The sequence below is a fragment of the Vanessa tameamea genome, chromosome 20 (genome assembly GCF_037043105.1).
Source record: "Vanessa tameamea isolate UH-Manoa-2023 chromosome 20, ilVanTame1 primary haplotype, whole genome shotgun sequence".
Taxonomy (NCBI): Eukaryota; Metazoa; Arthropoda; class Insecta; order Lepidoptera; family Nymphalidae; genus Vanessa; species Vanessa tameamea.
Window position 1 is genome coordinate 10222040 of NC_087328.1, and position 123458 is coordinate 10345497.

At 33.1% G+C, this 123458-nt stretch overlaps 1 protein-coding gene across 1 annotated transcript; it reads left to right on the forward strand.

Annotated features, from left to right (window-relative positions):
• The first annotated feature begins 11706 nt into the window (after positions 1-11706).
• Positions 11707-95054, forward strand: LOC113391448 (homeobox protein mls-2). Its single transcript, XM_026627411.2, has 4 exons — positions 11707-11984; positions 23187-24133; positions 35583-35815; positions 92815-95054. Exons 2-4 carry the CDS (start codon positions 23338-23340, stop codon positions 93229-93231), a joined length of 1446 nt encoding a protein of 481 aa, XP_026483196.2. The 5' UTR covers positions 11707-11984; positions 23187-23337; the 3' UTR covers positions 93232-95054.
• The last annotated feature ends 28404 nt before the right edge of the window (positions 95055-123458 follow it).

A 123458-nucleotide genomic window follows, 5' to 3' on the forward strand; every position in this document is an offset into this window, starting at 1 on the left:
CAATATAAAGTGTACCCACACACAATAACGACGTATCAACATAGACGGGTTACATTCATATAGAAAATATGACATGTACCAATTGTTGTGTTATGGGAATAACTACTTTATGACGATAGACGTATAGTTAATTTTCATATGTTATAAGTTTGATATATATATGTATAACATTTGGGTTTTAAGCAATGTATTATTCTTTGAGTACGTGCTTAAACGTTAAATGTTCTAATAACCCGATCTTTTTATTTGTTATGTTTTGTGTTCGCAATTTCAATGGTGTGTGTTATGGAGTAGTTTGTTGGTCCTCATTTTATTTTGTAAGAAAAATATACACTCAGACGTAACTCAAGATATATAATATTACTGTTTTAAAACTATTTAGTGGCTTATGCGTGACAATTTTATTAATACATACATACATACATATTTTAATGTAAGCAGTTATTTTTTTTAAAAGGCAGTCGTAAAAATCAGCAGATCGATAATAAGTTATTATTTTTAATAATAGGCTGATGCTCCTCCAATGAAAGGAACCTACCAAGGTAAATTAAAAACTCTAAAATAAATAATAGCGCGTACTTTTACTTCTAGTGGGCAAATTCCTCCTTCTGACGAGAAGACTTGGAGCTCATGGGATACACATGTTATTTCTTTTAAATAAGCAGGTTTTCTCACGAAGTTTTCCTTTACCCCTGAGCATGGGGTGAATTATATCACTTGATGGTAGGAATAATTGCAAGGGTTTGTAAAGCAAGTTAGTATAGTTGTGTTCCGATTTGAAGGATGAACCAGCGTTACTATAGCCTTATAGGCACAAGAGACACAACATCTGTGTTACCAACATTGGTGACGCATTAGTGTTGCAAAGTTAGGGTAATATTTATTACGACGCCAATGTCTATGGGCGATGGGGACCAACCATCAAAGCCACAACACCCCAAAATAGCAAACACAATATACAATATACATATATTTAACTAACAGAATATAACTAACATGACTGTATTTTTAAATGTAGAAAAAGACTACTGACTTTCTTGCCTGTTCTTTTCGGTAGAATCTACATTCCGAACCGGTGGTAGCTTCACTTAATATAGTTTTTTAAATGACGATTCAAAAGTGCTTGTAAAAGCGTACTTGAATAAAGTATAATTTGATTTGATTTGAATAACACAAAATATGTTCGAAAACCTATCTAAATTTATATTTGCTTTAAGTAGATTATTATTTTAATAAAATTGAGTTTACTCGGCGCATAAAATTAATGGAAGTGAGCTATGCATTTGTCCGTATTATAACGGTTTTAGAAACTACGAAGCTATCATTATAAATCCTATCGAACAGTAAAACGCCCCCACAATAGTAAATCAATGCACTCAAGCATTAATCTATGCTCGTATCGTTAATAATATTATCCGTCGTAATGTAAGCCTTATTACATAAATAGGGTAAGTAGTCTCCGACTCAAGTGTTTGAGCGATTTTATTTCGCCATATAAACCTGAACGGTTTTGGGCAAAAAATACATCACAATCACGATTGGTTCCGTAGTATTAATTGATTAAAATATTTAACACAATTAAATGTAAATGAAAATGAATATTTGCAGAGCGATATCGTCAATTTAAAATAATATAATGTATTTCAGCTGTTGCGTCATTGAAATATAATTAATTCGATTTTCTACATAAAGTAATATACTTTTTCATAATAACATATAAAAAATATTTTAATTTGATTAAGGATAATTATTTTATTATAATACTAGCTGCTTCGTGTGACTTTACCTTCGGAAAACGTTACTACCCCCTTGGGTCGTAGCTGGCTGTTGTATAAATGTATAGTTTAACCATTTTCAATAAATGCCCTGTCTAACGTTAGAAGTGTTTTTATATTAACACGGAGTAATTTCTAAGATTAGCGCTTTTAAACAAACGAACATCCGCATACGTTTATATATAAAAATCTTGGTACTTCATGTATACTTTATATAATGTAGTTTAGTTTTAATGGGTATAATATTGCAAGTGGTTTTATTATTTGTTAAAAGTGGAACATACCATGAAAATTTGATGATAAACATCGCGAAAGTTAATAAGACAAAGATGTAAATGTAGAAAAAGCAATACAAATGTTTCTATAGCTAAAATTCATCACTGACTACCAAAACGAAAAGAAAAATGTACTGAACTGTTTCGAAATGATTTATAATATAAATGTCTATTAATAGATTCGTGGATTTCAACTATTACCTAAGGAACCCCGTTCGGAGCAAGGGTCGCACTAATTTTATGGCCCACTAGGCCGCTACCTGCATTCTTCATAAACGGCGGCAGCCTTTTGCTACCAATTAAGCTAAATGATCGATGGTTTATTCTGCTGATATTTTAAACCTTGTACTTATGACAATAAGATACATTTCGTGTATACAACTATGTAATAGGTTGCCAGTACACAAATATACACTCGTGTAGAAAATACTACTGGAATTTCTAGTCTTTAAGGATACTCTAGATATTATTAGTAATTGTTTAAGAAACAAATAACTCTCACTTGTTTTTCGGACCAAATAATAATTATACGATATCGAAAATAAATCAAATAGAGATATAAGAGCCTACTCATTTTAATTGCGTATTTAAACTCGTAAGATTATTAAAGTCGTGTCACACTCATATTCAATTCAAGATGATTGAAATACAATTGAAAGTACACATTTAAACGTGGCATTTTTTGTATGCGACGATCCCAAATCATGAAGCCGAATAAAAACACTACGATGAAGATATCCTCGGTTGGTTTTTTACGCGAGTTTTTTGTCGAGAGGCGATTATGAGACGGAATTTTTAATTGCTCGCTCTTAATTGTTCGAAAGGATCATTTTGGACGTTTTAAAATAAGTTATGCGATGTTTTGTCGGTGGGTAACTTATATTTAATGTTTTCACTCAGCTGGATAGACAGACATGTCAATAAAGGAAACATTATTTTTGTATTATCATTTAACGCATATAATAAAATAATAATAATTATTAGATTATGTTTGTGAAATAGAAACAGAAGGTTTTTTTATTCGTGCCCCAGAAATACAAAGATAAAATAGGGTATGTTTGCTTCGAGTCATGTAAGAAAAAGCTGGACAAAGGTGGCTCTCAAATATAATGAACTGGAAAATTATAAACTCACCTTTTGAGGAGAAGGTTTGAAGCATATTCCACCACGCTGCTCCAATGCAGATTGCTGGATTGCTCCAATGCGCGTTGATGGATGAATGGATGGATCACCATAGATTAAAATTGTTATTAAGTTAGTTCATTACAGATAAATAAGTAGGCGGCTTTAAATTCAAAATCAATTTTCTGTCTACAATTTTATAACACACATAAATATATTTTAGACAGTAATTATATCTATAAAAAAGTACTACCGAGTTGCGTGTCGGTGTGTTGTCAACATTTTGAATCGGCAGTTTTGCATTTAATAGTAAAACGTTACAAACGTGTCTGTAACAGTCTATTTAAACATTTTACAAGTGAAAAGCGAATTCGTATATTGTAATAACAAAATGAGTTTAGGTATTTTTTTTAAAACACTATTGAACATTTAAGTAACTTTCAAAGTCGAAGTCAAAATTTACCATAGAAGCGTTACATTTGTTTATTTATTGTCAAAAATCAACAACCGAAAAGAATATTTATAACTAAATAACTCAAGACTTTCGAAGACTTCTTGGTGGTAGCGCTTTGTGCAAGCCCGTTTGGGTAGGTACCACCCACTCATCAGATATTCTACCGCCAAATAACAGTACTCTGTATTGTTGTGTTCCGGTTAGAAGGGTGAGTGAGCCAGTGTAATCACAGGTACAAGGGACAACATCTTAGTTCCCAAGGTTGGTGGCGCATAGGTCATGTAAGGAATGATTAATATTTCTTACAGCGCCTTTGTCTATGGGCGGTTGTGACCATTTATCATCAGGTGGCCCATATTCTCGTCCGTCAACCAATGCCATAAAAAAAGAGTCGGCGAAAGACATTCAGCGGCACAATTTTTATCTCAAATATAACAATTCAGTATGTTTTACAATATGACTAGTAAAATTACATTATTATTTTCTTATTGTATCTTGCATCGCACTTGTATAATCAATGCAATGACATCCTACAAATATACCCTTTAACTCTGCATGAACGTAAACCGAAAATAATTGCTTCGCTTAAAAGTTTGAATTATGAAGATACGGAATTATTACTTTATCATCTTTCGTAGAGTAAATCGGATATCTATACAGTTAGCCATTTACACATGAAAATTTAACGCGAAATTTACATACGTACGCACACATATACACACACACACACACACACAAACACGCGCGCGTTACTACCATTAACTATTTTCATTAGTATTTTTGTAATTCTTACCTTGTTTCATCTTATAACTTTGAATTAAACTTTGAGTGCGTTAAGGTAGAGCGACTTCTTCTGGCGCGGGAGTTCATGGCACTCAAAAGAAAATGTCAACCTTTGTGATGTTATTGTACTGTGTTGGTTATTGATGAAATAAACATTTATTATTATTATTTTCGATTCATTTCCGTATTTATTACAAATTAATATTTTTTAAACATATTCTGGGACGTTGTTGTAAAAGCTATTTTGTCCTACAAAAGAGGTACTCACCCTGTATAATAGGATTGACAAGTTTTCGATCAGTCATTACTATGCTTGTCTCACAAGTCCGCTCCACCGTCGCCGTATCCATATCAACAATATACGGTTGTATTAACAACACTATTAAGTTAAGTCATTTTTTATTGTCCATTTTATTGCCTCGTTAAATGTCGGCTTCTCGGAACTCAAGTAACATATTACCCATTACGAACTGACGGAAACCGCATAATTATCTATATGTTGAATTCATTAACAATATTACGTGTTTGACAAACACACCATGCGCAGACTAAGTTCTATCTTTAGCTGGGCGAAAGAATTGAGGTCTCTTTGAGTCCATAAAGGCATGCATGTTGTTTAACTTCGAACAGAGACCTTGAATTTTCACTTGAATTCGATACTGTTTAGTTAAGGAACTTAGTTACATAGTTAAAATGATAGTGATGCTACCTTTTTATGTAATGTAGGTAGAGCTCTGAAAAATAGGCCACTTGATGGTAAGTTTTCACCATTGCCATAGACATTTTTAATGTCATTCCTCATTACGCCAATGCGTCACCACCCTTGGGAAGATGTTACCTTGTGTCTATAGTTACACTGGCTCACTCAATCTTCTCAAATAAGTTAAGTCCAGTGTGAATCGGATTTAAACCCGGCTAAGAACTTGACATTGAATTGTTTTCTCATCTGGACCATTTTGTCATTTATCATTGGAATATTAATAATTTTATATTGCACTCACTTAATCGTCAGCTTCGTTCGTAAGCTATGTTTTCGTATTGTCAGTAAAATCGTGAAGTTTTTTTATACTTCTTCATTTTATCGTTTCTAATTAAAATTTATACAATTTCGTTTAAATATTGTTCATGGAAACGATCAGGTTTTTATAAGAATTGTCGAAAATGAAATGATTATCAAGAAATAACGGTACGTTTTTTAAATATTTTCTGATATAATCAATGTTGTTGAAATGAAAATTAAGTAAATTTAATACGTGACTTTTCAATTTCTTAAAATAACTTGTTGGTTAAATACGTAGGTCGTAGCCTGTAGCACGTGGCGCTACGTCGTAGACACAGGATTGGGTAATTACTTTGCGGTAGTTACTTTTTATTTAAACTTTAATTAATTTATTTTGCACAATAAATTATTTCCTAACGAAGATAATAACTTTTAAAATTAATACATAAGACCTCTTTCTTGAACTCAGTTGATTCTACCTAATCAAATAATGATTATTTTAAATATTATTTAAGCACTTTCTTGAATGTATTTAAATATAGTATCTTTGTAGTATTTTATTTTTATTTTTTAAACCTAAAACTCACATTATGTCAAAGATGTATTTAAATTATAATGCATTTACTTTAACATACTATATATTTAACAGGGCTTAAGGAGCTACTTTGCATCTATCCCGATTAAAATATATAATCTGTTAAGAAAAATCGATTCGTTACTACTTGAAAATACAAACCAATAAATACAATATTCGAAGAGCAAAACAAGTCATTAAGCCTGAACAGTTTCATGGTAATTACTAATTAAACACAATGAGAACTTAGGCAATTAAAGCGACACTATAACACTAAGCTGTTATAAAAATACAATACGTACAATCCGACGGGGCTCCTAATTAAAATCGTGCGTGTACTCCGCGAACTGGCGGCTTAATTACTATTACAACGTATTACTTATACAGGTTGTTCTTAACATCATAATTTTAACAATATAAACACATCACCGACCCCTTACTCACTAAACAAGGTAAACGTTTTAATGCTACTTAACGCATTTTATGAAAGATTTTTTTTTTGGGAAATTTCGTATTATTTAAGCATTTTTATACACCCTATATACGTGTTATGTATACGTTGATGATGTACGCTTAATACAACGTACGTTAATATGTCAAATGAATACATAGTATTAACAATACGATGTGATGGCAACGCACACAATTAGGGACGTTGGAGATTCGCTACGTTGGAGTGCAAGCAATTTTTCGTTTAATGAGTTGTTCCTTTTATTTATCTAAAGATAAATAAAAATTAATATTGATTATAATATAATGCAACATTTATTTTATAATTATTATATCTTATATTTACATTTAAAATTAAATCAATTTATGTTTTATTTATCTTATCTATCTATTTGAGAGTGTCTCATAATCTGCTTTTTACATTTTTGCATAAATACATTATTATTGTGATTGTTTAGTTTTTCCTATCTTATAAAAACCGCATGGAAAAATTTACAATAAGCGTCTAAACTAAGTCATAAAGGATTAAATGTAATCCAAGGCGCAAAGTATCTCGACTTATCATTTAATAAGCATTTTATCGCGGTACTTATTATATTAAATACAATTATTAGTCATTACATCATGCATCGAAATCGTGAAAAGTGTTATATTATTCGGACGTAGAGATTACAGAGTAAAAAATAGTTATTATTATACAGCAATATGTAAAAGATGACTTGCGCCTGGCTATGTCTGCGGGTCTATTTAACTTTATACTACAAATATTTTTAATAATCGCTCTAATTTTAATTAATCGCTCATCCGGTGATCTTCTAGTTTACCTGACTCATAAATGGGCGGAAGCAGTTGAGAGCAAGGGGGAGGCATTAGTAGCCAGTCTGGACATACCGAAGGCCTTCGATCGCGTGTGGCACAAAGCGCTTCTTTCGAAGCGTCCTTCCTATGGGCTTCCCGGGAAATTATGCAATTGGATTACCAGTTTTTTGGCAGATCGGAGCATCAAAGTCGTTGTCGACGGTGCATGCTCCGACTTAAAATTCGTCAATGCTAGTGTTCCACAAGGCTACGTTCTATCACCCACTCTGTTTCTTCTGCATATCAATGACTTGTTGCAAATCAGTAACATTCACTGCTATGCAGACGATAGCACCGTAGATACCTCATACACCGGCTGTGCTAATATTTCTCGGAAAAACGTCGAAGAAAACCGGAACAAACTTGTGTCTGAAATCGAGTCTTCGTTAAACAAAGTCTCGAACTGGGGCCGGCTAAACCTAGTCCATTTCAACCCCAAAAAGACGCAAGTTTGCGCGTTAACTGCAAAAAAAACACCATTTGTCGTATCTCCACTATTTGAGAACATTCCATTAGCCGCTACAGCTAGTATAGGAATACTTGGCGTCGATATTTCAAGCCTCGTTCAGTTCCGCGGTCAATTGGAAGGCAAAGCTAAATTGGTAACAAAAGAGCTCGGTGTGCTCAGCAAGGCAAGACAGTAATTCGCGTCGGCCCATCGTCTAAGACTCTACAAGGCACAAATTCGGCCACACATGGAGTACTGCTCTCACCTCTGGGCGGGTGCTCCCCAGTACCAGCTCCTTCCATTCGACCGTATCCAACGTAGAGCGGCTCGAATTATCGATGATCAAGCCCTTTCCGATCTGCTTGATCCTTTGGCTTTGCGTAGAGATGTTGGATCGCTCTGCATCTTCTACAGAATTTATCACGGGGTATGTTCCGGTGAATTGTTCGGACATCTCGCCAAAATTCAAAATATCACCCACACCACCTAGATGTCCGAAAATCCACAACAGCGGGATTTTTAAAACATTTTCTGCCTCGCACAACCACTCTGTGGAACCAGCTTTCGCCGGCGGTTTTTCCGAACCGATACGACTTGAGAACCTTCAAGAAAAGAGCGTACTCTTTTCTGAAAGGCCGGCAACGCACCTGCAAGCCCCCCGGTGTTGCAGATGTCCATGGGCGGTGGTAATCACTTTCCATCAGGTGAGCCTCCTGCTCGTTTGCCACCTCTAACATAAAAAAAAATATATACATTATAAAACATAGTCTCTCACCGCGTCTGTTTGTCTGTCAATCTGAATGCGATAAACTTAGAATCTACCGGATTTTCATACCGTATTCAGCGGTGGAGGGATATACATGAGGCAGGTTTAGTCATTATGGTTAATTAATTATTAATTTTTTATAGATTTTAAATGATTTCAACCAACCTAAACAAAAATATTTAAATATGATGACGCTTTTTGAAGATATCGAAAATGCCCATTTTGTACTTTCAATAAAATATTAAACAAAGATACATGTGTGGGCAATTTTATTAGGGGTAAGATATGATTTTTACCCTCCCCAATGTTAGAAATCAAAATTATAATATATCTTTAAATGGTGGCCGTCTTGATGTAGCCGATACTACGGTTTTTTTTGGGAATAGCATTGGATTCCAAGCTTCAGTGGAGTCCTCATTTATCATCCCTGACAGGAAGACTCAGCTCCGCAGCATACACGGTTAGAAAAGTTAGACAACTAACTGATATTGATACCGCTCGTCTAGTATATTTTGGTTATTTTCACAGTATTATGTCATATGGCATATTACTTTGGGGTAATGCTGCAGATATTAAATCTGTTTTTATTTTACAAAAGAGAGCAATCCGGTCTATTTATAATCTTGGAGCTAGAGACTCTCTTCGGGATGTTTTTAACAAAGTAGGAATACTGACTGTTGCGTCACAGTATATTTACAACAATATTATGTATATTCACAGTGGCATTGATCACTTTGATAAAATCAGTGATAATCATTGTATGTGCACAAGAAGTAAGGATAAGCTTAGAACGCCAAGTTTCCGACTCCGCAAAGTCAATAAATCATTTTTGGGGCAAGGTATCCGCTTCTATAATAAAATTCCGCGGACATTTTTAACTTTGCCGTTTCATAGATTCAAGTCAATTGTAAAAAATACATTGGTAAAGAAGGCATATTATTCGATACAAGAGTATATTGATGATAAAAAAGCCTGCTCTTTACTCTTGCTCCTGCTTAATATACAAATGAATTATTTGAACAATATTTATCAACAAATCAATTGTACACGAGGAACATATGAAAATATGATTTAAAGGAGAACACTCGAGGAATTGAATTTAAAGAAAAGTACAGATACAACAAATCATATTCCATTATTAAGTGCGATTTATTTTCCCTGATACACCATTATCATTTGAACGTATAGTCCTCGCGTCCGACACGAGACACCTTGCTCGTGTGAGTAACCGTGTTGGTGTGCGTGCTGTAATAGAGCGATGACGTGATTTCCTGCGCTGAGTTATTGCTACTGTACCGGCGCTAAATGCTCTGCGCGCAGTGACTTTGTAATGCGGTACCTTTTCTCGAATTTGCGTAGTTATACGGATGCTGTAACTAAGGCAATTAGTACGAGTGAACTGTTTGCTTGCATTTTTAATAGTCTTTCAAGATTTTTATTAATGTTTTTTTCTAGTGGTTTTTCAATGCAATATATAATGTTTATCAAAAAACATTCACGACCTGTATCCTCGAACATTTTATAGCCTGTGTTGTTTGTCTAGTATATTGTGTACAGACATCTTATGGTTTTATTAACGTATAAAAGATGAAGTACATAGATAACGATTATATTAATATCTCATTGATAGGGGCCGATAAATATAATACAACTTTTACTTAACCGTACATAGCATAGAAATATTTTATATATTATAATTTCTGATAATGTAATATAGATAATATTGATAAGTCAACAGGTCCTTTTTTAAGTTGATGTTATATAAGTCTGTGCGCGGCTGTCTGGGGAGATAATGTCGCATCAATCAAAAATATTACGATTATGTTTTGTTTTATGTTCGTGATAAGGTTCAAGACGTGTCAATATTAATAGGGATTACATTTTTTTGACCTTTGGACATAAAAATATTTACGTAAAGGGTGGTATTATATTGGAAACGACTAATGCTTTTAGTTATTTTTATCATTTATTTATTTTTACTTAGTGGGAATTGGTCAACGTACCTAATAGAAACTGCGACTGTACCGCGGCATAAACTATAGGATCGGAGGAGTTATGTTCCTTGTGCCTGAAATAACTGATTCGTTCACGTTACAAATTGGAATACGAAAATACATTTTTTTTATTAGTGACCAATGGGTAGACCTCCAAATCTCAATCGACCCTACTAATCCACCAATGAGACCTTGGATCCTACTTCCAAAAAGTATCAAATATGGGCTCGATTACTTTGAAGATGGATTATTTGATAAGGACTTGATAATATTCTGCAATATAATAAAATTGATTCATTGCAAATGATATCATGTCGATGATATGTCTCTGATAGGTGTGTACTCCTATAATCCGATGGGGTGGTAATTGCGATACGACAGGATTTAATTTAGACACAGGACTAATGGCTTTTTATGATTTTCGAGACACAGGAGTGTGCTGGAAACATTCAAACTTCGGATTGCTAAACCAAACGTTTATAAAATTTATCCATGTGGTATTTCTGAACACCAAGATATCAAATCTCAATATATTTGATCATTATCGTTAGTAATAAATACATTTCCCATTATTTTAATAATTATACTAAAACTAAAAATGCATTATTACTTGCTGATATAAATATTATCGGAAACAATGTTATTGCACTGGAAGGTGGTTTTAATGATGATAAAATTAATTACTTCTATCTCTTGGATTGGCTTGGTATCAGAATATTTATATGCTTATTGATAATTCCGATTTTTGACATTGCTTATGAATAGAAATGATAAGCCGTTGTTTTTCCTTTTTAATTAAAGATAAATTTATGAAACTTGTTTAGCTCGAGAGAGATGAGTGTGAGAAGTGAGATTCGAAGTTATTTCTTACAGAATTACACTGGTGGATCTCATATAAAATAGTATATTATATATAATGATAAAATATTAGATTATAATGATAAATTCGATTCGGTACTTGTATTTATAACGACGAAAATATGGCAGATATAAAGTTTTATGCTGTTAATAAATACATGATGAAAGATAAAATTGACTGTTCGCTGGTACAAAAGAAAACCACGTTCAAATATATAAATTTACAAATGGCTATGATTAAATTAATTTCTAAACAATATTGCCGTGGACGTCGCGTCAAAGTTACACCATCCGCGCAACGAGGGGTGGAGAAGGCAACAACTCATAAAATTAAGCGATTTGGATCTGAGTTAGTCTAACTGTGAGGATCGTCGCGTTAACAGCTCCGCACACACGCGCGGTACGCTCGGAGCACGTTCGGAACACGCTCGGAACGCTTTCGGTTACGAATCGGTTCCTTGAACGCCATTGTTACCAACAATGCGTTGACACTACGTTCGGAAGTGGTATAATTGACTCGAATTGTTTCACTGATTGTTTTTAACGAACGATTTTTTTTAATCTGTGGCCTTTTTATTGAGTTCCTTTTTTGTGTTGTGTGATTGATACGGATATCGGACCGGTAAGGTGAGCGACAAAACATAATTATAAGGTTTTTAATTAAGTTGAGACGTAATTATGTTAACGAGACGTACATTTCGTAATGTAATTACTTTTATATTTTTTTTAGACGTGTAGTTTCTTTTTATTGTGTATTTTGGACTGTGTTTATAAAGTTTACGGATATAGGCTAAAATATTTTTATCAGTTAATCGATTTGATTGATTGTTGTTTAATGTTTTATTTTTTTTTTGTTTATCGTAACAGTTAAATCTAGATTAATATCGCCTTGACAGTTCTTTTTCTTTTTTTGAATGAATTGCTTTTTAATATGCGATGTTTTCATTATCAAGGTTTTATATTTGTTATCGAATATAGATATTTGCTTTCAAATAATTTATTTAAGATAGAATAGCGCTTTCCTTTGTATTCTTTCACACACTCAATCATAAAATTATTCGTAATTCAAATTAATTACATTCTGTCTCAAATAACAACTAAATACATTAAAACTTTTAAGTATGTTACTCTAATTAAATTTAATTACAATCATGTTTTAAAATTGGGTACGGCAAAAAATACAACAGAATTTTTTAAATTAATTATTCTAAAGCCAAGACAGAAATGTTTTAGAAATATCGAATCTAATTATTAATAATTAAACAATAAAATTGTTAATAATTCAATCAAATAATAACAAATCAATTGTTTGCATGCCTTTATCTTTAAAAAAACGTTAAAATAGATTAGCAAATAAGTTTTTGTATGATTTAGGAACATAGTTTCAATTTGAAAATTCAAAATACGTTATTTTAAACTTTCGTAACGTCGCTGATAGATTAGGATAGTTGACGTTAATTGATTTTAGTTTACGGAGTTCTCTTTGTATCCAAACTTCTAGTAATAATATTTTTGGCATTGTGGTCCAATCATAGAATTAATATCATTGTAATAATATATCTGGTAATGTATATGTTATATGTATTAAAATGTTCTATATTTTTAAAGTAAACGAATATTTTTATTGTTATTACTATTATTTATTTAATTATCCGAGATGGTTAAAGTTTGTATTTATTATTTTATTTCGTGTTTTAAAATATGATGAAATTTGAAAAGTTTTTTTTTATATAACAACAGAATTAAATTATATCACGAGTTCAAAGTCATACTATCAAACACTTGGCAAGTTAAATCAATACTTCTTAATTTTTAAATGCATCTTTATACATATGCAATTACTAAATCATCATTAGAAATATTAAATAAAATATGTTACTTAAATAAATACCTTTTTTTAATAATAAATACTCATAGCTCATATCTCTATGAGCCCTTACTAGACTTATTAGGGCTAATTCCTTCACTTATAACACAAACGCTGATTCGTAAGACTTATAATGAGGACCCCACTTTTTTAAAAGGGAAATCATTTACGATATTATACGTAAAAAATAATATAAATTTATTTCTTGATTGATATAAATATTAATTACATATCCAATGCAACTAGAAATTGGTTTCGTTATACATTTCAAATTACATGATCTTAAATCTGTTTAGGTAGGTACTTTATATTATCTTTACTTAATAACATTAAATTGGCGGGTAATGGTAATCAATTGATAACGAACGATACTAATTTATTATTAAGTCATTTAGTATTGATATTTACATTATGTTTTTAATCGATAAACATTAATACTCAGTATTTTTGAGTTCCGATTTGACGGGTGAGACAAATAATCTTAGAGATTTAAATAAAGAAAATATATTTTTCACTTACTAGTTGTTTAACGTCCGCTTCGCCTGTAAATACAAAATATGAGGTAGGATTAACGGAATCCAAAAAATTAATAAGTTATTGTCATCGACGGACGGTTCCGCGTGGATTGGTCAGTCTTTAGTGGTAGATTTCACGTGACTGACGTACAATATTAAAAAAAATTATATACATATAAAAACATAATTAATATATAAGCAACAATACATCTATGAAAAAGTATTTTTAGTTAGCAACAACAATATTTTTACATAATAAAAATAATTTCACTTTGCAAACATTAACGTAATAATAATTTGTTTCATTATGTAAAAAAATGAAAAAAAAAATGGCGTAAAATAGAATTGCATACAAGTACGCAACAAGAGACACGCATTGACAGATAAGACTTTGATAACACAACTTGTTGTGAAAGCCTTTATGTGGGTGCGCATGCGCCTCATCGCGCACATAATCGCAACATATTCATAAATTAGTATCATATATATCTCAGCTAAGCCTAATTTAATATAGTATAGTTTTGGTTTTGTTGACGGTACTTTTATTATCGTTTATAAAAATATCAAGACTCAAATTTAATTAAGGTCAGCTAAAGGGGACTTCCCACAGTGAGTATTTCCGTGTTGCGTACAATTTTTGGAGATTATTTGTTTTGCATTGATTATTTTTTCTCGTATTACATATTATATATATGTATACGTATATTATATATATGTAATTATACCGTATAGGAGTAACATATTATGTCAAGAGACATTACAAAAAGCAACAATTTTCTTCGCGATACGAAATTCAATACTAAATTTCCATATAAATGAGATGATATTTAAAAACCGAACACAAGTTATTAACCAGTGACATTTCATGTGCTTAATATTTGTGTTTATAATTCATCTAATTTAAAAAATATATCAAAAGATACTTTCTAAGACACTGTTGTACGTAGGTACTCGAGTTCTGATGGCCGGCGGCTCTTATAATATAGTAAAAGTCAAATGACTTACTATTTACATAAGATTAGTTTTAGCCGATAATAGTCAATTGACAATCTCTAAAATCAGATGATCATTGAACACACATCATGTTCACGTGGAGAACTTTGTGAATTGAACATGGGTTGAATGAAATTCTGCCACATTTGATTCCACCAACTTTAAGAGGTTTGAGCCCAGCTATGAGATATACATACATATACAAGCTACTATACTATTCCTATTTTTTTAATCAGTGGTAGGTCTTTGTGCAAGCCCGCCTACGTACCACCTCACGTACCACATCACATATTATACTGACAAATAGCAATATTCAGTATGCTGTGTTCTGCTGTAAGGAATGGTTAATATTTCTTCCGGTGCCAATGTCTATGAGCGATGGTGAGCATTTACCATCAGATGATCCATATGTCCGTTACCTACTTATTTTCTAAAAAAAACCTTGACCAGAATTTTGGAAAATTCATAATTTTATTAATTTAAGTACCCGTATCTATATGGTATGTTTTCGATGTACACTTCAGTGCAGTTGGACATCGGGATGAAACGCTAAAAGGATACGTTTCCAATGCACTTTAAGTCAGGTACTCTGAGTGCAGTTGAGACCTAGTCTAATTCTGGAGGGAACCTCTCAGTAGACTACAGACAATTTACTGTGAGACTCGCTGTATACATATAATTTATTCTGAAATTTCGTGGATTTAAATAAACATGAGAGCCTTGATGGCCCAGTGGTTACAAGACAAAACTTAATCGATGATTCTGAATACAAACACAGGCAAAAAGAACTATTCAAGTGGTTAATTTGTATTTATAATTTCACCATTTCACCCGTATCGGAGCAGCGTTGTGGAGTAAGCTCTGCAACCTCTTCAAGAGGCTGAGGATGCTTTGGCCCCGCAGTGGAACATACATAGTATACGTGTAAGAGATCTGTATATAGACAATGTCCTAACTGAGTCACAAGACGTACAATTAAAATTTAGAGTCGACTTTCTTTTTATTGTAAAAGGATTTTCTGTATGCTGCTTGGTATCCTGCCGTCCCATTTACAAGGTATTCTACAGCTAAACAGTTCGTACTGCTAGGTTCCGGTCCAAATACTGATCAAACTAATATAATAAGAGGCACAAATTCCCTCGTGTCTGTCAAAAATCTAGTAGTTAGTAGCCACTGATGCAAATTTACGTTGTAATGTACATAAGCCCTTCTTTAAATGATGATTATTACATCTGCGCTTATAATGATTTTTTTAGTTTTCGTTGTTAATTTTTTCAATATGCTTTGTATTTAAATTAAAAACTATTTCAAATATTTTTATTATTAAAAATACATATTGATCGTCCATAAAGTTATGAACTTGCTAACCGTATCAGCTTAATAGTTAATGAGTTGAGAAATTATAATTAAACAATCTAAAATGTTTCACACAAACAATGCTTAGTATTTTCCTTTTGAATATTAATCTCAATACAGTTCGAGCTCATAATAAAGAAGTCGACGTGTTTTATCATTCGTTTGACGTTTAGTAAGACCGCTGTTAAATCGAAAATATTAAGAATAATCTCGTCTTATTGCCTCCACCGGCTAGAGGCGGGTCAAATTTTCGTCGAGAGAATTAGGATTGCATTTTAACAGGAAAATGATAACATTCGTTTTGCCTTTTGACCTTTGCTTTCCGCTCTATAAACCAGTATTGAGTTCCGTCCACGGTGTTAATAATAATTATTAATAGATTATTATTTAATCAAAAACGTTTTATATAAATTCGTCCATCTAAATTTTAATTCAACATTTAGTTTTTACTTTTTGTGTACTTTTAGGTTGATTTTTTTAACTAGGTATTAAATTTTCCTATTATACAGAATGTACATATATTTGTATATAATAAGTGCATATCTAATTTCATTTAAGAAGTCATACTACTGAATTCCACACCGATTAATTCCCATTAGAACCTATACCCAATATATACCACCCAGGGTAGGGTACCCTATAAATAATCGGTAGTAGATTTCCATTAAATCGAATTCTGTAGTCCGAATTAGTGACGTCATACGGACAAAAAGTGTACGTAATGAACGTATATAGCTTATAATTGATTATTTCAATTGAATGATGTCCAAACCCAGGGCCGGATCTACCATATGGCTTTTTGGGCTTTTGGGCCCAGGGCCCCATGGATTCAAGGGGGCCCCAGCTAAATCGAGTCAAAGTCAAACGATAATGCGAAAGAATCCATAACTTTATTAAATTAAACAGGTCGTATGGTTTGCAGCCCTATGAGTCCAAACCCATTCAATTAATTTAATTCAAGTTCAGATATGTCTTAGTTGGGTCCCTAAGTAGTGTTAGCCCAGGGCCCCCTAAACTTCCGGTCCGGCCCTGGCCAAACCTACATCAGCATACAGAAAAGAGCTGCGCTATTGTTGTTGACTTGATCGCGTATTTGAATTAAGCATTATTACCAGGTGATATTATTGAAACAAAACTATAATTTCTACTAAAATATAAACATGACACAAACACAAATATAATATTCTAAAGAATATACGTCAATTATCCATACACGCTGAATTATGCCTTATGTCTTAAGAATAGATTTTATTTTCCTATGAATAAATCTTTAATATATATTTTACTTTACAAGAATTGTCTTAATGACGTTAAAATCGATTGTAAGCATAATAATTTAATGCTATAGGACTTTTTTAAATACTGAGTAAGCGATACTGGCCGTTGTGTAGGCAGAAACGATTACACTCCAGATCAATTTTGAAGGTTTCGTGTTAGCTTTTATATATAAAAACTCCGCTCCGACTACACATACCTATTTAATTCAATAGGAAAGCCTATGAATAATGTCATGTCTTGAAACTCACTGCCCCAAAGTTGAAACCAGCATACAGCAATAACATATGACAATTGATATAAACGACAGAATTAACTAGAAAAGTTTTAACCAGTGCCACTGGGGATGATGCTGGGGCCGAAACATCTGAATCTGGTTACGTATTTGAAATACATACATGAACCCTGAACACTTTACGCTCCTGTTTTGAACAGCTTAGTAAAAGGTATAGCTGTGGTGTACTTGGTGGTAGGGATTTGTGCTAGCTCGTTTGGGTAGGTGCAGCTTACAGCGCCATTGTCTGTGGGCGGTGGTGACCACTTAACATCAGGTGGCCTATTTGTTCGCCCGCCTACCTATATCATAAAACAAGCTGTTTGGTGGTAGCCAGTGGTAGGTAGTGGTAAATATTGTGTCCACAGATAATAATAACTTTATATGTTTCAATTTCACTAGTTTACTTTATTTTTAAATACAAAAGTAACTTTCATTTTAAATTATAACACTGTGTAGGTTACCTTCAGAACACCGTTGGAACTAGCGAATGTAACAAGATAAATTATAGTAGGTATACACGTCCTATAATAATCCGACGGCAATCAGCAAAACTCGAGAGAGTTTTGGCTTAGGTCTAATGGATTAACATGTTTCCGAGACATGGAAGTAAAAGCCCAGAAATTTGGTCTGCAGTGTTTTAAGATAGTCACTGGACCAATAAAACAGTTATATTAGATAGGAGCCGAGATGGCCCAGTGGCTAGAACGCGTACATCTTAACCGATGATTGCGGGTTCAAAAACAGGCAGGCACCACTGAATTTTCATGTGCTTAATTTGTGTTTATAATTCATCTCGTGCTCGGTACTGAAGGAAAACATCGTGAGGAAACCTGCTTGTGTCTAATTTCATCGAAATTCTGCCCCATGTGTATTCCACCAACCCGCATTGGAGCAGCGTGGTGGAATATGCTCAAAACCTTCTCCTCAAAGGGAGAGCCTTAGCCCAGCAGTGGGAAATTTACAGGCTGCTGATGTATTAGATAGGTTGGATGACAATGATTGTGATGTGAGAATATGCCTATAAAATCCTTGTCCTACTAAGGAGATAACTGGCTTGTATTTATGATCATTTCTTTTGAACTTACTACACAGCTGGCACAAGTAAAAATATTTCGCAATGATTCTCTTTCTATAAATTTTACACTGGTCCACTCACCATTCAAACGAAATATATACCTTATTCCAATCAAAGGACAAGATATACAAAACTTAGATTTACATATTACATGCGATTTTCTACTAATAATTAACTTTAATTTCGTTTTCAAAGTTTCAAGAACAATTACGACATTCAAAACGTTTCTTTTTCACCAATCCATAATGTGCACCATAGATTATCTAATATTTCGACCAATCACATCACGTCACTAAAATTTCGAAGTTGTCGTTTCGTTTTAACTCCTATTATGATTGGTTTACGCAAATAATAAAATCAATAAGTCATCGAACGCCCGATGTATAGAGATTATAATTTGAATCGATAGAACTTACTCAGTTGCGGAAGTACGCGACGTGTGTGGCCCTTTGATATCAACGATAAATTTAAAATACGGTCGTTACCCAAAGCCGCAGCAATTAACAGCCCTAGCTCTTCGTAATAGGGTCGTTAATTCACATAAAAGAAATTCAAACGGCAAATTAGTTTTGATGTGATTATAATTTTAATATAAGTCGTCGGAAGCTACGAATGGCGAATCAGGAACGTGTCGGGCAATTTTCAAAGCGATTTGTTTCCTTGTAACATTTCCTGTTTTTTTTTTTTTTTTATATATTTAAATATTTCTTTGATTTTGACATTTCTCTGATCATAATTATATTTGAACCGGACATCTGGCTTGTGAATCGGATACAAATAGAATAATTGCGTTTATTAGTTTTAAAATTTTAATAGCTGTTTACTTTTTGATGTGGTACACATTAAATATTTGACATTAGTTTCTCTTTTGATTCTCTTTTTGTTTTGGCAAATCATTTGATATTGGTTGTTTATAGTTGATTGATATTATACTTCAAGTTTTTTTTATATCGGTTTGGGCGGCATTTATTTTGCTTCAGTAATTTCACAATTTTGAAATGAATATGTTCTAACTGGTAATGAATTTACACAATGACGAAATAAGATGACGAAAGAGTTATACGTTAAAAAAATTACGTTGATTCTATAGTTGTGTTAAATACCCACCCGTCATTAGCTTCAAAATTAAGATATATATTATAAAAATAACGATTCAAATGTTATGATAATGTTTCAATAATTTTAGACCGAAAAACATTGTTTTTGTGTTATTTTAGTACTTTATAGCCAATAAGACTAAGCCTTTATATTTTAACAATTAATAACAAAGTTACACATTTTAACATGAATAATGATTAATAAGCTAAATTGTTGAATTGTATTAAAATCAATGTGTGTGTATTCGTTAATTTAATACCATTATCAAAGGTGAAGGAATTAATAAAAACAAAAAGGTTTTTTGAAAATGCTTTGTGTGTTTATGTATGTACCTATGTACGTATGAACAAAGATGTTACAGAGGATAAAATGCGTGCTTTATATCTGATGATCTTTTGGAAATCAATAAAGAGGTTTTATATGCTTAGATTTTGTATAAAATTCAACTTGAACTTAATAAGGAAAATCCGTCCAAACGTAGTTAAACGGGAGAGCTGTTACTATAATGTACTTTTTTTTATAACGTTTTTTAAATATATCAAGGGAAATAATGTATATAAAAATGTCCTCGTACAATAAACTCGCTAAACGACGTATTAACCGTCGGACGTTCACAAGCGACACAGAAAATGCTATAGGCATTTAATTTTCATCTGTCGGAATGTATCGGTTTCGGTTCGAGAATGCGAACTGTGATATGATGCCCCCTCTGACAGCTTTGTTTCAATTTATCGACAGGGTTGCCACATTGAAAAAAGAATTATTATTTTAGTAAGTAATTGTAAATATAAGTAGTAAAACTATTGTTTCTGTTTTATTCTATCACGGTTAGATTGAATAAATACTTAGATTACATTTCTTAACGTAATTCTGTTAGTTACGAAGCTTATGCCGTCAACGTGAATATTATTTACTTAGCATAAAGTTTGACTGGCAGAGAACGCTTGGTGGTGGCATTAAGTACTCCTTTTGCATCGGAAGACAATAAAGTTAAATTAGTAAGATATATTAATATACAAAATACACATATACTTTAAAGGAAATGTAACACCTTGTACAAATTGAACTTTAGACACATATTAATGGCTTATTAAAGTGATCAAATATCACACTTAAGTGATATTAACTTTTATAAGAAAAAAACAAATTAACGATTCATTGGCATTTAATTTAAATATCATTTTTTAATGTTTGTAATAAAATTGGTAAAGATTTATTGTATTTGCAACATTTATAACGAAACAGAGTTAATACAAAGATTATTGATATTTTTTTTATAGTAATGACTTTTAAAAATGTAATAAATGTATGTCAATGACAGATCGCCATGAGTTCACACCTGACTGTTATATTTAAATCTTGTTTCATCTCAATCTTGATAGTGTAGATTGAGAATATCACTTAATAACCAAATAAACGATATATTCAAGTATGCTATCAAAAGCACTTTTGAATTTTTAATATAGTATTAATTATAAAGTAACCATCGGCAAGAAACTCAGTAGATATTAGATTCACCAATTAAATTACTGCAGTAGCTTAAATAAATACAATTAAATAAATGAATATCTATTTCCTCATAAGGAGAGGAGGCCTTAAGGATAATTCAGATTTATTATGTTACTTTTTTCAAAACATTTGAACTATACCCTTTTTTTTGACATCTAATCGTGTAATGAGTAATATGCCTTATTTATTTAAATATTCTATTATTTAACATATGAGTGAACATAAGAGAAACCAAAAAAATTATAATATTTAACAAATGGAGCGCAAAGGCGGTCTTGTCGCGATTATAACGGTCTCTCACAGACAACCTTCGGTGATAGAAGCTTAGAAAGAAAACAGCTAAGTGCAGATATGATAGAGGAGATAATAACTATTAATATTATTTAATAAACTCAATAAAAGATTAAAAAGAACAACAACATTTAATCAGCGATGTATATACGTAATATAATTTAAAATATTGAGGCCAAATGATTGATTGAGTGACAGCTGTCACATACACATACACATACAGAGTAAATTAATTTTATTTAAATTCTTTAAAAGGCACTTTGGCAGCGTGTTGGAGAAAGCTCCAGACCTTCTTCTCAAATAGCAGAAGGGGCATTTGCCCAGCATTGGGACGTTAATAAACTAATGTTGATAAGTATAGAATTTATCTAGCATTAGTTTTATAGTATGTATTGTTATATTAATTATTATAAATTGATTATTTTCTTTATTGTGCCCCTTCCAACATATTTTAAAGTTATTCCTCTGTCCTTAGGTTATTGGAAGATCGCTTTAGTAATAAGGTCGTCTGTTACATCTCTTGCAACTGTGTATATCCAAAGCATTTATTATATATATAATATAATATCTATGTTGCGTATGTTTTTTCAATTGTAGTTTAATGTATAAATATTAAAATAACGCCGAACGGCATGTTCAAAAGTGTTACTAAGTTGACGATAAAGTTTTGGATGTCTATTTAATAGTTAGTTTATTATAAACAGAACTCTCGACTTTAATTTATACATACAAGTTGTTGTTTTCTAGCTTTTTAGATTTAAACGAAAGTAAAATACTAACTTGTAATTATTATCCTTCAATTCCTTTCCGGTTGATAAGGTTTGGAGCAAATCCACCACGCTACTTCAATGTGGCTTGGTGGAAATGTAGAAATCCCGATACAGGTTTCTTCCCGATTTTGTCCAAAATAGCTGAGCCCGAGATAATTTTAAACACAAACTAAGTACATAAATACTGAATAGTATTTGCTGGGTTAGAACCAGCAATATTCGGTTAAGAGTCACCTATTTTAGCCACTGCTCTACGTAGATTTTATTTGTTTATTATTAAAACGAAAAGCTTAGTGTCAACCCTACGCACGTCCAATAAAAATCAATCAGCGCTTACCGATGATAGTTACATGTTACACGTTTTTGTGTGAGTGCGATCGGGGGTTAGGGGGGGGGGGAGGTGACTATGACGAGGGTTACTCGTGAGCCTAGATAGAGCACGACGAGGGGTAGGCGAATAAAACGTATGCCCTTTTATCTACGATTCTATTTCTATAACTCATTTTGAATATATTTCAATATTGCATTTACAATTTTAGTATCAATTTAAGTTTTTCATTGTATAATTTAGTATGAATTTGTCAGATCCATCTGAATGTTAGATTTATGTGATATCGTTTCGATTTAATGTTCAGATATTTACTAACGATTCAGACAGATTATTTCCATTGTACATAAAATCTTAAATATAATAAGGGAACGTATTGAATAGATACTTGCAGTTAAGTTTAAAATAGACTGAGCAGAACCCTGGTCGATCGAAACACTCACTCAATTAGACTCAAATCGTCCGTTTGTTACAGGAAGCGGTGAAAACATTCAACGACTTCAAAGCCGCATTCGACATCAAACGACCCAACTAGCGTCAATCCCGAGTGGCTATTAAACGCTAATTCAATCATAAAAACAAACATGAGAGTCTATTTCCGTACGATTCGCGGTTGAAACTTACACATGAGCGAACAACACGTGGTCGAATGCAAACAAGATACATCGAAAGAGTCCGGAGAGATGCAAACTGTAGTGTCCAATTACGCAACGCCGAATTTGATTAGACAGGCAGACAGACTGATCGACGTGCATAGCTATAACACTGACGCGTCATACACGGAGTACCAATATGGGGAAGAGGTCGATAGACTGAGTCCTGAATTACAAGATGAGAAGATCAACGTCGATGATGAAGATAAAGAGGAAGAACTGGTTATAGCTGATGATGAAGACTATGAGAAGAATGAGAGTTTGGAACAAAGAGATGATTCAAATAGTGCGTCTAAAGCTAAGGATACTCATAATGTAAGTGACAGTGTAAATAAAGAGGAGAATTTGGAGCCTTCTTGGCATCCCCATGTGTACGGAAAACCGCCCAAGAAACCAACTCCTCACACGATAGAATATATTTTAGGATTATCGAAAAACGGTGACGTGCCCAAAGAAGAACCGAAGCGTTCGACTGTGAGTCAACTGATGAACGTGAAACGGAATTTCGACAGCAAAAAGAACTTTTCGTTTCAAGAGAAAAGTACGCAAGTGCCGAGAGACCTGACGGACAGGAAGTTTAATATAAGTGTGCATAAGAACAAGCTGCAGGAACAGTTGCTTCAGCGAGGTGTTAGAACTAGTGAGAGTGAATACGAAAATGTGCAGTTCGCGTTTAAGACTGACGATCAACCGCTGAATCTGTCCGTGCCGAAGTCGAAAGACTCTCCCGTGTGGAGTTCTGGACCTGATGACGACAAATTAGGAAAAGGTTAGTATAAATTCTAACACGAACCATTTGCTTAAGCTTTTAGTTTGCTCAGAGTCATTGCAGAGTTGCCCTGGGTGAAAAACGAAAATTACTCCTTAAAAACAATTGAAAACTAAACTATACAAAGTAGCAACCTGTACAATTAAATATTTGACTCATTCATATCGATACCAAAGCCGAAAAACAATTAGTTTCAACTTTATCTAAACTTGGTCACGTTTTATGATTTTTTGAAATAATCTTTAAATAGTTCGAACTTACAATCGGGTATAGAACCAAAAGTTCTCTAATCTCTATCTCTAATGTTCTCCCATTATGAATAACATTATTTCAGTTATTTAATTTTTATGCATTCAGGAGAATTAAATACGTCTTACTTATGGCTTACTTTCATATCAATCATCCACTTTTATATTTGAATTAAATATTGTATAATAACATTTAGCAATTATAAATGTTACTCTGTGTAAGTATTCCCTTTGAAGTAATAAATTGCTGTACTTATTGAGTCGATCGTTTGAAACGATTAACTCGGATGAAGCCGACATAAGCATTTAATAGGTCATCGATTGATCGCAAACGAAGCCTTTAAAGCGGTCGTATTCATAAAGCCATAACATATAAACATAAACAATATGCTTCGAGCAATTACTCTTCCCAACATCGATATAACCATCAAAAATCCCACACACGCTGACAAATAAACAAGCGATTCTACGAAGTTTGTGGTTGAGAGGTTACCATTGAATGTACTATACGAAACGTTCGATGTACTCTTCGGGCTCAACCGAAAAGGTGACCTTTAGTCCTAATTTGAAAGTTCATATTTCATCGTTACTGTTTTTATTTAAAACTTTTTCAATTCTAAAAGCGAACCTATAAACCGGTGCAGTTGTAAATCACAGTCAATTAGTTGAAAGTGCTCGGTGCGGTGCGCTTATATTTTGGGCCGTGGAATGATATTAATATATACTGAATGTATGTGCACATGCTTTGTTTGAGAGAATTGTTTATGCGATGTAATTAGCCTTATTGATTGCTCGTTTGTTGCGTTTGTTGGCTCTATCGTTGTATCATCGAGACTCGATTAAATAATATGGTCGTTCCTATTATTATTAGTGTCTCTTTTAGGTACTTTATTTATAATATTAACTGATATTCTCCTTTCAATTAGTAGAGTAGACTTTGTGATTTTATTTAAGTGATTATCCTTTTTGTGGATATTAGTTTCTGTTTTTAACGTGACGTAAAAATATATGATCGATACGATACAAATGTTTGTAAGAGTAATCGACTTAATTCAGCAAATTGACTTACAAAACCTATATTAGCCGCTCTATTACAAACAATATACTTTACGACAATCAATAATGGATTCTTGTATCTAAAACTGTGGCCGCAAAACGATCACCAAGCTGTTCGTAAATGACCCTTATTCCAACTATATAAGATCTAGCAGGGTTGCTGACCCTCTAAAAGCAGAAATAGCCCCTATTCTAATCTCAAGTCGCGCTTGCATTTATAATGTAGCGTTTTAATCGAGCTCAATGCGCGACAACCTTTAAATAACCGTCTTAGAACAATATTGTATGCGATTTTCGCCTTTAATCACTGTTAATAATGTCTTGATTGGTGTTTATGAGCTATTATTTATGTTTGCGGGATGTAATTTGAACGTCCGAGCAATAAGCTATCGGGCGATGCAGCTGCGTCCGTCACTAGGGCTGCCAATTTATATTTAGATAATAAATTTATTCGGATTATTTGCGAGTACTGATGTTGGTTTATTGCGTCAATCGACCCTAGTTATAATATGTTGATGAATTCACCTTGTCATTAGACGAGATGTTAAGGTACGCTCTTAGAAACGATGTAATGCATTTGTTAAATAATATTTTTGTTACGTCAAAAAAAGACAAATAGTTTATCGATTAAATTATATTGTATATGAAAAATTTGAATTTGATTGCCAGAGATGAATACAAATAATCCAGTTATTATCGATGAATATTAAAATACAGGCATCGATTAAAGTTTTAATTAATAATCATTATATAGATATAATTATCGTTTAACGAGAATATATTTTGTTAAACTTATTTATCGTATGATAAAACATTATTCGATTTAATACTTTTAAATTTAAATAAATTTAAGTAATGTATATTAATTATTTAAATTAAGTTCTGTTTGGCATCCCTAAATCCATACCAGTGGATTTGCGAATCGTCTTAGGCCTGATGTTAGTGCGTTTGTCTTGCTTAGAACTAGTTATTGTAGCTGTTTTTTTATCGAACCGTGGAAGAGTAAATAAATAGAATGAAATTTAATTATTTATTTTATTTGGAAAAGTTCTCATTTATTTTTGTAAGCCTAATTCTTTACCGTGTCCTCATAATAAGTAGTTAAATAACGATCCCTTTTTATAAAATTTAACGTAACAGTTTATTAATGTACCAAAGCAAAAAGTATTATTTCTTCTGAAGGAGCTATAAGGCTCACTCGCGCCTTGTCTTCTTCCCGCAACTGTTTTAAGATTTCGACAACTAATGAAAGTTATTTTAATAAGATTTATAGTAAAGTACTATCATTGTCCCCGTTAGTAGAAGAACTGACTTATATTACCGCCAAGCATTCAACTAATTTATCATAGTCTAAGGTAAAATATACTTACTCCATATGACTTGCTGTACGCACAAGTCATTTTTAATAAATAAAAAGGAAATATAAAATGGGTAAAGTGACAGCCCTATTTCATTTGATAGCTTTTACCAGTGAGTAAGTTTAGCGATGGTTAATGTGTCCAGTTGTTTAGACTGGACTTAGAACTGTGTAACTGACTTGTGCGATTTTTTTTTTGTTATTTGTCCTCTTTAGAGATGTAAATCTATACTTCTATACCTATATTATAAAGAGGTAAGTTTGTTTGTGTGTAAGGAATCTATGGAAGTAGAAAGTTTAGTTATTCCTGCGTGTAATAAGGTATAAATATATATTATTGTTTTATTTAATAATAAAATGCAGCCGCTATTGAGTAATAAACATCCATCCGTCCAAACTTTCGCATTTATAATATTAGTAAGAGTTTTTACTCACAAGTTAATCTTTAGTTGTTTTATTTATCAATACATTATAATACAAAATAAAACTAGACAATAATAATAAAAAGTGCGTACATAGATGGCGTAAGTAGACAGTACTAGTTAGGCTAATTTAAAAGTTTGGTTGTTTCATTAATGTAACCTTTTGGTAGCCTGTGTGACTCCCTGTTGCGCTAAGGCCTCGTCTGCTTTTTAGGAGAAGGTTCAGAGCTTATTCAACCACGCTGCTCCAATGCGTGTGTGTGGATGCGGCAGATTTTATCCGAAACATGCATTCCTCACGATGTTTTTCATCACCATCAGGAAATATATGAATAAATAAATTTAAATAGAGCCGAGATGGCCCAGTGGTTAGAACGCGTGCATCTTAACCGATGATTTCGGGCACCATAGGCAAGCACCACTGAATTTCATGTGCTTAATTTGAGTCTATAATTCATCTCGTGCTCGGCGGTGAAGGAAAACATCGTGAGGAAACCTGCATGTGTCTAATTTCAACTAAATTCTGCCACATGTGTATTCCACCAAGCCGAATTGGAGCAGCGTGGTGGAATATGCTCCAAACCTTCTCCTCAAAGGGAGAGGAGGCCTTAGCTCAGCAGTGGGAAATTTACAGGCTGCTAATGTAAAAAATGTTATGTAAATTTAAATAAACAAATTTAGTAAACTCTTAATTTCTCGGTTCAGTCTAATATTAGTGCATTTAAATAATTTACTCAAAACAATGATGTTTATTGATTAGCTGTATCCCGTTGTTTTATCTGCGTTAACTTTGTAGGAATAGCATAGAATAATAAACTCAACCTAACACATTTACTAGAACATCAAGAGACACATCGTAACATATTTTCATATTCCGTCCTGAGATAATATCCAAAACTCCTCAGAATAGTTTTTAGTGATTATAATACCAACGAAAACTTTAACATCCGATTTTGATACAATATAGACGGACTGTTGTTATTGTAATTAGAGATAACTTAAAAAAGCATTTATTTCAAATTCATATATTTAACTGCTAATGTTTGAAATTTAACCAATAATAATAATAGATAATTATTTATAATTTGTATCTGAGCATTGCGCATAGTGAATTATTGCGAGCTGAGTGCCAGTTAAAAATACAGTACTTGTCTGAAAGCTCTATATTTGATCGAAACACTTAAGCCACCCGAGGGCTTTCAGCGAGCTTTAATCTTCGAGCTTCGAACCGCATAAATCAGTGAATTAAGTGACTGCTATTAATGACGAATGCTTTTACGATTTGTTGGATGACATTTGGTGTCCGGTATAAATGACATTTCTTGTTGTATATTATTGTTGTTGTTGTTATGTTGTTATTAGGATCTACCAGCTATTATATACCAACGTAATTATAGTATATTTCAACAGCAAGAGTACAAAAGCCAAATAAACAACATTTGACATTGACTTAACGCGATATCAGAGGTCGAGAGCTTGGATAATCTATGTTATTCATTGTGGATTTGCGAAAAACTTCGACGAATCTGTTAATGGAAGTTTAGAAGTAAAATTAAAGTGGATATAAGTAGTTAAATGGGATGGTTTTGTATTACTCATAAAGATATATTTATCAAGAACACAAAATAAATATTGGACAACATCACACACTCGTATATTACTCTGATGTCTGATCCCAATGTAAGTAGTTAAGCACTTGTGTTACGGAAAATCAGAAGTAACGACGGTACCACAAACACCCAGACCCAAGACTAATGAACTTTTTCTACATCGACTCGGCCGGGAATCGAACCCCTCGGAGTGGCATATCCATGAAAACCGGTGTACACACTACTCGACCACGGAGGTCGTCAAAATATAATATAATAAAATATAGCTAAGTAATTAGCAAATGGCAAATACAATACGTACCTACGTCTAAGATCTGTTTATCTTTATTATTTTTCGATTGGATTAGGATGTATATAAGAAACATATATAGATGATTTTTATAACTATTTACTAATGCTGACCAGGTATAACATATTTGAAAAACACATCAGAAGACGATAGTAAATAATGATAATATTTATTAATGCTTGTTGACTTCCGGGCAGGAGACATAACATACACATATAATTGTATTTAACTAACATGACTGTATTTTTAGATTTTGAAAAAGAGTAACTACTGAATTTCTTGCTGGTTCTTCTCGGTAGTATCTACATTCCGAACCGGTGGTAGCTTAAAATATATATAAATGGTACTTTAAATAGTTTGTTAAATGACGATTCAAATGTACTCGTAAAAGCCTACTTGAATAAAGTATATTTTGATTTGATTTGATTTGATTTGAAAAACAGCATATAACCTTAAGTCGTGTCTAAATATTTCACAAGTTAAATACAAAGTGGATATAACTACCTACTGGTATTTGTTGATTGTGCGTTAAAGTCAAAAGATAATAGTTTAATCATATGATGTGTTTAAAGATACATTCTTGATCCTTGGTTTGGATTAAGAAACCTTAAACCATGCTTACAGCGGTCAAATACTGATTAATACACTTAACCGTGAGTGTAATGCGATTTTCAGCTTTGAGATTTAATCGCGTTAGAACATGTTAGTGAATAGTTAACGAGCTGTTTCATGAACCTGCAAGCCCCGTCCGCTTTATTCCTTACAGGTCACTCGGTTGGCTTTGTGCATGCCCTGTGTAGACACCACCCACACATCACAAATTAAATAATAGTCCAACTAATAGTCCAGCTAACAAATGTTTTTGTTTGTAGAGTACAGTAGCCTAAACTTTTTGAAGCATTATTACGAGCTATGTCGAGGAAGTGGTTTAGGTAACCTGCAAACAAACTTGCTAACCCATTGTTGATGAATTTAAATCAACCTTTTTTTCTTTTATTTCCATTATTTAATCTTAAGTAGGATATTAAATTATCGCAATGAAAAAGTCAAAGTCTTTATTAATTAAAGAAGCAAGCAAACAGTTACTTATTGAAAGTACGACAGGATCGAAAATACCACATCCGACTTGAAAAGACCGGCGAAACAAACAGGGGGTTTAAAAGAATAAAATAATTTTCCCCCGTTTTTGGAACATATTTCTAATACTCCGCTCTTATATCAATAAGCTTGATGTATATAGCTTCATGTGGTAAATAGACTACCTCGATAACTAACACTCTAAAGGAAATTCAAATCAGACCAGTATTTCTTGACATTAAAGCAACCAATAAAAAATCTTTTCAGATTTATGAGATTTAACACATATGTTCCTTAAAGATTTATTTTAATTTTGCAATTGAATACGTGTGAACGTATTCTGGCATCCTGCTGTAAAAACAGTTCCAATTATCTACAAGATGTTTTGAAACGACAAGCGAACAATAAAATGGGACATAACTATCAATACTAAAGACATCTAATTGCTCAATATAAATAACTTTTACTTCAATCACCATTTACTTTTCTCAACAGCTATAAATCTTATGTAAAGCATCCTTTGATGTTGTTAGTCTGCGGTCGCCTTTACTGCCGTTGTTTTGTGAATAGCTCCAAATATTTATTTACGTTGCAGACTTAACGATTAACTAATCTCGTGATTGTGGAAACATACTTTGTATGCATTTAAATAATGGCTCATTATATCAAAGTGGGATTAATATGTGTCAGGTATTTTTTATACCGTTTTTTTGAACGGCTATCTCACGCTGTGACAGCTTTGTAGTGTTTCATATTAATAAAGTCGTAATAAAATACTGTTAGACGTTTGATCATTTTGTAATAAAATCTTTAATGAGGGTAATTGGTTAAATCGGTTCAAAGGTAGCCGGATTCATCTTAACTTAAAAGGTTATTAACTAACTTTATAATGTTATTATTGTTTATATATTAAATGTCACTATATTTGTAACTATTGAGAAAATCTCGACATATTTCGGGTATAAACTTAACTTTTACTCGTAGTCTTGGAGCGCTCGAATTCGCGGTCGCGCTAAATCTTCGCCGTGATACTTGTCAGATATAATGATCTTAACAAAACACGTAGAGCCTTCCTCGATAAATAAATATTTATGATTTTTTTTAATTTCCTCATAATACTATTATGAGACTGAGATGATTACTAGACATATGATCTGAAAATTGTTGCTTTCTTCTTTGTTTGAACCTCTATATATCAGGTAATTGACCAATATCTCGTTAGTGTAGTAGCTACCTTAGAAATGATGATTTTGATATTGATTACAAAAGATAAATCATCAATTGAGACTCTTTTCCCAAACGCACGATTTTGGCGCTTCCGCCCTTGTTCTCATTGACGAATTTTTTTTTTGGTTTTTGTGTCAAGATATGCTTAATAGCAGCTCGGAGAGCACGTGAAACCGATGTTATTGGAGATTTGATCTCCCTCCAGTCGAGACGAATTGACTCATGAGTCCTTTTGACTTAAGAGAGTGAAGATAGTCGCGTCTTAAGCACAACCAAGCAAGCAAAGTGCAAGCAGTGTTCTGGCGAACTTTCCAAAAAATAATTTTAAGAGATCTTCTAGTGCAATTTACTGTTTCTCCAAGACTTCACTAACTAATCGGCGAGGCGCCCCAAACGCGAGGTCCTCCTGTTTTTTGCAAACTCTGCTCCCAGGCTAAAGACGGGTCAAGAAGAAATACGCAGTGTATCTGCTATAGCGTTGCCTATACTTTGATATTTCTTAAGATCAGTCAGAAAAACATTGTGCACTCATATAAATCTATCATTACTTAAATCAAACTTCATAAAATATAAATATCGAAAACAAAAAAAGACACCATTCAATTCAGAGAATTTCTTATGAAATATTTAAGGGACTAAGTCATTATGATCTATTATGATAGGGTTAGGGTGACCACATAAGAGAATCCTTCGAGGTAGCCCTGACACACATGGCGATGTATTGTTTATTCGAAAAACAATCTCTGGTAGCCGCTGATACATTTCCGCTGTAAACTCACCAGCGGCTGCGCAACATCTTAGAAGCTAATTTTTATGTTTTAATTTATTCATCCCATGTTTATTTAGACAATTGCCTAACGCCGCGGTTCGCCTCACAGTTTTATTGACGTTTTTAATCGTCTATTTTATGTGTTGCCAAGTTAATGTACATAATGTTCGTCTGCCTTTTTATTTCGTGTTTATTTTCAGTCAATTATCATTAAAACAGTGTTTTTAAAAAACAATTATAATAATGAGTAGTTATTCAAAAAAAGTGTCATAAATATGAAGTATAAGAAAATTTAGCCACAGACGTTATTAAGACCTTTGGTGGATGCGTTTTACTAGCCGCTCGTCCCGATATTGCTCGGCTATGTAACTGATACATGATTTTTGCGAAACTTTAACCTTTTCCGCAGCACACACATCGGTTGAGTAGTTTTTTTTTTTCAAACCTCTTTATTGATGTTGTGGACCTGTTGCTATTTACCGTCGCTGCGACTAAAACTAAATGTAGATTATTAGGTTTCTATTTAAAAAGAACTGTATAGTTGTGTAATTATTATATTCCTATGATTAATATATCTTCTTCGAAGCGCATGAAATCTCCTTGAAAGTTAAAAAGGAATGTTAATTTTTAAAACCATGTCATATTAAATAGAAATTAAATTTCATTATGAACTCACAAAGACATAGTTGGCCTCTTTTATACTTAAAGTCGCTTTTAAATGCATGCGAAATTCTTATTTAATTGTTAACACATCTTAACAGAGTATTGCGGGTTCAAACCCGGACACGCACCACGCACCGCAGAATTTTCACGTGCTCCAACCCGCGTTATAGCGTGGTGGAACACAATCCAAACCTAGGCCAACAGTAGTACATTTACAGGCTTGTACTCTACTTTAATAGTTTCAAATAAATATGCGAGCAACATATCATTATCATATTTTCATGATGTAACAAGACACAATTCCGAGTATTGTAATTTATATCAGTGTGGGCGACGTGTGATTCTTAAACCGCTCCCGTCAGCGGCTTGCGTATGCGTCACAGTGATAAGCGGAGCGATTAATTTCTATAAATATAAACAAATATCCACAGTTAAATGTTGAAAGTATAAAATAAATAAATAAACATAGTGAGTTAAGTTATATACTTATTATTAATACATATACGAACTATCTTAAAAAATAAACATACCTAACCATTTTAATAAAAAAAAAAAATTAAACATGTTACTTTGGTTGGTTTTGTATACGTTTATATTGTTAAACATCTTTATGTAAGTGACGATTAGACAATTATACGTGCATATTTTTTTAAATTTATAATCAGATGTCTCGTATAAATAAATTTAGATATTTGTTTTATTTCAATTTAATATCACTATAATTTTAAACAATCATTTTCATATATACATTCGTTAATTACAAGATTATCCGAATGAATTATAAAAATAATTATTTAATTATATATTTAAAGAGCGGGAGCGTTGCCAGCGTGTCCACAGATCTACAATAAAATTGCCAACGACAATCATTATGTTTTTCTCACGTAACGCGCCGCTCTCGTCGCAATTATTAAAAGAGGCGCGTGTATTCGTGGCTGTTATTGTTTTATTGAAAGCGTTTGTTGTTATTATGTGTTCTAATTATTATATTCAAGGTTTTAATAATTTATTTCGAATTTTTTTTACCAATAACCATTCAATATAAAATATTTTAACACATTTTTTTAGTAATGAGTCTTCGTATTTATCAGTAAATAAATTGTAAAATAATGTTCAAAAGGTGTTCTATTCGGGGTAGAATACATCAATTTAATTAATCGAAAAAATACACCTGTTTTTTACGACTTTTCGGCATCATGGGAAAATATTTTTTCAGCCAAATTTGAGATTACTTTGGTCTGCTTTTATTTAAAAAAAATATATATTTTAGTCTCAGTTAAATTGTAATTATAGTAAATATTGTATAGGTAATTTATTAAAGCTTTATTATTGTTAATTACAAGATATAAATACAATAATGTGTCTGTAACATTTTGATAATAGTTAATGTGACGTCTTGAATTACATTTTTAATCACCGTAATTAAACACATAATGTTTTGGCAAAGGTAGCAAACTTGTCAGACTTAATAATATAAATATAAAATGTCTAGTATTTATAAAGGTATAGTCTTTAAGAAATAAAACACGGAACACGATGCACAGCGTTTACCGCTCGGACCTTAGCAACTATCATAGAAAATTTAAATAATGTCTCCGTTACACATACACTTAGAAATTAGAAAATAAATCCTTATCCAACAAAAGTAGCTGATATATTTTCATAAAAACTTAACCTTTTTTTACCTTACATCATTGTTAAAAATTAAAGCAAAACTTAAATATTGATATGATAACAAAATAATGTTATATTTTATACAAATATTATATCTGAGAGAACAAAGTTACAGCTGTAATCATCAGCTGGGCTTATGTACCTGCCGTAGTGAGAAGAAGTTAAATCCTGGTACCTGTTGCCGTAAACTTCTATGACAAAGAGGTAAACTTTGAGGCTCCTATACTATATCTTGAACGTGTTAGGCTTTTCAGGAGAGATAATTTAAGAGTCAACAATAAAAAAAAATCTGTTCGATTTCGGAACAGGAACTTAGTACATAAATTCTTGTATATCATATAGAAACTTTTATTATTAACTCTTACACATATATTGACTCTTATGTATAAATATATATATATATATAAAGTTTCTTTATGAGAAGAAATAAACAAACATATCTAAAGATTTAATAAAGATAGAAGAATAGCTTTATTAAATATACAATATGACATATTTATGCGCACTTTTATCCATTAAGCCGTTAATTACATTCATAACTAATAATATCCGTCACAGATTTTAGTATGAATGAGCCTACATCCCCGGGGTCGTATTTTACACTCATGCGACATCTCTTCAGCATAGTTGTCTCTGAGCCAAATATTTTAATTGCCGTCGAAGTCAGGCTAAAAGGGCGGATTGATTGCGACCGGTCGTGAGCGACGCGTCTCTTCATTGCGCGATTTATCGACTGTTTACAGAGGTTAATTACGGCTATTTCGCGTGCTTCGTGAATAGGGGTGTCGGTGCTTATAATTTTGACTTAGTGTTATGGTGTGCAGTTTATATTAGTTATTTTAATGTATAGGTCGCCTTCGACTTTCTTTCTAATCCTAGAAGTGCGTTGGCTTAAGTTAGCCTTTAGAAGTTATGGATTAACCTCTACTTATAAACGAGTTTGAATGATGTTTTTATACTAGTGAGGAATAAATCTTGTTGAAAATAATATCTTCAATTACCTTCGCAATCACCTAAATGTCAATTAAATATTTATAATAATCTTTAATCATTGCAGATTCAAAGTTAATGAAACGAAAGAAGTCCACCGAGGATGTTCGCTCTCCCCTTGGAGGAGAGGGATCGATGACCAGTGAGGAGGGTGAGGAAGTCGGGAGGCGTAAGAAGGCTCGTACCACCTTCACAGGCCGACAGATCTTCGAGTTGGAGAAACTGTTCGAGGTGAAGAAGTACCTTTCATCCGGCGAGAGGGCTGATATGGCGAAACTGCTCAATGTAACAGAAACTCAGGTAAGATTAGATAAATTTAAATTGTACAAGTTCGAAACGCAGGATCTCCATGAACGTGGCGACTTATGTTTTGTCAATTTACGTTAGCGACCAAAAAAGATCTGTTATTCATTGCCTTAAATTTTAAACTCCACTATATATAACAATTATAGCTGGAATTGTTAATTATATTATTATCAAACGTTCCGGTTATATTTACATTTATCGAGGAATGCTCGATACGCTTCGGTTACAAGTGACCATTATTAATCAATGCGTTAAAAGAAATCGTTAACGTGATTAAATATAATGAACAAAATTTATCAACGATAGAAAATTAGTTCTTCAACACCATAGAAATACAAAGATATGGAAACAAAAGTTAGAAATTTTCGTTTGGAAATGAATTGCAAACGGAAATTTCGATATATTACTTCAATAGACAAGCAGATTTGTCGTTGGGAATCAAGACGAAGCGAATACTTATTCCATAGATTTGTCTATATTTGGACAATATTGTTGCAGACGTCGCGGATTATTAATCAATAATTAAAAATAAAAAACATATGTACAGTATCTTCCAACCATAAGAGGACAAAAGCAAAATAAACAATATTTGACATCATATTAAATTAACAACAATCATATTAACTCAATGTATTTTATTCAAGTAAACTCTACAATAAAGCATTTTTGAATCGTCATTTAACTTTACCATTGTATCGGAAAGCATCCTCCAATATTAAAGGTCATTAAGTGACTGGACGTACCATCATTAACTTCAGTAGATCTAATCTTTAAAAACTAGAAACAAAAACACGATTGTGAAAAGACTGACAGTGATACGCATCATTAATTGAAACAGTCATACAACAGTACAGCCTGTAAATTTCCCACTGCTGGGCTAAGGCCTCCTCTCCCTTTGAGGAGAAGGTTTGAAGCATATTCCACCACGCTGCTCCAATGCGAGTTGGTGGAATACACATGTGGCAGAATTTCGTTGAAATTAGACACATGCAGGTTACCTCACGATGTGTTATTCACTGCCGAGCACGAAATGAATTATAAACACAAATTAAACACATGAATATTCAGTGGTGTCTGTCTGGGTTTGAACCCGAAATCATCGGTTAAGATGCACGCGTTCTAACCACTGGGCCATCTCGGCATTTGTCATAGAATCGACATATAATCGCTCGAAAACTTAAAAATCTTATAATATTAATAATGGATTTGATATTCATTTTCGAACTTTGGAAATAATCAAAGTGGGTATAATATATAAGTATTTAAATTAAATAAATAAGAATAAAAATAGCCTTTATTTCTACTACAAAGAACCGTTACATGAGTACTTATTCTAGGTTGCAATAATGTTTAGTAAAATTATATATAAGATTTGTGTATATGATATTAAACAATGATTGTAGTAGTCGCCTCTGCGGCGTAGGCCTCTCCTAAACCTTCCCATACATCTCTTTCTCGTGTCTTTTGCACCCAATCATCCACATCTCTGAGTGAAAATATCTCTCCATCTTTAATCTGGTCTTCCATTTTTTCTTTTCCTCTCTCGTGGTAACCACTCTGTGACACGTTTTAGATATGCCCTGTCCCTGCCCTGGTTTAAATGGAATAGTGTTGTATTAAAATATATACATATATATATTTATCAAGTACTGTTAGTAACGGACAATATAGCTAAGCTATTATCAAATCGACTGCAATAAGAAAACCTAAGGTTTGTTAATTGCTTCTTCGACTGGAACACCCATTTAACAATGCCTAATTTATATTTATAATAGGTTATTTGACTGGTTTTGAAAATCCATTTTTATATTATTTAGTAGAGGTTAAGGAACCCAGTAAAAGTTGTGTTTTTTAATTCTGGTACATATTTCCTGAAAAATATCAAATTAAAAATTCAATATTTAAATAGCGCGCGAAAACGCTACTTTGACAATATGGCGCTGCAATGGGGTCGGTGACGTCACTTGCCTGTATTGTAATCTGTGGCACATATAATCCACATACAGTAGGCAAACGAGGTGAATAAATTAATTATTATTTTCAACTTTCGTTAATAAATAACCATTTTTAAACTCATAATATATACTGATTACAATAATTGACACTTTATTTTTGTATTGTCAAATAGCCTATACCTAAACTAAAAGGGCAAACGCCTCTTCCTAATGCCCAAAAATATATAATATGTGTAAAACCTAAGATTTACCGACACGAGTTGGTAAATGTATTTTTTATAAAGGGACGACTTTTTCAGACTTAAATCTTAGGTTTTACTGGAAAATCTTAAGATTTACCGTAGTTCGAGCTTTTACAGTAACATATACATCTAATGTATGTTATTGACTGAGACTAAATGTTAGTAAATACCTTTTAGACGTTTCTAGAAATATATGTACAGTATGACATACATCTTATAACATATACGGAAAATGTATATGTCAGATAAATCTCGACTCCAGAATAATAAAGACCGTTGTAATAAGATAGTTGCTGTTCTCAGTTTCTGAAGTCTTGACTTCGCACAAACTGCTTGGATTCTGAGTGTCTTTGCTTGTGACAGAACTAATGAAAAAATCTGTTATTTTAATAAAATTCAGAGTAAATCTTACAAGTTATTTTTAATTTGTTGTTATACATATTATAATATGGTAACTGTGATTGATTTTAGTATTTATTAAATTTATATTATGATATTTGTGACATTGGTTTCCATATTTGACAATGATCATATACTTGCTCTTTCTCTCTCGGGAGCGAGGAGAGGGATCTCTATCTTATTATTTACTATAACTTCAATTATATTTTGCATCTTGAACATTTGCATAAATTTAATATTTAATTAATATCATTAGTTAAGTTTCATTAATATTTCTTATTTTATTAATCTTAATACAATTTATTTTCAAAATTATTAAGTACGTCTTTCAAGTTCTTCGTTAAAATGTTTTAATCCTTATTAGAAACACCACTAGAATTGACATGTATTATGAAGTACAATGGTATTAGGCTTAGGCGCTGAATACTCTTAATATTTTAAGTGATTTAAATCATGTATATAATTGAAATATACATTGAACAAAAAAATGCTGCACCAACACTGTACGAGTTCGCTGGATTTAATGCATGACTAACAACTCGAAGAGTCTACATCTGTCAATAGCAGATATTTAAAGCTTAACATATTAGTCTACTAATTACTTAATGGGTCATCACCTCGTCGCAACTTCCAAGAAATCTTACCGAATTAAACGGCCGAGTGTAACGCGCTGTAATGCGCCGGCGCAGGTGACGAGCGAACGCGATACTATTTAAAATACATGGGTACACTACACTCTCCGATGAAATATAATGTATTATGGCCTTAACAGTACCAACATCTTTATTTTTAATTATATGTTCATTACGATGCCCAAGGTCTACTTAGAAGTTACAAATAGACGTGAGAAAAATATTGTTAGATAATCAAAATCAATTATTTCACTTACTAAGATAGCAATGCAACTGGCAAGTTGTGTACTTACATAGTTTCATGAATTCGATAATTATTTAAAAAATGCCCCGATATAAGGCAAGTTCATCGAGTCCCAAGATTTTAAATATTGATTATTATTATTTGAACATTTTTAGAACCAATAAATGAGAAGTTTATTAATAAAATTAAAAGCGATCTTATATAATTAATTCATATATACAAAACTAATTTTACCTTTTTATTTTATAGTGTTTTCATCTGTACCGAAATGTGTGCAAAATTTCAGCTCAATAGTTCGTGTATTACTGGGCGTAAAGCAAATCAAGAATTTACATTTACATCACTTTACTAGAGTTTTATATTATTTTCTACAGTTAAGTTACTTTAATTATACATAAAAAATTACACTTGGTAGTTATTTCTTCAATTTATGAATTATATTTATCGTTGTGATCAGTTATAATCCCCGCCATCTTTATTTCGAATGTGATGTTTTTTAAAAGCCCGCCAAAACTAGTTAACTTTTTTCCACAGATAATAAAGACATAAGTTCTGTCATAAATTAATTAACAATATTACCATTTGTTTCCAGTGGATATAAATAAACAAAACATGTTGGTTCGAAATATAAAATAGAATATTACACATTATTATAATTTGGTTAAAATTGTTAATTTAAAATTGAAGTAACTAATAAGTACAGTGAAATACATACCTAAATAGTTTTTCTTACGCCATTTTGATGATATATACAAACTACGAAAAAAGAGGTCGGTTGAGGATCGAGATCTTTTATAGTTTAATATCTACATATTTCATAGTCAGTATACGTATATTTTAATACTCTGGACTTATTCTTACTTACATTTTACTTCAGAAGTTAACGTCGAACTGAATCTTCTGTCAAGAAGTTTCTGTTTTGAGTGGTATTATAGGTATTTATATTTGACATATGTGACATATGACATATATGGGTGAAGAATAAATTAGAAATAATAAAGAAAATAAATTTATTAATCGAAATTAGTGCCAGTATCGTGATTTAATATTTACTATTATTGTAAAAATATTATTACATAGGATGAAATTTAAAATAAGTTTATTGATAATTAAATTTAATTTTTTTTATCAATGAATATACCTGTGTACTTTTAACATTTTTTAATCATCGTTTATCATTTGTAAAATGACACAAAAGCATTATTGTATTACTGTACCTTAATTTTTTTTTAAATATTGAAATGCATCATTCAATACAGAAACGATATTAGAAATGAATTCAACTATTTCAATATTTTGTATATTTATAACTTACACAGATGTCACGCAATAAGTCCAGACTTGAAGGCATGCAAAAAGGTATTACTCTCTCGTAACAGACATTATATTATATAACATACAATTTGTCTATATGTATTAAAACATATATCCAGTGTTGACAAATTCTTTTGCACGAGTAACTTAATGGGCCACCACCCTATGCGGTTCTACGAAATCTTAACAAATTAAGTGCTTTGTTGCCAGCTGGGGCTCCGCTTGTTTTGATAGGATTCACTCATAAGTGGTAGCGTTTTAAACTAACTTAGTACGTATCGCAAATGTAATGAAATCTTCTCAATACAGGCTCGTTATAATTGTAAGGAAAAAAAGATAAACGTCATTTACTTTTTACTCTGAGAAGAAGTTCATTCAATTTAAAAATATTGGTTTGTTTATATTTTTTATTTATGATTCATAAACATTACATAATATTTATACTAATTAATAAGTCACTGATTATTATTAATTATTTAATTAGCTATTTTAATTAATTAGAAAACATTGTAAGTTTGTAGAACTTCAGGTCCTTATATGACAAAAATTACAGATCTAATCGCTTATACCTTGTACCATGTTCGCAACTCAAAAGAGATAATTATACCATCCAAGGTGGTACCGTCCCCCGCTGACGAAGCACACATGGCGTCACTAATTAAAGCCATGGCTGTCCCATCACTACACGCCATCACACTCGTTACACTAAACAATATGTAATTAATAGATCGCTATAGTTTCAAAAGTTACATAATTTCTAATGTTAAATTAAATTATAGAGTATTGATAACATTAAGTTACATTAAAGAATATTTTTATCATTAAATTACTATACAGAATTTTTGTCGAGGTCGGGGCACAAATTTTCGGAACTGATTGCTGATCTGTCATTAAAAGGACGCGATTTTTTTTTTTTTTATGTTATTCCTTGGTGCTAAATGTTCTGTGAAGACAAGTTTCCTGTAATTTGACGAATTAAAGATAATCATTTTAATCCATAATTTTGTATGCAATTTTGTGACTTCGTGTAGAAATTAGATATTCGTTTGTGTTAAATGCATTTAAAAAAAAAAAGAGGAATAATAGTTCTTCTTCTTTGCGGTTCTTCTCGTTCGACGGTAAAGAATAATTTATGAATGAATCAACGGTAGATGATGATAAGATAACTGTGAAAAGTATATGATTTGATAAAGATTTATTTTGATACACGAAAACTATGGTGTCAAAATATTATTACAATATATTAATATATCGATTTTTCCATAGTGCTTTCAAATCTATTAAAGGTTTTAATTATAGTGCACCTGTTGCGAACTGTCCGATTTGTAAGTGTATTTTATAATGTCATCTGTGCAAATGGCACAGATACGACGTGACTCCAGAGCTGGTATTTTTTTAACGAACTCTTAATTAATATCATATCCGTGTAATATTGCTAATCACGATTTAAAAGTTCAGATACGATACTATTTGAATGAAGCATATATTTAATTGTGGATACCAAGTAACCATGCCATTGCTAACTAAAGTTTATACATATACTTTAAACTTACAAAAAAGTTAATAAACTCGATTGCCCTCGAAATATCCATGTATTTTATTCAGAGTCACATATCTCGCAATCTCCCTAAAATATTTATAATTGTTATATTCCATATTCATCATCCAATAATCCGCCACGTGTCCAAATATTCACAAGTCAATTAAGCCAACGGATGTCTGTACGGAAGCTGGCAAAAAATCCGTCTAATTTAAGACGACAAGCATTTTTTATACAGCTTCACAGGTTTTTATGTACACTTAAATTTTTTATATCATACTCGAAAGTTCGACGTCGTAAATTAATAAGAACTAAAAAAAGTCACGTGTGTTTATATGAATATATAAAAACTATATGTTGAATATAGATAGATAGATTTATTTAAATAATATATAATAACTATGCGGTTTATATTTGAAAATTATATCAGTGATTTGTTTAAATAATGTTACAACAGCCGTTGCTTAACATTAAAGTTTATGTTAAGATTGAGAACATTTTCTGAATAAAAAAAGAGATCTGTCGTGGGACACCCGGTCAGAACGACCTTGTTTTCTTTATATATGTTAAATAACAGATAATTAAACAGATTAGCAACGTTCTAGAATAATGAAATGTGAATAAATAAGAAAAATGAGCGCAAATAATGATATATAGGTAAATCCGTTTATAACAAAAAGAGACAAAGGTAGTGAATGAGAAAGATAGTGAGAGGTGGAAAGGTCGGCTGGAGGATTTCTGCTAGTTTCTCTACTGTATATACCGTATACGGGTAAAAGACCTTCTTTCAAAAATAAAATAACAATAAATATCTATATGATATTAAGCTATACTAATATTATAGATGCGAAATCAACTCTGTCCGTTAGTTGCTCTATCGCGGGCAAACTACTGAACCGAATTTTAAGCAATTTTGTATTAAGTAGACTTGAACCTAAACGAAGCACATAGATTACTTTTTTGCCTAACACCTGACAACCAACCATTCAAACGGGAGCGACGCGTGGGCAACAACAAGTACTCCATGTAACTAAAAATATCAATGGAATATGTGAAATTTACGACCTACAAATAAATTTTGTTTGGAGGCAATTAATAAGCGTGTTAAACAATGCATTGTCTACTTCTTGCAGCGTCTATAACTGAGGCCATAAGTTTATTTACTCAACACAATTACGTAACAGGCCTGTGTTTACCCAGAGTGTAAGGTGTGCAAAAAATCCGGGCGCCGCGTGTTTGGATCGCCTCGCCGATATAATCAATTCTTGGACCAAAAGTCAAGCGCCCCAGAAAGTCTCTTAAAAAATATTTTTGTTTGGAGGGGAGATCGCCAGAACACTGTTTATAATCGGACGCTTGTTGTCCGTAATGGAGCTGTTTTGTAGTATTATTTATTTTCTGACACAAACGCAAATAAATGTAAAGACGATTTATATAAAACAAATCTTAATTTATCAATATTTTCAAGTACGGTTTCCAGTATTTTTCATCGTAATTATACCAGTTAGATGTTACGTTATTCCCAGCTTAGAATGTGGATCCTACCGAGAAGAGCCACGAGGAACTCGTCGTGTAATTGCAATACAAATTATATATAAGTATGTATTAATTATTTGTACGTATGGAGGTAGTATTCTTTGGTTTTTATGCAGGATATAAATATACATTTAATTGCATTTAATTTAACATAAAAATGTGATTGATTAGTAGAAAAGAATGGCTACTAAATTAATTGCCTGTTTCTCTGGTGCTAAACTTAAAGCTCATTTAATATTCTAAAATAATTTAAAACTGCTTGTAAAAGGTTAGCGAAACAAAGTACATATTTTTCATGAGTATATAAGTGCCTCAATGGCTCAAAGGTATACGACCAAGCGATGTATTAGTCGCACGTTGAATCCTGACTCATTGGGCTACTCTCGTATACTATCTGAATTCTCGTGTATAACTGAAATATCGTCTATAAGCTTAAATTTAGAAAAGATTAGTCTCCTATTTTTGAAGATTATTTAAAAACATATGATTGTATAGTTGTACTTCCAAATGTTTAAACGGATAGATAGATTCTTATGAGGTATATAAGTTCATGACGTCGAATATGATACCGAATATAATAACCTTTGTTTGAAATTATTCCCAACGCACAGCTAGTATTGAGATTGTATACGTTTAACACAAAATCTTCGAACTAAACCTAACATTGTTTATATTGCTAAGTGCCACTAATTAATTCACTATTATATTACAGATCGTCCGTATGTATGCGACTTGAATGTTCATATTCATAGCAAGAAAAGCAACGTTAATTGATTCCTCGTTTCCTTCAATGTATGCCATAAGTTTATACGATCTAAAATATTCTCCAATCCAACGTGTTAAATGTTAAATTGCTGGAAGTGTTTTTCGAGTTACGTCGTTTCATTCCGAGAAGTGTATATGCAATCTCCGGGGATTATTATGTACAGAGTGATTTTAAGTTGATGAGATTATTTTGATTAAATATAAAGGAGATTCATTTGAATACATTCTCTCAAATGCAAATAATATTGATCATTTTATATCTCGGTATCTCGGGCACTTGTTCATATTTAAGGAGAATAAGATTAATCATTCGAAATTGTATGTTTAAAATGCATTCAATAGGCAGACTGGCAAGTGGGACACCTGATGGAATGTGGTCACCACCATAGTCATGTCATAGATATTGACAATGAAAGAAATATTAATATCGTCTATAGTTACACTGGCTTCAAAACTTCGAACAAAATAATACTAGGTATTGCTGTTTGAAGGTAGAATAATTGATGAGGAGGTGGATCTACCCAGATTTCACAAAGCCAATTATGACGGCTTTTAGGACGTTACATTGAACTGAGAACACTAGTTCGTATGACGCAAGATTTGTACCAACAGACATTGATATTTATCGCATGTATATCGCCATTATTATAATCTTTCTTATGTTAACCGGGTTTTGTTTGTTTTGTTTATATAATAAATAATATAAATGGTATGCGATGTTCGCAGTATGTTTTATTCTTTTTATTTTTATCTTATAATATAAATTGCTAGTCGTAAGAAAATAACGCCACAATTTTTTAATCGAGTTAGCGTTGTGAGTTTTTACAATCACTCTGTATACAGCTGGTTGGCATGTCATCTGTTAAGTGTTTTTGTCATCCCCCGCGGTGAGGTGCGCTTGTTGAGCTGCGCGTGCGCAAGATGTTCACTTTTGATTTGACGTATGAGATCTAATTGTGACATCATTTGTTTGAATGCACTGTTGATATAAGCCGTGCCTACTTTTTTTTTGTTTGGGAGGGAAATTTTGCTGTCTTTTTCTCTCTCAGACTAAACGTACGGAACGAGACATGACCTTGTCATTTTCACTTTTAGCGCGACCAGAGAATTCACTTGTGATTATATGTGATAGCTGTAGAGTCAAATTACTAAATAAAAATAATTCTCCATGTTGGATTTGTTCATAGAAACTTTTATTTCATATTCGACTCGGTAATGTTCGGGAAAACTACTTCAATACTAAAAACTTTTTTTTTTTTTAATTTTAGTACAACCCGTTTTACACCTGTCATTACAATAAATCCTTCATTCAATTACAAAGTGATACTTAAATTGGCTTAATATTTCAGATTTGATTGCGATATATAATATAGAACCAAGTTAATATTATTATAAGGTTTATGACTTATTCACTGCAACGTTTAAGATCCAAGAGTTCTATTGACTGGGTTTTAAAAAATACATACCAGTCTTTGAATACCGAAAAATATAATTGATTTAAATTCCGAGAATGAAATAAATTATCTTTCATTTCTATTTTAGGTATTAATAGAATATTTCACTGAAAATCATATCCCAATTGCGTAACGGAAACATGTGAAAACCAACAAATTTCAATGGACATTAATATTGTGTGATCAGTTGTAATTAAATTATACTCGTGCTGATTAATTCATTGGATTTTCAGCTTAATTACGTTGATGTAAATCACATAATCGTGTACACATCACAGGCCATCATTTGATATTCATAATTCGAATACAAATAGATGGGTCTTTGAACGATTCACTTTTGGAAATAATACCTATTACATTAAACGATTACTGTACAAAGAACTCTATGCTGCTGAGACAAAGTTTATTTTTCCTTGTTGCACTAATAACATGAGCGAACGAGCAACCTCGCCCAGGGTTGCCAAGCAACGAAATTGGCTTCCTACGAGAATAATCTCATACAATATCATCATAATGATAGTCTGTTTTTATGTTTATTTAGTAAACAGGATGAATGAGATAGGACTGCGATTAATATATTGATAGTCTACTGTCATAAATCAATGAAGCGGTATTATATAGATTAAATTATATTAAGGAAGTGATAAAAAGAATCAACAACTGTCAGGTAAGTATCAGGTTCAAAGTTTTAGGCTTATTTATAAGATGTCATTAGTCTTATTATATTTGTTGTTGATTTAAAAAGATTCTTCCGATTGATGTCCAATTTATATGTATATTATATTTTTATTTAAAAAAATCGCGGGTGACATCCCTAATTCATATTTCGTTAGTCCACGACCGCGAAATGGGTCGTCAAATCGTCGGTCGATTGGCCGTCGAAAGTTGAATGTAAATTAATAAACACCAATAGGGAGTTTAATGTTTAATGCATTAAGTCGTAAATCTTGTAAAGCCTCGTTAAATTACTAATGAGCTGACGTACTGTCTTGGCCCCCTCTCTTGACGGATTCAAATTCGATAATAAATGTTTTCTACGTTTATTTTTATAAGTCAATTTCTTTCCACTGTAAAGTCATTAAATCCTTATTTTTTTATACTTTATGTATCGTAAAAGTAAATGTTCGAATTTCAAATTTATATACACTAACATAATGTTACTACTATGTGCTACATCTCACTTCTCATTCAAATCAAATTGAATATATTTTAATCAAGTTAAATTTACAATAAAGCTTTTTTAAAACGTCAATATTGTGACTTGACCACCGTTTCGGAAGGCTGCCTCTAACGAAAGTAACTCACTTTGTGTTTAATTTTAATTTATTGATTAAGTGTTTGTTTGTCAGTTGAATATTTTATAATGTTACCGTTGAAAATGTAATATTAAAACACTTTTCTAGAAATGAGAGTCAGCCCTAAATACAATCCGATTTATGACCGCCAAATCGTCGATTACGCCGACCATTGGATACGTAATTTAAATTAATAAACAGCACCGACCATTAATGTTTGATGGATGGAGCAATAATCGCGTCGTGACAGCCCTGCCTCAAACGGCCCGCCTCATTAGAGCACAAAAACGCGCCGCGGCGGGAGATCACTACGGCAACTCTTGTTTGCTTCAGTTTTTATACACGTTCCGTGTTGTACAACCCTGGGTGGATAATCCAGTGGATATGGCGTCAGCTAGAGCTATATTACGCTATGATTCGAAATTCAATTGCTTGAATTTAACGGTTTAGTTGATTAGTGAATGACTTTGATACAATATAATTGAATTTCAACTAATGTTATATAAACCTATTCTTAACGAAATTTTACTGAAGTCGAGAGACATAGATATATACAAGAATCTTTTATTATTATGATTATTCAGGATTATCTATATGAAATATTTAACTTGCTTAAGTTTTATTATGTGTGGTTATTATATCCTGTTGGTCTAGTTGCAAAACCACTTGGGTAGAAAATTATCCCGCTAAATGTCAATAGTTTCTATAGATGAGAGTTGAATCTAGGTATTGTTATATTTTTGACCTTTATTTGGTATTGTAAATAGGCAAAGGTTATTCACGATTAGAGGGCTGGTTGCTGATTTGACGTCAACATAAAAAATGATTAGCATTGTACATAAGCATCAGTGGATAGTCAGCTTTAGTCGTTTAAGGTTGTCATTTTTTGCGACAATTATTATACGACAGAAGTTAAATACATTTCTTTTTGTAGAAGTAATAATTTTATATGTAACTAATTAAAAAAAAATACTGTTAATTAATGTTTCGTGAAAATACTATCTATTTCAAAATTTTAATTAGAACAATTATAATTACGGTATTATATTAAGCGAAATATTTTTTACAACGTACATCAATTAACTTTGGTAATTAATTATTTTTTACGCAGTTTTGGTTAAACCAAATCCAGTCTATTGAACATAAATAATAAAAGGTATTATCCGTCCGGTTTTAAAAGGCACATGTTGATTTCTGGAAGCCGGCTATAAATCTAACGTTAAACTTCTCGCTCCTAGTATCCTAGTGGCAGGGCTACCGGCATTCCGATCTAATGCGACAGCAACCGTTAAATTTTAATCTTCCTTTTTTAAATACGGGAATTTGATTGGTCAATTGTGTGTTTTTATAACGTTCGTTTGAAGGTTTTCGGTCTATAAAATACCAATGTAGACACAAAAAAACTACTACCAGACAGACTATTTATTTTTTATGTGATACTTTTTCATTTAATTATACATTTAAAAGGAATGATTATTAATAATATAATAGATAGAATAAAATCAAATTAGGAACATTGTTCTGACTAAAATATGACAATGAAAAAGTTTGACAAAGTTTAAACATAACAAAGACATCATGGAACTGTTTACGCCGCGCTGCGTCGCTGAGGGATGATAGATATATTTACATGGTGCAATTCATCAGACATATTATATAGACTACCTGACAAGGTATTCACAGCTGAGCAATGTGTTGATTAATATAAACTAACTACATTAAAACACAAATACCCATAAAGTTCACTTGTTTTTTGCATTGAGCCAAGTTAGTACTTCTATAACATGCAACAGCCTATATAAACTTAAAACATGCTTTAAATATACTTTAATAATGAAATAATATGTAATAGATTTCTATCAGTGCCGTCTTTGCGTATATAATTTTATCAAAACTTATATTAAAAACTAGATGTTTTTGTATCTGAGTGTAATATAGTTTTTATCTATCTATTTTATTGTACACCAAAATACAAGTAGCAGTATACGCTTATTAATGATAGATACCTAATATAAGATTCTAAATTAAAATAAAAACATACCTTATTCAAGTAGGCTTATGAAACCATTTCTGATAACAGAAAATAAAAGAATATTTATTAATTAATAATATCGATATTTGTATACGCGTGCACAACCCTAGCGAGAGTTCCAATACTAATGAAGACAAGCCTTTCTCTTGACTGTCTCGAGATGTTATTTGATGGATTAATATGATTTAGTTTAATGCTTTACTTTACATGTATATTTTATTAATCCAAGTGTTAATAATTATGACAATTTTAATGTCTTGTTATTTATAGAATATAAAAGGAAGGTATTAAGGGTGCTTGATGTGGGTTGTTTAAATAATTCACTTTCGTTTGTATTCGAATACGTTTATTTAAACGTGATTTGTAGTCTACGACTTCCGCTGTTCGGTACTATGATTAAGTATTACAGAATATGTTTTAAAATAACTATCTATTTTAACGTGTCATATAAAGGATGGAACTCTATCAGTAAGCCTATGTACACGTGTAGCCAGTGGAATTTTTAGTCATATGCATGTAACGATGGCTAATGCAATAAAGTCTTATTTTGTATAAACCAAAACCTCACTCATTGTGCTGACTTTAATCATTTTACTTGGTGGTAGGGCTTTGTGCAAGCCCGTCTGGGTAGGTACCACTCATCAAATATTCTACCGCCAAGCAGCAGTACTCAGTATTGTTGTGTTTCGGTTTGAAGGGTGAGTGAGTCAGTGTAACTACAGGTACAAGGGACATAATATCTTAGTTCCCAAGGTTGGTGGCGTATTGGTGATGTAAGGAATGGTTAATATTTTTACAGCGCCAATGTCTATGGGCGGTGGTGACCACTTACCATCAGGTGGCCCATTTGCTCGTCCGCCTACCGATACCATAAAAAAAAACTTGTCAAGTTTTTAAAATTTATATTTACTTTAGTCTATATATATTTTTAATAAATAAAAAAATATTGGACGACATCACATACATCACTCTGATCCCAATGTAAGTAGCTAAAGCACTTGTGATATGGAAATCAGAAGTAACGACGGTAGCACAAACACCCAGACCCAAGACAACATAGAAAACTAATGAACTTTTTCCACATCGACTCGGCGGGGACTCGAACCCGGGACTCGGAGTGGCGTACCCATGAAAACCGGTGTACACAGTACTCGACCACGGAGTTCGTCGATTTTTCCTAGATATTCTAAGTAAAGTCGTCTGTATTGAACAGTATTCAAAGTCTCTTTCGGCACATAGTTTCATGTGGGTTGAAGTAATCTTTTACAATCAGGGCTTTGATATAAAAAAATATCAATATATATTCAAGGAGAGAAGCCAAAAAATTACCTTTGATAAATTTACTTTGTGGTAGGGTTTTGTGCAAGCCCGTCTGAGTAGGTACCACTCACTCGTCAGATAATCTACCACCAAACAGCAATACTCAGTATTGTGGTGTCCCAGTTTATGTATAGGCACAAGGGACATCTTAGTTCCCAAGGTTGGTGGCGCATTGGCGATGTGACGGGTGATTAATATTTCTAACAGCATTGTCTATGGTGACCACTTACCATCAGGTGGCCCATTTGCTCATCCGCCTATATATAACATAAAAATAATAACTTTGATATAAAATGTGATTATTTTCAATAAAGATACAATTTCAAAAGTGTCTTTAGTAACAAAATAACAGCTTTATTCCAACTGATGGTCATTTAGATAATAGCAATTAAAGCACACGCCGGTGTCTCTCACTCATATGTGATTACAACATAATTACTATAAAGGTAATTTTATTTTAATGACAAACAATATATGTATACTGTGACTTTTGTTCGTTCAAATACAGCATAAAATATTTCTTTAATAATGTTAACCTTAACCGAATTTTGCAACGGTTCAGCCAGCTGGTTTATAGTACGGTTGAACACAAACATTATATGTTATATATATATATATATATATATATATATACGCGCAAACACAGTTGCACTCAGTTTTTTTACTCCCATTTTCCAAACCGTCACGATCGGAGAGAGATCACGGGTAAAAACTGCTTACTTCTAAATCTCTCTCTCTTCTAGATTTCTCGACAGAACATAAAATTTCTCGGAGTCTCGTGAACAAGACATTCGTAGATAATGTCGAAATATCGAGCTCCACCAAATAAAAATAAAAAAACATGGTAAATATCCCGTTTTAAATACTGTTAGTAATAAAAATAACAATGTTAATTTAAAATCTTATATAGAACATAAAATTACTTTTATGGACCTTGATCCGAATTCAAATCTGGGAACTCGAGGTTTCTTATAAGTTAAACGAGGTACTCATTTATCACTATTTAAGTATATCCAAACTGAACATTGTTATTTATAGAAATTGCTACCGTACTCTACGAAAAGGTTAATTTCATAACGTACACGAATGTTGTAAGCGAACATTGTAAACTAAATATATTATAACTGTACTTGTTTACTAGAAGTATTGAATATTTTATTTGCATTAATATATTTATTGTATTTGTTCTATGTACCTGTATCAATTTGCATATCGACCTTTTTAACCTAGCATGTATTTTCCTTAACAGCGAACAATTAAAAAAAAAGGATTTTTTTTTGACAAATTAATGAGAAAAAGGTACTGAACTGCTTTGTCTTTGTACATATAGAGTAGCGACCCGTCCCGATATATCATAACATAACATCAATATAATTATACCCTATAGTACTTATATATAATGTAGCTGTCTAGAACACCTTTCTTAAACCGCCAACGCATCTCCTAACTCTGGTGTCACAGATGTCCATGTGGACACTTTCCACCAGGTGAGCCTCCGCTTGCCATAAAAAAAAAACAGTGAATTTTTAGAATCGAACCATTCGTTCTGAAAAAATATCTCCTGCAAACAAACAAACTTTTACAGTTTTATGATTAGTATAGGTGTTAATCATATTCAGTGTTAATTTGCAAAGTGCTATAATCAAAGGCACGGATTAATCGGTCACGTGTTGGTAAAAGGCCACTTCTAGTATATTGGCACTGTAATAACCATTAGTCATTCCTTACATCGACGTGCAATCGAAGGCCTTTGTAACTGTAATACCTATCTCACTTAATCTTCATACTGAACCGGCAAATGCAGAAATTGCTTACTGACGTTTGATGTGTTTAACGTAGATATGTTGTATATTAATAAATTTATATCGTATGTTAAAAAATATATGTATAACCACTAAACAATAGTGTATAATAACAAAATAGGGTAAGTTTGTTTTTTTTTTTTTATTTGTATAATGTATAGGACTGTATTTAAGTAAAATATAACTCTTTACTAGTGTTTCTTGTCGGTTCTAATCATAATCTACATTTATTTATTTGTTTCCAGAGGGCAAACTCTTTTAAAATTATTCCACCCGTCATAGTACCCTGTTTAGTCAAGCGTAACATCAATTACAAAGAACCAAAATCACTTTGATCTATACCGCCCAATCTCAGAATTTTTACTCTCTAATTTAAGAAGATATACCTAAAATAGGTTTTATTTTGTAAATTCTCTTCATGCCTGTTAAGATTTTTAAGAGATTAACGTAATGTTATCAAAGTCTATTAATAACTGTTACATTTATAAACGAAATAACAGAGACTCATCACAAGGTCTCGTATAGTATAGGTCCGATTGACTTTAAATTTAGCATAGTTACTGCGTTCGTGACGTAGACGCGCACTAAGATATCATAGGTTGGCGGACGAGAAAATGGGCCACCATTGTAAGTTAGCACCACCGGTAGACATTGGCGATGTTAGAAATATTAACCATATCTTAAATCGCCAAGGAACAAACCTTGAACTAAGATGTTGCAGCCGAAACTGTTTAAACTGGAACACAACAGCATTCATTATTGGTATTTGACGGTAGAACATATTATGGTGGTACTCAGATGGGTTTGGATGAAGCACTACACTACAAGTAGACATCACATCCCTCGCAATTTTACTGTATATATTAATCTGTATAAAAACACGTTTATTCCATCGCAAAGGCTTTAATTTCTTCCAATCACACAAATAAACAATGAAACAAAATCAGAAGTGCACTCATCGTCCACTTAACGATACAATTTTAAATATACAATCACGTTACCATTAAATGATCCTTATCACGTTGCAATAAGAGCTACAATGCTGTCATTTTATTATTAATAGTTAGTGATGTAAATTTGTATTATCGCACTTATTTAGGTGGTAGTGTTGGGAACGAATGTCGATACTTGTTCAATTGATTGAGATTGATACAATAGTTTATAATGGCTTCAACAATTAATTTTCACGCGTAAAGGCTATTTAGTATTTCGATTTCTGTATGTAAAATGACAAACTTAACTAGGTTTGCGTATGTTGTATATACGATAAACAATATTGTAATTCAAATGTATTTAATTAACACGCGTGAGTTGTTTAATTGGCGGAAAGTAATAACTACTGAGTTTCTTGCCGGTTTTTCGTGGTAGAATCTACATTCCCATATGTATGCATCTCTTACTAATAATGTGCTTAGATTTTTGTTACTTAATCGTGTCTGACCTGCTAAATATATTCTAAATAAACTTGGTAAATGAGTAGTGTATATTATGGAATAATAAACGAGGTATTTTTTAAATTCATATCACAAATTATATCTTCTTACAAAGCGAGCAACTAGAAATGACATTTTGCAATAAAACAAGACAGTAATAACAATTTACGTACAATAGTATCGATATCACTATAATTACATCCCTAACCCTGTCAATCCCCAATAATTTCGAAAATACATTTCCCTTCACTTAGGAATCTCGTAAACCATATTCAGCTTTATTCACAATCACTGCGAAAAGGACGGATGTACATTTATTTGTGTGTTAAAAAGAGATGGCAACAAAACAGGATGACGAACGCTTTTATGAAACGAGTAATGGGTTAAATTTACGTTTAATTTGTATTTTAATAAGCGATGTCATAAAGTGCTACGAATAATGCTGTCTGTTTACGGTCGATTGTTTACGAGGCCTCATGTTTTGACTTTTAACTTGTGCTATAATACTAGAAATACTGTTCTGTGTTCGTAAATTTAGCCTTATTAGATTAGATAGGGTTAGTAGATTTAAACTTTCTGGCCGGTTCTTCTCGGTAGAATCTTCATTCCGAAACGGTGGTAGCTTCACTTAATATAATTTATTAAATGACGATTCAAAAGTGTTTGTATGTTTGTTTGTAAATATTTTGATTTTAATTTTACATGTGAGTAAATATATCCGCGATTTAAACTTGGGCTGTGTGCAAACCCATCTGTTTATTATATAATATAATATATTAATAATATATTTTACCGCCAAATATATATATTTAGTATTGCTGTGTTCCGGTTTGACGGGTGTGTGAGCCAGTGTTATTATAGGCACAACAGACATGACATAACATCTTTATTCCCAAACAGGTGGCGTATTGACTGTCTAAGGGAATGTTAGTATTTCTTACAAGGACAATTTCGATAGGTAATGGTTACATACTTACTTGCCAGTCTGCCTGTCTTTAAAAAAAGATCTCCGGCCGCGTTCCACACGTTTTAACCACTGTACCGTGTCGTCTCTCATTAATTATATTATTTACGATTTAACGATACGCACTCAACATATGACACACGCTTCCCTGTCTATGTTCCCAGCACTTTCTAGGAATTTCAGCGAAATAAATTGCATTGATGTGTGATTTATTCAGTCATTACTCGTTAAATACAGAGTGTATACAATGTTGTGTTTTATTTATTAATATTATAACTAGCATTTTCGTATTGGGATATCGCGTTACTAGGCGATAATTTTATTATACTGACGATATAAGATTAATTTATTTTTCACACTCGCTGCGCTATCGAAGCCGGATTTTAGTGTCGTGATCTGAGTGGATCTGCCAAGGGCTATTATTATTAATATGCAATTGTATGATAAAAGAATACTTAGCGTGTGAGATGTATGTTAAAAAAACTCAAACAGCAACGTTATATATTTTATTAGCTCGAGATTATTTTTTTTTAATTTGCCCAGTGGCTAAATTAACTATGCTCAAATGTATTCTCTCATTTATCTCCGGTAGTTGACCACTGACTTATACATAATATACCAGTATCATTCAATACATACCACACATAACAATTTATGACGTATCAAGATCGTGGCATGCGGAAGTTTAGCCGTCATTAGCAATGTGCTAACAAATATAAACTATTTCTTACATCTTACCATTAAACTAGGATGTCCTTTTTAAATTCATCCACCCGCATTGGAGCAGCGTGGCGGAATAAGCTCCAAATCTTCTTAAGTAAAGGAGTTCGCCCAGCAATGACATACCTATAACCTATTCCAATGGTAGTAGGTATAAAGATAGACAGACCTTAGATTTACGTATTTCATGCGATTTTCATTTAACACCTTAACTTTACTTCCAAAATTCCGATAACAGTTTTGTCGACGTTCAAAACGCCATTTTTTTGCAAATCCATAGTGAATATCATAGATTAATCAAGCGCTCACCAATGATAGCGCGTCAATTTGCTGTCGAATGTTGTTTATTTGGCTCTCATTTTATGGTTGAAATAGAGTATACAGACTGATATTGTTAGTTGTAGTTTGTATATTCTATAACGGTAGCTTTACGTTCAATTCATAACTAATTTAATTAATACCTGTAATTGCCTGGAAAGCGAATTCGTTGAACCATAGTTTATTTAACCCAACTTCCAAAAATCTTTAGTTTAACTTAAGTTATAATTAAGAAATGAGTCAATATTTCTATGAATTGGTTTAACGTCAAGAGTTTGTCAAAGATACATTTGATACGGTTTAATTTGTTATAGATGAATGAAAAGTTATAACACAATTATTACTGAGAAGCAAGTCAATGTATATGCAATATTTAATGCTTCAACTGCCTTATTGACGCAGTGGCTTGCTTATAAGTCTATGGATTTTGGTTTAAATCCATTTCAGGTAATTCAATTCTTTCCAAGAAACCCAATGTTGGAAAATTAAAAATATTACACCGTCGCGTTAAACTGTACGTCCTTATGTTGGATCTTGTACTTTGTACTCCCTTGACAGTTTGTTAGTCTTCGAGATTGGTCACAATGTTCCAAATTTGGCTCGTGGGAAGACGTGCAAAGCTCAAGAGAATCGTTACGAACGGTAAATCTAATAGTAATTTGTAGTCAACATTGGTTTCAGTACGGCTGCGCTACGATATGTTTCTACATAGCTACGTCTCAATTAGTGAACGTCCGTCCATACCCGATTATGTTACAATATTCAGAGCAAGTCGGAAATAATAGTTCTCTTGACAACCCTAAAACAACATGGCGTCTGAACTGATACATTTAGAGCAACCTGTATAGCGGCCGTCCATTTCGCGCCAATTACACTGTGTCAAACATTCCATACTCTAAGAGGATCTCGTAAATAGCACATACTAAAGTAATCTTTAAAGTCCTATAATTAAGAACCGAATCAGCGTGCCGATGTTGATCGAGCGTGCAAATGATGCAGACCGTATAATAACGCCGTTGTTGAAGTATAATATATTCTAAACAACAAGTGTTAAGGCTTAAATTAGCTTGGATGGGAGATCAAAGACCAAACTCATGCCGTTGTATGATGTACTGCACAATAATATGGAGATATTCGAAAATGGTATTTAAGGGGAAGCTCTATTAGTGTTACTTCATAAATAGGTTTTCCCATTTTTTACGTGAGCATGAAATACTTTTTATTTAGTAAGTTATTAAAAGAAAAGTTTAAATTTCGATCATGATTATAAAAGAAAAATAATCCCTTTCTCTTGGGCATTTAATTTATCCTACAATTAATATGTTATCATTAAATCCAGCGCTATATTACTCAGCATATCGTAATGATCATGGACACGCAGTTAACATCATAATGAAGAAGCAATTTGGCGCAGCGCTGAGGAAGCGATTATTCTTGTAAAATCATGAAATTGAAATGCGTTTGATCGTCTTCTTAGAATCTGCTATTTCTGACCTTGATTTATGTCGATTTCGCTCTGGAGTAATTGACGGTAACTGCCACTTGCACTGCTTTACTTTGGCATAATTTACTGAGCGTATTTGCTCAGTTTAGTAAAACCGTTCTGTAACACAATACTGTTAAGTGTTCAAGGGTTCAACAATAAATTAAAAAATATATTTTAAAATTAATAAGAGTCGATGAAACCAAAGTCCTTGATCCGTTAAGTTTCTTTCGTCGGTTCTTCTAAGGTCAGTAAGGTAAGTATTTCTTTATGAATTAGTGTATAGTTGTTGGTCGATTAAAATAAATAAGTTTTCTCGATTTAATACTATTGAGACTCCTTTTTATAAAGCGTATTATTTTTTTTTCTCGTTAACTCGTCAATGGGCAAATTACCATTTCTTCAAATATAAAAAGTAAAAAAATAAAATGTTTTGTAAATTACATGAGTACTTTAATTTAATTGTAAATATTATAAACGAAGTTTAAGCTTATTCATCGCATTTGTAATGCAAACCTAATATTCTTAGCGTTATAAGTACTGATATTATGAATCCTTGAAAAATTTGATTTTTGGTATCTATAAAGGCTTAATATTTAAATTAAATTAAAGTTAATTGAATAATACTCTTAATTAATTTACAATACGCCTTAACTATTAAAATTTTGTTAAACAATTTAATCAAAAGAAGCTACGCCTTAACAGGCAACCATAGAGTATTTAACGGTATATTACAGAGCAGGCAATTTGGCGCGACGCAGAGGAAGACGATATCTACCCGGTGTCGCGTTTGATCGTTCCCTGAGTCAGCGCTATTCCTGTACCTGATTAATGTCGGTATCGTTTTGCGATAATTGGCGGTAATATTGTTATTTTAGTTCTGATTTAAGTGATTTATGTTTTTTAATATTAATGTATTGAATAATTTCGAATAACGTGATTTTCGAAACTTTGTCGTTAATTGGTGCTAGCTAATGTTTATTAATAAACGGTTGCTATAATTACACTCTGTACAGATCAAGTACATTTGTTACTGAAATTCCGTATATCACGCTAAAATTGAAATGTGAAAATATATAAAATGAGTAGTTTTACTTCTGTTAGGTGTACGCGTAACGTTATGTATCTAAAATTTAAAACTTTAAAAATCCTCAGGTTAAATATCACCGAAAATACTGCAGCCACCTCTATAATTTTTAATGTGGCTACATCGAGGCTGAGGTACTTAATAAAAAGCTAAGCGCTGACAGCCCTAGTTTCGTCAGAGGTTAATTAGCGCAGCCCTCGCGGGCCCCCACGGCGACTTTATGACGATTTAATATTTTTTTCTTTGTTATCTGTGCCAATTATTTTCTTTGTACCATTCGTGCTTGTAATTTCTTTATTAGGACTTATAATTGTGGACTTTTCTTCTTAATGATCATCTTTCGTTGTCGCATTATTTATTATGATTATTTCATTTGCGGTGTATATAATAGTTCTACCCGTTGCGGCTTCGTCTTTAGAAATACGTACAAATACATTAGTTCGTTTTTTGAATCCCATAAGCGTGTATGACCAATATTGATTTATTTTGTGACTTTATTTGTATAAACGGGCCGTATTATTCATTTACCTTAGTGTGCTAACAAGAACGAAACACATGTATAAAATAACGTCTATAAAAATGATAATTCATTTATTGTCAACTTCTCAAATCACTTCAGACATGTTATGATCGAGTTCTACATCGTAGTTTGAGTTTATTCATTTACCTGTACAATAGTTTTCATTGTTTTTTTTTTCTTTTTGCTTCACAGTTTTAAACTTACAGACTACAAAGGACCAACAATTTTACAGTAGCGCACATATATTACAATTTTGGTGGTATGAGTTTAAACGTTTAAACCTTTGTTGCCCGAGGCTTTTCTCGCAGTGGAAATCTTCAGAAAGATACCCAGGCGCCAAGGGGTAGAATCAGGTCATATAGGATTCTTAACCACTAAAACCACTGCGATGGGCATCTTTGACACGCATCGGAGAGGCTTCGACATCGTGTCAATATAACAACTTGACTTAACCTACAGGTAGAATCAGCATACTAGTATAGGAATTTAATTATATAAATAATCGTACATTCCCCACCATCTAAAATGGAATACGAAATATAAATATTTTTTATTCATTGTAAAAATACCTACATCTACTGCTTTGATTATTATTTGTGTTCGCGTCATCTTGAATATTAAATTTTATTACATATCCTAACACATTCGCAATGCACCATGCGCACAAGAAGTTAATTGCGAGTTTCCTGCGATTGAGTTACACACGCGCCGCGTGCGCGCGCGCCGGCCGCCGCGACGATTGATCTCCTCACATCCGTCGTATGCGCACGCGAGGTACACGAATGTGACTTTTTATCATTAAAATCATTGTATCAATAACATTTTCATTATTGTCTGCATTCATGTTTATAAAACTAATGATAATTGCTAGGAAATTATTCCTAAGCCTACGAGACACCGGAAGCGACTGTCGGGTGAGCTTTTATCAGGCTTAGTATATTTCCCTAGCTGTGATTTTGCAATCGCATTAGACATATTATATACATTTGCGTGTTTGGGGATAAACTAAACGTTTAGGACATGACGATGCGTAACGCAGATATAGATCAAGAAGAACAGTAGTAAGAAATACAGCTTAGAATGGAGCCAAGACTATGAAACAAATGAATCTTATCAACCGGACTGCGCGAGTTCAACTTGGGAGTTGTTGCTTGGCGACTGTTTTTACATGTGCATACATTTACTTTCTAATGGTATCCGGTGGTTACCCTTAAACTCAATTTAATCCCGTGACGTGACTTCAAAAATATACGTAAGATATAAGAGCCTACTTGAATAAATCGTATTCGATTTTGTGGCTGCGGTGAGAGACAAAGTTCGAAAGTTTGATCGCTTTTAATGTAATCTTATCCGTGTATGACTTCTGATTAAAGTGAAGCATCAGCTGGCATATGCCACGCTGCTAGGATAAGGTCCTCGACTTTTGAGGAGAATGTTCGAGCTTATTCCGAGTTGCTCCATGCGGTTTTTGGAATACACATATGGCAGATTTTCATTCACTACACGATCTTTTTATGCGAAGATGAATACAAATTAAGCACATGAAAGTACGACGATGCTTGCCTGGGATAGAATCCGCTATCTTCGGCTTATATCACGTTTTCTCACCACTGGGCCATGTCAACTCTTAGTTCTTTTCAAATAAGACGAATGTTGTTAACCTCCTTATCAAAATGATATCTCTCAATGAGATATATTTTAGTGATAATTCTCGTTCAATCGGCACTATATGTTAGTCCTTAATTGCAAGTTTCCTGAGATCTGATTACGGCCGATTGATTTCTTACGAGTCTCGTCGCCCACGCGCCGGATATTAGAAGTAATTACATTATCATAACGAGTTTTGCCCGCGACTTCGTTTGTCTGGACTTTATGACTAGAATATGCGGATGTGAGATACAATTGCTCGATTTTCATTAGAATACGTTAGATATTTGGCGTAATTCAGAAAAAGATTGATTGTTTGAATTGATGTCATTTATGCCACGGCGTCCAATCTCAAGGGAGACTAAATAACAACACTGGACATATTAGAGTGCACGCTGTGTGTGCAAACGCACAACGTCCTAAGCATTTGTGTCTTTGCGCTCCTTGCGGCTTCTGTCACCATCATAATTATCAGTAATAATAAAACGCAGTTTAAATAAACATCATACGGTTATTATTATGACGAAATTCTCCATAAATTTTATGTTATGAGACAAAGATTATAAAACACTTCTTAAATAGATTGCAACGCAACGCTTCTGTGAAACGCACAGCATCGGCTTAAACTGTCACGAGTTTTAATTTACAAATCCGGAATTCGGACTTAATTTTCCTTAACATCTATCGCTGTTTCGCGGAATCTCTCGGTTTGATTTGGTAACGCGTCGGTAGACCGCGCGTGTTGACGCGGTGTCTTGAAAAATGGCTTAGCATGTGTTAGGCTGTTCTAAATATTCATATTTAAAGTGTGTTTTTAACCTACTTTAAAAAGAAACAGGTTTTCAATTCAGTCGTATTTTTTCATGTTTTTTACCCCAGAACTCTGTCATTTATAAACCAATTTGGATATTTCTCCTTTTTTTGTTTGCGTTTACTTGTGTGGTCGTTTGGTCGATTTAAATTTGGAGAAGAGAAATCTCCCTGAAGGTGTAAGTATACGGAACGATTTTATTTTAAATATTATTTTAAGTTGAATAAGACATTCAGATGTTATCCGCTGTTAATATGAATATTGGTCGTTCCCAATCAAACACTACTGAATCTAATGTGCCTAATTTGTTTTTAGAATTCATTTAAAACGAATAAAACGAAGAAAACAATCGTGAGGGTACCTGCCTGCATTAAAATCGGTCACAGGTGGAGTAAGGTAAACTGACTCCTCAAAAAAAGGCCGTCAATATTGGCAGTTGTCAATACTGACACGAGTTATCAGTACACACTTGTTCCTTGGAAATCGTGTAAAGAACTTGGCCCTGTGCAATACAATTGTCACTCCATTACGTTATAAGTGGAAAGGCAAAGAGAGTCGACGTTGGCACGATCAAGAATTCGTACCCGGGACCTAGTAATTTTCAGCCCTATTGACCACTCGTAAAACGAGGCCAACTTCTAAAAACTCGAACATTAATATTGTAAAATCTGATAAAATAATCTGATTTTCTTTCGAAGTGTTCCTAAATCTTTTCAAGCCAGTAACATTTCATCGCTTCTAATTTACGTATTATTTTTGATCTCCTGTTTTCTATTGGTCGACTAATTTGACAACTGTCCGTCTGTCCGTGTTTTCTCCGTAATATCGCTTGTTCGGTGAAACGCATTAAGCCTCTCAACACATTGATATCTTCTGAGATTCCAACATTTTCGTTGTAGTGATTAACGGGATTATGTTTTGTTTGAATATATTTTCTTAATTTTTTTATATTTAAGTGTTGACGTTTTCTGTCATTTCAGAATCGTTTTGAAACAGGTGACGTTTACGTTAATAATTTAAATTATAGTTTCGTTTTTGAAGTTTTGAGTTTATGTCAAAAGTATATTTTATAATCATTTCATTTGGTATTTGTTTTAAAGCGAACTTTTTAAAACCCATTGATATGTATCTTGAAAATACTAATATTGTAATTTCGAGGAAAATACATTTTTAGCAAATCAGACCTAATGAACCAAGAATGTATTTTATTTAAAAATCTCAAATTTATACAGATATTTCATTTATAGTAATACTTATTGTTGTGGTTGATTGTGGTTTGAGTGAGCCAGTGTAACACAGTTCAAGGGAGATAACATTTTATTTCGCAAAGTTAGTGGCGCATGGCTCAGGTTTGTAAGCACTTAATTATGAACCGCCTAATGGCTCATTTACCAGTCCCCCCACCTATGCCATAAAATAAGTAACTATCACAATCTTAGTCCCGTTTAAGGTCTGAGTGGGCCAGTGTAATTACAGGTACTAAGTACAATCCAGAGATTATTGAGAGTGTCGCAAATGGAAGTTTCTAGGTAGGTAGGTATTTGTGAGGTACTCTATGTATTTTTCTTTACTCCTGATAATGTATGTATATGCTTAATCCACCGACGTTTTGACGTCAAAGCGTAAAACAAATACATAAACAAATCCACTTTTGTGTTTATAATATGAGCATGTTGACTAAAGTAAATGTAATGAGAATCAAAATCAAAAAATACTTTTTCCACGTAGGCTTTTACAAGCACAGTTGAATCGTCAGTTTACAAACTATATTAATTATTAAGTGCTACCACCGGTACATTCTGCTGAGAAGAATCGCCAAGAAACCCAGTAGTTTCTCTTTTTCAAGATTTAAATACAATTACATATGTATATAATGATAATATTAATATACATTAAGTTGGTACTTATAAAATCGAGCTCAGTCAAAAAGAATAATCCTCTTGATGCCGAATATCTCAAACAATCATCAAATGAAACTTCACCGACTCGTTTCATCGCACCCTGCACTCCCCCCGCCCCCCTCCCTTCCGGTGGTGAACGGTGATAACGCACGCCTGGGGGAGGATCGCAGCTACGCTTTTATTTTAATGATGAGTCGCCGTTTAAATTGTGTCTATTACGTGTTTTTGTAGGGTTGCCACCGTTTACTTAATAATTAACGTCAAAGTAAATTTTCTAATATTATGATTTTTTTTGTATGTTAAAAATTATAACAATTCTATACATTATTCCTGAGTGATATATGGCATAATTTAAATTTATAACATAACATTATTTTAATTAATAAATTTAACTCGCGCGAAGCCCGTGAGGATCGCTAGTTCTATACATAGAGGTTTTATTTAAGTTTCAAATTAAATGGTACGAAAGTGAAATATAAAAGTTAGACGAGTTTATCCGGATATGTCCAAAATTAACTCTTTTAAGTTGAGATAATTTAGACGATATTAATTATGATTAATAAAAGTATCAGCAGAGTAGCATATTCGCAGTTTACATTTTTCGACGTAACATTTACCATTACATTTTAGATAATAATTGTAAAATAGCAGATCTAGGTTGTGTCTGGACAAGATTACAACATTAATACAAGCGTATAGCTCCGCTCGCGGCTTCGCTCGCTTGTGAGGTCATGAGGACGGTGAAGGGACGTTAAGTATTTTTTCCTGAGATAAAGCCCTATGTTTCTATAATATATAGACTATAATATAGCGTGATTGAGTTACAAACATCCATCCATCCAAACTTTCACATTTATAATATTGGTAAGATAACAAAAAAAAGGTTTTAACATTCTCAAATCTTTGTCAGAGGTATTACTTTTCAAATTTGTAATGAAACTCCCAAGTGCCAACCCTAACAATTCCTTTTGACGTAATAAAGTAAGTGTTACAGGGTTCAAATTACGATGTAAGTCAGCGGTGTTCGGTGTCGGGGTTCGAATCTCGGGAATTAATAAGTGAGGCTTAAGGAAACGCTTTGTTGTGAACGTTTTGTGAGGGATTCTTAATAATTGAGTTTCTTTCATTGGAGCAGATTGGCGGGTTTGCTTGTTTGGTGGTAATATAGAAAATTGGTGTTTTAAAAAACGTACAGTCTATAATGTAACATTTTTGGGCAACGGTTTTGGTGTCGAGCGGAATTTGGAATGTCTTCTAACGATACGAACAGGAGAGAAACATAAGGCTCAGTTTAATTATAATTTAAATAATGAGAAACAGTCTAGTGAATAAGAAATTGGTTCGTACGCGAATATCGAAGGCTAAAATCTATGACTGAATTGTCAACAAGAACAAGAAAACTGGATATGTTAGATTAAATTCAGTCACGTGTATGTACCCACCAACTCGCACTGGAACATTACGCTGGTTTCAGTTTCAAACCTACTCTGAAGAGGAGAGGTACAAACTGTTCCCGGTTCTTATATTTATACGTCGAATTAATTTCTACAAGAGATCCAGCCCTCGCAATTCCACGCTTTTTCGTGAGATATATTGAATCTAAACCTTGAAGTTTTTTTTAAAGCGTAATTATAATTTATGTGCGGAGTCACCGGTTTCAAATCCCTTTAATATTATATAACCAATATATACTTAGTATATAATTATTGATGGATATTATAATTATTATATAATAACACATCCGCGTTCCTGCAGACCGCATTGATGTGATTGACGTGCGGTCAACTCGTTTAATCGATATTGTATCTATGTTTAGGATCTGCGGGCTAATTATCTAATACTAGCTAACACCGGGCTTGCGGCGTGATGCTTTCAAACGTCACGCGTCTAACGCACGTTACTTTCAAAAAAATCTACGTACCATTTAGTAATAGAGATAAAGTTAACCTAATCTAACCTAAATGTTTGATCATAAATTATCTTACATTAGCCGCCTGTAAATTTCCCACTGCTGGGCTAAGGCCTCCTCCCCCTTTGAGGAGAAGGTTTGGAGCATATTCTACCACGCTGATCCAATGCGGGTTGGTGGAATACACGTGTGGCAGAATTTCGTTGAAATTAGACACATGCAGATTTCCTAACGATGTTTCCTTCACCGCACATGAAAATTTAGTGGTGCTTGCCTGGGTTTGAACCCAAAATCATCGGTTAAGATGCTCGCGTTCTAACCACTGGGCCATCTCGGCGACCAAATAATTATCTTACTATTACTAAATTGCTGTTGAAGATATAAATGGGTACTCAGGCAAACCAAGATGATTGTACTCAGACTGGTTTTGGCCAATCGGAATAAGTCCATAGTCCATACGCATGAAAATGACAATAACAACTGTATAAATATCAACGCAGTCGGCTAAACGATTCGTGTACGCATGTACAATGAGATACGAAAGCAATTGTGATTGTTAAATACGAGTATATGATCACTGTATGTACTGATCACGACTTTGATTATAACAATTATAGCATTTAACGGATACACGTATCAAAATACCGGATCAAAGTCGGTTTTCAACATTACACGATTGGAATACCAGGTGAGTTCTTACAGCACAGCGCTGCAAAACGAACTGTACTCGACCACCGGAATTAATGCTACAAGCACATACGTACCTGTTCAATAACTTTGAGATCGACGAAATATTAAGCGATTTTCTGGATAGTTTTGTATACATCACTCGAAAAGCGCTGTGCGCTTTACCGCAGATAAAGCGCTTTTTATATTTTGTTTTTGTATTAAGCATTGCTGCAAAATAAAATATATTTAACTGAGCTGAGCTAGAGAGCTGAGCTAGCGTTGTGAATAAAACACGTGGGGGTACTTTTGAGGTGAGGCGGTGAAGGAACCAGCTCCAAACCTTAGGTAACGAGGTCTTATAATCAGGAGTGGAACATTAATGGGCTGTTATGAATACCTACTATATTTATTTACTAAGTTATTCGATTTGTAATACAGCTATTCATATGGTTAACTCAGATACCAGCTCGTCACACATTCCAGACTATGATATGATATTTTTTTTATGGTGAAATGAGGCAAACGTGCAACTAAAGGGGAGGTGAGGGGAGAATCTGATGCATTGCCAACTTTGAAGGAACCTGTACTCTCGAAGCTTGGAAACTTAAGGGGAAGCTTATTCCACGACCTGCACCTAGATGGAAGGAATCGTCACGTTAGATGTAAATATCACCGATTTTATTACGTAATGTCCGTTTTTGTAAAGACAAATAAACAGTATTACCATTTATAATAATTTGGTGGTGGGTCCGATATTACCCCGTTAAACAGCAATGCTTAGTAATGTTCTGTTCCGGTTTGTGTGTACACTACAGACACAAATATATATCAACATCTTAGTGCCCAACGTTTGTGGTGCGTTGGTGATGAAGTGAATAGTTTCTATTTCTTATGTGGCGGTGGTCACGAGTTTTCTTCATGTGTCCCATTTGTCCGTCCATCTACCATAAACATATAAAAAACTATTCATTAATGTATATCTATATATATAAAATAACATGTCCTGACTGACTGAGTCGTCATCCCCGAGCGTGAACCATTAAAGTTATGGCCATGAAATTTGGTGAGTAGGATCGTTTTATCGAGTAGACACTCACTAAGGAAGGAATTTTGGAAATTCTACTCCTAAGGGGGTGAAATAGGTGTTATAAGTTTGTATGAAAGTCCGCCATTTTTTAAAGTAGAAACATAAAATTTTATTTTTGGGATACTGATTAAAAATGAGTAGATACGTATTAAAGCGTTTCTGGATATTCTACCCTAAGGGGTGAAATACACACCAACGTGGTTTACAAAGAGGTCTTAAAATAATGCAATATTTTAAATGAATGTGTAAATAAATATATTGAATATCCACGCGAGCAAGGCCGCGGGCAAATGCTAGTATCTTATATATTAATAGCTTAAGCCGATTTTTGTCCCAACGATTATGGGACGATAGCTGCTCATAAAAGATCGAGTATGGTCTTATTTTGAAGAGCATCAGCCTTAGAAGTGGAGAAAATTAAAGAGGATTCATGACTGCAATTTACTAAATTGTTATTATTTAACAAATAATTAATTTTAGAGAGCGGAAAAAGTTAGCCGCCGGGTAGAGAGCGGCACTATGGCTGTATTAAAAAAAAAAATTGTAAAATATGCGAACAGACGTCGTCAGCTAACAATGAAATTAAATCAAAACGAAAACTGTCATAGGTTTCGAAATTTGTAAAAATCTGTTGAATAAACGCGAAGTTTCGCGGGCGACCCACTAGTTTCATTTTAATGTATTAATTATACTTAGAATAAGTCACATGTGCCGTGTACACACATGTGCATGTAAGCGATGCCGGCAGCATACCTACCGCCTGCGGTAAATACTGGCGTGAGTAATTCAGTTGGTTTTGATGCAGTCCAAGCATTTGTGATGTGGCTTCGACGTACCGACGCGAAGTACCAACATTGACAATTCAATATAATATATACAATATAAAATTACCAGCTCACATATGGAGATAACCTGCTTGTTGGTTAAAAGGCTTCAGAACGTGCGCTCCGGGTTCGTATCTTTTGTTGGGCTAATAACAAATGATTGAGTCTTTCCGTTAAGATATATTCAGTTGCAGAAAGTTAAAACAGCGGCCGTGTTAGGCTGTTGTGCCTGCGCTTTACGGGATCTCCATCCGGTCGTATCTGATTGCCATTCTATCTGATAATGTGCACAGAGAGGCGCGGCAGAGGTGCCTTCGAACTGGTTGCCGTTATTTGGTCAAGAGATTATTTTTAATATATTAAATCCCAATCAACTTTGATTATTGAATTAGATTTATAAGCTACAGCAGCCGGTTCGGAATGTTGATTCTTCTGAAAAGAATCGGAAAGTTAAGTTAATTACAGATGTTATGACAAGTCAAATATAATTTCCAACATTTATATAACATATCCTAATTTTAAACGACAAGTACTGACGTAAACGGTTTTTATCATTAATACAATCTTATAGTGAGTAACATGCCTTATTTTATATTTTATACTCTATACTTTTGTTTTTTTTTACACGAGATGAGATGAACGAATCCAATGCAGCAAAAAGGATTGACTTCGGTCAAAAAAAAAAAACAGAATTTTCTTTTCGAAAAATATAAAATTATATATCTTTCTCGTATACGATGTTATACCATGTAGGAAATTTTTTTGAATTATTATTATTATTAATGAGATACCATGATGACGAACCATCGCAACCATTATTAGTCTATTCCAACATAACTATTAATTCGAATTAAAAACTATCTTGTCTATGGGACCCACTAAACATTTTATCAATCAAACGTATTTCTCGTTACGCGTTATATTATGACGCGGTTAGAAATAATGGTAGTTCGTGATCTGCTCCGCGATGTTATTGAATTAAATAATACAACGTTACGTAATTACGGCTATTCGTTTTATTTGCGGTTTTCGACTGAGCCTAATATGGATTATAACGCGTTTATTGCCATTTACCGCATCCATTATTATCTTTAAATGCAATTCCATTCTATTCCAGAACACTATCGAACATTTTAATGCTAAATGAGTCGTAACTCTTTATTATGCTATGGAGATATACTTATATATTTACAAGTAAGTGTACTTACGTACTAATAGCGCAATGGGCATGGCGATGTAAATAGTCGCAGGTTCGATCCTACTCACGTAGCATAGCTTTAAGCTATATTGGAAGAGTAAATAGAAATATTAGTAATTGCCCTTATAATAGAGCATTGCTATAATTCTTTAAGTATGTATATGCCACCGTGAAATTGTAAATACCGTTAGATTATAATCTATCTCGCGAGATTGCCATCGCGCGACCTTTGGTTAAGATTCAAATACTTAAGACGGTTTACCTAGGTCAGGTAGGATAAGTTCATAATATTTATACAGGTATACATTTACCTGTAAATTTATAATTTTTTAAATAAAAGTTATAAATAAAATATTTATAAATAAAAGTAATAAACGTTAAGGAGAGATTGAAAAAGGGTTAAATGAAACACTTAGATAATGGTACAATAAAATCAAAATATACTTTATTCGAGTAGGCTTTTACAAGCACTTTTGAATCGTCATTTAACAAACTAAGTATATTAAGTGAAGCTACCACCGGTTCGGAATGTAGATTCTACCGAGAAGAACCGGCAAGAAACTCAGTAGTTACTCATTTCACTACTACAATATTAAGCACTTTTTCAACATCTAAATATATTTTCATATCTTTCGAGCATTGTATGTATGTATTACGATTTTATTTCTATTTGAATCACTTAGATAGATATTTATAACTTTCGACCGCGATGTGTGGTTGGACAGGAATAGTCAAAGAAACGAGACACAATTAAGACGAGAGTGTGGAGTGGACACTAATTGTGGACTATGGACCACTCCAAACAACGTTCCCATTAGAGAACACCGGATTTATTCATTTTTACGCTCGCACGAACGTTTGCGCTTTACGTAAAATGCATAACATGAAGATAATTGATGTTCATTACAATTGGTGACTGGGAACGGAATTTTACTTAATTGGTGGCACTTTTTAGGGTTCGTGTGCACGGGGTTTTTTAAATGAACAAAACGATGCCGTCTGTGACTTAGGCATATCTATTGCTGTGAATGAGTATGTACATGGTGTTAGAAGTGCGAGCCGAGATGGCCCAGAGTTAGAACGCGTGCATCTTAATCGATGATTGCGGGTTCAACAGGCAAGCACCACTGAATTTTCATGTGCTTAATTTGTGTTTACAATTCATCTCGTGCTCAGCGGTGAAGGAAAACATCGTGAGGAAACCTGCATGTGTCTAATTTCAACGAAATTCTGCCACATGTGTAGCCAACCCGCATTGGAGCAGCGTGGTGGAATATGCTCCAAAACCTTTTACCCAAAGGGAGAGGAGGCCCTAGCCTAGCAGTGGGAAATTTACAGGCTGTGAACGTGTTAGAAGTGCTGGTATGATTTTATTTACTACTAGTTGAAGTTAACCTATATCCAACATTGTGTTAACCTTAGAGGTGAATTAAAAAAAGTTGCCTTTATTCCCTGGAACTTAAACTATCTCCATATTAAATTCCATCGAAATCGATTCAGCGGTTCAAGCGTGAGATATATTAATTTAGCATTTATAATATTAGTATAGGTTCCTCGTTCACAACAACCAGTCGTCAGTCGTAGTCACCATTGAATCTACTGGTTTGTTCCAACAAAAATTGGAGTATTCTCAATCATGTGCGTGATACAAGTGTCCTTACTAATGTTGGATTTTCGTGAAAAGACTAAAAGATAATACAGTGGTTATTTATCTCAATTTTTAAGCATGCTTTTTTTTTCGTATTCTGCACGAACATTTTGCAGAAGTCCAATTATGAATTTGTAAGCGGTTATCGGTAAAGAAACACTTATATTTGATAATATAAATAATGTTAGCGTTAAAACATTTCAATTATTTACCTGTTTCTAATGGTCGTTTAATTTCTTCGTACACAATCACTTAGATAATGACATTTTTGTTCGTGTACTGTAATATCACTAGTAAAGCTACTACACGGTAGTTTACCACGTCTGTGACAAAAAATCTGCTAAACATGTTAAAAAGCGTTTAAGTTGAATTTAAAAGAAATGAATGGATCGTCTATATTTTTATTATTATTTATGTAAGACAGCGATGTGCATTCCCGAAGTCGGCATTGAGTGGATTTTAATTGGGACGCTTAGTCCGTTTGTAGAAACGTACGGACGGGTTGTCTTCATTTTTTTATTATTATTTTTGGTTCGCACGTGGCTAAATGCACAATCACCTATTGGTTGATAGGCATAACTTTTATGTATATACTTACTAGTTGTCGCTCGCGGCTTCTCTCGCGTTTTAGAGGGTTTGTTGTCATGTGTTAGACAAAAAAAGTAGCCTATGTCCTCCCTTGGAATTCAAGTTTGCTTCATACCAAATTTCGCCAAATTCGGTACATTGGTTTGGCAGTAGGTAAAAGAACGACAGACAGTTAGACAGAGCTACTTTCACATTTATAATATTAGTACAGATTTCTGCCATTTGGATTGGCGGACTGGCAAGTGGACCACCTGTTGGTCATTGGTCACCACTGCCTGTAGAGGCAGTGGTACTGTAATTAATATTATTCAATACAAGATTATACAGATGATAAAAAAGCGTGGAGTTAATAATTGTTGACTTCCAGGCAGGATATATTACATATATATAATTGTATTTAACTAACATGACTGTATTTTTAGATGTCGAAAAAGAGGAACTACTGGGTTTCTTGCCGGTTCTTCTCGGTAGAATCTAGGTACATTCCGAACCGCTGGTAGCTTCACTTAATATAGTTTAATATAGTACGATTCAAAGTGCTTGTAAAAGCATACTTGAATAAAATATATTTTGATTTGAATTTTTTGAATCATTCCTCACATCACCAATGCGCCACCAACCTTGGGAAAGAGATGTTTGACACTTCCTCACCCTTCAAACTGGAACACAACGTTACTAAGTATTGCTGTTTGGCGGTAGAATATATGTCACGTGGTTGATACCTATCCAGACGAAAGCTAGGCGTGGACCAAACCCTACCAAGTGTAATATAAATTCACAGGGCTGAAAACTAACTCGTAAAATTAACATTCAGCTTCTAAACTGGTTGTCTAAATCAGATCGACTAATCTGACTTAATACTGACGCTCATCGGTCACATATTGCGTCGTCGTTTGCGGATCAAAGATAGATTAATTGATCAGCGGCTCCAAATTCGAGGTTAATCTTAATAAAAAAAAAACCATAAATATATAATCAATCAATTAAAGATTATGGGAACCCATGGGAGATATAACTTTCATAAATTTAAAGAAATAACTTATTTACTTAGATTTATAATGGCATAGTTACTTACTTTTTTGTTTGCTGATGATACTTCTTTAATTTTTAATGACGTCTTTCAATACATGTGACCAATGCTCTCTCTGAAATAGTACATTGGTTTAGTGTTAATACTATTAAATAGTAAGAAGAAAAATAATATTAAATTCACTATTCCTAATGTAACGTGTATTAAAGCGAATTTACTTTTAAATGGAGAATTTCAGGAATTTCGACTTGAAACAAATTACTATTAAAATATCATATTATTGATTTAAATATTAATAATAGAATTAAACAAATGATTTAATTTAAATAAATTCCCAATTAATGACCGAAACGTGTCGCGCAGACTTCAAACACTAGAATAAATATAAGTTGTTCTGAACAAATAAATAAGGCCTGTTGTTTCGTACGCAGTACGTATACTCAATTAAGGCGCGTGTCGTCGCATTTTTATGCTAATGTGCACTCCGGTGGTCCGGCGGCAACACCCGCGAGTTGGACCGCGCCCGACAGTTAAGCTTATCTAGTAAGGGGTTAGAAATATCGATTTTTAATTATAATCGAATCGCTATCGATAAAATTTTACTATGAGATATAAATTTAACAAGATTTATTAATTGGAAACACAATTTTACACTTTAAACTTCTCTATTTATTTTATGTATTGTACATTGTTTTTTTACGATTTAGTAATGAGATGAGATTCGAAATGTAAGACAATCATCAGACCGATTGCGTGTAAGCGACAGTTCCGTTCGTGCTTTCAGTCGAGCCACGTATTTTTTCACGTGCGTTCATTTAAATATCTTGTCATATCTCTAACAAAACTGTTCCAAATTGAAAAATGTACTACAATTATGATTATTAAATAATAATAACACTGTATTATTGTATATTTGTATAAGGAATTATAGTGTGAGAAATAAATTGAACTAAGGTGAAAACATATAAAATCTAGCGTAACTGAGCTATGATGAAAAAGGGCGAACGGAAAGACGGAAGCAACTTTGATTATTTGAAATATTAAACGCGATCTGAGTTTTAGCCGTGACCTCATTTTTTTTCAAAATTAATCACCTCGTGACCACGACTAACGACATTTTACCGAAATGTCGGGCAGAAAGGCAAGGTCTGATCATTTTGGGGTTCCTAAATAAATGTTATCAAATATACATATGTCAAAATCTTTATACAACATTTGCATGGAAATAAATATCTCAGACCTGAGAACAATCAGTCAAATAAACTCAGTAAGATATTAATTGTTTTCATTGATAAATGTGGTAAAATAATAACATTATACTTTTTACCAATAATAGGCCAAGGTGGTCGAATCATTGCCAAAGAGTCATCCAAGAAGTGCCTAGTTTTGTATTATAAGTATGAGTAGGGCGAAGGCATCCACATATTTACATATACATTAATATTTAGAGTTTACTCTTTGTATTTTAGGTATATATTATGTGTAATATATTTTTACATCATTTTAAAAAGGTTCTCTTACGTCAACTAGAAACCAATTAAGTATTAAAGTTACTGTTCTTAATAATAAAAATTACTTATTTTTAAATGTTTTCATTTCACTGTAAAAATTAAATTAAATAGTTGTAACGAAACCGCACGCACCCACGACAATATAAACTACCTTTCTCTTAATTTATTGTTTAGACAAATGAATCATGAACACAACATTTTATTTACATAAACATGCTAAAATTATAACTAGTTAAGTGTTGTTTGTTCTCGACTCACAGAAAATTCTTTTGTCCATAAATTTTCGAGTTGTAGTTGAAACTATTTAAACGAACGCTGTCCGAACATCAACAAATACAATATATGAAAATTTGTCGACATCTGAACTGTCTACATAAAGGTCATTGACGTAATATATTATACCAATTTTTTTTCCAATATAAACTTCTCTGGTTAGGTATCACCAGAATCATCATATATACTACCGCCAATCAGATATAATTAATATTGTTGTATTCCAATTTTAAAAGTGAGTTCGCCATTGTAACTACAGGCACAAGGAACATAGCATGTCTATAGGCGGTGTTGACTTATCATCAGGTGGCTTATTTGCCAGCCTACGTAATTTCAATAATATAAGTCCATAAGTAAAGAGTTCATTTAGAAAGGGTTAGTCGATACTTCGACCAGCTTAATAAACAAAGGATATAAAATGTTTTACTAAGTATTAATTAGATGGACACTTTTATAATCTGTGCACGGACATAGTTTATTAATTAAAATAAGTATGATTAGTCAAAGGTTTTAACCTATAGTAAATAATTAGCCTTTGTAAAACATTTAATTGTCTATTTAAAATAGCTTTAAACGTTCCCAAAGCGAAGCCATTCATCCGATTAGGCTTAATTAGCACCTCGTATTATCTCCAAACTATTTTAAATCGATTAAACGACCGCTCCATACGTTTTTGTTCAATATTCCATTCAAAAATAGCTCTAATCGTGTTGATATAAAGTTCATTATAATTAACAATTAATTAAATTTGTTATACGATTCTTATAGTAGGACTTAAAGTCATTTTCACTATCAATTCGTAACTTTGTCGTTCTTAAAATGTATAATTTATATGTGCAATTAAAATTGAATCTTATTGTTAAGGTATAGAGGTGGTAATTGATTGTGAACATTTGAATGTTTGTCCTTGTTGCGGTCTAGTCTGTTAGTGTAAGTTAAAAGGGATAATGCGTGCGGCATTTCTGTATTGCTAAGTTAACAAGGTCATTTGTTTTTTTTTTAATCCGACGGCAAAGACAAGAAGGTTAATGCCCAACTTGTTTATATCTAATTAGGAGTTGTAGAATGTGGACGAATTACGACGAATTTATTACTGTTTTTAAATCTTAGTTGTTTTGTTTAACATTCATTAAAATTTCCCACTACTGGGCAATTGTCTTATATGTTTGTTTCACCACATTGGTCCGACGCGTATTGGCGAGTTTCTTTATTTTGACATATATATCTCTGTAGATAATTATTATTTTTATCGAAGTCATTATAAAAATCAAGAGATTATCATAATGTCATTAATCTCGTTATCTGTCAACGTTACGACGATAATAACAATAAAAATGTCATTTATCACTCAAATACCTCAAAGCAAGTGATGCGTAAAAATATAAGTAATGCTAGTCATTAGCGATTAGTGACCCCGATAGTATAATCTCTGGTGACACATTTACAACGTATGATCGAACATTAACACGAACGTCGCAAAGTGCATTTTTGGCTAACAAGCACCGCCCACTTGATATGTTGCCAAATAATTGTTGTGAAATCTTCAGCCAATAGGCGTCGAGCATCCGCCGGCCTAGATACGCTCGGCCAATGGGACGCAAGCGTGTTGCCCACGCGCATGTTTTCGTTTGCAATTCAATGAGCCAGCTAATTGTCGTTTTTGTGTATCTATTATTTCATTCATGGCTGTTTTATTTGATATCTTTACTTTATTGATTATTTTATATGTAAGTAGGTTAAATTCATTAGATATTGCAGTTTTTAAACAAAACGTAGGTACTTATATGCATTACTTACTATGAAATAAATTTTGTAACATAATGCAAGATGGTCACTAGTTCCAATTTAGTAGGTACTTTTTTTAATTTTTTTTGAATGTTGTTGATGATGTTAAATTAAATTGGAATTTATATTTTAATATCTGATTTTATACTTATTTAATAATGTTTCATGATGAAAGTAACTACTAAGTTTCTTATTGGTTCTTCCCGGAAGAATCTATATTTTTAACCGACGGTGTACCTATACTCGTATCGTCGTATCATAAAATCACAATTCAAAAGTGCTTGTAATAGCAGATTTTATACTTAGTATATTTTTAATATGATTGCAATTTATTCTCGTATGTTCTATGTAAGTAATAGGAATAAAAAAAATTATTTATTATTTTTTTTGTTTTCAATCAAACGTATAATTTCTTAACAAATGAAGTAGTAGAAATAGGTAAATGCTGTAATCTGAAAACAATTTTTTAAGCCAAACTAATGTTCGGATGTATCAGAGGTATGAATATTTTGAATACTGTTAAATTTTAAGATTGTGTAGTAGGCTTAGGGGCTAGCATTCTGCGCTACATATTGGATAAAATTCAGCCACCTGTGGATCGACCAACTTGCACTCGTCGTGACGACCGAAGACCAGAAGTAGGACATTAAGTAGCTCTAGAAGTATTATGTAAGAAAAAACTCAAAACTCACCGCAAAGCATGAGTTTTGAGTGTGCATGTGACATGCGACATTTCACGAATTGAATTCTCACAGAATCGCATTGCTGTTTCTATTTCTTTACAAGGATATAGAATTGAGCGGCGGCTTATAACGAAACGAAAGATTGTCATATTTTAATAAAAGGGCTTTTGTGTGTATTTGTGGGTGTTCGGTTTAATCATTAACGATTCATTAATGATCGACCAATCAAATCTCATTCCGATGTATTTACCTTACAGTGTTTTTATAATCGGCTTAGCGAATGAAATATGTAATTCGTATGTTGGATTTAAATAACGCGTACTTAAATAAGGCGTACGTTTTCCAATGGACGACCTGATGGTAAGTGGTTACCACCACGTAGCTCTGTACGAACTATTACCCACCGCTTACATCGCTAATGCGCCACCAACCTTAGATATATTTTAGGATTTTAATTGATAACGCTTACCTTAAAATCAACACGAGATGAATTATTATTTGTAAAATCAATTTGACTTATTGCGAATTAGACCCCACGAACTTTTGGTTAAGATCCACTTCTTCAATTAATTGTTCCGTGTCGGATCAAAATCATAAACCAAACACGTTTAATACAAGAAGCATTAATAAAATGTTTCGATTTTTCAAGGTAAAATTTTAAAATTGTTCAAAACTCATCATGATTCTACAAATAAATTGAACATCGTCGACAGTCTAGTAAAGTGGCATTTCATTAAACGTAGTATATTATTATATATGTATAATTTGGTTTAGTGCCAACTAGCGAGTTCGTCCGCAGTGCCAGAACGCCGCATACACTTGCAGATATTGCGATAGACTACAACAGAGCGATGTAGAGAGACTGGATACCGTGAGCGCACTCGGTTCGATTGGTTGAGTGTAGTTTAAATCATATGTTGATAATTAAAAAAGTCGCAGCGTTAGTCTTTATGATGTTTGTGAACATAGTACTTTTGTTTAAGTTGAGCGTGTGGATTCTGACGGAAGAAATAAAGCTCAAGTCGTGATTGTCGTAATGAGCTACTGAAATAATTTTCGATGGGTAATCACAAACATCTTCAACCACAGTATGGTTAATTAAACAAGGCCAACGCTATCGGCATGCGGTCGGCTTTTAAGTTCTGTAAATCTTTTCCATGCAGCTTACTCAGTGAACCTGATTATCAGAATACCTACGCCTAAGCAGCTTCACTTCACCTAAACAAACAATTGAAATAGGAGCTAGCGAATTATTCTGACAACAGAACTTTGTAATTTAACTTTGCCAATGATTGCAATATTATAATTTAATTGTAGCCTCCAAAATAACAAATAAATATGTGTATTGATGATTTATATTAACAGTTACCTTTTTGGTAAATTTCAAATCATATTTAAGTTAACGTGACTACTTTGCTTACTAAATTAGTAGCTATATAAAATTTCACACGTATCGTAGTTAGAAGCCTGAAATTTATAAAAAAAAAAAATACAATGTGCTTTTTAATTCTTAATGTCAAGACCAAAACAAACACCTTGATATGGTATGTAGTTATTTCTGCCATATGTTGATATTTTAGGACATTTTGCCTCACAGTAATACAACACTAAGTACAAAGTAAATAGTGTAGAATAGGGGGTAGTACCTTCACGTACAATCTAATATTGATAACTACTACTCGAATCACTTTAGTTGTATTACACAGGCCTTAGTAACTGTTGCCAGCTAATAAAGTGACGGCCGCGCTTCCATTCTCTCTGCATCTACGCCCACGTAGCCAGAGCACTGAGAGCAGCATCCGGCGCTCATATCACGGGGCCTTCGAGATTTACTTTGATGTTATCTCACCGATATAACATATTTATTTCTTCCTATATATTAATGCCTTTCAACTTGAATCACTTCGAGCCAATTTCATTGTCTTGTATTAAGGTTATTTAATTCTTGTCTAAATTTTAATAAATATGAGTCATATGTTTGTAATAGATTTGCTACAATTAGTAAATTCATAATTCAATAATCTTGTCTTTCCCTAGTCCATTGCTGGGGGAAGGAAGGAAGTAGAAGAATGTATTAGGAGCAGCCCTGTCAGACCCGACTTTTTTTTCTTCCAAAAAATATTTTTAAGACATTTTCTGGCGCACCTCGTCGATAATGATCAAGTCTCAGACCATCGGTGAATAAAGAAAAGTAACACAATCATATAATAAAGACTAGGGACATGAAATGTGATTGTCAAAATAATTCTATTGACTTCCAAACTAGGATATCGTGCATCTTGTAACAATACTAATACAGTAACATTAGTTAGAAACTGCAAGTGTTAGCTATTAACAAATCGGCATTTTTTTATTTCAGTCAGTCAGTCAGTCAGTGGCAGACAAGCAATCACAATTTGATATATTCATTGTACTCTAAGCATATTACATATTTCTTCTGATGTTGTTCTAAAAACATTTCTGAACATTTAATTCTACACCGTAACATGAATCAAAAATTTATAAGTCTACTTGAATAAAGAATATTTTGATGTTGATTTTGATTACTAATCAGTATAAAGTGTACCGAAGGTACGTTCCGAGCGTCAAATCTAGTTAGCAAATAATATCGAGTCTACCCAAATATGCGGTTTTTATAGTCAATACTAGACCATGAACGTGGATATCGGAACTATTGATTTCATCGCTATACCGACGTGTTTAACTACTAATGACACGTACGTAATTGATTTTGCAATAAACTAGATAATAGCACGTTTAATTCTAAGAACGCTTATTTATTTATGGCAGGTTTTATTTTTTATAATAGTTTCTTTCAGCTTAGTTTCTAAAATCAAATGTGTAAAGCGATTATTTTATGGCGATGTTAGAGTATATTTAACTTAACATTTTAGGTACGAAAAGTGTTAAGTTATGTTAATATTATATGAATACGTTTATTTATTTACAAAGAAAAATATCTTTTTTTAACTCAAGTGTTATCTAGAAGTCAATATGACGTGGAACAGAGTAAACATTTTCAAATTTTATTAACGGCCAGCGAAGCGAGCTTGTAATTATGGGTGCGTGTCTAACGTACCAATAATTAATTGTTTTAAAGATTTGAGCCAATATTTCAACCAATATTTTACATCTAACGTTTTGTTATTTGGTTTAAAATGTTGTCAGCGCTGTCAAGCGTTTAGTTGGTGATACGGCTTTGTGCAAGTCTGTCGAAATAGGTACCATCCACTCAGCGCCAAACAGCTCTACTTAGTACCGTAGCACAAGGGTCATAACATCTTAGCTCCCAAGGTGTCGCTTCTGTAATGTAAAGTACGGTTAATATTTCTTACAGCGCCAATGTATACGCTTGCTATCAGGTGTACCATTTAAAGGTCCTCCGACCGATGTCTTAATTAAAAAAAAACATATCTTGATAAGAACATATTTAATTTAATATATATTTGGGCAATGTCATCCCATCTGTCGTGGGTGTCATCAGATTAAGGGAATGGTTTAAAGTATCTGTCAAGTCAGCAAATATTGATGGTATTGACAGACGCGTTTTCGCTATGGTGACTGGAAGTCAGGCCTTCTTATACAGTGTAATCTAAATTAAATCAAATGTACTGGCTACTGATCAATAGGCTCCATTGAAAGAATGAAATGAAAGAATGTCATACTGACATATTTCCTTCGTGTTATATATTCTGAGCGCTTTCATATTATATAATATATATATATATATATATATATATATATATATATATATATATATATTTTTATTTTTTTTTTTAATTTATCGATCTCCATTTTTTTTAAACTTTTAAGTCTTGCGTTAGTTATTCTTATCAGAAATATTACTTTCTTCCAAGAATGTGTTTATAAGTTTATAAACACTCGCTTCACGTTTAAGCTGGTTATTTCGAATGTGTAATCTCATTTTACTCGTAATTATAGTAAGAACCATTTTTGAAGTGTTTAATTCTTGTTAACTTATAAAATAATCTAGAAATTCATTTAACTTTAATTTATTTAGTACAATTAGTTACCTACAGCTTAGTTTCATGACTTGGGTATACTTCGTGAATTTACATGTTTGTTTTTATTAATTGGATTGTTTTTTTTAATAATAATAATGATATGCAATAAAGCTTCCATTATTTTTATCAGTCATAAATATGTTTTAATTATAGTCCATTAAAATTAAACAAAATATGTATAGCGTTAGAATATATTATCTAATTACTCGAAATATTGCGGTCCTGGTGATTCGTACTCATTCGGAGAACTTCCAAGGATTCTGTCGGTTATCATCCTCGCCCACTTTTCAACTAAAATAAATACAAAGCATACTTAAAATGAAAGCTGGAAATATAATCTAAACGCCTAAATATTTCCTTCGTTTTAGCTCGGATTAAGGAGGATCTAACTATCCCTGAACCGTAGCGACAAATATCAAGTAAACCGTGAAACGTGACGCACACTGTATAAGTAATATAAGTCAAAATCGATGGAAATAAATAATTAGTAAAGGCGTCACGTTCAACGACCCCAGTGTATCCTGTGTCGGAGGTCCGGAAACAACGGGACACGGACAGATATTAGAGTTTACTACTAAACGAGCCGTAAGGGTTCATAATATTATCATTAAATGTTCCAGTGTCATTTCCGTTTATCGCGGGACATTCGAAATGTGCCTGGAAGACCACGGGTCATAGGGACGAAACACCATGACGTGTATCGACAGCTTTTCGGTTAGATAAGTTTTTGACGTCAAGCACATTGGACTAATATGTACTCTAAATACACTAGACATGCTAGATACGGTTCTGGATGGGAACTAGGTTATGTGATATTTTTTATGTTACTGTCTATTTAAAAAAAATGCCTATAACAATAAAAATGAGCTACAAATAAGAAGTTCATTCACCTCTCGGATTTGTTTTTTATCAGACTTGACTAAGACCCTACAATTAGTGTACCTAATAATATAATATCAAAAATATAATCTATCGATTTGCACTGAATTTATTATACAGGCTGTACCTGTATCGTGTAAAACATACACATTGGCGTATGTTCTAAATTCAACTTCGCGTTGTAATATAAAACTGACTATATTACAATATACAAAATCAAGTCGTAGTCTGTATTCTATTCCAAAGTATTTCACTGACTGGTCAGAGGCAATATATATTTCGATTCCGGTCATTGTGACATTCTCAAGGTAGACAAGCCATCGCTCTGTAATCCGTTACTCTCATAATTCAATGAGTATGGAAAGCCAACTTGGAAGAGTTCAGGCGCAGGACAGACGACTCAAAGCACGATTTAAAAAAGACAATTCATTACCCTGACTCGTGATTTGTACCCAGGACCTCGGGACCCACAGTGATATTAGTTAGCGACTAAGCCAACGAGGCAGTCATTATATAACTTACATAGTACGTACGTCGGTTACAGCACTCGTTTATATTCACTCGATCTTTGTTTGCTCAGTGTTAAATCATCGATAATTTAAATCCGCATGTATTGCCTATTAACCAGCCGCGCCTAATGAGCTGCAATAATACCCATGAAATATAATGCCCGAGTGCCACCTGACATTCTGACATATCGCCGCTAGATGCGACATGTGCCAGTTTGAGAAATTGTTTTAAACTTAATGCTTTATACAAACTAAAAATATTTCCATAAAGAAAAGAATAAAATAATAATACTAGTAATTACAGTGGTTATAGCTTGAGTTTGAACCCGCGATAACGCTCATGACAATATTGAGGTGATCTTTGTTTTAAATAATCTTTATTTTTTGTTCCAAGCACTCATTTTAAGAACATAAACAGAACCTTCTGTACTTATATCCGTGTCTATGACGATCACTTCCAACAGGTGGCATTGGTCCCTCTATTTACATACAACAAATTAAAAAAAAACAAAGTGTGTGAAACTCAACAGGTACAGAACACAGAAGTAAAACTCCACTATTACTACCATATATACATAGAAAGCGGAAGATTGCACTAGAAAACAAAATTAAATTAAAACAAAACAGCATTCTGCTGTACGGATTCATATCTCACTCGTGAAATTTCGACAACCGACTTAAAGTGATACGCCAATGTTATAACATGTTGTTTTTGTTTGCTATTTATCGACAAGCTTCAGTGTTATCAATAAAAAAAAAAATAAGATAAGAAAAAAAAATCATGACATGCATGTTTACCTCAATTTTTCAATAATATGTTCGAAGTTCGACAATTGAGCGAACACTAGTAAAAATCGAAGCCACATCTAGCTAGCTCTATATCGCGTATCGTTTGATCGTTGAAACGTTACGATCGCAGTTAAACAGACAGATTACTTCACAGTTATTCACGCTCCATTATTATTAATTTGGTTATCTCCGCTCTTACGTATTAAAATGTTAATGCCTCAATCAGGTCATGCTGTTATTATAAAGGGGAGTTGTTTGTTCAGTACGGATTCGCACTGAAACTTAAGCTATTAAACATTTAATTTCCACATATATTATTGCTTATACTTAAAACTTTATCTCATATAGTAGTTACTTGTAGAGTGCCTCGGTGGTCTAGTGGCCTTATGCAACACCAAACATCCAGAGTTACTGGGTTCATACCCCAAGTCGGGCTGATAAAAAGTTATCCGCGCGAAGACTCTCAGAGTACGAAAAGCCGTTGGTTCAGTGTATGAACTCTTCTAGTCGTGCCGGATGGGTCGTCCCATTAATTTGAGTGACGTAATAGAGAGTGCACCAGTGTTGTCGCCCATGATATTGGCCGTATGAGTGAAATCGGCCGGACGACATCATCACCATCATCATAGTTACATACGTTTTACACTCATCACAAATGTGATAGACAAATGTCTAAGTTGAAAACTATAATAATACTATACAATTAAAATAAATTGACGCTTGTTACGTCGTCTCACATATAATTATATTATATAAGAAAAACTTTTCCGAAACGCGTTGCGCCTTTTGATAAAAGTTTTACAAATATTGGTTTAGTTACTATTTAATAGTACAGATTGGTTTTCGTGCTATAAGCTAAAACTATTTCAATTAAGACGGAACGGGTGCAGGGAGCCCTTAAATAAATATTATGCAAAAATATTTTTAATACGATTCTTCAGTATAATTTAAAAGTCATTAATACGTAACGTAAATTACTTAATAGATAATAAAAAGTTATTTGATGTTTTCCAGACAGGATACCTAGCTATATAAATTTAGTTGTATTGTACACGGCAATTATTCGAGGGAAGAGTTATTACTGAGTTTATTGCCGGTAAGTGTACGTAGAACAGGTACCTTTACGATTAATATCGTCTCGTAAAAGATCTGCTTGAATCCTAACTAATATTAATTATGAGCTTTGTTTATTGTTTGTTACGCTTTCAAGCCTTAACTACTCTATTAATCATAAAGTTTGGGTCTATATCCGTATATATATCCGTCTGGGTATATACCAAACCACTCAACAGATATTCTACCGCCAAACAGTACTGTATTGTTGTGTTCCGGTTTAGCACAAGTTTAGTTTTAAGCACAAGGGACATAACATCTTAGTAAGGTTGGTGGCGCATTGGTGATGTAAGGAATGGTTAATATTTTTTACAGCGCCACTGTCTATGGGCGGTGTTGACCACTTACCATCAGGTGGCCCATTTGCTCGTCCGCCTACCGATATCATAAAAAAGGACTTAATTCCTACGCTCTCCCCCATGCGGGCAAAGAACCGCGGCACGATATTAGTATGATATATTTGGGTTTTTGATTTCATTAATCGGTTCTTTAAATTTTGCAAGAAATAAGGTTATTCTATTCTCAGTTAGAAATCACACGAGAATTAGCTGTGTTATGTTATTTTGACTTAATTCATTTGACTTTGTGTGTATGTATTTCGGTTTGGTTTCACAGCTATGTCTTCTACAAATTTAAAGTCGCTAGCTTTATTTGAATCAATCATTCAGGGCATATCTTTTAAGTATATATAAACAATAGACAAGGCCTCCTCTTCCTCTTCTCCTTGAAGAGATGCTGTGGATCAAATATGTACCACTACGCTACACTAACGCGGCATTACGCCGAAATTCAAAACGACATTTTTACACAGATTATACAAGTTCTCGACCAATTCGCTTTAATCAATGTTAAAGTTCTTCATTCGTAACTCATGTAATTGGATTAAAGAGTAACCACCATTGTGATAACAATTCGTCTAATAATAATCTCTATTAAACAAACATTCTTGCAATTCGCAAATTACTTTTATATGACAATTATATCCTGATTCACGATTAACACAGCATAGCTGTACAAGCATACAGTTCTAAATAATTACATCAGAGCATATAATTGTAATCATAATTAACTCCTATATATACTTAAGCCCTAATCCTAATGTACTTACGTCAAACGGTTTAGTGTAATCCTTTGATCGCGCCGTCACGCTAACACCTACGCGGTTAATCAACTAACTAAGCGAATTTAACTGATGTACATTACTGATGAAGCCTGTGATCAGATATTGAACTCAGGATTGATTAATATATTATATTAATTTGAAACTTAATTATGTTCTATTAACGTGATTTGTGTGTTTCAATAAACACTAGCTGCTTATATTTTTTTTTTTTGCGTATTAATGGTTTTCTTATTTGGATCTTTAAAAAAGCTGGGAGCTATACCAGGCCCGGATTCGTCACGGATAGTGTAAGGGTCTACTTCTAACGTTCATAATGCATACTCGTATAAGTATAATATTGGCATGTTGCGACATCTTCAACAATTATTATCATATTTCAGCCAATTTATCAAAAATCTTAATAAATTATACACCTCAAACGGTCTCATGAATCACTCCGTCCATTGGTAAATCCATTCGGTAGTTTTTTTTAATTTATCACGTATAGACAGACGCGTCGACTTTATTTTATAATATGAAATGTTGATTAAAGGTTTATACTTATTTAGCCAACACCAGCAGCTCGTCTTAGTTAAGTAAATTACTCGTCTATTTTGTTTTAAAGTTCAAGATCGGTTGGTGACAGTGCTTTCAATTACTCTATATACGGATTTGAAATAAATTAGAAGTGAAATTTTTAATCTTCTTTCAGACAGTTACGAGATACGTTCACGCTAAGAGCGATTCTGTAATAATTCAAATAACATTTCACACGTGAAATGTTGACAACCGATTTACGGTGATACGCCACTTTGATTCGGTTATGCCATTAATTTTAATAATTATATTAGTATATTAAATGTCAAATATCACATTTAATATTCCGCGCTCGAGATCTGCGGTGAGTATGGAATTTGTATATATTAAGAAATTAATTAATCATTTTTATAAAGTGATTATACACAGTATACCGTGTCCTTGCTGTGTTGAGCGTTATAGAGTTCCTTTGCCTGGAACCATTTCTGGTTGAATCAGGTTGCGCTCACCGATAAAATGCACTGTCATCATGCATGCCATGGTGACCACTTGCCATCAGGTGGCATATATGCTCGTCCGCCTGCCTATACCATAAAAATATATATTTATATATACCTTACACACATTTATACAATATTCCATTAGTAACATAATCCAAGCCGATTCAGTTGGACAAAAAGATGGCGCAAACAATGAGGATTTAAGAATCTTTAATAATACATCAGCTCCATCCATCTCTCTCTTTAGCCACCGATTAACGCTAGGGAGAAAGAGATGGATAGCATTGATTACGCCTTGATGGGGAAGTCCGCCAATCTTCAATGAATAATTGTTAGATTAACGAACCTTAGTCATCGGCTCCGATACAACTAAAATAATCTTAGTGACGGGACATTATGTTTCGGAAATTGAAATTTATATAGCATTTAGAACCGATATTGCCCAGTAGATAGAAAGCGGCACTTCGACCAAGATGGTGCGTAGTAAATACCACTTATTTGTATTTAAGTTTTTACTTATACGTGTTCGATGGTGGAAGGAAACAGCGCTAGAAAATCCATGTGTCGAAATTCTGCTGCATGTGTATTCATCGTCAATCAGAGAAGCAGCCTGGTGGAATATTAAAATAATTTAATATGAGCAAGGAAGGAAGGTTATTATAAAGAAATATGCCTCATTTTCGGATAACAAATTCCATTATAAAATTTATTTAATTATTAGTCGACTGACAAACAGTTTATAGCTGATAAACTGATACATCACAATGCTTTCATTTAAACTTAATGAAACTTATCTACACAGCTATTAAAATACTTTACAAGTTATCGATATCGATATAATTTTATCGATATCAAATTAGAACACCACTAGCACTTAACTGTTGATGCGGACACACGCTGACTTATGATTGCTCTTAAACATAACGTATTCCTTTCAATTATGTTTTCTATTTCATACGAGTAAAAAACTTCGCCTTTACAGCTCTGGCTGCTAGTCTCTGCTGCATTAGTTTCTAATACAATGAACCATATTTCAAACAGTGCAGTTTTAACCGCTTTGTGTATTGGTCGGAGCTCTCAACATTAATATGGAAAATACTTAAAAATATAGTATAAGTACTTTATTGACAATAATACAATGAGATGTATAATTGTATATACATATATAAATGAATTGATATATACTTATTTTAGTCGTACGTATAGATCTATTAACACAAGAAACGAAGGCGCGCCCTTCTACGTTTTTTTTAATTTATTAATATCGTTAACTTAAAAAATATAATCTAATTTTCTCATTTTGCTGACTTTACTTTTTATCGTCTCACGCACACTAAGATATTTATCTTGTAAGCACCAGCGTCACTCACACTAATGAACGCCGATGTTAATTAAACATGGAGGGGCGCGTCTTCGTAAGTGAAAGATGTATTGATGGAAATAGATTTAATAGCACACTAATGCTACGAGATGAAAGTTCTCATAAGGTTTTATTTGTGACGCTTTTTAATTTAAAATATTGTAAAATAAAAATATTAGTAAATTAAGCAATGTCACAGCGCTGGCGAATGGCTTTCTCTCTTCTTAAGGATAAGGTATCGCCAAGAGTGTCTTCAGTGTCAGTTGCTGTATATGTATGTGGCCACATTTCACTTAACACATGGTTCCTCGTGATGCTTTGCTTGGTTATATGGTTTTGTGCAAGGTTAGGCACCACACATACTACAGATATTCTACTGCCAAACAACAATACTTAGTATTATTGTGTTCTGGGTTAATGAGTGAGTGAGCCAATGTAACATCTTAGTTTCCAAGGTTGGTGGCGCATTGGCGATGTACAGAATGGTTCAAATTTCTCACAGCGCCAATGTACCTATATGGGTGGCTTGTACTTACCATCAGCTTTCTCATTTAGCCGTCAATCATATTTCTTTGGTTTTTAACGGCAATCATCAGTTAAGATTCACTAAGGTTTTTTAACGATCCATCTCAGCTCCAAGCGTGTGTAGTTACTATACATGGTGTTGTTTTAAAAATTAAGCAGGAGTGACTCTTTAAAAAAAGGTTAAGCGCCGTGTCCTAAAATCAGTTCAGGGAGCTTACAGGTTAATGAAACATAGAGTGGAGACATTGGGGCAGGTCGAGCGCCCTCGTCGCTGTACCTCGCGGAGCTTGTTTGACGGAGAGTTATGGAATCAAAATCAAATATATCCTTTATTGAAGTACACGCGCCCTTACGACCACTTTAATTAATAACATAATTGTATTTAACATCTCCCCAATACATATTATCTTAGTAATAAAAACATTTTTTTTTTTTAATTTAATTTAGCTTAATACGAGATATGTGTATAGTAAATTTAAGAGCACTTTGTGTTCATTCGCTTGGTGTAATAATGGATTTTTCAGTTTCTTCATCTTTTCTCATTTTTACTGAAACTTTTATCCCAGATACTTTTAAATGTTCAGGTATTACTTACGATAGGAAATATCCTGAGTAATAATCAATGACGTTACAACTTGTTTTGTGTAAACAGATACCCGCTAGCAAGGCACCCTAGCATTGTATATAAGCAATTGTATATACGATAGCCCAATGTATATGTAATATTTCGAATATAGGTATTAAACTCATCGACCATATATAAAATATTAAATGTTTTTATGAAATCGAAACCCAGATCCAGGCAGGATATTTTTTTGTTTATAATATAACCACGAACAAACATACAAATTAACAAATAATTAACAGCTGTATATAACGGGGCTGCTAATTAAACATAACATTCATTTTGATTTATCAAAGGTTATGTAGAGACGATTTATAACTGGGTGGTAAACATAATAAATTATCTTAATATATTTAGGTGAAGTAGCACGACTGCAGTAAGGTTTATTACAATCTTGACAAGAAAATTGAGAAAGAATAAAAGATACATTTAGTTTAATTTAATTAAAAGACAATATCAAAACTTATTGTTGAAATCCTTAGTTTTATAAATAACTAACAACCCGCCCCGACTTCGCACGGGTGCAACGCTGTTAAATATACTACAGAATGTCTTACAACGGCCACGGCTTTTTTGTCATTAGACAATACAAACTGCTATGTCCCAGCATTTTAAATCTGTATATTCTTCGAAAATATTTATTTATGTTCCATGCTGTAAAGAGCTATATTGATTTATATTAAATGCACAATGTATTTAAGGTACTTTTTTGGATAAGGATTAATGCTGTATTGCTTAAAATCGCTTCGAAAATAAGCCATTATTTCTCGTAAAAAGTATAGGATAAAAAATGGTTATTGTGAGTTATCCATAACGGATAGACATATTATACCATCGCGGACTTATTTGAAGACCTTTATAAGGTGTATAGCATTGTAGTACATTATTTTGATCTATCTCGTAGGGCAGCCAGCGTTTGCAATGTAAGCAAAAAAAAATGTGTTAATTTACGACATCACTTTGGAAACATCTAAAATTATCAGTGTTTCTCTACTATATTGTGCATCTATTATACATATAAATTTTCCTCTTGAATCAATCTATCTATTAAAAAAAACACTCCAAATTTCGTTGTGTAATTTAAAAGAAAAAAGCATACGCAGGGACAGACAGCGGCAAGCGATTTTTTTATACTATATAATGATGATAAACCCAGTTATCTCTCTATGATATAAAAATACATGTTGACACATTGCAAGTTTAATCAGTACAGCTATGTAAACTCGAATGTCACCGCAGAACACGATGAAATGTCAGAAAGAGATGTGGAACATTAACTGTAATGATTATAACATTTAAAGGATCGCGTCAAACTTATATATAACTAGTGGTAGGGCTTTGCCCTTCTTGGTAGGTACCGTACACTCATCACCTATTTTCTGTCTATCTGTGTTCCGGTTTGAAGAGTGAGTGAGCCAGTGTAATAAATACAAGGACAAAACATCGTAGTTTCCAGGGTTGATAGCCGATGGATGAGTGTTTCTTACAGTGGCGACCACTTACCATTGAACAGACCATTTCACAATGACAAATGCTGTCGTTTGACAATTTAAAATAAAGATAAAAAATAGTGTATCATTGTTAATTTGTTTTCAACACACGAGTGAGATACGAAGTGAGTTCTTACAGAATAAAAGTGCAACTAGTTGTCATAAATATAAAAGAGAATAAAAATGTTTACGTAAATTTACACGAAATATTTGTAAACAACACACAAACATGTTTACCGTATGACCGCGTGTCACCGCAGTAAGTTCTTGATTTGTATCCGCAGTTCGGTCGTCGGGCTCCGAATATCCAAGAAGTTCAAAGAGGGTTGCGAGCTGATAAGTAAATAATTAGACCAGATTCCAACTTACCAAGTTAACTTTACTCCCGAGTGCTCGTAACTCATTCTAAGTAAAGTTTTTTTTTGTAAACAGCTTAGAACGCATACAAATTTAATTTTAAATGACGTCACACGTCCCGTCTTAAGTAATAATAATAATAATAACGTCCCGTAATAAGTAACGGGGTGCAAGTATTGTGTTGGAGAAAAAAAAAGGATTTTTAAGAGACCTTCTGGGGCGCTTCACTATAGGTCCAAGACGTAATCGTAAGGCGTTTTGCTGCGTGTTTTGCTCACTCTGCTTCCTGGGTTAAGATGGCCACTAACTAACTCGGACACACTTTATTTCGACTTCGATTATATCGTCGTTTTCAATAACTTTTGGACTTTTTTCGCGTAAATGTATAAATGCTACTACGATTAGTCATAGAGTTCAACAAACATTTCTGTTTACATTTTAAGTATAATTTGTATACTAAGTCTGCAGTTTGATTTTTTCTTTATCATTAAGTAGTATATACTTATAAGTACTAAATCAGTCCCGTCGAATTAGCAAAACCGATTATATTACTACTAATTTTACTATTTAATACCTGAATTTTAGTCGATTAAAATATACCGTTTCAATTAATTTATTAGTCAAGTACAATTTATATCGACATCATCGTATCGATTATGCACATCACTAGCGATTCGACACCGGCGCAATTAGCGCGGCTTTGACATGTCACACAGGCATTGTATCAATTGTCCTCTCTCTCCCACCCTTTACAAACATTCGCGCTATCTCACTTCACCTAGTACTAATGTGCAATCAATAATAATTATCTTTGTGTTTGCAACCAAGTGGATTGCATTGTGTCGTAATGTAAAGGTGTGTTGAGGGTGACCAAGCTTTTGAAATATGCGGGACTATTCATTGCTTTTAATTTTAATTGCTAAAGTATCGTTTAGTCATTGAATAAATTTATTATTTATGCTAGAAATAGAGATGTATGTATGTAACTATGGTATAATTTATCTTTGAACAATATTAACCCGTACGACATAAATGACGTGTTTATTTTTTAAAGTCATTGTTATTGTATTGCGTCTGAAGGTTGCGGGCGCATTGGCGATTTAGGGAATATTTAATATTTCTAACACCGTCAATGTCTTTGGACAGCGGGGACCACTCACCATCAGGAGGAATTTAACCGTCCCGCTTATTACATAAAAAAATTAGTCATAATGCTTGCTTATTGTAATACTTTAAATATTTACATATGTCTCTCCTTAATACGTGGTCATAGTAACCAGCTCACCGCAGCGGGTCAAATGTCACGTGTTACGGGATTAATTTGAAAGGCAATTACATGCGAGTACGTCACGCGTGACGTATGACCAGAGCTGACGTGACTGACCTGGGCCCGTAAACACAGGCATTACTGTAATTATATCTAGTCGCATTGTAAGGAACGACGAACTTTAAAATAATAATATAACGCTTGATCTCTGTTGCAATGTAGCGATCTGACACTAATACTGACAATAATATTATCTTGTGAGCAAAACAACCTATAATTATAAAATCGTTTGTCCCGACTGACTATCGAAATCACAACCAAAACTACTGAACCCAGTAAAGTAAAATTCATACAGCTTATAGGAATTTTGGCAATTTTAACTTGAAACAAGGGAAATGGGTTTGTGTTACATGGACCGTTTAACCGTTAGAAGTCACGACGGACGGCCAGTATGATATATATGAGATGATAGCTGATTGAATTTAAAAGTTCAGCCGATCTTGAAAAGAGAGCTTATTCCAAGACGCTGCTCTAGTAAGAATTTGTAACCAGCATACTTTGAAACAGCTTTGTAGGAGCTTTCTTTTGCAGAAGAAAATTGACAGGCTGTTATTTTTATTGTTTCAGATTTTAATGCTTTTAAGTTTCCATGCTTATTGAAAAAACTATAGGACTCTTCTACACAAATTATATTATAATTAATAAATTAATTACCAATGATATTAGATTGTCGTATTTCACGAAAGTAATTGATTTGTAACTCATTATGATAATAATTTTAATAAAAACGTTTCTTAAAATAAACTTCAACACATATTAGTGCTTTAAAATTTCAAATATCCCGAAAGCTAATCGTAATCCTAGTGAATTTCCACGGTCGCAACACAATTTCAGTAAAACAAACATTTAATTAGTTCCATTTCAAATATTAGATTCGGAATATTTACCGACTAAGTTCGCAATGGACATTTTATCGATAAATGTAAACTGTGATAATGTAACGTCCCTAGCTAGTGGGATCGATCATTTTGTAATTAACTGTTTGTTAACCGATACTGTACTTTGACACACGTCCGCACTCCCAGGATGCGTATTATTACAACGTTATATTTGACAAATAACTTTGTTACAAATTATTTTTTAACTAAGGTTAATAATATTAATATAATATTTGAGCGGAGATTACAATATTTTATACAGTAACTGTTGATGATAGTAATAAAGATTGTTATGCAGTAAAAACAACACATATTATAATTTTACATAGCATTAACATTGTATTTGTCTTAATTGCAGGTGAAAATCTGGTTCCAGAATCGAAGAACGAAATGGAAGAAGAAGGACAATGTGTCGAACGCAGAAGTTGCCGAGATCAAGCAACAGAACAAACCTAGCGGAGAAGAGAAACCAGACGAACCGAAAGACCCTCTAGCGCTGGACATGTCGAAGAAAACTTGCAACAAAATCCTCAGCGAAAAATTAAGAAGTACAAAAGTAGTAACCCAAAACTTACCAAAACCGAGAAGAGTCGAGAAGGGGGTTGTCCTAGAATCGATATGCGATGCGAACGATATAGAAAGTAGAATATCTATAACTAAAATAACGAATAAGCTGTCTAGTACAGATATATCTGAAACAGTGTCCGTGAAAAGTTTTAATCCTGAAGACGTTAAAGACACATACGATTCGTTGAGCAGAGACGTTGAAATGTGAATAAGATACTATAGACGGCTGTGGTCTGGAACGATCTCTGATAGGTTATTTTTATAAAATAGTATGAGTGTTTGAATGAATTCTTGCTAGCAACGCGATCTATTTGTACAATGATTGTTTTAAAAAAAACAAAAACAAAAAGTCCAAAATTGAATGGAAAAGTTTCGACGTATTTCCGCGTAAGTTTGGCGTCTGAGGATAGAACTCTTATAGTTTTGTTATGTATCTGTCTCCTCGCGTTATTTGTAAAACAAATTGTATACGAGTAGTTAGGAAATTGAATACCCAAATATACTTAATTATAATATTAATTAAATCGTATTGAAGTATACAAATTGTTATATAAAAGTACATATGTTTTCTTTAATTTATATATTTTTCTCATTCTAGCACAGATTAATTATTTTGTTTTATCTCTATAATTATATAATAGTATACAATTTTTTCATTTTGCAACTTGAAACGATTAAAATAACCAAAAGTCACAAATAATCAAAGGTCGAATCAGACCACAAGTACACACTAAGAGAACCTTTCTTCCTTGTGATAATACTCTCCAAACTTGTTATCTTTCACGCTATTGTCGCCTTTATATCATTGCAATGATGTACATATTGGTATTACATAAGTGATTTGTTTTCGTACTAGTTTTTATATCTATTTAGGAGTTTTTATTTGATGTTGACTAACAAACCGATATTCTCTTCATAACTATATAGACTTACAACGCAACTGCTACAAAGACAATTTATATATTCAACACTTGAAACACACTAAAACGAACAATTACAATTCAAACATTAATCTTTATTTAACAAGTAATTTTTTTAAAAGACAATTATGAACTACATAGAATAATACGAAAAATCAACCAATTCCTCCCATTCAGACAGTCTAAAAGTTTGATTTTGTTTATATATTTATGTTTTTTAAATAGACTTGTAATTATTCATAAAAAAAAATAAGTTATGTTAAATGTGCATACAGGTAAGGCCACAAGTCATTAATGTATAATAAAAACAAAAATAAGCCTAAATTTGATCCGTGTAAGACACCTTTTTGATTGTTAATGCGAATTAATAAAGTACATCCACAAGAAAGAACACCATAAAAAAATTCAAACAAATTCTTGAATCTCAATTGAATTATATTCAATCTTTCATCATCTCATCAATAGATTTCTGTTTGTTATCATAGAAATTTATTATATTTAATTGTTAATATTATTTATAATGTGTACAAAAGTTTGCCGAGTCAATCTTTTGTGTTAGTGCAATATGTGCTACGTGTATCATGTTTGTGTTTAGCAATGTGAACAATCTTAATTTGAAGATATATCTTTTTACCTTTATCTGTATCCAATTTAACATGTTTATCTAAGCTCTCTGCTTCAATCTGCTGTGCAGAATATTTCTCTTAAGTTTTTATATGGATTTGTTCTTTGAAATAAAACGAACGCAATTTATTACTTTATTCTTACATTTGTTTATAATTTGTTAAATAAATTTCATAACGCATATTTGCTCGTGACAACATATCATTTTGTTTAGAGAAGAACATACTGGGATGTCATGTAATTTGAACTCAATAACGAAAATGAAAGTCAAATTCGCTTAATTATTCAACAAAGCTTTTTTAAATACTAACTTCTTAGTTAAGGCTATATATCATATACAAATAGACAGACAAACGTATGATTTGCTTCCTATAGATATAAGAGGAAATTGTAAATTATTTATTGAGAACAGTTCTGGCGTTTTCGGAGAGCAAGTAGCTTAGTTTTAGAGAGAGTTCGGAATGAGAAATACAAATAGTTTTTCATATTTGGTTGTTTTATTTAATTAACATTATTTACATAAGTCGAATTGACAAGAAGACCCCATGGTTACTATTTGTAAATCTTAACCAAAGATTCTGGGTTGGAATATATGTTACCACGTTTGAATTAGCTCCGTTACACTCCTCAAAAAGAGTTTTACGTTTACGGGCTACTGTTTACTTTAATGACATAAGATTTTGCGTTCCAACAATACTTTCACGTGACATTGTGTTGATGCATTTGTGTTTGCAAACCAAATCAAATCAAAATATACTTTATTCAAGTAGGCTTTTACAAGCACTTTTGAATCGTCAATTAACAAACTATTTAAAGTAAAACTACCACCGCTTCGGAATGTAGAATCTACTGAGAAGAACCGGTAAGAAACTCAGAAGTTACTCTTTTTCAACATCTAAAAATACAGTCATGGTAGTTAAATACAATTATATATGTATGTTATGTCTCCTGCCTGGAAGTCAACAAGATAATCATCAATATAATCTTGTATCGAATAATATGCCTTCTTTATCAATGTATTTTTTACAAATGACTTGAATCTATAAAACGGCAAAGTTAAAAATGTCTGCACAATAATATAATTGCGTGATGATATATATATTTATACTATAGTCTTAAACACGCAAATAGGCTTTTTTAACATAACGCATTTGCATAATCATTTATAATCGTAACACAGACCCGAATGGATCAAAACTTTTTTATACTGTCTGCTCATCAATCTACTGTCAAATATAGAGAGATACATTATATAATAAGCTCGTCCTCTTTCACTTTCGATTCATATGTATGTTCGTATTATTCTAATTCTAATGTATGAAAGGTATTTTGTGAAAGAAAAGTAGCTAAACCTCATCTAGAAGACAAGACATTATAATTTATATATTAAAAGACTTGCGTGACGTAGGTCGGAAATAATATGATTCTTTCAATTTTCATACTATTTAAGGAGCGTGCTTTATATAGTTTTGAGACTCAAGACCAACAGCGCTAACAGCATTAACACAATCAGTACAAAAGATAATAACCAGCTACACTTGGTTGGTTTTAACTTGGTGGACTTTTGGTGATTCATCAAATACATTACCGTTAGAAGTCCCATTACCCAGTTTGCTTTCCTACTTCAAATGTATATCAACCGTAAGTAATTGGTTTGATTTTAATTTTTAATGAACTTTGGTAAGATATAGCTGGAGGAAAATTGTAGAGTAGTCAAGCCTACGCTTCGTCATTGAGTGTGTAACATTCATCACCAATTCGGAAAGAAGTACTAAATATAATTAGAAGAATTGGCGAAGGACGAAGTACTAGATAGAGCATTTAAATAGAATTTAGTTTCCATTATAAACAAAATCGTCAAAATATATAGGAATATAATTTTTTAGTAAATTTTCGCAATCTAAACTTGAACTAATGCTCAACAAACTTCAATTTGTTATTAAAAATAATTTACATAATATTAAAGTGTTTTAACCTGAATATACTACATTAAATATATTATATATGATTGCTGAATCTCGTGTATAAATTTAGTGTATACACCAAATTTAATTAAAAAGTACTAACTTATTCGTATAAAATATTTTATTTCGAATAAATAATTATAACAAGCGATTCCATATTTTTAGGATAAAATGGTATATAATAGTTTAAATATTTTTTCAGTAAGCACGCCATCTATTGATCTTGACTAATAATTTTATGTGAACAGCGCCATCTATCGTTGAATCATCAAACTTCTTACTGACTGAATAACAAAGTGTGCACGTAGTGAATAGTTCATACAGTATTGTACAGATGACACTACATGAATATTAGTAGAGTTTTTAGAGCTTTGAGCTTTTCTTATTTTTAATAAGTTGTATTATTAAAAATAATTAATAATGTACTCTTAATTGTGACATAAGATAATAATTATTAAATATATTTAGTAGTTACCTTAAAATTGGTATTGATGAATTTACAAATACATCAGTACCTTTCTATTTTGCTAGCTTGAATTTGCTTAGTAATGGTATTTTAGTAGTTCAGACAGTACCTATATTATTATAAATGCAACTTTAACTCTCTTGACCATTCGTCTCTTGTCTCATGGTAGCTTAAAATGTTATTACGATACCGATTATAATTAAACTTGACATTGAGGTCGCCTAGGATTCCTAGAACCTGAATGAGGATATAAACTCAAACTCAAATTCCTTTTTTATTGATAGTCAAATGAAACACTACTACCGGTTCGGGAAAGAAAATACCCTGACCTGAGAAAAACCGGCGACAGAATCTCAGCGGGTCTTTTTTTTGTCAATTTTATTATTCACATACATTGAATATGAATAGAAATAGCCTGGAAGCGATCGTTTCATTCCCAAGGTGTGCTATCAATCATAAATTCACTAATTATATTTCCTTTCGCACACAAGCGTTCCTTAACAATTATTTTAAATTTGGCAACAGAGGCATTGAACGCTTTCTGAAATCCTGCTGTAGAACCGTAGATATACATTGCCCCACAAAGGAGTTACTGACTATGCAGTCGAGTAATTGGAGTAACAAGTTCGTGTTTGTTCCCTGTACCAATGCTATGAGTATCACACTTTCTCCTAAAATCATTAATATTTTTCCGTACATATATAACATTACAGAATATAGGCATTACAATATTTACGAACAAATATTAACGCGGGAAAGGATATCAAAGAATAATATTTTATGTTAATTTAGAGGACAGACTTATTCAATATTTGGCAACTATGGAGTAAAGATGCGTAAGGCATCCTGCAGCCAGTTGGACCAATGACGTGAAGAAGGTGGCGGGGGCCCGATTGTATGACTTTGCGAGCGGTGTTTGTCCAGCAGTTGATTGCGGACTGATGATGTTATAGAAACTAAAACAATATATAAACAAGAACTTAAACAACACCATGGGCGTGAATTAAGGTAAAAACAATAAGTATGGATATTATTTGATATTTCAAAGGATTTTATTTAAATACCATTTATTATGTAATTAATCTATGTTACCCAACATACAAAAAAATCAACAACCTTTGTTCGTTTACTTTTAAAGCGTTAAAGTTATCCGAGTAACATCTGTACATACACGTAAAACTCTATATACCTAGTACATATTATAATATTATATCCGTATAGGGTGCGACTAGGATTTGGACTCATGAACATTAAGTTTAGTTTTAATTTGATGTTTTCCGTTTTCGTTTTAGGGCTGACTGTGAATTGATACAACTTATCTGATAATATCGTCGTATTTTTAAACGGTCAGGAAACAAGCTACTATTTCAATGGCCTCATTGACCAAATGAAATTTTCCTTTATCAGTCAAATAAGTAGGTATTATCTGACTATTCATCTTAGTATTGAAAATGACACTTAAAAAATTATTTACTTTTTGTTTTTTCAGAAGTTAAACAGTTTCACTGTATTTACTATAACTGTTTATATTTATACGTTACTAATATTATAAATAATAAATGAAATAAAAATTGAAATAACTGGTAACATTTACAAATTTATGTTAGTCCTGAATCCCAAGCTAGAGTTAGCTGTTTGTGAGTCAGTTCCTTCCCAAAACTTTTCGATATAGTTATAATTTTTTGATTACCATAGAAAAAGAGCAGTTAAGAGATACAATTTTTTTTTATTACAAAAACAGCAATACAGTTAATAACATTATAAGTGCTGTGCATATTTGTCGGTACATGGATGTTACTTGTTTGGAATTAACACGTATGCTATACGTATCAGAGCGATCGTGAACTTACAGCGGATGGGGGATTCGAAAACATAAGGTCCCCCGTCCGCTATTTGCTACGTTCATATTTCTTAAACATATTGAAAGTTATATGAGATAAATATATATTTATATTTGTTTATTCAAATACTACATTGACAAAATTGTACATGTAATTTGAATAATTTCTGATTATAATGCTGAATTTGAATTTTGATACTGGTATGCGATGCGTATCCGAACTGATCGTTTTATATGTTACGGTATAACGTGTAAATTAAATATTAGTGCCTCACTATTTAGTGATAAGAAAGGACTCATATTAAAATAAGAACACTAATCAATACAAACATAAAAAAGAAGAGCACTAATCAGTAGATTTAGGTTTTCTGTGAGAAGGTCCTCGAAACGAGAGTGAAATATCACAATGATAAATAATTAAAATGGTTATAACATGCATTGGATACCTACACGTATCAAAATGGTATAGGCATCAACGTAAGTCGGTTGTTTACTTTTTACAGATGAGATACAAAGTGAATTCTTAGACTAATAACAAAAAGAACGTTGATTATACCGACCAAATTACACGATACTTAAATAAATATAAAAATAGCTTGTAACATTTAACCAATCTTAATTTTATCCGAAGATTAATTTATGTAATTTAAAATTACTAAAACATCGTTCGAGAGAAATAAAATAAATTATTAATATCAATTCTCGGCTATCAGTCTCGGAAATTTCGCGAAATCTGCCAACAAATGATTCGTAAAGTAATCCCGGATCGGCATTATTCGCGGATTATGTTTGTTATTCGTTATTTAGCGGGAGAGAGATAGAGATACAGCCTGCTGCGGGTGGGAGTAGGACGGTGGCTGAGTGACGTGACGATTTGTCCCGTGTTCTAAACAAACGCCTTGGTGGATTTTGTACACATTTACGATTTTCGTCGGATGAGGATTTTAATTTTAATTTTGTTTAATGGTATATAGGTTTCCTTTGAGAAGTGTGAATAATTTTCATTTGAATAAAGTTGATAAGATATAAAATATATTGAATTTTATAAAATACTATACTTTAAAAGGATCAAACTCAAACTCAAATTATTTATTCAATATAGAAGCATTACACTTATTCATTGTCAAATTAAACACTACCACCTCAGACAGAAACTCAGCGGGTTCCTTTTTTATGTCAATTTTATTAATTTTGTTCTCAAGAAGAATTTAATATAAAACTAGGTACTTATTCTAATGAAGATTTGAGCCTTGAGCCTTTGCGGCAATCATGTAATAATCACATCGAACATTATTGTTTTATAAAAAATAGCATAAGTGTTATATAAATAGACCAAATAAAGCTCAGCTATTGGCGTGCTTATTTTTTTTTTAATAAAAATATATTTTAACGCAGTCATGAATAAACTAAATAGGTACGTATGTATTATAAACTGTATACCATTTGTGTTTACTTGGTGGTAGGGCTTTGTGCAAGCCCGTCTGGATTGGTACCATCCGCTCAGCAGATATTTTACAGCTGAACAGCAATACTTAGTATTGTTGTCTTCATGTTTGAAGGCACAAGGGACATAACACCTGAGTTCCCAAGGTCGGTGGCGGATTAGCGATTAAAGGAATGGCGAATGTCTCTCACAGCGCCAATAATTATGGGCGGTGGTGACTGCTTATCATTTGTTCGTCAGCCTATCAAAATCATAAAAAAAAATATCCGCTACTAATGAAAAATACGTTAGGCATATATATTAATTTAAGGTATATATTCATTTAAATATATTACAATTTTCATGTTTCTTAAATATAATTAGGTAAATAGTTTGTCCAAATCATAAATTGAAATATTTTTTAAATCACGGTTTTGCTAATAAAAATTAAATGATAAAATAAATAAATAAAGATACGTCAGTCATGTTTGTCTGTTTGAAAAGGTTTATAAGTAATGAGCGTGTCTTGTAAAACAAGCAAGGTGTGCGATGTTATTTCGAAAGAGACTTGAAGAGTGATCGCTTCGATTACGGCGGGCGTGGGATTAGCCCCAATTTTAAATTGTTGATTACTTTCACCCCCTCAGCCGCCCCCGTGCCCACCTCACCGATAATAACCACCCGTATGTATCCTGTGCCTAGATTTTATATTGACGAATATATTTTTATTTAATATGTGTTCATCTTCGTCTAGTTTGGTTAAAAATTAAGTTTATAAAACGTTTAACATAAACAGAGTGATTTATACAATATCATTGTTAATTTTCAAATATATTATAACGGAACGTTCAATGATAATTCATAATATGGAATAAAATGATCGCTTAAACAATCAATCGGTACAATATTTATTAAAGTTTAGATTAAAAAATGCGTAAAATTACACATAAAAATGTCAGCCTAATGTAAAATAATGTATTATTGTCAATTACGGAATCATGTGTATAATTATTAATACAAAATCTTAGTAAGTGTACTAAGATGGATTTTAATAAAACATTAATATTTATAATTGTTTTATCATTTAGTTTTTAACATACTGGCCTTTACATATTAGTATGAATGTACCTTTATAAGTTTTTTGAAAAACCATACAACAATATTTTTTTATCGAGCCGACCTGAGCTTTGAACCCAGGACCTCGGGCTCTGCAGCCATATACCACCACTACCGATAAAGAGGCAGTCCGAGGCACAATACATAATAGAACGCCGACCGTCAAACTGCCATATTTTTTATTACTGTGTTTTAGTTTGAAGGATAATACAAGCTCAATGGACATATCCCTTGATGAGCAACACATAAATCGAATATTTCTTTTACCGCCAAATTCGACGCTGACCCTTAATTATGTAATAGGTGTCCGATTTGCCAGTCTGCCTTCCTATATCAATTTGATAAAAACCCCCGGTCAACTTTCACTGGAAAAATAGAGTTGGTCTCTTAAGAAATAAAATCAGCGCGACTAATAAAGGGTAAGACTAAACAACAAATAACTGTTCATTAGCCGGCCATGTAATTTATGAGACCGGCAATCAACCCTTAAGGGCCGCCCTCAGCCGATTAGCTGGCTGAACGAAGGTAATGCGGCTAAAGGGTCGATGGCATTATTCTATGTGTCCTTATGTTTGCATAGTTTTTACAAATGGTATAATTACTTTTGTAAATAGCATTCAGGGTAACCGAATTGACCCCGTCGATACGAATAAGGATTTTTGGTTTAGTCAAAATCAAAATATTATTTGTTCAAGTAGGCTTTTACAAGCATTTTGATTTGTCATTTAATAAACTATATGAAGTGAAGCTACCACCGTTTCGGAATGAAGATTATACCGTGAAGAACCGGCAAGAAACTCGGTAGTTACTCTTTTCCACCATTGTGGATAAAGAGTCTCAATAAGACTTCCGGTGTGCCAATTATTTTATTAGAGTAAGTACATCTATAAGTCTTGAAACATTTGACAGCTAGAAAAATTAGGTTTCTTTATTAGCGGACGAATAAAATTAAATAAATACAGCATATGATCCTGAACATTACGTAACGATATTCTGAGGTGAGGAGAACGAGAACAGCAGATGAGACTGGTTGGTTTTGACTGTCAAGATATATTTGAATGGTGATCTTGTTGGTGAAGGCGACAGTTGCCTGTGAAAAGAAAATGCAATGCAATTCGAGTTGTATTGCATTATTAATACTAAAGTTTTAGTACTTTAGAATAACATAGATAGTAAAATAGATTTGGTGTTGGTTCTCGTTGATTCATACAAGATATACTAATTAGACTGTACGTGACTGACCATTACATCTATACTTATTATTTATCAACTAAGTTACTTGCCGGTTCTCCGTAGAATCTACATTCTAACCCGGTGGTAGCTTTAAAATTAATTTATCTTATAAAACGACTATCCGATTGAATACTTGTTTTTGATTATATCCATCGTTCTTGATTGATTTATTTTTGGTATAACGGAATTGTGTACTTATGGCGTATATATCTAGAATTAAACACGCGTCTTAGCTTTCGACCTTTATTCCATTAATTGACAGACCTCGCTCTCTAAACTACATTACGTAGCAATAATTTCAATTATTATCAGCTCAGCGAACAAGTCAATGATCACCTTTACAATTACAGATGGTCGATGCTCGTAACATAATACAGCCAGTAATAATACGTGCAAATTTGACGCACAATTTGTCCTTGTACACTGAACACAGTATCCCATCGACAGATGTACTTGAATGCTGGCGAATTGTAGCAAAAAACGATACAGTTCACGCTTGAATGCGTTATTAGACGATTAGTTTGCATTTTTAGTAGCAAATTTAAACGATCGATGTTTTGATTTAGTGCGATAGTGTTCAAAGGGGATGGAGTTTAGCTTAGGGTTTAATGTCGAATCATATTAACTCAATGTATTTAGCATTTTTGAATCGTCAATATTTAACTCTATCATTGTATCGGAAAGTATCCTCCAATATTAAATGTCATTAAGAGACTAGACGTACCATCATTAACTTTAGTAAATCTAATCTTTAAAAACTAGAAAGAAGAACAGAATTGTGAAAAGACTGAAAGTGATACGCATCATTAATTGAAACAGTCATACAACATGTACAGCCTGTAAATTTCCCTCTGCTGGGCTGCAATGCTTCTCTCCCTTTGAGGAGAAGCTTAGGAGCATATTCCTCCACGCTGCTCCAATGCGGGTTGTTGGATACACACGTGGCAGAATTTCGTTGAAATTAGACACATGCAGGTTTCATCGCAATATTTTCCTTTACATCGAGCACGAGATAAACACATAGAAATTCCCTGGGCCATCTCGGCTAGAATAGCCATAACACGTACTAAATTACTGTAAGACTTAAAGAGTCGAATAAACAAATAGCTCACAGGCCGGTAACGCATTGGCAGTTGATTGACGACGGTCATCACTTACCATCAGGTGATCTAACAGCTCATTTGCTCGCATAAGAAAAGAAGTCGGTTTTCAACATTTCACGAGTAAGATGAGAAGTGAGTTTTTATAGAATAGCACTGTGGGTGCAAAGAATGGTATACGACCAACCTGTTACCAACGGGGCTATGATAAATGTAGAAGTAGAGATTATTTCACCAGACTGTTTGACACCAATATGGGTGGGTAGATAAAGTTACTATAACATAATAGGTATATATCATTCAAATCAATAATTTAAAAATGTATAACGTTAGAAAGAGTATATATTTTTCGTAAAAAAGGCAAATATCATCCATTGATATGCTTAGCACAAGTTATCATTTCATCAAACTAAACCCCATTTACACAACGTCCCAAGCCGATTATCTGTAATAGATCGCCACTTTTCACGCCCGTGTGAATAAGACCTAAATATACAAACATTTTGCTGGCTGAAACACTCTTATTGCAAGGCAATTGAGTCGAAATTTAATCACATTATATATGTAAAAGATTTGTTTTGTTAATGTAGTGCTAAGTTTTATTGCTGTAATAATGACTTCTATATGGTTGAATTTACGGTTGAGTTTTGCGTAAACCGTGTTGTTATTGGTGGTATTCAATAATGTCAAGTCCATACAATTGTATCGATACAAATAATGACAAATATCCCCGAGATTGACACGACTGTGACACTATTGTTGTTTACGTAAACGTATTTAGCGCGGAATCGTTGATTGTACCAACAAATTCCTGACTGCTAGAGTTATTCTCCTTGTAAGAAATAAAGCTATTTGTCCTTCCTTTTGGCGGAGGGGTCGGGTAAATACTTATTAGAATATCATCCGCACTATATATTTTGATGATCAGACACAAAACCAATGGATTTACATGCACGGCAGTGTATCGCCAACTTCCAACTTTTTTTTACTGTAATAGATAGGACGCAAATGAGCCACCTGATGGTGAGTAGTCACGCCGGCCATAGACATTGGCGCTGTAAGAAATATTAACTATTCCTCACACATCAATGCACCACCAACCTTGGGAGCTCAGCTTTTATGTTCCTTGTGCCTGCAGTTGCACTCACTCACTCACCTTTCAACAAGTATTGTTTTTTGGCGATAGAATATCTGAGGATTGGATAGTATACTGGACTTGCACGAAGCCCTACCACCAATTAGATACTTGGTAGTATACTACAGAAAAATCCTTGACAGAAAACCTTAATATACCAATTAATGATCCAGCCCATGATTTGAAGCCAAGTCTTTTTACATAAACAGCCTTATAAATAAGTCACTAGAGCAACAACAAATATAAGTAATTTATATATTTGTATAAAGAAATGAGCATAGAATAATTTCGCCTTTTACTAAAATTATAGACTTTGGATACGAAAATGATAGAAAGGCGTGGAGCTAATACTTGTTGACTTCCAGGCAGGAAATATTATACACATATGTAATTAGTATTTGGCTAAAATAATTTTGTACTTTAAATGTTGACAAAGAGTAACTACAGAGTTTCATGCCGGTTCTACTCGGTAGAATCTACATTCCGAAACGGTGGTAGCTTCACTTAATATAGTTTGTATTCAATATGTAATGACGACTTAAAAGTGCTTGTGCTTGCTACTTGAATAAAGTATATTTTGATTTTGGTTTTGATTGCTCTTGGTAAAGAAGTACAACTTTAACAAATTATGACTCTCATCATTCCAATAAAAATATTGATGTAGATACACATCAACAAGCCAGAAAGGAATATTTAATAATATTTATGCCCTCCACTTCGCAAAGAACGGAGGCATTTTGTATGATATATATAAAAAATATATCGGTTAGGCCGTGCACATTTTATATGAAGTTTATTCAGTGAAATAAAATGAGGCGAATCAAACTATAAGTACGCCGGCGCTGATCTGCTTATCAACGTAAATTATGGCGGATTATGGCAATAAAAACATATTAAATAAATACATTTGTTTATTCACCATTGAGGTATCGCTAACTGGGCGCAGTGGGATCCGCAGCGAGCTACATGGAGCTGAAAATATTAATTATATTATAATTCTAAATTATATAAATAATTAGTGCAATTATTACCCATTTATTAATTCAAGGTAAAACACAATATATTCGATTTTTATAGTTTTTAATGTTCGGTTAATAATGTCTGTATGTACATGCATATCGTAAGAACTGTATCAGATCGATTTTGACGAAATTCCTTATAAAAACAAAAAATCTAATTAATTTACTTAAAATGAACATACAAGGATTAACAAAAGTGGAATATCTCCACTCGGTGTGAGTCAGGTGGCATCTTTGTGACAAGCAAGCGAGCCCTCCGCTGTTTATAACAATCATAGTTTCCAGCAGATGAACTGCGCTGTCTATTTGTCTTCTCTTAAAAATGAAAAATAAACGAAAATAATAATAATTAAACACAAACAATTGTTTGTAAGCAAAACGATTAACCATGTGATAAAGCGAGGTTACAAGCTCAGCTCTTTATTTGGAACTAAATTTTTTCACAAAGCCATGCTTCGCCAGTTTCACTTCCAGCTTGCCCAATGTTCGCCAAAAGTCACCTACTCGCCATGTAGCCGTCTCACCGAAATTCCAGTAAAGGAATATTATCCCGACGCAGGCCGCGGCTTTTATTAACCTATTTGTCGACTAAAGGATTATATTTATACAATAAAAATATTTGTTTTGTAATACGACGTGGCGTAAGTCGACGGCACTTTAATTCGTATTAAATTTAAGATTTCTCCACAATTCTACACGATGGTATATTTAACAGAAATCTTACTAACTTTTCGAGATTTAAATGAAGAATGAAAGTTATTATTTTCGTATTCACGGTGTAGTTAAGAGTCGATTTGGTTCGTTCAGATGAATTGTTTTTTTGCTAAACAGTTATATTATCTCCAAATTCTTGCTATCGAAATTGGAGTTTAAGCAGCTTTCTTTTTATTTATTGCAACTTCTATGTGAAATTTGCAATTATGGTCATATCTTTGAGACGTCATAATATCTACCTTTGCTTAGTAAGTACGAGCACAATTCACCTGGAAAGAAAACTAAACGATATCAAATGGCCTTAGAAATTGTAACAAAAACTAATTACAACAAAATTTTTCTTAGTTTCCGGTTGATAATAATAGCTGCCGATCTTAATCCGTCAACGACGTATTCGCCGATTAAGAGAAATTTTATTAATAAATGCAGCTATAAATATATTTACTTATTTTTTATTATTGACGACGACATGAAGTTCAATCATCACTAATATTTCCTTGACATCGCACATGCCTTGGAGAGAAATCACCAAATATGCTCTGAGTGAAAAAAGGCTATGAGGATCTGTCAAGTGATTTTTACTAAAGTGTTGTTGAATAAGTGCGTGAAGACCAAGTGAATAATGGTTTACGTATTATTTATTTGAAAACTGCGATAAATATTTATTTAATTTATTCCTGAAATAATCTTGTACGAGAGCCATCAATTGTACAAAGTATAGTGTCATTACTCCGTAACGAACAGGTAGCCGGTTCGGTGCCGGCAAAGAGAGCAGGAGCATAGCCTGATAAATGAGCTCCCATTGTCAGCTACTGGTGTTTGGTCAGCGCGGAGTTGTTGTAAATAACAATGTTCCGTATGTAGGGTTTGTTTTGATATTGAATTTGTATTTATTTAGATATCACACAAGCTCTAACATCCTTGGTTCGTACTTTAAATCTTTATATATATGAACCTTCTATTCGTGTGTCACATACACACACAGTTGGACTGATTTCGATTAATCTTATTGTGTGTATTTGATGGTCCTGGATAGTTTCGATTAGACACTGTAGGATAGCCCTGCAATCAGGGCCTTACTAAAATTCTTATTTCACCTGAACGAGGTCGGGACGGGCAGTTAGTATAAATAATAATATGGATAAACTGATTTAAGACAACAAATACGATTTGATAAAAGACAAAAGTATCTACTTTTTTCATTACCTTACTATTGAAACCTTTTTTATAGTGGTATCAGGTAAACGGACAAAGAGGCCACCAGATGGTTCATGGTAACCACTACCTATAAACATTGGCGCCGTAAGAAATTTTAACGATTCCTTACATCAGCAATGTGCCACTTACCTTTGGTACTGAGATATCATGTGCCTGTAGTTACCTTTCTTTCAAACCGGGATATAAAAATCCTAAGTATTGCTGCTTGGCGGTAAAATATGTAATGAGTGAATGTACCTACCCAGAAGGGCTGGCAGTGAACCCAAGCGAAATATAAATATTACTATATATAAAAAAATATATATGAAAACAATTACCGATAAAATATATACTTATACTGTAATTGTGTCCCTCGAAAATGACACACAGAACCACTGTATACCATTCACAACTGAACACAACAGTAAATATAAGCAAAGTATCGGTACTTCGCGATAAAACTTTGTGGTACTCGGATATAGCTGAAGGGGTTCGCTGCATGTCTAACGGTACCCTAAAATATAAAAATAAAAAGCGACATACGTTGCTGCGGCGGCGTGTGTATTAATGTTAAAAGTTAGGCAGAGCTAGTTTATTGATGCCGCCGATGAATTATTTTTCCGTTTTATTTTTTTATTTTAATAACAGATCGTTAGACGCGCCTGTTAACGATTGCTTTATTATTTTATCTAATAATATTGAGGTAAGATTGATTTGACTTCTTTTTCATAATTTAAAATGATTTTAATAGTATTTATTAATTTTCAAAATTTACCATAAGACAATTAAATCCTTGATCATGACTGGTGAAGGAAAAATGTCTCTTGTCTATTATAAGATAATATTTAGATACGGCTGCCAATCTCAAGGGAGGCGTATTAAAGTCCACGTTTATGTGCGCCTCTCTATTCCCTCACTCGCAAATCCGATACGACCGGAAAGAGTTCGGCGCAAGACCGAGGCTCGGGAGAACACACTTCCAGACTCCGAGCTGTAATTGAGAATTTTTCGACAGAAAAAAACCCAATAACATTTTATCGGCTCGACCTGGGGTTGGAACACAAAACTTTAGGATCTGAGGCCTTATATGTAAATTTAATTTTGAAGCTACTGATCTAACAATTTGCAGTTTCCGACGAATACTGCCGGAATCAGACGCTCCTGTGCGCCCTGTACTCTCGGCCTCTGACTCTCTCTTTCTCACCTGTGCTTCAGCATATGTCATTTTTTCAAATAGCAGATACTAAAAATGTAAAAAAAATGATATCTGTATAAAATCAATGAAGCATAAATTATGACTATAATTACTATGAAAACAAAACAATCCGGAAAGTGTGCATTTACAAATAACAGACTTCTTTACATTTTACATCATTACATTAGCAGCCTGTAAATTTACCACTGCTGGACTAAGGCCTCTTCTCCCTTTGAGGAGAAGGTTTGGAGCATTTTCCACCACGCTGCTCCAATGCGGGTTGGTGGAATACACATGTAGCAGAATTTCGTTGAAATTAGACACATGCAGGTTTCCTCACGATGTTTTCCTTCACCGCCGAGCACGAGATGAATTATTATAAACACAAATTAAGCACATGAAAATTCAGTGGTGCCTGCCTGGGTTTGAACCCGAAATCATCGGTTAAGATGCACGCGTTCTAACCACTGGGCCATCTCGACTCATCAACAGACTTCTATTGCGCATGGATAGTGAAATTGTTAATGAATTTAAAACCTCAACTTATTACACTAAACTCCATTGCTGACGGCATTTTTAGTTCATTTTACGCCTAGAGAATTGGAATTGCGATTTAACAACAAAATTCTACCAGATTTCGATTTCATGATTTGCAAAGTCTCTTTTAACGTTTGCTCTACCTACAATGTTACATAAATAATGAAATATATTAGTATCTAATTCAATGTATGTGTCAAAAATATTTGACATGTCATGTTACTAGTTTTTATCATATTTATTTATCTAGATCGTTCCGCACTACAAAATAACTGAAAAGCTACGCGTGACTCTGCCCTTTTTTTTCGACGCGTTCTCAGCTTTGACGTTCTATGTGTAAATATAAATAATGATAGGTTTAAATAAAGAAAACAGATGAGAATTAGAATAAGTTTTGTCACTAAAATGTTTCACACAATCGAGCTGAAGACTGACCGTGAAGTCGATGACAGTACAATATAGTCAAATTGTATATACTTGTTTTTAAAAAGATTTTTTTTATCTTCATAACTTTTTTTTTTATAATTCTAAAGTTAAAACAACCGAAGATTCTTCAGTGCTGGCACAACAATGTGTGTTTTGTTAGGACGCGTGTGTCTGTCACCGGCGACAGCTAGGACCTCTTAACTCGATTTCCGCTAGCCACTAATTACGTGTTGTGTGATATTTAAGAAATTATTTCCGGTATGTTTTAATTTATATACTGATCTCAGTATTTACTCTACGGAGTACGTAGGCGGACAGCCAAATTTGACATCTGATAGTAAGTAGTCACCTCTGCCCATAGATGAGTGCACTGTAAGAGATCTAAGAGAAGGGAACTAAGATGTTATGTCCCTTGTGCCAATACAGTGTCAAAACACACTGGCTCACTCACCCCTCAAACCGGAACACAGCGATACTAAGTATTGCTGTTTGTCGGTAGAATAAATGATATGTAGGCGGTACTTGTGATTTTTTGATGTGATATAAGACTTAAAACTACATACTTGTAAGTTATCACTTCATAAATAATTTTCATAATAACCTAGATTTTTTTTTATCGATAGTTTATCATATATGTAAATGGTAATTGGGGTTGTGACTATGACGTCATACAGAATAAAAAATAAGAATAATTATAAACATTTGTTGTTCATACTTTAATAAATACTCTTTATAAGAATACCATCTTGAATAACTTTTCGATTCCATTATTGATTTATTGTCATAAAAAATCCCATTAACTCAGGCAATTGACCGAAATAATTACCTTCGAACTAATCCCGACAAAAGGCACACCTTTGAAAAAGCAATAAAATTAAATGTCACTAAACAGAATTAATCCTTAAAGTCAATAACAAATAGAAATCGAACTCCATTCACTTGGAAAACATCAAAAGTTAAGCCAATAATAGGCCCGGTATCCGTCAATTTCGGTTTTTTTCGAAAGTACACTGAACAAAAGTAATCAAAAACCAAAACAATATATGCAATAGTGACCTTTATTTCGTCGGATTAAATACTATCTTCGCTTGAAACATTATTGTCGAATATCGACTATTATTTATACATTGTATACTATTTCCTTTTCGACACAATGAAATCTCTTACAATGTATCGAACCGGAAATGTTTCGTGCGATAAAAGTCAGATTTTTTTTCTTCTATGAATGGAGTAAACTCCATTGACAGTTACTAGTTTAAATATCGCGTAGTTTTTTTTCTGTTACGTGTTTTTGACAGCACTCCGAAGATTGTACGGGATAATGGGAAGTTGTATAAAGGAATGATGAAGGTTGAAAAGTCATTATACATAATCTTGTTAAGTTGATAAGCAGACACAATGTGCTCCAGTAACGTAGACCACGTTAAAATTGACAATAATACTTTGGGCTCAAAAGTTTAAAACTATTCTGTAAGAACTAATCCAAAGCTCTCCGTAGAATATGATCGTATAATTTTGCCACCAAAACTTAACAGAATAAATAGTCATAAAGTTCAGTATAAATAATAATTAATCATTAATAACAATTATAACAAGTTGGTACAAGGCAGTTTCAAATAAGAACTTAGGGCTCCGTTTTGAGACCTCATCAACCGCCTAAATCAATATTCGCTTATGCCGACCCCTGAAAAACAATTTAGGATCCCTGATTTAAAGGTTACACGTATGAAAATGAGATATCACCGTCAGTCGGTTTTCAGCATTTCACGAGTGATATACGAAACAGTTCTTATTGAAAGGCACTGAAGCACATTTTGTTCCCACTTGCTCAATTTGTGACTATACGTTCATTTGATCGGCAGTAAAAGGCACTCGCAAGCGCCGAATATTTAGATACATGAATATTCACTAAACCGCATTGGTACAGCATAGTGGCATGGGCTTTAAACTCTCCTAAATAAAAGGGAGACATTGGCAATACCTCTAAGTACAGTTGAGATATTAGAGACAGAATAACTACTGAATTTCTTGCCGGTTTTTCTTGGTAGAATCTACATTCTGAACTGGTGGTAGCTTTACGTTTAATATATTTGCGTAAAATAACGATTCAAAAGTGCTTTTAACCCTTAATTTGATACAGTCCGGTGTGACGGACACTTATTTAAAATAAATCCTGCCAAGTTTTTATTTCATGTTCATCGATTTCTAATCGATTAAATGTTTATTTATACCATAAATAAATAGTAAAAAAAAGTAATGATTGTGGCAACATTGCATATGTCAGTTGGGACGCAAAATGTCTGCGAAAAGGCGGCCACCTGTTTTGCTCAAGTTTTGCTATAATTGTTTTTCTTATTTTTTGTGGAAAAATGAATTGAATTATAGATTTATTTATTAGATAATAAACATTTCAATAATTATTTACAGAAACATACGCACTTTATTACATTTTTATGGTGTTTATTTGTAACTAAAATGATTTGTCCGTCACAGCGGACATTGCTAATTGTATAGAAAAGTAATACTTTATTACTATGTCCGCTGCGGCGGACAACGCCAAAATGTGTGTGCTTCTGCTTGTTTGGTTATGGTTCTGAGTTTGTTTTTTTTTCTTTGCCAACAGCCTAATCGCGCAAGTAAAATTATTGCTTTAGTGCCGAATGAACATGCACCTTCCGATGCTAGCGAAATATCAGATTCGGAAACTGAATTGCATGATGCACGTACTAATTCTTCCACCCCCCTGTCTTCTCCTGCAGCATCTATTGCATCTTCCCTTGCTAACATAACAATAGATACATCCGACGATGAAGAATTACACTCCGAAGATGCTGATATTATACCAGATTCTATCGTGCGTGAAATTGGCGAGTCCATTTATGAAAATGTTCCATCCCTATCTGCTATTCCTTCATTGCCTGCAACGCCTATAACACCAATAGCTTCTTCATTAGCACCCCGAAAAACAAGATTTAGGAAACCAACTACAGTCAAAGCCAAAAGACATGACAAATGTTCATTTCTGTATTTTTCTTTAGTAAAAAAACATAAAAATAACTGTGGTTTTTATTTTCCGTAGTTTGGCAGTGTCCGCCTCAGAGAACATATAAATCTGACCATTAATTTCACAGTAATTGGCAAGGTACGCTGTGACGGACACCAGTTTTCCCAGCAGTGGGCTATTGTAGATTTTTTTTTTCATTTTTCCAGAACTTTATGACATACTCCTGAAACCACAAAATTGTCAAATTCATATATTTTGAATATTTTTATCTGTGCCAAATTAAGGGTTAATAGCCTACCTGAATAAAGTATATTTTGATTTTGATTTTAAGACCATCGTTGGCAGCGCAATGATAAATATGGTATGGTAGCATGTATCTAATGGCTGTTATTAGAATATAGTTTTAATTTAGAATAATTGTCTTTCTACGTCCTAAATATTCATGTGTTAATCTAGAATACTAGTTAAAAATAAACTGTAACTTAAAAAAATAAAATAAATAATGTCTAACAGCCTTATTGTTTTATTTGGGGGTTTATCCAACAGTCTATAATTTGGTCATTTTTGTCTGCACATCTTACGATCATTATAAAGAGCACGAGATTAGTGCGTAGTATTAACTTAATAAGCATGCTTTTTAACTGATATAAATAAGCACGTAACCAGACCACAAGATCGCTAAAACTTCCACGTAATAATCATAAATCAAATTATAAATTCTTGATGTCGGTCAAAGGGTGAGAAAAATGCAATAGAAATTAATTAATTAGTATTAAGTATTTAAAATAACAAAAACAACGTCGAACCATTAATTACTCCGCGTATCACCGAGCGAGGTGTCATCTAGTATCATTAGGATATTGGATATATTTTGGGGGAAAAAAGTCAACAAAAACGCCGTCGCAGACAGCGTGGCACCGATCACTGTACATTTGAAAAACAAACAAATTTACTAAATTTACAAAACAAAGGATTTTCAACCTTAACTCATACAAATAAGTCATATACAGCGATCGCCGTAAGCTTGTTACGTGTCTCTAAATTTGTCGGTTAAAATTTTTTACCACTCGATTTTCAATCTTATTGTTAAGAGTATAAGGGTTTTTGTTTAATTTGTAAAGGTGTCAAGATATCCATTTAACTGTCAAAGCGTAGGAATGTCATTCATGGTAATGGATAGTTGTAGGAAGGAAGTTGCAGGTACGCAGAAAAAACATTGAATGGTTGCGCGCGCGCAGCTTATAGTACAGAGGGTGGATTTTGTGGGTTATATGCCTTTATGGCCTTATTATTGTTAGTAATTGGGTAGAGGGTATAAAAACTTTTATTATACGACTTAGACTTTAAGCTTCATATATTTTAAAGTCGGTATAAATCGTCAGCATTGATCATTAATTAATATTATTATTCTGTTTTTTAAAAGCACATTTGATCGAAAGTTACCCTAATCCTTACGATAGAGAACTATATAATTCGAAGACGCTATGATCTGCTCGATTAGCTATTCACATTGTTCGATTTTGCTTTGAGCGAAATTTTAAATCGAGTCGATATAAGTTGAACATGGAATTATAAAAATAAATCAATAAATAATTCATAATAAGCTTATTTAATGGCAGTGTTCGGTGTCAATACACATAACTACATCTATTTTGCATGCCCTTATTTATCTGTCACTTGATTCAATAATTTAATATGGTCTCTATACTAGTTTAACTTAGCCCAGAGGATCGGAATTGCGATTCAACGGGGAAATGCTGCTAGCATTCTTGCACGATTCCACGCGGTCAAGATTTATTTAGTAACTATTTTTAATTCATATCTGTATATATTTAAGCACTTAATGTTATCAATTCTTATTGTTAATAAATTTAATAAATACTTTTTCAATGATTACTTTATTAATATAGTGTTTTAATTTAAACCACCTCAGTAACCGATAAGTAATGTTTAACACGTAATATTTTACTGTCTATTTCATTATTTTTTGTCTCCATTTCTGAATTTTGATTTAAAGCTGGTATCAGCCGCCAGCGTAGTTCACTGTCAACTGTTTGATTTTAAGAATGCTTAAATACATATAGGATTTATGTTTGTAACCTATTGGTGGCTTTAATTTATATATTATATCACTGTTGTTGTTTCAACATTTGAAACGCGAAGTTAAGCTTCTCTTTTCATAACAAGCGTTTCAATAATTCGTGTAGGTAATATTTAAATTTGATCATTAATTATATTCTCATTGAAACCGAATCAGTTTATTTATTTATTCATTGCTGTAGATCTTAAACAGTTGTATAGACTTACATTTAATAAATAAAACACGCTGTAAATTTTAATTGTATCATCAGTGGCAAAGGAGGTTTAAAGTTATAGACATTTTCTGCCACGCACAACCACTCTGTGGAACCAGCTTTCGCCGGCGGTTTTTCCGAACCGATACGACTTGGGAACCTTCAAGAAAAGAGCGTACTCCTTCCTTAAAGGCCGGCAACGCACCTGCAAGCCCCCGGTGTTGCAGATGTCCATTTGACGATTCAGCCTTTCTTCCTTCTCACTGATTATGTAGCTACTCCCGATCATATAAGAACAAAACATCCTTTATTTAATATTAAAAAGTGTATCAATGTTAAAAATGACTTAGAATTTAAAAAACAATTGAAAAAATTACTTAAAGGTTAGGGGGACGAGCCAACGGCCCACCGATGGTGAGTGGTCACCACTGCCCATGGATATTTGTGCCGTAAGAAAGTTTAGCCATTACATCGCCAATGCGCCATTCCCAACCTTGGGAACTGATATATTATATCCCTTACGCCTCAAGTTACACTGGCTCACTCACCATTCTAACCGGAACAAAACAACACCCTCCGTGCTTGCACAAAATCCTACCACCAAGTGTAGTACATTAACTAATGATACGATTCGACTGTTATTATAGTACATAGTTAAACTTTAGTAGTTTAACATCGGAAGCGAAAAAAATTACTTTTAAGTAAAACTATTTTAAAAATAAGTTTAATTGTTTAAATTCTTATATTGCCAGTTTATGCTAATGTAATTAAATATATCGGGTTTAACGATCACGCTGTAGTGCGCATGCTCCAAAAATTACACAAATATAAAATTCCTTAAGCTCTCCGCTTACAAAAACAACCTCTCACGTTACATTTTGACGTGACGTGTGAGAAACGGATAGAGAAAGCGTGAAAGAGACAAAATATCGTCTATGACTGCACGCTAATGATGGTAGGATCATTTATAATTATAGCTTCGATAGCGTAGTTATTAAAATGTTATCGATACATTGTTATAAACAACGTTAAAATAGAGTAAAATAAAAATAAAATCCCAATTTGAACGTACAAGAATAACATAAAAATACTCCGACTAGTATGAATAAGTAAGAACTAGTCGGAATACTTGTAACTCTACACAAGTTTGTGCGCAAACACGAGTGCGGTCTCTTTTCCAATGACATTTTAATTTACCCTACCGTTACCTATTTGAACCCAATATGATGCCTAATAAGGTTTTACAACTTATACCAAAGGCGGGTCCTGATTTAATCAAAAGTAATTCGTACAAAGAAGTTGTTTTATCGATAAATCGAGTACGACCCTATCAAACAGGTCGGCCATTGATTTAAAACCTAACTTAATCCTTTTCGGCTACCGGTTATGTTGACCGCATTTTTTATTACAGGATTATAAACCCAGCAACAATCATTCAATTTTTTTTCTCAACATGACCCTTAACACGTAAGCAATAAAGATCATTATAGTATAAGGTATTAGTGTTGATGTATTACGGAGTTATTAATAGTCGATTTATTGGTCTTTTGAAGATATTTTTTAAAATTATGTGATGTTTTGTTCAATTATTTCGGCCGGATATCGTCCGATACCTGCGACGTTAATGAGGGCTGATGTTACAAAGACTTCTGTAGTGATTGTTGTGTTGTACTTTGAAATATATAAAACCGATACTGGAGGTAGAGGCTGGGGTTTATTAAGAATGCTCTACTTTTGATACTTGGTAATTTTTTTTCATGGAATTTGTAAAGACTTTTGAAGGAATATCACAGCTATATATGTAAACGTAGTATTGTAATAAGAAACTCGAAGATAATCGTGAAATGTCGAAAAGAATTCGACATTGAAATAACAATTATTTATTACGCATCAATAGCGTGTCACCGTCAGTCATTTTCAAGTACACACGAGATAAAATCAAAAAATGAGTTCTTCAAGAATAGAACTGCTGAAAAATATTTTGTTCTATCCACTAGGCCATCTCGACCTTTACACTCAGATGTATATTGTGCAATTGCTAATAACTACAATAATTACTCGCGTTTTGCCTCAACTGGTGAAAGTCGTATTTACGATTCGAGGAATATTCTCACCGCCGCTCCTCGCAGTCATAGTTTGTACAGTAGGTATCTTTAATATATATTTTAACTATAATTTTATTAATTTAACGAACTCTATTTTTCGTTATTGTCTTCATCAGCCACCTATCATCCACTGGATATAGACGACTTCCAAGGTACATCAAAGCTGCATGTTCTCTGCCTTACGCATCCAGTCGAATCCCAACTCCTTCAGGTCCTCAATCCAACTGGCTGAAGAGTGCACTACGCTTCGTTTGCCGAATCGTGGTCTCTAATCTAGGACGCGTCTACTCCAACCTTCTCTGCTGCTCGGCCTTCGACATACCTGACCAGCCCACTGCCACTTCAGTCTGCTAGTTATGCAAACTATATTAGTAAGTATAAATATACATATATATTTCTATTACTATTTTCGACAATTATTCGCTAATAATGATGGTTAACTATATATATATATATATTCGACTTGGGAACCTTCAAGAAAAGAGCGTACTCTTTCCTGAAAGGCCGGCAACGCACCTGCAAGCCCCCCGGTGTTGCAGATGTCCATGGGCGGTGGTAGTCACTTTCCATCAGGTGAGCCTCCTGCTCGTTTGCCACCTATGACATAAAAAAAAATATATCATTTGAATGTACGAATTTATGTAATGACTATTATGATTGTTACAAATTTATAAAAATAAATGAATATCGCAACTATTGTATTTACACAGTATCCGCATTCTCTTAAAGTATAAATCCTATTCAAAGTATTAGTAAATTAAAGGCGGAGCTCTTCGATGTGACTAGTTATAATACAAGACTAAAACGTGTTAATTAATTAATTAAGTCTCTCGTCTCAGTAATTCCAGGAAAGCGTCCGTAAACTTTTCAAATTCAATTCATTTCACTGTCATGAATGTGAATTTATTATTGGGACTTGAATTAGTAACATGATTCACAAAACTTAAATAAGAACTTGCTAATGGATTAACGAAATAACTAAATAAGTTGTAAATGAATGTCTTGTGAGGTTCCACGTAGTATCTGTGACGTCATGTCGCTGGAGAAGGTCAAATTGGATGTGACGGCATTGTTGAGGATAAGTCAACTACATACATAACATAAACAGCCTGTAAATTTCCCACTGCTGGGCTAAGGCCTCCTCTCCCTTTTGAGGAGAAGGTATGGAGCATATTCCACCACGCTGCTCCAATGCGGGTTGGTGGAATACACATGTGGCAGAATTTCGTTGAAATTAGACACATGCAGGTTTCCTCACGATGTTTTCCTTCACCGCCGAGTACGAGCTGAATTATAAACACCAATTAAGCACATGAAAATTCAGTGTGCCTGCCTGGATTTGAACCCGAAATGATCGGTTAAGATGCACGCGTTCTAACCACTGGGCCATCTCGGCTCGAAGTCAACTGCGGAAGTGAAATGTATGCACAAACACAAGACACTCAATATTCCCTCACACTCGCACACACTTAGGTTAGTTTCACACACTCAGATATTCTACCGCCAAACAGCAATAATTAGTATTGCTGCGTTCCGGTATCAAGGGTGAGTAAGCTAGTGTTACGACAGATACAAGGGAAATAACATCACCAATACGTCCAAGGTTAGTGGTGTATTGGCGATGTAGGGAATGGTTAATATTTCTTACAGCGCTAATGTCTTGGGCGATGGTGACGACTTCCCATCAAATGACCATTTTTCCCGCTTTCTTTTATAATAAAAATAAAATAGGATGGAGTTGCCAGACCAGTGAGAGATGAAATACAGTTCAACGGAATTACGTCCATTTCATGACAAAAGAGTATGAATTTAATTCCTCCCGGTCGGTACTGAGAATGTATTGTTAAAAAACTCGAAAGGTGGCCCGATTTTGGGATCAGTATACTAAGCTCGCACATCAACGACGTATTTATAACAACAAGTCGGCAGCTACTTCTTATAAAATATAGTTCAAAACGCATCTTGAAATATTTAATTAATAAAAATGATCAAGCGAAGGCTAAGCTCATTCGGATGGATTTAGGCGGCAATAACTTAAAATTACGCGCCAACTAAAAACCTATAAAGCCGGCCGCAGGGCATAGACGAGCGTCCAACAATAAATAAATTGTACGTATAAATATACAAATAAATCCTTCGTTATTTATGTCATTGTGGCGTGCGATGGCGATTTAATGACGCGCCTCGACAGACGGACGGATTATTGTCAGTGATATTAGTAATAAAATGAGCCATCCATGGCTCAACTGGGCCGTATTTTACAAAGCAAACCCAACTACAAGCGAATATAGTCTTAATTGTATACAAATAGAGTCGATTATTACAAAAACGACGTTAATTGCGTTTATAAAAATTAAACGTCTTAATTTTTTTACAGCCTAATTTTATTTCGATGTCTATCCTGTGTGGATAGTTACGATTCTGGGCTTATTTTAATTATGTTATGACACAATGAATATAAATATTAGATTCATATGGAGCCTATAATACCTACTAAAGTTTTATGTTCTTAACCTTAAAAAGATTATATTAAATGAAACTAAACAGCAATATATAATTGTTGAATTCAGATCCAGCCTTTTTGTTTATCAACGAAACTAAACGAAAGAAGTTTATTATCAATATGAATAAAACCTTCTTTACACGACATAATAGGCGATCAGGTTGTCTGTATATCATTAATATTATATATATTTACAAAATTTCCGAATTAATATCCGTTATGTTTCCTGTCGTAGTCGTATTTTATCTATATAAAATAATATTTACAAACACTCATTAAGAGTAATAAAATTAACATTGTTGACCTGTCCGATTTTCGACTTGACAACTGCACAGAACATGTTATATTGGAGTAGTGTGCGTGCAAATATAGATACAGTCTCTACCCTGTTCTTATACACTTTGGAGGCCAATCATACTACAGGAGATACTCGTATATCAGACGCAGGACCAACGTATTTGCTTGTAGAGGTAACAAATTTTATTAAAAAATATATTGACAAAAATTCTTCTGTTATTTTTGTCAACTCTATACATTTTATTGAACGATATTAGGATAAGAAAATCAGGGACATCAACTTTAAAATAAAATTGATGTAGTGCATCAGCGGAGAAGTTCAAAAAGAACTTCGTAACTTTATGACAGGTACAGGAATTACGAAATTATTAGTCGAAACAAAACTGGTATAATATTAATAAATAAATACAATTAATAACGTCATTCTCAATGAATAAAATTTTGTGAATGTAAACAAGCCTTAAAAATGTCTATTATCGTGACGTATGAAGTGTATTTTTTCTCACTGTTTCTTTCAAATTTCGACTCGACCGTTGATAGCTTAATTCGAAAAAACCGTCCGAAAAAAAAAAGATATTTTTTGGTGACAGCTCTAAGGCGTGTTGTTCTTAGTTCAAATATCCGTTTCCGTTCGTAAAACGATATCATAGAAAAACAAATCAACGAAACCCTAATGATTCACTTCGTGACGTTTACTCAACTAACGCTTGCGGATTTAAGTCAATAAAGATGAAAATAATACAAAAGACTAGTAAATTATTATTCGATAGGACTGCCTCGTTCGTCCAGCGGCTAACCGCAGATCCCGAGCTCTGGACGTCCTGAGTCTTGACATGAACATAAGGCCGTTGGCCGAGACCCTGGACTGATCAGGTAAGAATATGTTTGCACACACACTTGTACTTTATAGTCCAGCGCTGGTATCTCATCTCCCTTGTCTCCGGGGCAGCACTCACTCGTTTGATACAAACGTCGCATATAAATGGAAACTAAATTATAGTTCATTAATCCACATAATTTTTTGCTCAAATTAAACTCAACTACATCGACTCGGCTACGAAAAAGTATAATCAAGTATAATCATCACTCATAGACATTGGCGCTGTAATAAACAACAATCATATCCTTTGTTAATGCAGTCCCCTGGCTCACTCACCCTTCAAACCGGAATTCGGCTGTTAGGTAGATTTTTTTGCGAGTACCACCACGTAAATTCAGCATATCGGCACTCTTCAACAACTTGGCCGACCACTTGATAAGTACAAACTTTCATAGATCTCTTTTAGAATTATGGTAATCATAAAACCCTTTGCAAACAAAATGTATTTTAAACTAGTAAAATTACATACGTAAGCGCTTTTGAATCATAATTTTACAAGATTACATTAAGTTTCAAGCTACTGCGGAGTTCGGAACGTATATCTTACTCAGAACAGGTAAAAGTCAGTAGTTAGTTTATATGTAATCAGTTTACCAGTATCATATAATAATCAGTAATCACTCAGTCCTTGTAACAGTAAGTCTTGGCGACATAATATTAATATTGTCCTTAAAAATGTGATCACCTCTATTTATAAATAGCGCTTACCTACATATAAAATATATGATATTTTCTCCAGGTCGACTTCTGAAGCTCACGTTCAAGACAACCCATGTATATGACACCACCACGGACTGACGGATCTCTAAGCTTATGAACGTCATTGGCCAACCCAGCCTGACCTAAGCCAGATAGGCCTACGACTACGACTACGATAAATTGTCGTAACGACTCGAACATTGTTGTACAATCTGTTAAACTTCATAAAATGATATGTTTATTATTAAGTCAACTTCATTTAGGGTTAAATAAAATATAATATATTTCGAAATCTTATTGTAAGTAGCGTTATTATTTCCATAATGTTTCGTACTGTTATGACGAGAAGAACTATAGTATAAGTATTTAAGAAATATATATTTTATTAGCATAATAACAAATTGGAATAGAAAATAATTATTTGTTAGGAAACTCGGCATGTGCTGAAGCCGAAACTGAACTTTAATTAATAAAATATAACTGTCTAGAAAATCAGCTTACTTATTATGAATACTAGCATTGCAGGGATGTAACAGTACGTACCTCACCTTGCTGTGCAAACTATACTTTGGGTCCATAGCGTATTGTCAAATAGCAATATTGAATACAATATTTCGTGAGGAATGTAATGTTTTTACGTTTTTCCATCACCTTTTTCGAAGGTTACAGCTGCCATTTTTATTACTTGTTAAATTTCGCTACTCGTAAATCTATAAGTTCAAATATTCCGACACGAGCTCTATTAGGGTTCCATAGCAATGACACGTATAAGGGATCATTATTACAGGACATCCATCTCCGTCTTGAAATCGACCTTTCCTTCAATAATTTAATTAATTATTTATTTGTTTCTGTGAAAATGTATTTATATAGAAGGCGCATATGCCTTTATTGAGTCGCTATGGCGGAACTATACTTACTTTTTCATTTATTGATTTTCGAATTATATAATAAAATATAAAAAAGATATTATTAATAAAAAGTATTATTATAAAAGTATCATATTTTATATAATATCCATTTACAAGTATCTCTACGCGCATAAACTATATTTTAGTCAAACTTTTCGTTCGCAATTACGTTTCTCTTTGATTTTTATTTGGTACTGTAACTCTACTCATGATTTTTTCTCAATATTGTACGGAACCCGTCCTGCGCGAAACCGACGGACGCTTCGATTTTTTTATACGTAATTAATAGAAAGTATACAAGTCTGTTAATTACGTGAAATTATATTCTTAACATTTATAACATACGACATATCTTAGGAATATCGTTGGGAAGCGACGAAACGAAAGATTATATAACCATAAATGTTGTAGCCGATAAATATTATATCAGACACAAATTGCGTTATTTTTAGATAGATAGGCTGTTACTAGAACGGGGTTAAGAGATCTTTCCCTTTTGAGGAGTAAGTATCGAGCTTATTCCACTGTCATACTCCACTGCGAGTCGGTCAACACGCATATTATTAATTATGACATGTTTTCCTTCAACGCCGAGAACGAGATTTATAAACACACAAATATTGGCTGTGCTTGAACCCGTGACCTTAGTTTAAGATTCATTTGTTTTAGCAACAGGACTATGTCGACTCTAAGGTAACTGTGTAGTATGTAATAAAATCATTTACTAGGTCAGAAGTTTGTTTTAGTAATTTCGATTAAACTTATTTAGTAAGAAGATAATTATTACATTAATAATGAACTTAATTTTATTTTATACCTGATTTTATTCTTAT

What these genes read in the sequence shown, in the direction of transcription:
- LOC113391448 (XM_026627411.2), top strand. Translation starts at nt 23,338, where the DNA reads ATGAGCGAACAACACGTGGTCGAATGCAAACAAGATACATCGAAAGAG. An exon ending in TGACGACAAATTAGGAAAAG is followed by an intron (nt 24,134 to 35,582) that starts GTTAGTATAAAT and finishes TAATCATTGCAG; the next exon opens with ATTCAAAGTTAATGAAACGA. An exon ending in TCAATGTAACAGAAACTCAG is followed by an intron (nt 35,816 to 92,814) that starts GTAAGATTAGAT and finishes TCTTAATTGCAG; the next exon opens with GTGAAAATCTGGTTCCAGAA.